Here is a 144,179-nt window from a genome sequence, read left to right as displayed (position 1 = left end):
AGCTGGTGCTACAGTATATCAAGCTGGTACTACGGTATGTGAAGCTGATACTACTGTATGTGAAGCTGGCACTACAGTATATGAAGCTGGCGCTATAGTATATGAAGCTGGCGCTACAGTATGTGAAGCTGGTACTACAGTATGTGAAGCTGGCGCTACAGTATGTGAAGCTGGTACTACAGTATGTGAAGCTGGTAAAACAGTATGTGAAACTGGTACTACAGTATGTGAAGCTGGCGCTACAGTATGTGAATCTGGTACTCCAGTATATGAAGCTGGTTCGATAGTATATGAAGCTTGTACTACAATAAATGAAGCTGTCACTACAGTATGTGAAGCTGGTGCTACAGTATATGAAGCTGGCACTACAGTATGTGAAGCTGGTACTACAGTATATGAAGCTGGTTCAATAACATATTAAGCTGGCACTACAGTATGTGAATCTGGTACTACAGTATATGAAGCTGGTTTGATAGTATATGAAGCTTGTACTACAGTATATGAAGCTGGCACACCAGTATAAGAAGCTGGCAATACAGTATATGAAGCTGGTACTAGAGTATATGCAGCTGGTACTACAATATATAAAGGTGGCACTACAGTATGTGAAGCTGGTACTACATTATGTGAAGCTGGTACTACAATATATGAAGATGGTACAACAATATATGAATCTGGCACTACAGTATGTCAAGCTGGTTCTACAGTATATGAAGCTGGTACTACAGTATATGAACCGGGCACTATATTATATGAAGCTGGCACTACAGTATGTGAATCTGGTACTACAGTATTTGAAGCTGGTATGATAGTATATAAAGCTGGCACTACAGTATATGAAGCTGGCGCACCAGTATAAGAAGCTGGCAATACAGTATATGAAGCTGGTAGTAGAGTATGTGAAGCTGGTTCTACACTATATGAAGCTGGTTCTACAGTATAAGCAGCTGGTACTACAGTATGTGAAGTTGGTACTACAATTTGTGAAGCTGGTACTACAGTATGTGAAGCTGGTACTACAGTATATGATGCAGGTACTACAGTATGTGAAGCTGGTACTACAGTATATGATGCAGGTACTACAGTATATGAAGCTGGTACTACAGTATGTGAAGCTGGTACTACAATATATGAATTTGGCACTACAGTATACGATGCAGGTACTACAGTATGCAAGGCTTGTACTACAGTATATGACATCCAGGGCCAACCCTGAGTGGAGTCAAGCAGAGAGAAATTACGTGGAAGCTTAAGCTCACTCATTTCACCACTATCTCCCTTTAAGTTCACTAATTTCACCACATTTCCTTCCTCTTTGGCTAATGTGTCACTTTGTAAGATGTGCATTATTACCTTTATCTTTTCAAAGACTGTCACTGAACTATTTTCCCCCGCCAACCCCAAATAGACCTTGGCAGTCAACCTTGAGAATTTATTTGGAGATAGGATCTGGACTCGACTGACCCTGCTCTCATCTGGACCATGGAACCGTGTCAAGCTGTCAAACCTCTGTCCATTTGACAGTGTATTTTTTATCAAATCTATGACCTTTTCTTTTTTTATCATCTGTGAACAAATGTGACTGTATCGATGTAATGACGAAGTGAAACGTGCTCTGCTGATTATCAAACATTTCAACCTCACCGTGGATTCCTGGGTGCTAATTCACAGTATCAGTCTCGCTCTGCAGGTATATATCCAACTAGCTTTAAGTCAACAGTGCCTTGAAATGCTTCCACCACTACTTCCAAGGCTAAACTGTTTTGCAGATGAGCAAGACAAAACTGCTTCTTTTGTCAGTAGATATATTTTGTCCGTTGGAGCAGTGTCAGCATTTTCCACTGACAGCCAATTCTCAGAGGTCAAGTTCTGTTGTGTTTAGACGTCCTCCAGCTGAATGGTTCAAGCCCCCTAAAGCCCATCAGGCCAACAGCGTGATGCAGCTCTGGCAGATCAGTGTGACGATGGTTAGTAGTCCAGCCATGGAATTTGCCTCTTCTCACTCAACTGTCTTAATTTACGACATAATGCATGCACATTTAAAACTACTTAGAGCTTGATAATAAAAACTCTATGGATAAAGCAGCACCGGGTAGGTCTGCAAGGCACTACGAGCCAGACAATCCTCTGTAAACCTGCCATAATACATTCCCAGCACAATAAATAAATTGATAAAATGCCTCATTGTCACCAAGTAAAACAACTGCACTGCCAATACTTGAACACAACACAAGATCTTTTCACATTGTGTCACGCCCTGGCCTTAGTTTTCTTTGTTTTCTTTATTATTTTAGTTAGGTCAGGGTGTGACATGGGTAATTTATGTGGGTTTTGTAGTGTCTAGGGTGGTTGTAAGGTTTAGGGGGTTTATTTAGAGTAGTTGGGTTTATGTTTAGTATAGTTGTCTAGCTGTGTCTATGGTTGAGTGTAGGTGTTTAGGAAAGTCTATGGTTGCCTGAATTGGGTCTCAATTAGAGACAGCTGGTTATTGTTGTCTCTGATTGGGAGCCATATTTAAGGTAACCATAGGCTTTAGCTGTTTGTGGGGAATTGTCTATGTTGAACGTTTGTAGCATGTGTGTGTGCACTACGTTTATAGCTTCACGGTCGTTTGTTGTTTTTGTATAGTTTGTAATAGTGTTTCGTTTCATGTTCATCTTCGTAGTAAAATAAAAGAAGATGGCTTATTTTCCACATGCTGCGTTTTGGTCCGTCTCTCCGCCACACGATCGTGACAGAATTCCCCACCAATCCAGGACCAAGCAGCAACAACAGGAGAGGCTGAATTATTTGGAGAAATGGACATGGGAGGAAGACCTAGAAGGCAAAGGACCCTGGGCACAGCCAGGAGAATATCGCCGCCCCAAAGAGGAGCTGGAGGCAGCTAAAGCTGAGAGGCGGCGATATGAGGAGGCAGCAAGGAAGCAAGGCTGGAGGCCGGAGAATCAAGCCCAAAACCGGCGTTATGAGGGGACGCGTCTAGCACGGAAGCCTGAAAAGCCCGTGAGTACTACCCAAAAATTTCTTGGGGGGGGGCTAAGAGGTAGTGGGCCAAGGGCAGGTAGGAGACCTGCGCCCACTTCACAGGCTAACCGTGGAGAGCGGGAGTACGGGCGAACACCGTGTTACGCAGTAGAGCGCACGGTGTCTCCTGTACGTGTGCATAGCCCGGTGCGGGTTATTCCACCTTCCCGCACTGGGCGGGCTAGATTGAGCGTTGAGCCGGATGTCATGAAGCCGGCCCTACATATCTGGCCACCAGTACGTCTCCTCGGGCCGGCTTACATGGCACCAGCCTTACGCATGGTGTCCCCGGTTCGCCTACATAGCCCGGTGCGGGTTATTCCACCTCCCCGCACTGGTCGGGCGACGGGGAGCATTCAACCAGGTAAGGTTGGGCAGGCTCAATGCTCAAGGGAGCCAGTACGCTTGCACGGTCCGGTATTTCCGGCGCTACCTCCCCGCCCCAGCCCAGTACCACCAGTGCCTACACTACGCACCAGGCTTCCAGTGCGTCTCCAGAGCCCTGTTCCTCCTCCACGCACTCTCCCTATGGTGCGTGTCTCCAGCCCAGTGCCTCCAGTTCCGGCACCACGCACTAAGCCTCCTGTGCGTCTCCAGAGCCCTGTACGCACTGTTCCTTCTCCCCGTACTCGTCCTGATGTGCGTGCACTCAGCCCGGTGCCACCAGTGCCGGCACCACGCACCAGGCCTATAGTACGCTTCGAGAGGTCAGTGTGCCCTGTCCCTGCTCCCCGCACTAGGCTTGAAGTGCGTGTCTCCAGTCCGGTGCCTCCAGTTCCGGCACCACGCACCAGGCCTATAGTGCGTCTCAGCCGGCCAGAGTCTGCCGTCTGCCCAACGGCGCCTGAACTGTCCGTCTGCCAAGCGCCGCATGAACTGCCCGTCTGCCATGAGCCTTCAAAGCCGCCCGTCTGCCATGAGCCTGCAAAGCCGCCCGTCTGCCATGAGCCTACAGAGCCTTCCGCCAGACAGGAGCCGCTAGAGCCTTCCGCCAGACAGGAGCCGCTAGAGCCTTCCGCCAGACAGGAGCAGCCAAAGCCTTCCGCCAGACAGGAGCAGCCAAAGCCTTCCGCCAGACAGGATCAGTCTGAGCCATCCGTCTCCGCAGCGCCATCTGAGCCACCCGTCTCCGCAGCGCCATCTGAGCCATCCGTCTCCCCAGCGCCGTCTGAGCCATCCGTCTCCCCAGCGCCGTCTGAGCCATCCGTCTCCCCAGCGCCATCTGAGCCATCCGTCTCCCCAGCGCCGTCTGAGCCATCCGTCTCCCCAGCGCCGTCTGAGCCATCCGTCTGTCCCGAGCCATTAGAGCCGCCCGTCTGTCCCGAGCCGTCAGAGCCGTTAGTCAGTCAGGAGCCGCTAGAGCCATTCGTCAGTCAGGATCTGCCAGAGCCGCCAACCAGACAGGATCTGCCAGAGCCGCCAACCAGACAGGATCTGCCAGAGCCGCCAACCAGACAGGATCTGCCAGAGTCGCCAGCGAGCCATGAGCGTCCAGAGCCGTCAGCCAGCCATGAGCGTCCAGAGCCGTCAGCCAGCCATGAGCGTCCAGAGCCGTCAGCCAGCCATGAGCGTCCAGAGCCGTCAGCCAGCCATGAGCGTCCAGAGCCGTCAGCCAGTCATGAGCTGCCCCTCAGCCCAGAGCGGCTATTTATCCAGAACTGCCCCTCAGTCCAGAGCTGTCTCTCTGTCCGGAGCTGTCCTTCAGTCCGGAGTTGCCCCTCTATCATGAGCTACCTCTCTATCCTGAGCTATCCCTCTATCCTGAGCTATCCCTCTGTCCTGAGCTACCTCTCTGTCCTGAGCTACCTCGTCCCGGAGCTGTCCTTTATCTTGGTGTTGCCCCTTAACCTAAGTGGGTGTATAATGAGGGTGGTCATTCTGAGGGAGAGACGTAAGCTGGGATTGACTATGGTGGGGTGGGGACCTCGCTCAGAGCCTGAGCCACCACCGTGGTCAGATGCCCACCCTGACCCTCCCCTAGACTTTGTGCTGGTGCGCCCGGAGTTCGCACCTTAAGGGGGGGGTTATGTCACGCCCTGGCCTTAGTTTTTTTCTTTGTTTTCTTTATTATTTTAGTTAGGTCAGGGTGTGACATGGGTAATTTATGTGGGTTTTGTAGTGTCTAGGGTGGTTGTAAGGTTTAGGGGGTTTATTTAGAGTAGTTGGGTTTATGTTTAGTATAGTTGTCTAGCTGTGTCTATGGTTGAGTGTAGGTGTTTAGGAAAGTCTATGGTTGCCTGAATTGGGTCTCAATTAGAGACAGCTGGTTATTGTTGTCTCTGATTGGGAGCCATATTTAAGGTAACCATAGGCTTTAGCTGTTTGTGGGGAATTGTCTATGTTGAACGTTTGTAGCCTGTGTGTGTGCACTACGTTTATAGCTTCACGGTCGTTTGTTGTTTTTGTATAGTTTGTAATAGTGTTTCGTTTCATGTTCATCTTCGTAGTAAAATAAAAGAAGATGGCTTATTTTCCACATGCTGCGTTTTGGTCCGTCTCTCCGCCACACGATCGTGACACATTGTCTCTTGAAGAAGTACAACATGTATCTAACAATTGTAGAAACAACACAACAATGTATTGGTGGAAGATGAGAAGAATATATTCCCTGCCATGCACTTCCCTTACAAAAAAAACACATGTCAAATGTATGGTTTCACATGTTAAAAACTTTCACATGTAAAAATTTGATTTGCAGTTTCACATATGAAAAACTTTCTCATGTGAAAATCTTACGTTCACATGTGGAATTCAAAGTTCACATGTGAAAATCTAATTTGTAGTTTCACATGTAAGAAACATTCACATATGAAAATCTAACTTTCACATGTGTAATTGCAAGTTTAACATGTGGTGGTGAAATAGTGTTATTCTCCTCACATCTGAAAAGGTGGTGTTAACATGTGTACAGTAGTAGCAATGTGTCCACATATAAAATTGCAAATTCTGTAATGCCATTCTGTAAAAAGGTAATTTAGCCTACCTGAGTATAATAATTAAAGTGTGTTAAAAATTATAATTTCTTATTTCCGATCTATCCATTCAGAGTGTTACTGCCCTTAAATAAAACATACGTCAAATTTATATTTTCACATGTGAAATCACATTTTCACATATGAAATAGCGGTTTTCACATCTTGAGTTTAAATTTCACACGTAAAACTATATTTCACATGTATTACATTTTGAGTTCACATGTTAACACCACCTTGTCACATGTGAGGAGAATAATATGTTTTCACCTGACGTGAATTGCAGTTGAAAATCGAATATGCGGTTTCACATGTGAAGAACAAGTGAAAATCTCACTTTTATAAGTTCACATGTGAAAATCAATCACATGAATATCAATAACATGTGAAAATCTCACTTTCACATGTGAAAGTGAAAAAGTTTCATGTGTGAAAAACTTCCACATGTATTGTTTTTCACTTGTGAATTTGCAATTTGCAGTTTCACATATAGGAAAATACCAACTTTGAAAATCGAACACAGAGTTACAAATGGGAATAAACAAACGTACAGTCAATAACACAATAGAAAAATCTATATACAGTGTATGAAAATGTATTAAGATATGGAGGTAAGGCAAAAAAATAGGCCATAGTGGCGAAATAATTACATTTTAGCATTAACACTGGAGTGATAGATGTGCAGATGATGATGTGCAAGTAGATATACTGGGGTGCAAAAGAGCAAAAAGATAAATAACAAAAGGAGGATGAGGTAGTTGGATGGGCTATTTACAGATGGGCTGTGTACAGGTACAATGATCAGTAAGCTGCTCTGACAGCTGATGCTTAAAGTTAGTGAGGGAGATATAAGTCTCCAGCTTCAGTGATTTTTGCAATTCGTTCCAGTCATTGGCAGCAGAGAACTGTAAAAAGAGGAGTTGGCTTTGGGGATCACCAGTGAAATATACCTGCTGGAGCTGGTGCTACGGATGGGTGTTGCTATGGTGACCAGTGAGCTGAGATAAGGCGGGGCTTTACCTATCAAAAACGTATAGATGACCTGGAGCCAGTGGGTTTGGCGACGAATATGAAGCGAGGGCCAGCCAACGAGAGCATACAGGTCACAGTGGTGGGTAGTATATGGGGCTTTGGTGACAAACGGAAGGCACTGTGATAGACTACATCCAATTTGCTGAGTAAAGTGTTGGAGGCTATTTTTTAAAAGACATCGCCGAAGTCAAGGATCGGTAGGATAGTCAGTTTTACCAGGGTATGTTTGGCAGCATGAGTGAAGGATGCTTTGTTGCAAAATAGGAAGCCGATTCTAGATTTCATTTTGGATTGGAGATGCTTAATGTGAGTCTGGAAGGAGAGTTTGCAGTCTAACCAGACACCTAGGTATGTGTAGTTGTCCACATATTCTAAGTCAGAGCCATCCAGAGTAGTGATGCTAGTCGGGCGGTCGGGTGCGGGCAGCGATCGGTTGAAGAGCGTGCATTTAGTTTTACTAGCATTTAAGAGCAGTTGGTGGCCACGGAAGGAGTGTTATATGGCATTGAAGCTTGTCTGGGGGTTTGTTAACACAGTGTCATACGAAGGGCCGGAAGTATACAGAATGGTGTTGTCTGCGTAGAGGTGGATCAGAGAATCACCAACAGCAAGAGCGACATCATTGATATGTACAAAGAAAAGAGTCGGCCAAAGAATTGAACCCTGTGGCACCCCCATAGAGACTGCCAGAGGTCCGGACAACAGGCACTCCGATTTGACTCACTGAACTCTGTCTGAGAAGTAGTTGGTGAAATAGGCGAGGCAATCATTTGAGAAACCAAGGCTGTTGAGTCTGCCGATAAGAATGAGGTGATTGACAGAGTCGAAAACCTTGGCCAGGTCAATGAAGATGGCTGCACAGTACTGTCTTTTATCGATGGCGGTTATCATATCGTTTAGGACCTTGAGCGTGGCTGAGGTGCACCCATGACCAGCTCAGAAACAAGATTGCATAGCGGAGAAGGTACGGTGGAATTCGAAATGGTCAGTGATCTGTTTGTTAACTTGGCTTTCGAAGACTTTAGGGGCAGGATAGATATAGGTCTGTAACAGTTTGGGTCTAGAGTGTCTCCCCCTTTGAAGAAGGGGATGACCGCGGCAGCTTTCCAATCTTTAGGGATCTCAGACGATACGAAAGAGAGGTTGAACAGGCTAGTAATAGGGGTTGCCACAATTGCGGCAGATAATTTTAGAAAGAGAGGGTCCAGATTGTCTAGCCCAGTTTATTTGTGGGGGTCCAGATTTTGCAGCTCTTTCAGAACATCAGCTGTCTGGATTTGGGTGAAGGAGAAGCGTGGGGGGCTTGGGCAAGTTGCTGCAGGGGGTGCAGAGCTGTTTGCCGGGGTAGAGGTAGCCAGATGAAAAGCATGGCTAGCCGTAGAAAAATGCTTATTAAAATTCTCGATTATCGTAGATTTATCGGTGGTGACAGTGTTTCCTAGCCTCAGTGCAGTGGGCAGCTAGGAGGAGTTGCTCTTATTCTCCATGGACTTTACAGTGTCCCAAAACCTTTTGGAATTATACATGATTTTTCAGGTGTTTTTTTGTAAGGGTAATGTTTAGAAAATCCATTTTCAATAACTAACCTTTCAACAGTGAGACCGTTGTGTCTGCATATATTTAAAATTATGTACTGGAAGGGTCTCTTGAATGATCTCTTGAGCCTAGCTGGTCTAAGATTCGACTCCCCACTGCATCTGCAGTGCACATCCATGAATACCTGAGCCAAATCACTTATATGTAACAAAGCAGGAAATAGATAAGGATGAAAAAGCCATTTATCTTGTGGACAGGGCAATTCATTTCCCTCAGTGTTTTGAAAGTTCAGCAGACTTCTTCAAACTGCTTGTCTCTAGCCCTATGAAATGATGGACTGTGGTTCAGTTTTCTCTCTGTACCCCAATATCATTAATCGTTATGAGGATAAAACAACATTGAGAGAAGCACAGGTAGGTAGGTATGTTATTTAGGTCCATAGCAGGCAGTATCAGGTTTCCCTTATGCATACCTCAGATAAAAGCCTGCAGGTAATGAGAGTTAACTTGCCTTTTGACCTGCAGCACTCACAAGTGGGTATACATGATCCTGAGTGATTTTACAGGGCAGATTATGATTTTGTTACAGGTCACTGTTTATTCTTTTGACTCTGTTCCAGTGAATGACATTCCGGCAGGAGGTGATTCAGCTGTCTTAGCTGTGATCCCAAAGTCCAGAATGTCCAGCACGCAGGAAATTCCAGCTCTGTAAAATTCAGCCCGTAGTATCTAAAAGCCAAAACTACCAGGACAAGGAGACAAAAAAATGGCTTAACCAAATTTAAAAAATATCCTCACATATAATATTCAAAAGTGTAATCTTATCATACAAAAATTTGACCACAAACCTAGAAAGATCTTTAAAAAGAATGTATGACATATGTCCATATTTTTAGAGTACATTTTACCCAAAAAGTATGTTTCTGATACTTGTGATTTGCATTCCCTCCGTATATACTGGTTCTCACGATGGTTCTTGTTAATACTGTCTGCTTTTGGCAGATAGCTCTGTTTATTTATCATGGCTTCTTAAACGTTTGTCTAGTTTAAACAAAATTCAGAATTCAGATACATCCATCAACTACGACAGTGGTCAGTGAGAGGATAGACCAACATGTTAGAGTAAGGCGAAAGCAAGCACTGTGTGAGGGTTCATCCTAGCAGCTGAGCAGATTTTGAAGCGTTTCATAACACAGATTAAGGATGTAAAGGACATTCATGAGTCTGCTGTGGCTGGTCTTGATACTGCTGCACTTCTGGCCTTCTGGCTAACCTGGATAGCTGAGATCCTGTCTGTCTGAAGTGGGATCAGTGGAGGGCTCTGTTCACCTCTTCATACACAGTTCAGTCTCTCTTAGGATCAATAAACTGTTTCTCATTGGTTACTTACTTCACACATAGTTTTCTGTATAGTTACTGTAAACTTGTCAAAGGAAGGATCTCCTTCCCAGGATTAACTTACTGTTCTACTGGAGTACCATCAGAGTGCCACCGTCCAGTTCAGAGGGATCTTCTTGAGAATACTGTTTATTATGTTAACTACTCCATCATGCCAAAAGAGTTAACAAACCACATGTCCAATGTAAGCCATATTTTGTTCAAATTGAGTGCACATTTCACCAAATAACCATACAGACAGACCCCTGTTTCTCAGACTGTTCAATGTCTCAGACAGACCAGAGCCATGGTGTTAACTCATTATGCTGTGAGCAGTGTGAATGTTATGTATGGAAAGTCTCTAATCATACTGTATGATGACCATTTATCAAGGTCTGGTGTGGTGTGGTACGGATTATTGCTCCGCAATCCTGCCGTCTCAGTTTCACTCTGATATTCTGCTGCACATGGTCCTACTGTATACCCCCCCCCCCCCCCCCCCCCCCCCCCCCCCACACACACACACCCACACGCACGAACGTGCAGCTCTGTCTTTCTGTGGTGTTGAAGTGTACAGTAGCAGCAAATATGATCATCCCTGAGGAGAAGGGGGAGGGTTCTCATAAATCCTTTAGCTGGGGAGAGAGAGGGGAGTTAGGAAGGTCTATCAAATCAATCAAATTAAAGTCTATAAAAACTCCTTTCCTTTAAAAACACACTGCTGTCATGACTCCCCTTTCTAGTTAGCAAAGTAATTGATTTCAAAGTCAGGCTTTTTAGTATTATTGCACTTTTTAGACCAAAGGTGTATGGGTAATTAAAAGGCAATCTAAAATCACTGCTTTTTATATGTCGAATGAATGCATCGTTTTTGATGAAGGCCATGTCTGTAATTTCTTGATTGAAATAAACCAAGCAACCAAGCCAACCAATTCCTCTGACTGTAACGTCAGGAGAGAACTGAGGATCCATGGCTATGCCTTTCCTTGATTACACTTGTTGACACTGGAGAAAAAGAGCTGCCTGAAACAAAGGCTGTTATATAACGTTCAACACTCATTCAGCGCTTCCTCCAAATTTGTTTATGTTAATAAGCAATCATGTGAGAATCCTGATTAGCCAAATACATTGGCATAAATCCGTTAATCACTTGGGAAGCCAGAGATTTGGTCCCCCAAAAATTCTACGTATATTAGCATTCTACTACTAGAGAATTTAACTGAATATCAATTAATTCACCTGGATAATTCTGTCACGACATGCTTGATCTCACTTAGTGGTTCCCAAACCTTTTTGCGCAGTGACCTGCCATTCAGTTGACTTCCTTCATCTCTGTTTTCATGCCTGTAATGTTAGCGAAATGAAAGATGAGATATGGCCATGTCAATTATTTTTCAAAACAGTCAACTAATTTGATTAAACTAATCTCTACAGTGATCACACACAGGAGTGTGTGTCACTATGAAAACCAGTGGTGTAAAGTACTTAAGTGAAAATACTTTAAAGTACTACCTAAGTACTTTTTTCAGTGTATCTGTACTTAACTTTACTGTTTCTATTTTTGACAACTTTTAGTTTTACTAAAGAAAATAATGTACTTTTTACTGCATACATTTTCACTGGCACACAAAAGTATTCATTACATATTGAATGCTTAGCAGGACAGGAAAATGGTCCAATCCACCCACTTATCAAGAGAACCTCCATGGTCATCCCTACTGCCTCTGATCTGGCGGACTCACTGAACACAAATGCTTCATTTGTAAATGATGTCTGAGTGTTGGAGTGTGCTCCTGGCTATCTGTAAATGATGTCTGAGTGTTGGAGTGTGCTCCTGGCTATCTGTAAATGATGTCTGAGTGTTGGAGTGTGCTCCTGGCTGTCTGTAAATGATGTCTGAGTGTTGGAGTGTGCTCCTGGCTGTCCGTAAAAAAAAGAAGAAAAAAAGAAAGAAAATTGTGCCGTCTGGTTTGCTCAATATAAGGAATTTGAAATTATTCATATTTTTACTTTTGATATTTAAGTATATCTTAGCAATTACATTTACTTTTGATACTTAAGTATATTTAAAACCAAATACTATTAGACTTTTACTCAAGTAGTATTTTATTTTACTGGGTGACTTTCACTTTTACTTTTACATTTTCAATTAAGGTATCTTTACTCTTACACAAGTATGACAATTGGGTACTTTTTCCACCACTGATGAAAACAAGGTAAATGAACTGTGACATGCTATTTATCATGTTGGTTAATTTAGCAACTACAGAAATGGAACCACAAGGATACCATTTAGTTTAGACCCGTATTTATATAATTAAAGTAACAACGCAAACGAGTCTGATTGAGATTATAGACAAAGCCTTTGGTGTTCCTGCCGACATCTCAAATAAACAGCCCTCTGATCTCTGGTTTAACTAGAACAACCAAAGCAAGATTGAGAGCTTTGGATTCTGTTTTGAGTTTGTCCAATATTTCAGATGTCAGCTCAATCTTTTGAAATGTTGAGCTCAGTTTACTTAGTCAGGCCGTCTAATCCACAAATGAGTGATATTATTTTCCCTTTCCAATGGCTCTTCCCCACTGTCATGACACAACAGTACTGTCTCTGTTTGTCCGCACTCTTCCCCTGTCAATTTACTGGATTACTATGTCAATGGTTTGCCTCTTGCCAATCTCTCTCCATTGTCAGACTTGATTACATGTTCGTCTCTTTGATGAGGCATGCATTTGGTTAGTATTTATCATTCTTAAGATGACAGAGGCAAGACTGTATGACACGGTTCTCGTAACACATTTACTCATCAGTTTGAAATCTTTAATGGTTCTGCCTGCTAATGGTAGGCTGATGGTACAAATTGGGGAATTGACCACAAGCACCATTAGAAGCAACAGAGCCTTTTAAAAATGTGGACCACATTTCTGTTATATGGACACCAATTTGAGTCTGTTAGCGATCTTGTTTGGATAAACGGGACATCCTTTGGCTATTCATCTTGTCTACTTGACATCAGAGGGTAGTAGATTTTAAGCAGACCACCTCTTCCATCAATGGAGGTCACTAGGTTTGTATGTCAAATCATTGAGTCTGGCTAGAGGACACCACATAACATTTTGAGATTCATAATGTGCAATAATATATTACTTAAGTTATCAACAGTGACTGGTGTAATTAAGTATTTCAGTTAACTTCTGGAAATGAGCTCGATAGAATTTTTAGCAATCTATTCTAATGAAGGCTTGCCGAGCTATTCGGAACTCGATCTGAAAGATGTAAATGAATGTCACCTGAACTACTATAATATTTTGTTGCAAGTGCTGTTAAAACAGAAAACAATGATTTAGGAACACACTGGATCCTGAAACCAACTCATGAATGCAATAACGCATCTACCATTTTGTCTCCTTGTATACAGATGCATTTCACAGACAGGAGCTCATCTATTGGGATAGCAGATCAGTCAAAACTAAAACATTACCAATAATTTCTTCACCAGATTCAGCTTGTTTAGTCTCCAGTCCAGATTCCTTCAGGATTAGTAAAACATTCAAATGTTCTATAATGAACAGAATAGAAACTATTTCTTAGATGCTTTTATACTTTTCATACCACTGTCAATGAATGTCTGTTATTGTCGTTAATGTTAACAATCCCCATACAAGAGGTTAGTACTTATGTCCAATTTCCTGCAGGCCCCCTTAGGCCCGTTCACAGCTTCTTTTGGCTCTTCATGTCTCTGGGCTCTGATGAGATCTGGATAACAGATATCCAAGCGAGGGGTTCGAGTAGATGCTGCTGTTCATTGCTGTGGCTCAGCAGGTTACGCACCCCTGTATTATGCCTCCCAATGGGAAAACCACCGGAAAGTGTCACAAGAGTCAGCCATCAACAGAAACCTAGAAAACCAAAAACAGTCGATGTCTGTTTCTCCACTTTCACTGACACAGCACATCTCAGAAGGCACGTACCTGCTGCATGGGACCTCTAGTGTAGATTCAGTACGCTGTGTGAGTGTGCAGGGAGCAGTAGCTAACCCTGTGGGACATGGAAATTAATGGGCAGGTCATTATGTGACCGGCTCTCTCAATGGAACTGCTGTGGCGTTCACCACTTCTGCTATCAGCAGATTACAAAATGGCCTTCCAGGGCCAAGACTCACAAGCCCAGCACAGAACCAGCTACCTGTAAACAAACCAAGTGCAAATATATGGCAAATAGAAATCAAAATTGGATGGGGTTCAGAGATAGATGGGAGAGGTTGAGTGGAGCTGAAGGGTGGGACTAAAAACAAAAAAATAACTAATTTAAAATATGCTGTGTCCAGAAAATGTATATAGGTTCAGAACTTTTGTGAAACAGCACAGTTAAAAATATATGGCAAATAGAAATTAAACTGGATGGTCTTCAGAGATAGATGGGAGGGGTTGAGGGTAGCTGGTTGGGATTAAAGACAAACAAAAGATAACTATTGAAATCCGTGAAATGTATATAAACTCAGCAAAAAAAATAAACGTCCTCTCACTGTCAACTGCGTTAACTTTCAGCAAACTTAACATGTGTAAATATTTGTATGAACTTAACAAGATTCAACAACTGAAACATACACTGAACAAGTTCCACAGACATGTGACTAACAGAAATGGAATAATGTGTCCCTGAACAAAGAAGGGGGGGGGGGGGGGGGGGGGGGGGGGGGGGGGGGGTCAAAATCAAAAGTAACAGTCAGTGTCTGGTGTGGCCACCAACTGCATTAAAAGTACTGCAGTGCATCTCCTCCTCATGGACTGCACCAGATTTGCCAGTTCTTGCTGTGAGATGTTACCCCACTCTTCCACCAAGGCACCTGCAAGTTCCTGAACATTTCTGGGGGGAAGGGCCCTAGGCCTCACCCTCCGATCCAACAGGTCCCAGACGTGCTCAATGGGATTGAGATCCGGGCTCTTCGCTGGCCATGGCAGAACACTGACATTTCTGTCTTGCAGGAAATCACGCACAGAACGAGCAGTATGGCTGGTGGCATTGTAATGCTGGAGGGTCATGTCAGGATGAGCCTGTAGGAAGGGTACCACATGAGGGAGGAGGATGTTTTCCCCTTAACGCACAGCGTTGAAATTGCCTGCAATGACAACAAGTTCAGTCCGATGATGCTGTGACACACCGCCGCAGACCATAACGGACCCTCCACCTCCAAATCAGTCCCGCTCCAGAGTACAAGCCTCGGTGTAACGCTCATTCCTTCGGCGATAAACGCGAATTCAACCATCAGGCTAAACTGCGACTCGTCAGTGAAGAGCACTTTTTGCCAGTCCTGTCTGGTCCAGTGACGGTGGGTTTGTGCCCATAGGCAACGTTGTTGCCGGTGATGTCTGGTGAGGACCTGCCTTACAACAGGCCTACAAGCCCTCAGTCCAGCCTCTCTCAGGCTATTGCGGACAGTCTGAGCACTGATGGAGGGATTGTGCGTTCCTGGTGTAACTCAGGCAGTTGTTGTTGCCATCCTGTACCTGTCCCACAGGTGTGATGTTCAGATGTGCCGATCCTGTGCAGGTGTTGTTACACGTGGTCTGCCACTGCGAGGACGATCAGCTGTCCGTCCTGTCTCCCTGTAGCACTTTCTTAGGCGTCTCACAGTACGGACATTGCAATTTATTGCCCTGGCCACATCTGCAGTCCTCATGCCTCCTTGCAGCATGCCTAAGGCACGTTCACACAGATGAGCAGGGACCCTGAGCATCTTTCTTTTGGTGTTTTCAGAGTCAGTAGAAAGGCCTCTTTAGTGTCCTAAGTTTTCATAACTGTGACCTTAATTGCCTACCGTCTGTAAGCTGTTAGCGTCTTAATGGCCGTTCCACAGGTGCATGTTCATTAATTGTTTATGGTTCATTGAACAAGCATGGGAAACAGTGTATAAATACAATAATGGAAAATGTACAGTACCAGTCAAATGTTTGGACACACCTCATTCAAGGGTTTTTCTTTATTTTTACTATTTTCTACATTGTAGAATAAAAGTGAAGACATCAATACTATGAAATAACACAAAAAAGTGTTAAACAAATCAAAATATATTTTATTTTTGACATTTTTCAAAGTAGCCACCCTTTGCCTTGATGACAGCTTTGCACACTCTTGGCATTATCTCAACCATCTTCATGAGGTAGTCACCTGGAATGCAAATCAATTAACAGGTTTTCTTTTTAAAAGTTAATTTGTGGAATTTCTTTTGAGCCAATTAGTTGTGTTGTGACAAGGTAGGGGGGTAGAAGATAGCCCTATTTGGTAAAAGGCCAAGTCCATATTATGGCAAGAACAGCTCAAATAAGCAAAGAGAAACGACAGTCGATCATTACTTTAAGACATGAAGGTCAGTCAATCCGGAAAATGTCAAGAACTTTGAAAGTTTCTTCAAGTGCAGTCACAAAAACCATCAAGCGCTGTGATGAAACTGGCTCTCATGAGGACCGGCACAGGAAAGGAAGGGCCAGAGTTTCCTCTGCTGCAGAGGAAAAAATCCTTAGAGTTATCAGCCTCAGAAAATGCAGCCCAAATAAACAGACACATCTCAACATCAACTGTTCAGAGAAGATTGTGTAAATCAGGCCTTCATGGTCGAAATGCTGCAAAGAAACCACTACTAGGACACCAATAAGAAGAAGAGATTTGCTTGGGCCAAGAAACACGAGCAATGGACATTAGACCGGTGGAAAGCTATCCTTTGGGCTGATGAGTCTAAATTTGATATTTTTGGTTCCAACCACTGTGTCTTTGTGAGATGTAGAGTAGGTGAACGGATGATCTCTGCATGTGTGGTTCCCTCCGTGAAGCATGGAGGAGGATGTGTGATGGTGTGGGGGTGCTTTGCTGGTGACACTGTCTGTGATTTATTTATAATTCAAGGCACACTTAACCAGCATGGCTACCACAGCATTCTGCAGCGATACGCCATCCCATCTGGTTTGCGCTTAGTGGGACTATCATTTGTTTTTCACAGGACAATGACACAGCACACCTCCTGGCTGTGTAGGGGCTATTTAACTAAGGAGAGTGATGGAGTGTTGCGTCAGATGACCTGGCCTCCACAATCACCCAACCTCAACTCATTTTGGATGGTTTGGGATGAGTTGGACCGCAGAGTGAAGGAAAAGCAGCCAACAAGTGCTCAGCATATGTGGGAACTACTTCAAGACTGTTGGAAAATCATTCCAGGTGAAGCTGCTTGAGAGAATGCCAAGAGTGTGCAAAGCTGTCATCAAGGCAAAGGGTGGCTAATTTGAAGAATCTAAAATCTAAAATATATTTAGATTTTTTTAACACTTTTTTGCTTACTACGTGATTCCACATGTTGTTTCATAGCTTTGAAGTCTTCACAATTTTTTTACAATGTAGAAAATAGTCAAAATAAAGAAAAACACTTGAATGAGTAGGTGTGTCCAAACTTTTGACTGGTACTGTAGATATTTACAAAAAAATATACACTGCTCAAAAAAATAAAGGGAACACTTAAATAACACAATGTAACTCCAAGTCAATCACACTTCTGTGAAATCAAACTGTCCACTTAATGCAATACAATGCTAGACCTCATGTGGCTGGAGTGTGTCAGCAGTTCCTGCAAGAGGAAGGCATTGATGCTATGGACTGGCCCGCCCGTTCCCCAGACCTGAATCCAATTGAGCACATCTGGGACATCATGTCTCGCTCCATCCACCAACGCCACGTTGCACCACAGACTGTCCAGGAGTTGGCGGATGCTTTAGTCCAGGTCTGGGAGGAGATCCCTCAGGAGACCATCCGCCACCTCATCAGGAGCATGCCCAGGCGTTGTAGGGAGGTCATACAGGCACGTGGAGGCCACACACACTACTGAGCCTCATTTTGACTTGTTTTAAGGACATTACATCAAAGTTGGATCAGCCTGTAGTGTGGTTTTCCACTTTAATTTTGAGTGTGACTCCAAATCCAGACCTCCATGGGTTGATAAATTTGATTTCCATTGATAATTTTTGTGTGATTTTGTTGTCAGCACATTCAACTATGTAAAGAAAAAAGTATTTAATAAGAATATTTCATTCATTCAGATCTAGGATGTGTTATTTTAGTGTTCCCTTTATTTTTTTGAGCAGTGTATATGTGGGATTGGAAATTATACAGACCATTACATTGATGGAAACTACAACCTATCTGCAATATTAAAGCTGATCTAGCCCCCTAAATATATATATTTTTTTACAAATAAATACATGGGCACCAGTTACTGAACGACACTGTCAGTTACTTTGCCCCCCTGATCACAGGGTTGGTTCAATTCCCACATTAGAGCCTGTGATGATGAACCTCACGTTACCTCCTGAGCAGTGTAATGGGGAAAGTGTATTATCAGTTTTGGGGAAATCTCATGAATAAGTGCTATAGCTGTTCAGGTATTCCATGGCAAATTCTGAGTGCAATCAGTGTAGAGGAAAAAATCTAGAGAAAAAAGGAGACGGATAATGACCGTACAGTATTATTGATTGATTCACCAGCTTGTCTTCATCAGGGATGTTCGTGAAACTTGATGAAAGAGGTTTTGACCTTTGAACACAGCTGATTTGGAACATTAGTCATTTGTTGACATTCGATGGACTCCTTGTTTTTCTACTGCCACGTATCATCTGCTAAAGAAATCCCACCGCAGATATATTGGTCCAAGAGGATGTACCACTGACCTGATTTCAGGAATAAAGCTTCCTGAACAAATGACTCCCCATCGACAGACAGTTAGGGGCCACATCCCTGAGTAGGAAAATGTAATGTTGGCCCATATGATGATTTAATGATCTCATGATCTAGGTCAAGTAACTAAAAGAAACTGGATGGAAGTTAACAGAAATATTCTTTAGGTAGTTCTTTCTTCAACATTGGCTTGAAATACTTTTATGTAAAGGAGCAAGAGGTGTGTAGTTTAGTATTATGAGCAAGTTGGGCTATGAGAGCACGTTGAGTTGTAGGAGAACTACAGTTGAGGATTACAACATTACACCCAACATGGAAAGATAAGGCACATGCAACTGATCTAAAAACTCCAGCAGATGTTTGTGTTTCTCTGCACTGTGACATTTTACTTTCTGTTTTTGGATGAAAGAAAAGAGACGAGGTACAAATTTGTTAATTACCACCACATGGTCCTGGTTAATGTCAAGAAACTTCAAAGCAGATTCAACATAAACAAGACTCAAATCTCTAACGAGTAATAGTGTTTGACTACACATGATTTATGTCCATATTCTACACATCAGCCCCAGCTACCAACTGGAAAATGTTGCAAGAATGTGTCTGGTGACTGACTGTGTTGTAAATACGCCAGAGAAGTCGCAGACTTTGCTTTGACTGTTAGCATTTTGCTCTTGGCTCATTATAAAGCAACAAAATGAAGCATTGATTAATTTCTTTATTGGATATATTGCTGCTCTACTTTGGCAAACATGTACAACTTTAGTACAATCTCACACGTCTCTGTAAGTACCCCCAAACAGCAGTGTGAAGATACAGGAAACCTCCTTTAGAAAAGTTACTATACAAACACCGTGGGTGTTTCTCAAAATGCATACTACCACTACCGCTCTCCGAGCACGCAAATTGGAGCACAGGAGGGTTGGAGTATGAGTCAAAATCAAAGTATGTGAAACGGTGCACGGAGGCCAGTTCGCAGATGCGTACTCCGTTGGTACATATTTTGAAGAATGCATCAACACAAGCTTCAATGGAAAGGATGCACAGAAATATGACGCAATCAAGTAAAGAAGGACGCAAAATGTATTGAAATCAATGGTGTCCCATATTTGAGCTGAAGCAAGAAACAATGTTGCCCATTCAATCTCATAAGTTGCCTGACTACAATATTATATCTTGATACATTAATAAATACATACTGTGTTAATTTTGGCATGTTTTGGCTGTAATGCGCATACATCCCATAGTAAGTCAATAGGGCTAACTAGCTAGCTACTACTGTCAGCTATCTAGATAGCCACGAAGAATTGGTAGCTAGCTACACACAAAGAATTGACATCTACCTTGCATAACATTCATTTAGGTCATTTTTGCCTGTTAAACTATCTCGTTATCTACAGTAGATTATTCCAATTTACATATAGCTAGCTGATTAGTTATGAAGTAAAACCTTTGATTTGTGTATGTTTAGTCTCTTTTGCCATTGTCCTGTCTGGAAGAAGGTTCAGTGAACGGGTAACGTAAACTCACTCACTTTTGTACATCGCCTTGGTCCGTACAATTGACCTTATTTTTGCGCACAAAAAACGTAATACTTCCAGATCAACTGTAATATCAATACCAATGTAAAGCACAATTTCTCCCCTTTCCAACAAAATTAATGACGAGACCTTCATGATGCCCATCTCTGCATAATTCCACAAGGCAATGAGCTTCGTCGGGTCTTTTTAAAAATAGCGGGTGGGGAGCGAAGGCTACGAAGTGATCTTGAAAGGGGGAAATATGTTGTGTGAAGAAAACAGTTTTTTTCACCCGATTTGTCCAACTAATGAACTTTAAAATGTAAATAAAACAAAGAGTTTATGTAATGTCTCATCACATACCTGTTTGAAGGTTTGTGTCGAATTTGAAGAGGGGTTTTGGGCTGCGCTAACGTTAGCCTCACAAGTGAACTGCAGCTGTTCAGGCTTTTGAGTGTCATGATGGCTCGCAGTAATGACGCGCAAAAAAATGCAATTGTCACCCTAGTCATGAAATATTAGTTTAATATTAGCAATAATTATATTAATTTAGACAAAAATCATGAATAATGAAGTTTTCTTCCAAGTGTATATGGTTCAACATGATTTTAATCTGCGAGAGAAGGGCTACCCCTGGTGGAAAGAGGCTGTATGGCACAAAATGAGTTGCAAATGCGCGCTGTACGTTACGTAGTGACACGTCACGATGTAACGTACAGCGTCGGAGGGGTCAGTTTTTTCATCTTTTCTCAAATACTGTTAGTCCATTACCACGTCAATCAACGCTGAATCGAAACGTAGTTCACACCCCGGATTTTGATGCCAACACAGTCACTACAGTCCCATTCGTTTTCATTGCAGCCTCGTTTGAATGTCACGGTTACGCACATTTGTACGGAATGGGGTGAGTTTACGTTAAGTCCATAGTAAGTCAATAGGGCTAATTGGCTAGCTATCCACAAATAATTAACATCTACCTTGCAATACATTAGTTTTAGGCATTTTTTTTCTTCTCAAATCTAATGTTTTCTGCATACTCCACACTCTCATCCTCACAAGAACGTACTCAAGAGAACATCTTCGGAGAATGCACTTGGAGCATGAGAGTGTGGAGCACGGTAGTATGCATATTGAGAAACACCCTGTGTGTGTGTGTGAGGGCACTGCAGTGGCACTATGGAGAGATCCCCCAGTTCTCCTCCCCTCATCTGAGAAAGCCTCTTAAGCCTTGGTCACACTGCCTTGGTCACACTCCGCCATTTCCTGGTTACTAAAATTCTAATATTTAACCTAATTTCAGTTTATGTGACAAAATAAGCAAGTATAGTGTAGAAAATCATTGTACAGTCTAAACCGCTGTGAAATATATTTTCCATAACGCAAAAATATAGTATTTTCAACTGTTTAAAGCTTGTGTACAAAAACAAAAATAAAAAATGCAAAAACCAAACTTAAGACCGGGAAGCATAGAAATAGCGAATAGTTTTTAATACTGACTGTCCAAACATCAAATTATAAGTGACCAAATCGGATGTGTGTGGGTTCAGACAGCAGTCCTTTGCTGACATGGCTACACTAGTTGTCATAGTAACGATGGGTGTGCATGCTGTGGTGTACTATAGGCTGATTGGTGGTAGTGCTCCTGCTTCCTATCAATCAGAAGTTATGTAGCAAACTAAAGTGACAACAACGCCTGCCATGGATGTTTCCCATTTGCTTTGAATGTTCAGAATCATAGTGTAATTACACTTTTAAAGCCTCAAAAGATATGATGATCCAACTTTCAAAACTAGTCTTTTTTGGCTAGCCACAGCAGTCACTTAGCTAGCTAGAAAGCTGTTGAGCTTTCTAGCACATTCACTCATTTGTTTGTAAACAATTAAAGAAGTTGTTCACTATTTTACAACTTAAAACTAGATGGTAACTCACCCTGAACGTAGTGTATGGACGAGGAGAAGAAAAAAAAAGTAATTCAAAAAAAATTAAACAGCCATTACAAAGTTCAGCTAACTTTATCAACCACAAGCTAACAATCAATGGAAGTAATTTTTATTTGTATTTCTTATTGCCAAATCACCTTTTAGTAACATTAAACCAAATATGGCGTTGATTTGAAAAGATTTCAGGTGATTAGGACATTCTTTTTTAAAACATGCTCACATGACCAAATCACTTCCATTGATTGTTAGCTTGTGGTGGCTAAGGTTAGCTGAAGTTTGTCGTGGCTGTTCAATGAAATCTGAACCATGGATTACAGTTTATCTTGCTCCATGGACTACTTTCACGGTGAAGAACCATCTAACATCAAGTTGTAAAATAGTGAACTACTCCTTTGACAAGCTAGTTAGCTACCACATGTTCTTGTCAAACTGTCAACAGAGTAGCTAGCAAGCAACAAAATATGCCAACAGTCTAAATACCACTTGAGGGCAAATCAGTCAGTTTTGACCATTCAGACACAAGTCACATTGCCAGGAATCAGATTTCTATCTGACTTCAAACCACTTACGAAGGTGGTTTGAAATGTGGCTTAAAATATCTGATTCCATGTGCTTTTTGGCTGTTCAAATCTGCAGGAAAAAGAACAGATTCGAATCGGATATGCATAAAAATTGGATTTGAGTCACCTCAAACTGCCAATGTGAACAAAGCTTTAGTTTGTCTAGCGGAGCCCAGACTGCCTTAAGGGCCCAGGGTTCCAGTCTAGAAGCACGCTTTCCACTCTACCAAGAGGACAGTTTCGGAATTGCAGTTTAACTGAAGTCCGGCTCAGAAAGACAATTCCCATTCGGCCCCATAGAGAAGTATAATGAGAAAATTCCTAATAAGACACTTTATTCATCACCTTTTTGCACAAACATCCATTTAATTATTTAAATAATTGTTTTTGAGGCAGATTGTTTTTCATCACTCTCAGCCGAAGATATAACATTTTTATATTCATCCATTGTCTGTCATGCTTCTGGATGATGTGATGACGTACTCGATACTCGCAGAGGGTCCCAGTGCGCACTGAGTGCTAGTGTGCAGGTGTAGACGTCGCAGTAAAACCGGATCTAGAAACATGGCTGCAACCACGAAACAGGGTATGCGAACATGGGTAGATCACGTTGAAAACAACGGTCAGCCATCTTGGACGCAGTCTCCAGTTCTTTTATAGCTCAATGGACTGCCTCACTCAACCGCTTTCCTGCTCCAATAAATCTAGCGTATGTTCCAGTAAATCTAATGGATAGGCATACGTGTTCGACTGCAGGTTTGAGTTTCATGTGTTATCCTTGGGATCCTCCATGGGATGTGATTCTTACTCCAAATATGGGAAACTATATACAGTATGTGCAGAACACATGGTTTATGTCTTGTTTATAGCCTTTGTAGCTGAGGAGTCTTAAGATTCTAATCGCTGCTAAATATGAACAAATACAGACAGACTATTTATGCAGACCAAATATTTATTTAATCTTCCACACACACACACGTGAATAATAGTCGTCATTCTTTTTGAATGGTGACTAAGAACAAATACTGTAATCTAACGTCCAATGTGGGAGAGAACAGGGAGTTAATCTAGACATGAGCACATAGCAGGCACGTGTCACTAGATCTTGCAGATAACCTTCACTGTTTTTGTGGCCAACTGTCTGCATACCTACCTCCCATGTTTTGAAATGGTAGATTAGAGAAAAAAACATCTTACCTCGAATTTCAATGTTGACAAGAAAAGGTAGTAAATCACATTCAAGGGCTTCGCATGAAGGGACTAGAGACACAAAATAAGCCTAGTTGCTACGTTGGTCAACACCCCTAGTCTGTGGCTGAGGAGGGTTTTCTGCTCCTGACTATCATAAAACGATGACATTCATAGTCTGCTAATGTGTTCAAACATTCAGTATGAATAACCAGCAATAAATAGTCATGCTGCTTGTGCTGAAATCCTAGTGAGGACCCATCCAATGAACATCTGCTTCTACTGGTCAATTCCCTGTAACAAATGACTGGAAATTATGCACAGTTAGTCTTGGAGAGTTCCATGGCGACCTCTTTGAGCTTTGGCATGAATCACTGGGGAGAGCCTGCCTGTCCTCCAGTCTAATGCCAGGTCTTACTGAACTCTTAACTGGTGTATAAAGTATGACTATATTTTACACTAGAAACGGGCTTATTCTAGTTGAAACTTGAGGTACAATCCATCTACGTCAATCTATGCCTGTCCATCGGGACATTATTAAAGGTGAATCAACAACATGTTGTTGGTTATAGTACGGAGAAAACGAGAAGCTGAAAAAAATCAATTTAGACAGAATCATTGTCGAAATTAAAAAGAGGATGCAATACATACATGATCCAACATCAAAAATCAATCAATCGGGATCTGATGCAATCCAGCCAAGCCAATTAATTTCTCCCCTTCTTTGATGTGCAGGGTTTCAGTGAAAGCAAATGTGGCTGTGGTGCTAAAATCTGTAAAATACGTTAAAGGTATAATTCAGTTGTGTAATTCCTCGTCTTTCTTATGAAAACACAGCGTTATTTCGGAATGTGTTCAATTCATGCCTATACCAGACGTCAGTGCTTAGTATCATTTTATTCTGAATGTGAGTGCTTGAGGACAGGTATTGCTTCATTGATCATGAGGTTAAGGTACATTTACTGAGAGGAGACCAAAAATAAATAATTCAAAGCTGAGCCTGTCTTTAGTGTCCTCTTAGGTAATCAAATCAAAGTGTATTTGTCACGTGCGCTGAATACAACAGGTGTAGTAGACCTTACAGTGAAATGCTTACTAACAAGCCCTAACCAACAGTGCAATTTTTAAGTAAAAAATAGGTATTAGGTAAACAATAGATAAGTAAAGAAATACAAAAAACAGTAAAATGCTAGTGAAAATAACAGTAGTAAGGCTATATACAGGTGGTACCGGTACAGAGTCAATGTGCGGGGGCACTGGTTAGTCGGGCTAATTGAGGTAATATGTACATGAATGTATAGTTAAAGTGACTATGCATATATGATAAACAGAAAGCAGCAGCAGCGTAAAAGAGGGGTTGGCAGTGGGGAATGGGGGGAGCGGGGCGGGACACAATGCAAATCGTCCGGGTAGCCAATGTGAGGGGGCACCGGTTAGTCAGGCTAATTGAGGTAATATGTACATGAATGTATAGTTAAAGTGACTATGCATATATGATAAACAGAGAGCAGCAGCAGCGTAAAAGAGGGGTTGGCAGTGGGGAATGGGGGGAGCGGGGCGGGACACAATGCAAATAGTCCGGGTAGCCATTTGATTACCTGTTCAGGAGTCTTATGGCTTGGGGATAAAAGCTGTTGACAAGCCTTTTGGTCCTAGACTTGGCGCTCCGTTACCGCTTGCCATGCGGTATCAGAGAGAACAGTCTATGACAGTCTTTGTCAATTTTTAGGGCCTTCCTCTGACATTGCCTGGTGTAGAGGTCCTGGTTGGCAGGCAGCTTAGCCCCAGCAATGCACGGGGCCGTATGCACTACCCTTTATAGTGCCTTGCGGTCAGAGGCCGAGCAGTTGCCCTACCAGGCAGTGACGCAACCAGTCAGGATGCTCTCAATGTTGCAGCTGTGGAACCTTTTGAGGATCTGAGGACCCTTGCCAAATATTTTCAGTCTCCTGAGGGGGAATATGTTTTGTCGTGCCCTCTTCACGACTGTCTTGGCGTGTTTGGACCATTCTAGTTTGTTGGTGGAACTTGAAGCTCTCAACCTGCTCCACTACAGCCCCGTCGATGAGAATGGCGGCATGCTTGGTCCTCCTTTTCCTGTAGTCCACAATCACCTCTTTTGTCTTGATTACGTTGAGAGTTAGGTTGTTATTCTAGCATCAGCCGGCCAGGTCTCTGACCTCCTCCCTACAGGCTGTCTCGTCGTTGTCAGTGATCAGGCCTACCACTGTTGTGTCGTCTGCAAATTGAATGATGGTGTTGGAGTCGTGCCTGGCCATGCAGTCGTGGGTGAACAGGGAGTACAGGAGGGGACTGAGATCGCACCCCTGAGGGGCTCCAGTGTTGAGGAACAGCGTGGCAGATGTGTTTCTACCTACCCTCACCACCTGGGGGCGGCCCATCAGGAAGTCCAGGATCCAGTTGCAGAGGGAGGTGTTTAGTCCCAGGATCCTTAGCTTAGTGATGAGCTTTGAAGGCACTATGGTGTTGAACGCTGAGCTGTAGTCAATGAATAGCATTCTCACGTAGGTGTTCCTTTTGTCCAGGTGGGAAAGGGCAGTGTGGAGTGCAATAGAGATTGCATCATCTGTGGATCTCTTTGAGCGGTATGCAGATTTGAATGGGTCTAGGGTTTCTGGGATAATGGTGTTAACGTGAGCCTTTTCCAGACTTTCAAAGCACTTCATGGCTGCAGACGTGAGTGCTACGGTTCTGTAGTCATTTAGGCAGGTTACCTTAGTGTTCTTGGGCACAGGGACTATCGATGCTTGAAACATGCTGGTATTATAGACTCAATCAGGGACATGTTGAAAATGTCAGTGAAGACACCTGCCAGTTGGTCGGCAAATGCCCGGAGCACACGTCCTGGTAATCCGTCTGGCCCAGCGGCCTTGTGAATGTTGACCTGTTTAAAAGGTCTTACTCATGTCGGCTACGGAGAGAGTGATCACACAGTCGTCCGGAACAGCTGATGCTCTCATGCATGCCTCAGTGTCACTTGCCTCGAAGCGAGCATAGAAGTGATTTAGCTCATCTGGTAGGCTCGTTTAACTGGGCAGCTCACAGCTTTGCTTCCCTTTGTAGTCTTTAATAGTTTGCAGGCCATGCAACATCCGACGAGCATCAGAGCCTGTGTAGTACAATTCAATCTTAGTCCTGTACCGGCGCTTTGCCTGTGTGATGGTTCGTCGCAGGGCATAGCAGGATTTCTTATAAGCTTCCGGGTTAGAGTCCCGCACCTTGAAAGCGGCAGCTCTACCCTTTAGCTTAGTGAGAATGTTGCCTGTAATCCATGGCTTCTGTTTGGGGTATGTACGTACGGACGACGTCCTCGATGCACTTATTGATAAAGCCAGTGACTGATGTGGTGTACTCCTCAATGCCATCGGAAGAATCCCGGAACATATTCCAGTCTGTGCTAGCAAAACAGTCCTGTAGTTTAGCATCTGCTTCATCTGACCACTTTTTTTATAGACTGAGTCACTGGTACTTCCTGCTTTAATTTTTGCTTGTAAGCAGGAATCAGGAGGATAGAATTATGGTCAGATTTGCCAAATGGATGGCGAAGGAGAGCTTTGTACGCGTCTCTGTGTGAGGAGTAAAGGTGATATAGAATGTTTTCCCCTCTGGTTGCGCATTTAACATGCTGATAGAAATGAGGTAAAACTGATTTAAGTTTCCCTGCATTAAAGTCCCCGGCCACTAGGAGTGCCGCCTTTGAGTGAGTGGTTTCCTGTTTGCTTATTTCCTTACACAGCTGAGTGCGGTCTTAGTGCCAGCATCCGTCTGTGGTGGTAAATAAACAGCCACGAAGAAAATTGATGAAATGTCTCTTGGCAAATAGTGTGGTCTACAGCTTATCGTGAGATACTCTACTTCAGGCGAGCAAAATCTAGAAACTTCCTTAGATTTCGTGCACCAGCTGTTGTTCACAAATATAGATCCTTACGAGGCACCCCGCCCTGTGTCCTCTGTACCTGCGTCTCTTTCTCTTACCAATGACGGGGATGTTGGCCTTGTCAGGTGTCTGAAGTACATCCTGTGCGTCCTGCTTGTTGAAGAAAAGATCTTTGTCTAATCCGAGTTGAGTGATCGCTGTCTTGATATCCTGAAGCTCTTTTTTGCCGTAAGATACGGTGGCAGAAACATTATGTACAAAAAAAGTTACAAATAACATACAAAAAACACAAAGTAGCATAATTGGTTGGGTGCCCGTAAAACTGCTGCCATTTCTTTCGGCGTCATCTGTTCCTTTGGGTTCCATGTAGGATCCTTTCTACAGAGGGTTCTACCTGGAACCAAAAAGGGCTCTCCTATGGGGAACAGCCGAAGAACCCTTTTGGAACCCTTTTTTCTAAGAGTGTACTACCTACCTATCTGCATGGAAACCATATAAACAGTAGGAGATGGACCCAAGTGTAAGCCACAGACTGAAACCAAACAGAAACCCTATTTGGACGGGCGGTTACTTGCTGTTTATGACACCCAGTCAACTTAATCATGAATCAAGATGAAGATAATCAAACCTTCTTCTTACATTTCTGTATTTTTTGGGGCTGGAGCCTTATCCAAAGAGGCCTTACAAATCAAAGTACCTCATGGATGCAGGGCTCATCTGCGAAAGAGACTGTGGTTAAATTGTTACAAATGCTCTTGTGGCTGAATGGAAGCTAGTCCCCGCAGCAATGTTCCAACATCTAGTGGAAAGCCTTCCCAGAAGAGTGGAGGCAGCAAAGGGGGGACCAACTCCATATTAAATGCCCATGATTTTGGAATGAGATGTTCGACGAGCAGGTGTCCACATACTTTTGGTCATAATGGTGTGTATAGACAGTATGGACAGTATATGAATAGAAAAGGTATGTACAGCAGTAGTCATATAGGATGACTCTATGTACATTGGGCAGCAGTCTTTAAGGTGCAGGGTAGAGTAGTGGGTGGTAGGCGGCAATAACAGTGACTAAGGTTCAGGTCAGGGTATTCGGCGAAGGCTGGCTAGTGGTGACTGTTTAACAGTCTGATGGCCTGGAGACAGAAGCTGTTTTTCAGTCTCTAGGTCCCTGCTTTGATGCACCTGTATTGTCTCCGCCTCCTCGATGGAAGCGGGATGAACATGCTGTGGCTCGGGTGGCTGAGGACCTTGATGATCTTCTTGGCCTGTGAACACTGGGCGCTGTAGATGTCCTGGAGGGCAGGCAGTGTGCACCCGAGGATTCGTTGGGCTGACCACACCCCCCTCTGGAGAGCTCTGCGGTTGCAGACGGTGAAATTGCTGTACCAGGCGGTGATACAGCCCAACAGGATGCTCTCAATGGTGCATCTATAGAAGTGTGCGAGGGTCTTAGATGGCAAGCCTTCTTCACCACACTGTGAAGGCACCATTTCAGGTCGTCAGTGATGTGCACGCTGAGGAACATGAAGTAGGCCTCCCGGGTGGCGCAGTGGTCTAGGGCACTGCATCGCAGTGCTAGCTGCGCCACCAGAGTCTCTGGGTTCACGCCCAGGCTCTGTCGCAGCCGGCCGCAACCGGGAGGTCCGTGGGGCGATGGGGCAATTGGCATAGCGTCGTCCGGGTTAGGGAGGATTTGGCCGGTAGGGATATCCTTGTCCCAGTATGTAAAAAAATGTAATGAAATTTAAAAAATTTAATAAAATGTATGCACTCTACTGTAAGTCGCTCTGGATAAGAGCGTCTGCTAAATGACGTAAATGTAAGTATTTGACCCTCTCCCCGTTGATGTGGATGGGGGCATGCTCTCGCTGCAGTCCACGATCAGCTTCTTAGTTTTGTTGACATTGAGGGAGAGGTGTACTGTGTAGCTCAGTTGGTAGAGCATGGCTGCTTGCAATGCCAGGGTTGTGGGTTCGATTCCCACAGGGACCAGTATGAAATTCTATGTAATCACTACTCTAAGTTTCTCTGGATATGAGCATCCGCTAAGTGATTAAAGTGTTTTTAAAAATGACAAAATTTACTTTTTCCTGGTACCATTCCGCCAGGGCTCTCATCTCCTCCATGTAGGCTGTCTCGTCATTGTTGGTAATCAGGCCTACCACTGTTGTGTCATCAGTAAACTTGATTATTGAGTTGTAGATGTGCATGACCATGCAGTCATGGGTGTACAGCAGGGGTGTGCAACTCCAGTCCTCAGGGGCCTGATTGGTGTCACACTTTTTCTCCATCCCTAGCAAACACAGCTGATTAATCAAATTGCATTCTAAACTGAAGATCATGATTAGGTGATTATTGGAGTCAGGTGTGTTAGCTGGGGCTGCGGCAAAACCCTGACACCAATCAGGCCCCCGAGGACTGGAATTGCCCACCCCTGGTGTACAGGAAGGAGCTGAGCACACACCCCTGTGGGGACCCCGTGTTGAGAATCAGTGTGGTGGAGGTGTTGTTGCCTACCTTCACCACCTGGTGTTGGCCCATCAGGAAGTCCAGGACCCAGTAGCACAGGAAGGGGTTCAGACCCTGAGCTTGGAGGGAACTATGGAGATATGCGTCATAAAACTATTCCAATTAGTTACTTCTCTATACAAATAATAATATCTGACGTGACACACTGAGAGCTCCCCACAAATAGGAAGGGAGGACAGTACGGCATGCTTTCACAGGTTTACGTGGTCGTTTTCATAGTCCAAAATGACAATACTTTCACAGAAGAAGGGGGTAGTTTTTTACTAGTCTTTTATAAATTGATCAGTCATGTGCCACAAATCACGATAGTAAAACATGGACAGCAGATCTCACTTCCCAGAGTACCTCAGCTATGCAAGAGGGGGAACTCCTAAAGCCCACAATGAGGGATCCCCTCTGATACTCTGACTTATATCGCAAAGAGCATATACTTTCTGTAAATGAGCGATGATCTTGTTCTGATGTTAATTTGCACACTCTTGAAACCTGGGATAAAAGGGATTCCCGAGCCATCAATGTCCGAGGAATTCCCCTTGGTTTTTTACAGTTGTTTCTACTCAGAGATAGCTTATCCTACTGAACTGTCTGTGACTTGTGTATGGATGTTACTTGGCAACAGAGACTGCCTTGGCTACGTGATATGTATGGATGATGCATCGTAATGCAAGTGAACGTTGCTTTTATTTTCCAAATGATTAATGTTTCCATCGCGTGGCTTTCATTTTACACTTTTTCTCCTATTATGTGCCAGCGCACGGTGTGATATGATCAAGTGATTTGTAACAAGAGCTTTTGATCCAACAATCGAAAGCAGATGTTTTTACAGTGTGAGTAGATCATACACGTGGATGGTGATAAGCCTACATTGTTTCATAACCCTACATTGTTAACTACACGTGGATGGTCATAATAACCTTATATTGTTCAGCTACGTAGATCAGTCATCATATTGTATTTATCCAAAGCCTAGTTCATAAGGTTTTTGTGGGGTGCAAAAAGTGCAGATAAAAATATTGACTGTCGTAAGACTCAGTGTTGTGTGCAGTACCTTTGGTTTCCAAACCCACAGACAGAACTAGCCCAATGCCTAAAGCAGTTAAAAGATCAACCTGTGAGCTGTCTGTGCCCTTTTCTTTCCCCACAGAGCACTCTGGCTCTGTAAAGGGCCCAATAAAAAGCACTGGAAGTGTTTACACTCATACTGTAGGAGCATTGAGAGCCAGAGCTCCCCATGGACTCATATCCAGATCTGTTATGTGACTTTGTCAGAACTAGAACCTCTACATCAGCAGATTACTATGATGTCAGGGGGATGATGTATGCTTGCGCACTGTGGAGGGCTGTGGCCGACTGGCTGTTAATGGGTGCTCAGTGTCTGGGGGGTGGCACAAGGGAGAGGTTTGACTTCAATTCGTTGCCATTATTCAAAGCAGTTTCGATGCATGGGTCTCAACATCATCCAGCGCCTGAGCAGCTAAAATTCCACAAACGCCCATACTATCAGAATGGACAAAAGCAGAGTAGCCACAGCAAATAAAACTGGAAGTATATGTGGGAGGATCAAATGCCATTGTTGACCTTCGATTCATTCTGCAAACCCTCACTGAAGAATTTACTTTCATTCAAATCAGTGTTGGCTAGTGGGAAAGGCAGGCTATGCTGGTGTTCTGTACAGTGAAAGGGCTGTCTGTTTGTGTGTGCATATTTGTTCACTGTGTGCAACACTCTACTAATGCACTCTTACCAACCACTCAATTATTAAGTCATGAACAGCTATGACCAGTCCCTCAGATTACATTCATGCCATATTATTAAACTACGATAGTTTGGCAATGCTCTGAGGTACGGTACCCTGTCAATAAGATTTGAAATGACATAATATTGGTGGTACAGATGTGTTTACATACCGAAAAAGCAAACAAGCACAATAAGATCTTAACTTAACTTAATTAATTAAACTTAATTCCATATTCTGTAGTAACAACGATCATGGTATGTTCTTGTGTTTTTGCTATTACCCAAAAATGCAATTTTCACTAAGCTTGAAAGGACGTCTCAGAACAATATCATTCGTCATCATATGAGTTACCTTTCCAATAACCTTTCTTCTAAACCTCATCAGTGTCAGTATGAGATTCTCAGAATCATTCTGTTCCACTGGTGCCAGACAGTCAACTGCAGCTTTTCAACCACTGGCGACAGTCTGAAGTAGTGAAATACAGTCGGTATGTCCATGGCACTTAGACAATGTCATCATTATCTACATGTGTGGTCGCCAGGAGGACCTCTAATGTAATGATGTGATGATACACCTTGTTGCTCTGCATATCGTAATGCTTTACAATTAATTTACAAACGGCACACTGTGTTTCAGGGTGACTTTCAAAATACTTTTTACATTCCTGGATGCAATGGACTGAGAGTTGAGGGGCTTTATTCACCCATACATTTAGTACAGCACATGGCAAAACACAGTGGGACATACCTATACCCTGAAAGGCAGCTGATCGTCCATTATCACCAACTCTGAGCCAATTAGCTAGAATGTTCTGGGCTTGCATCTTTGGCGCACAGGGAGCACTGCGGATGACTTGGCCTCTGTCTATAAACAATGAATGAAGACAAGGCCTTTGAGAGAAGTGCATCCAACATATTCACACTATGACCTCACTTACAGGAATCGGACAGAGTCACTGCAACCAATGAATCATCTTCTTCCAAGCATGGATCCAGGAGGACTCCAATGTTAACAATGCTAACACACTGCATTGGAAGTGCTTTCGCTAAGTTACCTCCAAACATGTTGCCTATACTTGTATACATACTTTATACAAGTATAGTGCACATGGATACGCAATGATAACCTATATCCAGACCAGAACATGCTGTTTGCCAGGCTCTATGGTAGTTTTATGGTGAAAAGATTGAATAGGCGATCATGACGTTATTTCATAGTACTTCATTTAGATCAAGCCGTGCTAGGCAGTTCCAATGCCATGGCAAAAGCCATACTTCCCTTGTTAGCATTTAGGGATGAAGTGTGGATTACCATCAATGATTTACGACGGCCAGCAGTTCAAGTTCATTTTAGGACATTGGCATGTTCTAGAGAACAAACAGTAGAACAAGAAATACCTTTGGCAAAGTCTGGCAACAAACTCCTTCATGTTCACTTGTAAAATATGGTTTGGTTCTTAGACTTCCATAGAAGAATCTGCCTGTTTGATGGAAAGGGGGCTAGAGACTTTTTGCTTACAACCTTAATTTAATCTCTCCAGCTAGAGCCATGTCACGTGTCCCCTGTAATTCTTCATTGTGGTCATCTGATGATGGTAACGTGCCATTCAAGGTTGCTTGATCCTCCTGTACATGATCTGCTTGTGTTCTCACAAATGTAAGCACTGGCACTGCTGTCTTTTATTTATTTTTCAGGAGATCGTTTACTGATGATTTACTGAAGCATTTACTCAGTAGATAACATTTGAGCACTCATGTGATAGACTACGCCATCAGAGGGAACCCAAATGTGCCTTAAGCTGAAATGTTAGCCAAAACAAATTACATAGCGTTACATAGTTAAACAAAAAATGAATTGTGAGTTTCCTTATTTTTTAAGATATCAATGCCATATCAACTGAGCACGGTTCATCATGGTAATGTCTTTGATGACCCTAAAACATTTCAAGTTGACATGCCATTGTGAAGTGGATTTACAAAGAATTTAAATGGACATGTAGATTTTCTGATTTATCATTAACTCAGCCACCTCTTAAAGGGGAATATAAAATAATTGTACAATCTCCAGCACCAGCCCAACATCAACATATGTGAAAATGGATTTTCTATGTTTTGTAGTAAACAGATCGAGCAAGAAAAGTGTTTCCAATGACATCATCAATCAATTTGTAGACAATTAGTAGGCAATGCCTAATCATATTTTGCAAAAATCACACAATGCACACCGATGATGACATTGGAAACACTTATCTTCTATCTTTTTTATTACAAAACCTAGGGTGGTGCTGGAGATGATTGTTATGTTTGTTCCTTATATAATGACAAACCGGGGCGGGGCGTAGGTTTAACTACTTTTAATGAACATATACTTCAGCTAGAAAACTCCATGTTTAACCATGCAAGGCATTCTTTTACCATCTCCCGCGCCTGCATAGCCTGCTGGGTAACGTAGTCTAAATGTTATTAACACATAACAACACATCTTCTTTCCTTTAAAAGAAAACTACTTTTCTATGTAACTACACATGTCACATCACATTTGTTTACTCAACCTGCATAACATGCAATTTTCAATAACACACATTTCTTTCCCCAAATTATTTTTCCCTTAAAAAAATTATATATTTTTTTCCCCAACTAAATATAGTCTGTTCAACAATACTCTATTGTGGCTCTATTTCTTTTCACATTAACAAAACATTCAGTCCAGGTAAGTGTCTTGCACATTTGTCGTGTCGCTGTTTTTGTTTGTCTTTCTGTTTTTCCTTTGCGAGTTTGACTTTGTGAGCACCTCTGGGTGTTAGCAAGTCCTCATGGATGGGTAGGTTGGTTCTGATGCGATGTCCCATCAACATTTGTGCAGGTGAAAGTCTGTTCTGCAGTGGTGCGCTGCGGTAGATCAGATTTTTTAGGAAATCCTCCTTTCCATCGTGTGCCTTTTTCATCAGACCTTTGACAATTTTGTAGTAGGGTCTGTTGGGTACTGGATGAAGCATTAGCGGCTCTGCTTGCTGCTTTGGCCTGTAGGTCAAACACAGTTCACATGAAGCAGTGGTCTGGCTGATTTCCTGGTTCATTCTTGGCCAGTACATTACTTCTCGTGCTCGTCGTTTGCATTTTTCCTCACCCAAGTGGTCCTCGTGTATTTTCTGTAGCATTTCTTTGCGTAGTGTCATGGGAATGACAATCTTGTTGCCTTTGAACACTATGTCATCCACAACAGTGAGCTCTACTCTGCACATCCAGTAATCCTGTATTCTCCTTGGACAGTTGTTTATCTGTGCGGGCCATCCTATCAGTGTTGTTTCTTTCAACTCTGTCATTGTTTGGTCAGCTGAAGCCTCTCTTTTGATCTGCTCCATTCTCTCAGAAGACACAGGAAGTGATGCTACGATCATGTCGACGTAGGCCTGAATCTCAGTGTTTTTCTGTGTGTCGAAGCTCTCCTTGTTGACTGCTCGAGAAGGTGTCGGCGGCGAACATGAACTTTTCCGGGGTATAGATCATCTTCACATCATACTTTTGCAGTCTGATCAACATTCTCTGGATTCTCATTGGACAATCATTCAGTGGCTTAGACATGATTGGTGGTTTGTGGTCGGTTTCTGGTCGGTTTCTACTTCGAAGTCTCGTCCGTAGACGTATTGGTGAAACCTTTCGCAAGCGTATGTGCTTGCCAGTAGTTCTTTCTCTATTTGTGCGTACCTTGTCTCTGTGCCTGTCAAGGCTCTGGACGCATAAGCGACGGGTTGCCATGTGTCGTCATGCTGTTGCAGAAGAACTGCTCCCAGGCCAAACTGTGACGCGTCTGCAGAAATCCTTGTGCTTTTCTCTGGATCATAGAACCTGAGCACTGGCTCTTCTGTGATTGTCTTCTTTAGGTTTTTGAAGCAGTTTTCCTGTTCATGGGACCATTCCCATTCATTTTTCTGTTCCAGAAGACATCTGAGTGGAGCGGACTGTGCTGACAGTTGAGGTATGAACTTTGCAAGGTAGGTGATCATGCCCATGAAGCGTCTCACGTCGTCCTTGTTCTTCGGGTGCTCCATGTTGTTGATGGCTGATGTTTTCCTTGGGTCTGGTTTGACTCCGTCCTCTGAAAGTACATCTCCAACGAAGGTAAGTGTTTTCACACCAAACTCGCATTTGTCCTTGTTTAGTTTTAGGTTGACTTTCCGTGTCAGATCCAGCACTTGTCTCACTCTCGCATCGTGTTCTTCTTTTGTGGACCCCCAGACGATGATGTCATCCATCATAGTCTCCACTTCTGGAATGTGCTCGAAGATCATGTGGATTGTCTTGTGGTAGACCTCTGGCGCTGAGAGAATCCCATATGGTAGACGAAGAAATCTGTACCTGCCCTCAGGTGTGTTGAATGTGCATAGCCTTGAGCTTGCATCATCTAGCTTCATTTGCCAGAATCCTGATGAGGCATCAAGCTTACTGAACCACTTTGCTCCAGCAAACTGCGACATTATCTCTTCTCTGGTTGGCAACTTGAAATGCTCTCTCTTGATTGCTTTGTTGAGATCTCTCGGGTCTAGACATATCCTGAGATCACCGTTCTTTTTCAACACAATAACCAGTGAGCTTACCCAGTCTGTAGGTTCATCCATTTTTGTGATGACGTCCATCTTTTCCATGCGTCCGAGTTCTTCTTTGAGCTTTTTCCTCAGTGCAAATGGAACTTTTCTGCATGCATGCACAACTGGAGTAATTTTGTCATCAGTACATATTTTGTGTTCTCCTGGTAAACATCCAAGACCCTCAAACACATCCTCATACTCAGCCAGTAGTGATTCTTGGTCATTTTCAGTCTGTGATGTCACTACATACACTCTTTTCAACAAATTGAGCTTTTCACATGCAATGATTCCTAGAATAGGCTGTACACTCTTTTCCACAATCAGCAGCTGTGCTCTGAACTGTTTTATTTTATGCTGTAAAGTTACTATGCAGCTACCTTTGACTGGTACGTTCTCCCCAGTATAACCAGTAACCTTAATTTTCACAGGGTGTATTTTGCTCTTCACCTTCAGTGTTTTGTAGTCATCCAGCGATAACAGGTTTACCTGTGCTCCAGTATCAAGCTTGAATAGTATTATAGTTTCATTCACAGTCAATGGCACAATCCATTCAGCATTTACTGCATTGCATATTTCCACAGAATCAACAAAGAATTCTTCCATCTCCTCGACTGTGTGAACCTTTTTCTTTGTAGCCTCAGCTTTGCAGCATTTTGAGAAATGATTATTTTTCCCACAGTTGTCACATGATTTGCCATATGCAGGGCATTTTTTTGGCTTGTGGATAAATCCACATTTTCCACATGTAGTGTTTTGATTTCTCTCTTTTGCTTGTTTTTGTTTTGTAAGGCGTTGTGTGTATTGCTCCTCTCTTTTTATTGCATATACTGACGTCTCATCCCTACGCAGCTCTTTAGCTTGTGCTCTGGTGGTTTCAGCTGCTCGACACATATTCACTGCTTTATCAAAAGTTAAATCTTGCTCACGCAGCAATCTCTCCTTGAGTCCATTATCAAGTATGCCACAGACTATCCTGTCTTTCACTAATGAGTCTTTCAGATTTTCAAATTCACACGTTTTGCTCAGTGTGTTCAACTCAGCCAAATACTGGTCCAAACTGACTCCCTGTTTCTGATCATGAGAGAAACTTGTATCTCTCAAACGTGACGTTCTGGCTTGGTACAAAGTACTCCTCAAATGTATCCATTAGCACAGTCAATGTCAAGTTTGCCTCGTCTTGCTGAAAGCTATTGTAAATGTCCAATGCATCCTCTCCAATAACATGCAGAAAAATGGAAGCTTTCAATTTGTCATCATCTCCCCCTGCACCACTGGCTGCTAGGTAGATATTGAATCTCTGCTTGAAACGTTTCCAATTGCCAGCTAAATTGCCTGTTAACTGGATAGGAGTAGGAGGACTAAGCCTATCCATGACGGAGAACAGGAACAGTGTCAATTTCTCTTACTTCAGTATGTTGCTCATCAACTTGCTCGTCAACAGATTCCAATGCAGCCTCGCTCTCGCTACTGTCACTCTCGCTGCTGCGGCTCGTTGTCCTCGCTCTTGCAAGCTAGCATCTTCGACTACTCACGTAATTTGACTTGTGGTAGAATGTTCAATTTTCGTCGCGGAAATTTGCAGAGTTACTCATTTCTTTTCTCTGTCTCGTGATAGCGACTACCAATCTGACACCATGTTATGTTTGTTCCTTATATAATGACAAACCGGGGCGTAGGTTTAACTACTTTTAATGAACATATACTTCAGCTAGAAAACTCCATGTTTAGCCATGCAAGGCATTCTTTAACCATCTCACGTGCCCGCATAGCCTACAGGGTAATGTAGTCTAAATGTTATTAACACATAACAACACAATGATGAACATGAAGTTGAAGATTTTAGAAATGTCCCTTTAACCAATCCCTTGGTGAAGTTGGTGTTATTTGGATCATGAGATGGTTCATGAGAAGTTTTCAAAGGTTTTCCAAAATGTCCAAGATGGAGGAAAATCTATCTTGACGGACCTTATGGGACATTGAGGTAAATTTGTTCAGCACGAGGAAAGACACATACATACAAAGTTTGAAGTCTAGATCAAATGGGGCGGCGGATTTGAGGGTTTAAGTGAGACTGCTTATAACAGCGCCCCTATAGGCCAATTAGTGTCATTGTTTTTGACCAATTTACTCTTGACCGCTAGTTTCTGTGTGCAATATGTTTTGTTGTTGTTGTTACCAATCTATGCTTTAGTTATTTGACATGGTAACTGAAGCATAGATTGGTAACGTAAGAAAAAAATACATGATTTTTTTTTTTTTTATGACAATAGGTTTCACATTAACCGCTAATTAATATGTGGATTAAAATTCATGGACAATTTTGTAGGGGTTGAAGCCTTTTTAAACCTAAAAATAAACTACAAGTTTTAAATGTCCTGCATTGCAGGAAAGTTATCCTGAAACAGGGTGATCAAATTAAGATCCTACATCAATAAGTGATGATGCGTAGGCGGTAAGGTGCTGTGAGTCCCCTGCTGTTTGTCCAGAGTGTTTCTATCACTGTCATTTTCTCCTCCTATTCTGTGCTCCTCATCCACATCTGGAGGGAAGTTACTATTCCAAGAATTAGCTAACATTGATTTGGGCTAAAATGCATAATCTCCTGCCAAAAGTGAAATGTGGAACAAGTCTCAATTAGGAAGGGAGGAAGCTGTCATTACATAGCATGGGTCTAGCGTCTGAGTTGACACCGAAAGAGAGGAGACAGATGCAGTGAAAGGGGCTTTAGAGAGTTTAGGAATGACTCAGAGGCTACTGCATGGCTTTCCCTTTCACGTGATCTGTATTTTTTTACTGTGTTTTTTTATGCAGATCTTAACTTTTTTTTGTACATAATGTCACCGCCATCACCTAACTATGACCGAAAACAGCTTCTGGACATTATAACAGCCATTGCTAACTTCGATTTGGACCAACATTTGCAGGTCTGGATGTTTTGCTTACTCCGGACGAGGCCTTAACCCCGGGACTCAAAAGAGGAAGCGGCGGTGAAAGAGTGCAGGCGAGCCGGCATCCTGATGAAAATACCAAGGCGGGCAAATAGACTCCCATTACACTCTGCTCTATTGGAGAATGTGCAATCACTGGAGAACAAACTGGATGAGTTCCGTTCGAGACTATCCTATCAACTTGACCTGAAAAACATATCCTATATTTCTCAGAGTCATGGGTGAACAAGGACATGAACATACATCTCGCTGTTTTTTTATGCATCGACCAGATGGCAGACTTGGGTAAGATGAAGGGAGGAGGGGTGTGTCTCTTCATTAACAACAGCTGGTGCACAATCTCTAATGTTAAGGAAGTCTCTAGTATTTGCTCGCCTGAGGTAGAATACCTTGATAAAAAAAAATGCAGACCATAGTATTTACCAAGAGAGTTTTCATTTTATTTTTCGTGTTTGTCTATTTACCACCACACACCGATGCTAGCACTAAGACTGCACTCAACGAGCTGTATAGGGGCATAAGCTGTCACGCCCTGGCCTTAGTATTCTTTGTTTCCTTTATTATTTTAGTTAGGTCAGGGTGTGACATGGGGAAGGTATGTGTTTTTGTATTGTCTAGGGTGTATGGTTTAGGGGGTTAAGTAGAGTAGATGGGTTTGTGTTTAGTGTAGGTGTCTAGCTGTGTCTATGGTTGCCTGAATGGTTCTCAATCAGAGACAGATGTCATTAATTGTCTCTGATTGGGAGCCATATTTAAGACAGCCATAGGCACTAGGTTAATGTGGGTAATTGTCTATGTTGTACGTTTGTAGCTTGTGTGTGCACTTACGTCTATAGCTTCACGATCGTTTGTTGTTTTGTTTCAGTTTGTTAAAGTGCTCGTTGCGTGTTTTTTCCTTTCTCTAAAATAAAAGAGAAATGTATTTTGCACACGCTGCGCCTTGGTCCACTCTCTCTCAGCAAGACGATCGTGACATAAGCAAACAAGAAAATGCACATTCAGAGGCTGCATTTCTCGAGGCTGGTGATTTTAATGCAGGAAAACTAAAATCTGTTTACCACATTTTTACCAGCTTGTCACCTGTGCATCTAGAGGTCACAAAACTCTAGATTACCTTTATTCTACACCCAGAAACACATACAAGGCTCTCCCTCTCCCTCTCCCTCTTCCTCTTCCTCACCCTCTCCCTCTTCATCTCCCTCACCCTCTCCCTCTCCCTCCCTTTGGCAAATCAGACCATTACTCTATCCTCCTGCTTCCTGCTTACAAGTAAAAACTAAAAAAGGAAGTACCAGTGACACGCTCAATAAGGAAGTGGTCTAATGAAGCGGATACTAAACCACTACAAAGGGTGGTGAGTACGACGAGCATCACTCTATACCAGGCGGTGTCAGAGGAAGGCCTAAAAAATTGGCAAAGACCTCAGCCACCCAAGCCATAGACTGTTCGCTCTGCTACCACACGGAAAGTGGTACCAGTGCACCAAGTCTAGAACTAACATGACCCTGAACAGCTTCTATCCGAAAGCCATAAGACTGCTAAACAAGGCTGTTAAATAGCTAATCAAATGACTACCCAGACTACCAGCATTGACCCTTTTTTTTTTACTAACTCTCTTGCACTGACTCTATACATACACACTGGACTCTACCCCCACACTCCCACATACGTACACTGACACCCCAACGCAAACATACACACACTACATACACCCACACACACATAACATGCACACACATGCATACACTCACATTTCCACACTCACCACATATGCTGCTGCTACTATTCCACATACGATGCTGCCACAGCTCGGTCTATTATCTATCCTGTTGCCTAGTCACTTTACTCCTACCTACAATTCCCTCCATAATTATTGGGACAGTAATTTCTTCTTCTTTTGCCTCTATACTTCAAAAGTTTGGATTTCAAATTTTACAATGACTGTGAGGTTAAAGTGCAGACTGTCAGCTTTCATTTGAGGGTATTTTAATCCATATCAGGTAAACCATTTAGAAATTACAGCACTTGTTGCACATAGTCCCCCCATTTTAGGGGAGCAGAAGTAATGGGACAAATTCACTTATAGGTGCATTGAAGTAGTAAAAAGTGAAGCATTTCATTGCATCTTCATAGCACTGTCGCGACTTTTGCCGAAGTCGGTCCCTCTCCTTGTTCGGGCGGTGTTCGGCGGTCGACGTCACCGGTCTTCTAGCCATCGCCATCGCCGATCCATTTTTATTTTCCATTTGTTTTGTCTTGTTTTCACACACACCTGGTTTTCATTCACTCATTACGTGTTGTGTATTTAACCCTCTGTTCCCCCCATGTCTTTGTCTGGTATTGTTTGTTTGTAAGTGCTTGTGTACATGTTGACTGGTGCGCGTCGGGTTTTGTACCCAAGTTGTTATTTTCTTGATTCCGTTGGTTTCGGAATTAAACTGCTCCGGCTATTACCTAGTTCTGCTCTCCTGCGTCTGACTTCCCTGCCACCAGTTACGCACCCCTTACAAGCATGCAATGACTATATCAAACTTGTGACCCTATACATATTTGTTGGATGCATTTCTGTGTCACGACCCGCACCGGGACGCCACCGACACTAGTCACCCCCCCTACACCCCCATTTGGTTTCAGGTTTTGCGGCTGGAGTCCGCACCTTTGGGGAGGGGGGGTACTGTCACGCCCTTGGTTCTCTATGGTGTAGTAGGTCAGCGCGTGACTAGCGGGTGTTCTAGCTCAATATTTCTATGTTGGTGTTTTGTATGGTTCCCAATTAGAGGCAGCTGGTAATCGTTGCCTCTAATTGGGGATCATATTTAGGTAGCCATTTTTCCCACCTGTGTTTGTGGGATATTGTTTTGTGTTTGTGCATGTGTACCACTACTTTCACGTTTCGTTATTGGTTTATTGTTTTTTGTTTAAAGTTTCACCGTAATAAAGATGTGGAACTTCAATCACGCTGCGCCTTGGTCCGTCTTTAATCACGAGCGTGACATTCTGTTGGTTTTGGTTGTTTCAGAATATTTTGTGCCCAATAGAAATGATTTGTAAATCATATATTGTCTCCTTTTTAAGTCACTTTTATTGTAAATAAGAATATAATATGTTTCTAAACACTTCTACATGAATGTGGATGCTACCATGATTATGGATAATCCAGAATGAATCGTGAATAAGGATGAGTGAGAAAGTTACAAACGCACAAATATCATACCCACCCCAAAATGGTAAGCTCCCCTGTTATTGCAATTGTGAGAGGATAGCATGTCTTGGGGGTATGATATTTGTGTGTCTATACTTTCTAACTCATCATTATTCAAGATAGGGTCACAAGCTTGATGTAGTCATTGCGTGCTATGAATATGGCACCAAATACTTTTGCTCCCCTAAAGTAGGGGGGACTATGTACAAAAAGTTCAGTAATTTCTAAATGGTTCACCCGATATGGATGAAAATATCCTCAAATGAAAGCTGACAGTCTGCACTTTAACCTCATAGTCATTGTTTGATTTCAAGCCTTTTGGAGTATAGAGCCAAAAGAAGAAAGAAGTCTTCACTGTCCCAAAATTTACAGAGGGCACTGTATACTGTCATGGAAAGAGCAGGTGTTCTTAATGTTTTGTATACTCTGTGTATGTGTTAGTGAAAAGTCTGACCAACACAAAGGTGTAGCCTAAACTCACAACGGCTCTCGGTGGAGGAACTGTGAATGGCAGGATGAATAGACCAGCAATACACATCCTCTCAAAAAGCAGACATAGGCCTATTCACATACATTGATATGATATATTTTCCATTATAGCTTATTAAAGTAAATGTTTTTCCATTTCTATATTATCCTCTCCATAACATATGGGCTAACAACTTCACCCATATGTTTTTTTAAGGGGATCTACATGGTTTATTCTGATCCATTTTATATGAAATGTATTAAAAAGCGACAATGAAAATAAAGAGAGAAGCATATTTCACAAATAAGGTAGGCTCCTTTTTACAGGAAATGACGGGTTGCCCCACTTGGCCCCTGTCCATCTATAAAATATTTATCCGCTGATGGAAATCGGCTCTGAAAGTATGTCTCGGATATTACGCTCAGCTTCTTGAGGTAATAAGCTCGTCCCTTTTTCCTTCTGCGCTCTGATTGGAGCAAGTGTTGTCTCAGGAATGTCACGAAACTATTTAAATAGCACTTATGTCCACAGTGTTAGTAGAATAGTCTGAGCATCGGAATAAAGACAGAACGAACTTGAGAGTTTTTAGCGAACATTAAGATTAAGACTATTTAACACATGGAATAAATTGGAGAATTAAAGAAGAAATAACGGGACAACGAAGCTCTTCAACTTATCCATCTGTGACTTATTTATTTTATTTTATTCAGGTCGGTAAATTCTAATCATAATATTTTCTTCGAATAATATATTATAAGCTTTTTATTACGTTTTTATAATTGGACTGGAATCTTTTGGAAGTGTGTAAATGACAATACCTATTTAACTGTGTTTCTACCTTCTGGTTTAAACAGATTTCTGGGGTTTCAAGATGAAGCTGACAGGAGTCTTTCTCCTTTTGGTGCTTTGGAATTGTGAGGGCAGCAGGGTGGCAGGTGAGTTTTTGTAAATGTTTTATTAAATATAGAAATATTAAAATCAACAATGGAATTATTCTGTTAAAAGGTCTGGCAATAGTTTAGCTGTGAACATAAAGTTGCCCATAGAGACTCACTACAGTTTCTCCCTTCACAGAGAGTAGAGATGATAACAGTGTATACGACCTATTCGAGCTTGTGAAAGTGAACAAAAGGCACCAAGGAGTTACCTTGGTAAAAGGCGCAGATCCTTACAGCCCAGCCTATAAGATACTGAACGCAGACCTGATCCCCCCGGTTCCCGAGATCTCCTTCAGGGACCTCATTGATTCGATACAAGCTGAGAGGGGATTCCTTCTCCTGGTCAACTTCAAACAGTTCAAGAAAACCAGGGGCAGTCTTTTGACTGTGGAGAAGGATGACGGATCAGGACCGATATTCGAAATCATTTCTAATGGCAAGGCGCAAACTCTGGATGTGGTATACTCTACCGGGAACAAGCAACAGGTAGTGTCCATAGAAGATGCGGATCTAGCGACTGGACACTGGAAGAATATCACGCTGTTCATTCAGGAGGATCGTGCCCAGCTGTTCGTCGGGTGTGAAGAGATCAATATATCAGAAATGGATGTGCCCATCCAAAAGGTCCTGACGCATGAAGTTGCCGACATTGCCCGTCTGAGGATCGGAAAAGGAGCTGTGAAAGATAGATTTATGGTAAATATGAATTAATTTATGACTTCATAAATACATTGCAAATAATGTTGTAATTGTATACAAATAAATGTTAGTTATAGCATAGTCTGAGTAAGTCTGTGAACTTACCTTGTCCTGAGGCTATTGCGAGCAGCGCAGCGTTTGGTGCGCGAGGATAGTCACACTCACAGACATGTAGCCTAATGTTTGAAATTAAAATACGCTATTATGATCCTTTAGGAAAAGTATTGAAAAGATGTAAATGTGTGGATATGGACTAACTCCAAATGCAATGTGTACGTCTGCAGGGAGTGCTTCAGAACGTGCGCTTCGTTTTTGGAACCACTTTGGAGGCGATTTTACGCAATAAGGGATGCCAAAACTGTAAGTGTATAAACGTTATTTTTGTATTTAATTGTTGGAATTACTATGTATGGTATATGTTATCCAATGCTTGTTAATTGTACACATCTAAATGCATTCCATTAACAAACATAATTAATAGTAACTCTATTGCTATGGTCATTAAAGCCAATTCACAGTGGGTGTTATTATGCTGTTTGTGGAAATTAATATGTCTGTTCTTCTCCAGCTGCAACTTTGACTGATGTCATGACACTGGACAACCCAGTAAATGGGTCCAGCCCAGCAATAAGGTCTGATTACACTGGCCACAAAACCAAAGGTGAGACCAGACTTCACACTCCATGGACAAAGTAATTTGCTTAATACTGGTCTGTGTACAACTGTTAATGTGAAGGAGGTAGGTAACTAACTGATTGCTTTTCTTCTCTCCAGATATTCAGCAAGTCTGTGGTTTTTCCTGTGAGGATATCACCAGCATGTTCAAGGAGCTCAAGGGCCTTGGTGTGATTGTTAAGCAGCTGTCAAATGAGCTCAACAGAGTGGTAAGCACAGGAAGCAGCTTGGTCTGCGCACTGTCATCCTTTCTCCCTCCCTCTCTAGTCTATCTGTTCCCAGTTAAAACCTCTCCACTGCATAGCCACTTGTCCCTGGAATGGCATTCCCTGCCAGATCCCTAATGACTCCCATATGAGTACACAAATATGTTTGACTGTCATTTAATGTGTATTTACTTCAGTTAAATCAAGCTATGTCTTAATCACAATGTTGGTAGGTGATTCATTTCTACTGGAACCTTGGCTATGTAAAAGTTTCCATCCTCGTGTCTGAAACCATGCTCCTCTCTCTACCTCCCCTCTCTGTGCAGAATAAGGAGAGCACTCTGCTGATGAACCAGATGAACATCCACAGTGGGATCTGTCTTCACAACGGCATTGTGCACAAGGACAAAGAAGAGTGGACTGTGGACGACTGCACAGAGTGTACCTGCCAGGTAGGTGTCATGACACTTGTTGGAATGCAGTTATCCAGTAATCCGGCCAGTAGTAAACTGTGTGAAAACCAGGTAGTAGCTCCTAAACCCCTTCTGTAATAAGGTGCTAATGGGCTCTTATGTTTATAGACTTAACCAAAGCCCCTGTGTGACCAGGCAGTGTCCGTCTGCTATCCATCACCTCACCTCTAATGAGATGTTAGAGAGAATGGCAATAAAGCAGTGTGGGGGGGGGGGGGGGGGGGGGGGTCTGCCCTGGGGGGGGGGGGGGGGGGTCTGCCCTGTCAAACCCCTCTCTTTCTCACCTACTCTCTCACTAAGGGTTATCTATTTGGATAGGTATCAAGAATGCGTCTTTAATTAGGACATTTGCTGAGACCCTCTGTTCTGCCTTTCCCACTGCCACTATCCTTCCCCCCAGCACCTTGCTTGCCTGAACCCAGTGCAGGTGCACAGAACTGGGGTGGTAGCATAGCGGTGAACCCCCTGCCCTAGCCAGAGATCATCCCAATGTTCCCAAACATAGCAATTAATCCTGGCAAAGCAGCAAGCGCTTTTGTGTAATGCAAAGTTAATGATCCAGATTATTTTCCTTTGCTGTTGCCGGACAGTCTGCTCTGGAGACAAACCCATTACTAATCCCGCCAATCTTCTCTACAGAACTCTGCCACTGTGTGTCGCAAAATCTCTTGCCCCCTGATGCCCTGTGCCAACGCCACCGTGCCTGATGGAGAGTGCTGCCCACGTTGTGGAAACCGTGAGTATTATTCTTTGTAGTACTTTTTTTTTGTGAGCTGGACTTTGAACTAGAAGTTGAACTTAACTTACTGTTAGGTCAGTACATAGCCACAGAAAAACACAGCCATTTTTCCAGTCAAAGAGAGGAGTAACAAAAAGCAGAAATAGAGATAAAATGAATCACTAACCTTTGATGATCTTCATCAGATGACACTCATAGGACTTCATGTTACACAATACATGTATGTTTTGTTCGGTAAAGTTCATATTTATATCCAAAAATCTGAGTTTAGGCGGGACGCTACTGTCTCACTTGGCCAAAAGCCAGAGAAAATGCAGAGCACCAAATTCAAATAAATTACTATAAAAATCAAACTTTCATTAAATCACACATGAAAGATACCAAATTAAAGCTACACTGGTTGTGAATCCAGCCAACATGTCAGAATTCAAATAGGCTTTTCGGCGAAAGCAAAAGATGCTAATATCTGAGTTAGCACCATAGTAAACAAAGAGAGAGAAGCATATTTCAACCCTGCAGGCGCGACACAAAACGCAGAAATAAAAATATAATTCATACCTTACCTTTGACGAGCTTCTGTTGTTGGCACTCCAATATGTCCCATAAACATCACAAATGGTCCTTTTGTTCGATTAATTCCGTTGATATATATCCAAAATGTCAATTTACTTGGCTCGTTTGATCCAGAAAAACACCGGTTCCAACTTGTGAAACGTGACTACAAAATATCTCAAAAGTTACCTGTAAACTTTGCCAAAACATTTCAAACTACTTTTGTAATAGAACTTTAGGTATTTTTTTACGTAAATAATCGATCAAATTGAAGACGGGATGATCTGTGTTCAATACAGGATTAAAACAAACTGTAGCTAGCTTTCTGGTCATGCGCCTCTAACAAACAGGACACTTCGAGTGACCCTCGTTCAAGATGGCCGTACTTCTTCATTACACAAAGGAAAAACCCTCAACCAATTTCTAAAGACTGTTGACATCCAGTGGAAGCGGTAGGAACTGCAAGAAGGTCAATTAGAAATCTGTATTCCCAATGAAAATCCATAGAAAAGAGAGTGACCTAAAAAAAAACATTCTGAATGGTTTGTCCTCTGATTTTCGCCTGCTAAATAAGTTCTGTTATACTCACAGACATGATTCAAACAGTTTTAGAATCTTCAGAGTGTTTTCTATCCATATCTACTAATAATATGCATATCTTATCTTCTGGGGATGAGTAGCTGGCAGTTGAATTTGGGTATGCTTTTCATCCAAACGTGAAAATGCTGCCCCCTATCCTAGAGAAGTTAAACAAATCAAAATATATTTTAGATTCTTCAAAGTAGCCACCCTTTGCCTTATCTCCTATATCGACATAACCTGAAAGGCAGCTCAGCAAGGAAGAAGCCACTGCTCCAAAACCGCCATAAAAAAAGCCAGACTACGGTTTGCAACTGCACATAGGGACAAAGATCGTACTTTTTGGAGAAATGTCCTCTGGTCTGATAAGACAAAAATAGAACTGTTTGGCATTAAAGACCATCGTTATGTTTGGAGGAAAAAGGGGGATGCTTGCAAGATGAAGAACACCATCCCAACCGTGAAGCACGCGGGTGGCAGCATCATGTTGAGGGGGTGCTTTGCTGCAGTAGGGACTGGTGCACTTCACAAAATAGATGGCATCATGAGTCAGGAAAATTAGGTGGATATATTGAAGCAACATCTCAAGACATCAGTCAGGAAGTTAAAGCTTGGTTGCAAATGGGTCTTCCAAATGGACAATGACTCCAAGCATACTTCCAAAGTTGTGGACAACAAAGTCAAGGTATTGGAGTGGCCATCACAAAGCCCTGACCTCAATCCTATAGAAAATGTGTGGGCAGAACTGAAAAAGCATGTGCAAGCAAGGAGGCCTACAAACCTGACTCAGTTACACCAGCTCTATCAGGAGGAATGGGCCAAAATTCACTTAACTTATTTTGGGAAGCTTGTGGAAAGCTACCGAAACGTTTGACCCAAGTCAAACAATTGAAAGGCAATGCTACCAAATACTAATTGAGTGTATGTAAACTTCTGACCCACTGGGAATGTGATGAAAGAAATAAAAGCTGAAATAAATCATTCTCTCTACTATTATTCTGACATTTCACATTCTTAAAATAAAGTGGTGATCCTAACTGACCTAAGACCATTTTTACTAGGATTAAATGTCAGGAATTGTGAAAAACTGAGTTTAAATGTATTTGACTAAGGTGTATGTAAACTTCCGATTTCAACTGTATATCCCCCTCAATTTCGTGATATCTAATTGCGATGCAATTACGATCTTGTCTCATCGCTGCAACTCCCCAACGGGCTCAGGACAGGCGAAGTTCGAGTCATGCATCCTCCGAAACATGACCCGCCTAACTGCGCTTCTAACACCAGCCCCCTTAAACCGGAAGCTAGCTGCACCAATGTGTAGGAGGAAACACAGACGACTGGAGTCAGCCTGCAGGCGCCCGGCTCACTACAAGGAGTCGCTAGAGTGCGATGAGCCAAGTAAAGCCCCCCGGCCAAACCCTCCCCTAACCCGGACGACGCTGGGCCAATTATGTGCCACCCAATGGGACTCCCGGTCACGACACAGCCTGGGATAGAACTCGGGTCTGTAGTGACGCCATGCAGTGCCTTAGACCGCTCCGCCACTTAGGAGGCCCTAGAAGTTAAACTTTTTTGACAACCTGCCTATGAGGTGTATTTTAACTTGCCAAATATCTTCCATTTTACTTTTCATTAACTTTTCTCAGTCCTTCACATTCCCTGACCTTGGAATGCCAAGTCTCAAATCTCCTGGGTTAAACTGATTCTAAAAAGGCACTGTTCTTCACAAATCCTTTGCCCCCCTGGCTGAGCTCTGCTGTGGTAATAGCTCTCCCATTATCTCTCTGCCCCCAGCGAGTGACTATGCTGAGGATGGCTGGTCCCCCTGGTCTGAATGGACCCATTGTTCTGTGTCTTGTGGACGGGGTATCCAGCAGCGAGGTCGCTCCTGCGACCGCATCAACAGCAACTGCGAAGGCACTTCTGTGCAGACCCGCGACTGCTACCCTCAGGAATGTGACAAGCGCTGTGAGTAAACCTACCATTTCTACTCTACAGTCTCTCTCAGTAACATCCTTCTCATATGTACTGTAATAGCACATTAATTAATAATGACATGTCTGTCCTCTACAGTTAAGCAGGATGGTGGCTGGAGCCACTGGTCTCCCTGGTCCTCCTGCTCTGTGACCTGTGGTGAGGGAGTCATCACCCGAATCCGCCTCTGCAACTCCCCCACTCCCCAGATGGGAGGCAGAGACTGTCAAGGACAGGGCCGAGAGACAGAGGTCTGCCAGGAATCACCTTGTCCAAGTATGCAGAAGAGCAGCATCTAAACACATGCACATATCTATCCATCTGTCTGGAGATACAGGTGTAACTCATCTCTCTCTCTCTGTCCTTTAGTTAACGGAGGCTGGGGACCCTGGTCTCTGTGGGACACCTGTTCTGTCACCTGTGGAGGTGGACTCCAGACTCGCCAGCGTCTCTGTAACAACCCCGCCCCCAAGTACAAAGGGAAGGAATGTCAGGGTGACACCAAAACATCCCAATTGTGTGGCAAAGAGGACTGCCCTATCAGTAAGCATTTTTATCAATAGATTATGGCATTTGTTATTTGTACCTAACAGTGTACAAATCCAATATTGTTCAGTATTTAAAATATGCTTCTGTCTACAGATGGCTGTCTGTCCAACCCGTGCTTTGCTGGAGCTAAGTGTACCAGCTTTGATGATGGTTCCTGGAAGTGTGGCTCATGCCCAGTGGGCTACACCGGAGACGGCATCAACTGCAAGGACATCGACGAGTGCAAGGAGGTCCCTGATGCGTGCTTCACACTCAACGGAGTCCACCGCTGTGAGAACACTGAGCCTGGCTACAACTGCCTTGCCTGCCCCACTCGCTACTCAGGACCACAGCCCTTCGGGAGGGGAGTGGAGCAGGCCACAGCCAAGAAACAGGTGAGACAGCCTTTGACTACTGCGACAAAATACAAGAATGCGAGGATTCGTTTTTATTCTGATGCTAGGAGCTCAGAAGCACATCTTAACCCTACATATCTCTCCCTTCCCCCTAGGTGTGCACACCCCGTAACCCCTGCCAAGACGGCAGCCATGATTGCAACAAGAATGCTAACTGTATCTACCTGGGTCAGTTCAGCGACACCATGTTCCGCTGTGAGTGCAAACCTGGTTACGCTGGCAATGGCCACATCTGTGGAGATGACACCGACCTGGATGGATGGCCCAACAAAGACCTCCTGTGTGTGGAGAACGCCACCTACCACTGCAAGAAAGTAGGAAGGACCCCACTACACACAGTCTATTCCTAGATTCTCCACTGTGTTATTGTGGTTATGGCTCTCTAACCAACCCTTTTGCTTTGCAGGACAACTGTCCAAACCTTCCCAACTCTGGGCAGGAGGACCATGACAAAGATGGGCTTGGTGACGCTTGCGATCACGATGATGACAACGATGGGATCCCTGATGATAGGGTGAGACATCAAAACATCCTCTCGCTCAGGACTTTGTTATCCACAGAGAAACTAAACATAGCAATCAGTAAACATTTCTCTTCTAGGCTAGAGAAAGTGGAGGAGTCAGGGAGAAATATGAGACATAATATCATTTTGGGCTTGTGGCCAAAAGTGCAAAACAGCATGGCCTTATGCCCATAATTCATAGTGTGCATACTGTAAATAGGCCAGGGAGAAATGATGTGGTAAGCAAACACTAGGTTTCTCAGAGTTAAATATCAGATTCAAGCACAATAACTTACACACTAGCCAGCTGTAAAGTCAGAGTTTTTCCCATTTCCAATACTATAGACTCTGTAATACTGTATTTTCAATGTACTAATGGTATTCTTCAACAAACATGTTAATAATAGGACAACTGCCCAATGGTCTACAACCCAGCTCAGTATGATGTGGACACAGATGACGTTGGTGATCGCTGTGATAACTGTGTGCATGAGAGCAACCCTGACCAAGTCGACACAGACAACAACGGAGAGGGAGATGCCTGTGCTATTGACATTGATGGTGATGGTAAGAGATCATCATTACTCCAGCACCAGACAATTACATTTCTCAGTGCTTTCAGTCATTATCAAAGTTCTTCTTAAAAGGTATCATAGACTGATGTAAGTGTGTGTTCACTTCACAGGTATTCTAAATGAGAGGGACAACTGCCCCTATGTCTACAATGTGGACCAGAGAGACACTGACGGGGACGGAGTGGGAGACCACTGTGACAACTGCCCTCTTGAGCACAACCCAGACCAGGTAACTGCAGCTTTCATCTTCTAATACATAAGAACCCAATCTTATCAAATATCTTCCTTAGAGGGATGTAGAACTTTCATAGGCCCCCCTGCCTTTTAGGACAGTAGCCACATAATGCATCAGTGGTCAGTTTCAATGAAAGACAGGAATGAGAAAGCTGTGAGAAAAATGAGTGCAATGCTCCTCCTCCCCTTATTCATTCCCACTTTTTGAAGAAATATGAATGTGTATGGGTGTGTAGTCTTGCCAAGGTGAAAGGACACAGGATTCTTGTTTGAAGAGGCATTGCTAGAATACCTGAAGACAATGGGGTACATTTAAGATGACGGAAATAATAGCGCTTCTCATGTTAAGGGAGATGAGTGGTGAAATACATTCATCATGTCTGAGTGCATTGAAGTAGAGAGAAGTTTCTCTTATACAAGTGTGTAAGAATGTGCTTTTGTGAAGACTAAATTAATTGTGTTGTCCTCCAGATTGACTCTGACTCAGATCGTGTGGGAGACAAGTGCGACAACAACCAGGACATTGATGAGGACGGTCATCAGAACAACTTGGACAACTGTCCCTATATCCCCAACGCCAACCAGGCCGACCACGACAAAGATGGCAAGGGTGACGCCTGCGACCATGATGACGACAACGACGGTATCCCTGACGACAAGGACAACTGCAGGCTGGCCTTTAACCCTGACCAGCTGGACTCTGATGGTGAGTCACACTCTCCAGTAGCTCAATTCAACTGACCTATAGAACGATTAATCTAGAAAGATACAGTACTCGCTACAGTAGTGCAGTGTCACAGAGATTAACATAGGCAGCCTGTTGTCTCCATGCCGGAGTGTCAAAGTGTTTTTCTCTGCCTCCTCCTGTCAGGTGATGGTCGTGGAGATGTTTGCAAAGATGACTTTGACCAAGACAACATACTTGATATCTACGATGTGTGCCCTGAGAACTTTGCCATCAGCGAGACGGACTTCCGCAGGTTCCAGATGGTACCGCTGGACCCCAAGGGCACCTCCCAGATCGACCCCAACTGGGTGGTCCGCCACCAGGGCAAAGAGCTGGTGCAGACTGTCAACTGTGACCCTGGCATCGCTGTTGGTATGTACTGCACCAATAATATAACACCTTTGGAACTAAGGAAAACAACTACAAAAATAACTACCATTTGTAGATCATGGGTTCATTGAGAAAAGTCCTAACCATCGCTCTTTGTTGTCTTTAGGGTTCGATGAGTTTAACGCAGTGGACTTCAGTGGAACGTTCTTCATCAACACAGACAGGGATGATGACTACGCTGGCTTTGTCTTTGGCTACCAGTCCAGCTCCAGGTTCTATGTGGTGATGTGGAAGCAGATCACACAGACCTACTGGTCCCACACCCCAACCAGAGCTCAGGGCTACTCTGGAGTGTCCATCAAAGTAGTCAACTCCACCACAGGACCTGGGGAGCATCTGAGGAACGCCCTTTGGCACACCGGTGACACTGCTGGACAGGTACGCTTAGCATTCACTTCACATTACGAGCACAGGCCATATCTAAGAGCAGTGAGAGAGAAAACCACTGGGTAGGAAACATTTCTCATGTATTTTTGTTATTCCTCCTCTTAGGTACGTACTCTGTGGCACGACCCCAAGAACATTGGCTGGAAAGACTACACCGCCTACAGATGGCACCTGGTCCACAGGCCCAAGTCTGGACTCATCAGGTGAGCTCAGATTACCTTTAGTTCTGAATGTCCTCCGCCTTTACCAAGGCCACACAAACTCCTGATTTCATGAGCTAATGATCTCATGTCATCTTCCCTCCTTTTAGAGTTGTGATGTATGAAGGCAAGAGAATCATGGCGGATTCTGGAAATATCTACGACAAGACTTATGCTGGTGGCAGACTAGGCATGTATGTCTTCTCTCAGGAGATGACATACTTCTCAGACCTCAAATACGAATGCAGAGGTAAGATGTTTTTTATTAATGTTTTGGCAAACAAAAAACATACTTTGAGTCTGAATTTTTACAGGGATTTAACATATTTTTTCCTTCTCTTTTTCCTCCAGATTCTTAAATTAGACCAGAGAGAGGCTCTTAGAAGAATGTATCTACCTGCTCAAATATACATGTAACGTATGACCTGGGACCATATCTTTATTACTCTTTACTTTGTGACGTGCACATTGGTGGAATGGAGAGCGAGTGTGCAGCATTGAGGCAGACTGACCTCAGGACATAGGCCAACTGACTGCCCTGTGATGACTAGACCCCTGCACTAACAGCAGGTTGAGCATAACTTTGCTCAGTGAAGAAATCGGTCTCTCTCCGTCTCTGAAGTTTCTGTTTCTCTAGCTGTACTCAGACCCATATCTCTGCACTTCTGAACTAGTTGGTATCCCTCTCTGGATGGAGGTCCAAAGGGAAGAGTATTTTCTTTATTTTTGAGCATTACTTCAGATCTGCTGTGGACTCAAAAGGACTTGAGTTGTTTCCAAATGAAGAAAGCAGTAGATGTTCTACAAATGGGCCAGAGATACCTGCTGAAGGAACTGTGGAGGCACCATGGACAGTATGGATTGACTGTTACCATCAAAGAGAGTGAATGCTACCCATGAAGAGCTTTGTGATAAAGGCACCTAAGCCAATTGTAGTCAATGCATTAGCAATTTCAAATTCTAGATAACTTTAAATTCCCCCTGAGTCTAGAAATAGTTATATTCGGTAACTAATTGGCTTTTAGTAGACACTTGAAGTTCAGCTCAGTATGAAGTATGTCCTCAGGGTTTGACCAGGCTTGCCAAGTGGTTTTCAGGAAAGAACTCTAGATGATATATGGAAGGAGCATAGAACCAGGACTTGCACCAAAAGCCAACATAGACTACTAGCGAACAACAACAACACAATTGCTATTTCGCCAGAATTCCAGGAAGATATTTTTTGTTTTCTCTCATCTTAGTATAGACATAAGTGGAGGGACAAAAACCACATGGGTCAGTCTAACCTGCCTTAAAAGGACTTTGGTTACTAAGGTTGTATATAACTTATTACATATTTTGTTTGTTACCATTTGAGAGTATTGACACATGATCCTAGAGTTAGGATATCTCTTGTCTTTTTTCATCTCTGTGTCTTATTTTCATAGAAACCTGTTCTAAATAATTGAAATCTTGAAACCGGGATAAATCCCTCTAAAAAGTCCTCTAATAACAGTGTTCAGTACTATCAGTATTATCCCTCATTCCAACCTTCCAAATAGACTAATTAGGTGTCATTTAAATCTCATTGTTCTTTTGCACAGTATGTCTGACTTGTGTGCTTGAGAATGTGTGTACATTTCTGATGGTAAAAACAAAGGAAAACCTTTATGTACAAATATTACCTCATTCTTTTTTTATTGAAACCAACAAAACATGATAGTACCTTTTTAGCAGCAGACTTTGGTTGGCTTTTTTGTGAGTGTTTCACTGTAGTACAATCATTTGTATGCTGTAAGATATTTTTGTAGCAGAAAATTCCTCAACAAGAAAGCAATTGATAAAAACGTTTTCATAAATATGGTGTGCTTTATGTATGTCCTGTGCATTTGTAATGGATAAATTATTGTTAGGATTGTCTGTTCTATGTTAAGAGGTTATTTCATATGTGTAGATAAATGCTATTTAAATAATTTATCAAGAAACGTGACCTGTGTTTCTGTTTGTATAAACTTGTTTGCACACTGACATGAGGATATCTTTGAATATTGTTTTGTTTTGTATATTTCCTTTCTTTTTTTACTGTTAGTGATGCTCGTCTATAAACATTTTTACCATAGTTTTACTCCCCAAATGTTGTTTCTACTTCTGTCAGTTATTTTGTAATCTCAACCAAACAATAAATACACAAGGGGGAAAAAAAATTGTTTGAGTGTCCTTTGCTTGCTTGTGGATATATTCTCAGTTTTAATAACTACAGTATTACAAAGTATTACAGGGAAAGATGCCATATTCTGTCAACTGCTGGAATCTATGACTTGATTCCTGGGAGCCCTCTGAGAAAGGGAGTATCCTTGAGAGTCAACAGCATGATAGTTCATTTAAATTAAGGCCCAGTTTTAGAACATTAATCACATTCAACAATCACAGGAGCAATGTTCCCTTTAAGCTGCACATGGGCGCACAGCTTCCCTAGGACTACCACACAGAATAAATATGAGCCCCTGCAGAGAAGCACGAGATCAAACTTCACTCAACTTGACAGTTTTCCCCTTTAGTTAACACTATAAACGTTTCGCTCTACTGTGGGAATTGTGATCGAATCAACACAATATTAGCCACTTTCAATGTAATATACTGAAACAAAATGAACTATGCAAGATTTAGTATGCAAAACTAACTGTGCAAGAGTTTTTCTTGTAGGCACAGCGCATTGGACTAAGATTTTATTGCATGGACAGGCAGTACTCTACACAGACCAGTGCACAATTACCAATCAGAGCTGAAGTACTTACACGAATTGTCCCCATTATGAGAGAGAGTGCAGAGAGAGAAAGAGAGACACAGCTGCATGCGAGCTCTCACATTTTTCAACATGTTTTTGACATGTAGAGATACTCTGAATGATCGGCTATGAAAAGCCAACTGACATTTACTCCTGAGGTGCTGACCTGTTGCACCCTCGACAGCCACTGTCATTATTATTATTTGACCCTGCTGGTAATATATGACCATTTGAACAGCTTGGGCATGTACTGTTATAATCTCCACCCGGCAGAGCCAGAAGAGGACTGGCCACCCCTCATAGCCTGGTTCCTCTCTAGGTTTCTTCCTAGGTTCTGGCCTTTCTAGGGAGTTTTTCCTAGCCACCATGCTTCTAGACCTGCATTGCTTGCTGTTTGGGGTTTTAGGTTGGGTTTTTGTACAACACTTTGTGACATCAGCTGATGTAAGAAGGGCTTTATAAATACATTTGATTGATTGAAATTTGATTTTACAAAAGGATAGATTTGGAGTTAGATAAACTTGAATTTTTCGACAAGGACATATGCAGGATGCTACCCTCCACAGCATGGCCTTCGCTCCAGATAAAAACTCCAATCCTACAACCTAATTTTGGACAAAATTAACCAGATAGATTACTGCAACCAAGATTACCTGCTTCCAAGCAATATGGAGGGTGCTCTAGCAAACAAATAGCAGAGACCTGAGGACACCATCCAACCTGGAACCGAGTGAGTAGTGTTTGGTCTGATGCTATTTTGAAAGAAAAGAAGAAAACATTTAAAATAAATAAATAAAGTACATGACAATGATAGATTTTATTTTATGGGGACTTAATGCTGAGTTAAGGCTGCCAGGCTTGCTAGGACAGACCAGACACAACTTCAATTAGCGCTGAGGTTTGAAGTGAAAGGTGTCGAGGCCTTTGGGCCCAAACAAGTGGCAGGAGTCTTTGAAACCCCCTCCTATTGTTCAAAGACCATCCACTGGAATTTTCCACAAGAAATCTGCCTCCAGAAATAAAAGCTTCTCCCAAGTGGTTGTGACACCTACTCCCATTGCCTGCTGCACTGCTGCTTGGATTCCACCTGGCGATCTGTTCACCATCTGCCCTGTCTCCCCCTGTCTGGTACAGGTACCCCCACCACACTCCCCCCTCTCTCCCGAGCTTTCGCTCACTTCAAGCACACACACACTTTTTTGGCAAGTGACACTGAACTTACAATGGCTAGCCTCAAGTCATTATATATTTTTTTTCTTGCGCATTTTGCTATTTTGCTATTTGCCTCATGACTCTTGCATAGTTTGTTGACTACAAACTTTTTTTACCCAACCGTGGGACAGACTATGTTTGTTCCCACACTTGGGACTCTGACGATCTATTGGTTACACAGACTTTTGGCCTCCCATCCTATTCTAACCACCTCTCACCGGCTTTGTATTCAAGTTACCTGATGAAATTGCTATACAATATGATCTTGTTGCCATCTGATGCACATTCAGATGTCATAAATCACCACTGCAGAGTTCTCCCTGTACTATGCCGTGCCTTGATTGTATTACTGTTGATGATATCTGGAAATGTGCAAGTACACCCTGGCTCATCTACTGTTGCTTGCTGCAATTCTGACTTGTGCTCTGATATCTGCTTCACTGATTTCTGCTCTTGTAAAAGCCTGGGTTTTCTGCACGTTAACACTAGAAGCTTATTACCTAAAACGGATCAATTGAAAGTGTGGGCTCACAGTTCCAATCCAGATGTGTTGGTCATTACTGAGACATGGTTAAGAAAGAGTGTTTTGAACACTGATGTTAACCTTTCTGGTTATAACCCTTTTTGGCAAGACAGATCTTCCAAAGGTGGGGGAGTGGCAATCTTTACCAAGGATCACCTTCAGTGCTCAGTTCCCCCCCAAAAATTATTTGCTGGTTTTAAGCATTAAACTTTCAAATAGCTCTTTGTTGACTGTTGCTGGGTGCTATTGTCCTCCATCAGCACCGGCCTGTACCCTACCTGCCTTAAGCGCTCTCCTGGCCCCTTACACTAAGTCTGAATTTGTCCTGCTAGGTGACCTAAATTTGGACATGCTTAAACCACCTGACCAAGTCCTAAAGCAAGATTATTACCAATCCCACAAGGTATGACTCCAGGCACCCAGAAAAGGTTACTCTCCTTGATGTTATCCTCACAAATAATCCTGATAGGTATCAGTCTGTTTTTTTTCTATAATGAATTTAGTGATCACTGTTTTACAGCCTGTGTTCGTAATGGCTGCTCAGTGAAACGACCTGTCCTGATTTGTCATAGACGCTTGCTAAAAAACTTTAATGGGCAAGCCTTCCTTCAAGATCTGGCCTCTGTAAATTGGTATAGAATCAGCTTGATCCTCTCTGTCGAAGACACTTGGACCTTCTTTTTAATATTTTCAGTGGTATTGTTAACAAACACGCCCCCATAAAGAAAATGAGAATTAAAACAGGTTCAGCCCCTGGTTCAACCAGAGTTACTCCACCTCAAGAATTGCATTTGGCGAAAGGCTCGGCACACGCATACTCAAGCTGACTGGCTCTCGTTCAGGCAAATGAGAAATACTTGCACTCAGGGTATCCGGAAGGCCAACGTTAGTTACTTTAAGGGGCAGTTCTCTCACAAGAAGTTCTGGAAACGGTTAAAGACCTGGATAATAAACCCTCATCACAGCTAACCATGTCCCTTCATGTTGATGATGTGGTTGTTACTGACAAGAAGCACATAGCTGAGCTCTTAAGTCATGATTCCTATTTGACTCAGCCATGCCTCCTTGCCCATCCCACATTTCCTCATCTCCCACTCCTTCTGATGCGACTATCCCCGATGCTTCTCCCTCTTTTTCCCCTACCCCGCTACAAAGTTTCTCCCTGCAGGCAGTCATGAGGTGCAAAAGGAGCTCATGAAACTTGACCCCCCAAAAAACATCTGGGTCAGATATTTTAGACCCTTTCTTCTTTCAGGTTGCTGCCCCTATCATCGCCAAGCCTGTCTCTCCTTTCTGGGGAGGTTCCTATCGCTTGGAAGGCAGCCACGGTTCGTCCTTTATTTAAAGGGGAAGATCAAGCTGATCCTAACTGTTATAGACCTATTTCTATTTTGCCCTGTTCATCAAAAGTGTTGTCAATAATCAACTGACTGGCTTTCTTGATGTCTATAGTATTTTCTCTGGTATGCATTCTGGTTTCCACTCAGGTTATGGATGTGTCACTGCAACCTTAAAGGTCCTTAATGATGTCACCATTGCCATTGATTCTAAGCAATGTTGTGCTGCTATTTTTATTGACTTGGCCAAAGATTTTGATACGATAGACCACGTATTCCCAAACTAAGGTATACAAGCCCCCAGGGGTACGCGCAATGCCATCACGGGTACGCAAAATAAAAATGTGATTCACATTTTTTTTTTTAAACACAACATTTTTTTCTTGCCTGAGTAGCCTCGTTTCGCTGCCAAAAATAAAATTAAACCATCTAGTGTTCAGCGAAATAACAAAACAATGTCAAATACAGGTAGCCTAGTCAAATAATTAACATCCAATCACATTAACCGTTACTCTCTTGCAGGAAACCTTCACTCTTGCGCAGACATTTAGAAACGAAACATGACAATTTGAAAAATAAGCCACGGGAGGTTTCTGAGCGAGAATAAAGATGACTTTCGAGTAGTAAGAAGTTATAGCTCATTTCGGGTCAACAATGGGGGAGTGGTTGCTTCCAACAAGAGCACAAAACGTCTCTATTTCTATCCATCTTTGAAAGGCAAATCAGGTAAAGAGCTATTTTCTGTCTTAGGGGAAGTGTTGTATTTTGAGACGGTCTTGAATAAGATAAGTAGCCAATAGACAGAGCGTAGCATAATTTGTCTGATTCTCTGTAATAATGGTATGGGAATCATAATGCATTTATTTTGTAAAGTGGATTATTGCATCAAACATAACATTTTAAGTCACCTCCTAAACAGGTTTATGTCAAGCCCTGGATGTATTTTATTTTTTAAAGTCTCATGGAATGTAGTCATTGAACACCACACATTGGCTGCTACTGTAGGCTGAATGATATAACAGCTATTTCCATGTTAAAATGTTATGGGATGTGTTTTTCTCCATTGTTTTTGATGGTAGGCCACTCTGGTAGGCCTACATTATGATCAAATAGCCACAGCAGCCTACTTGACCACTGCTAAAACTTAAAGCGGGTACAGCCTCAGTGTACTATTACTAATGTAGAGCTATTACACAATATAACCCACATAGCACTGTGTCTATTTTTCTTGGAATTGACCAGTGAATGAAACCTCAAATAGCTTATAGAGTCACACCTATCTGAGGCATTCCACAGACCTACAGCCTTTGCTGTTTGGCTTCTGTAGAAGAGACACTGAGCTTGTACTTTCTACAAACAGAATGTTGATTCAGTCATTTTACAGGGCACATCTCTGATAGTCAATGGCAACACTGCAAGTTCATGCCAAATCCAAATCCAGACAGCCTCAGCTTGCTACTGCTCCCTTTACCTCAGAGTTGACCTCATTGTTATGGAATGAAGGTAAGCAGACCATACCTAGAGGCATAGGCGGAAATCCCAGGGGGGACGGGGGGGACACGACCCCCCCATCCTGGGAAAAATATGATTTGTCCCCCCCAATATATCACTGTAAACATAACTATGTAATTTCAATAATATTAATAATACGCAATGAAAGCACTTATGCTGATTATAGAAACTTAATAGCGCGTTTTTAAGTTTCAAAAGATTGCGACCCCCGCCCTTTTCCTCACAATGGTTTGATCCACTGCCAGTTCCTTTACTGGCAAGGTAAAAGAGGGTTCGTATCTACTCTGTGGAAGGCACTCAATGCACGTAAATGACGTGAGGTTTATCTAGTCAATCGGCCATAGCAATGTTTTTTTTTTTTATGTTGGCAGGGTTCACACACACACACACACTAGCTGAATTTGCAGAGCTAGCACGCAAACTAAAGCAAACGTTAACAATCAAGCTAGCTAGTACCTATTCCATTTATGTGGCGTCGTCAAAGATTTAATCTTTGCTATCGTCAGTTTATTCAAAGATTAGCATGCAGCTGGAGTGCTTCACAGTCCCTGTGATAAGGTTAGCGATAAACTGAAGTCCAAACTGAACAGAACAGAACTACACTCTCTTCTACCATTGTCTTAAATATATTTAATGGTCTCGTTGCAAAAGCTAAATTGTCGCTAGTGAATTTTTTATTTTATTTCACCTTTATTTAACCAGGTAGCAAAGATTATAGCAAACACCACAGAAACGGAATTGGTGCTCGCTAGCTTTGCAAATTCAGCTATTGTTGGAAGCCAGCCAGTATGAAACAAACTATATTAAAATTACGAAAGGTTGCAGCATATGTTGTGTAAATGGTGAACTCATATAGCTGTCAACTCTTGTCACTGCAATCCATTTCACATTTGCTAGCTACATTTTAGATCGAAGCACATATAGAATGATAGAAGATAAGATGATAGAAGCCCATCTCCTACTGTAAATAACCTACACACTGAGTGTGTGTGTAGCCAGCCAGCCAGCCAGGTAGAAAAATGGCAGAAAAAAGACTGACATCAGAGTATTTTTCAGTACACCAAAACGCAAAGTTAGAACCCTAGTAGCCTAATATCTCAAAGACTAGATAAAATGTTCATAAGAAAGAAGTGAAATGCTAATGAAAATGTTTCACAATGATGTCATTAGGCAGAGCAGGCAACAGATGGCACACAGACAGCAGAGTTGGGGACAGATATGCAGGGACAGACTGGCAGAGACAGGGAATCTCAGGTAAGTTTGTTGAGTCTTTGTTTGGCAACATTATGAAAGGTTCTCAAAATTTGTATTTGTAAATAGGGACATAATTGGAAAATGCCATGGATACCCCCACTCTCAACTTAAACTGGTGACTGAACTAAGATTTGTTTAAGGCAATGGTATTGCTGTTGTGATTAATTGTGTTGTTTTGGGTACCGGTAGTTACGAGTACGGCAAACACCTTATTTCTTTTCTAGGAGACAGACTGTGAGTCATTGAGGGTGGTGAAAGGGAAAGAGCCAGGGAGAGAGACTTCAGATAACAATTTCACAGCCACAGCAGGACCAGGTGTCACCCTTGTTGCCAGCAGCACCAGTATAGGGGACAGTGGCACAGCATTGTCCAGTTACCTCAGTGATGGCACAAAACTATATCAGCCACACCCACAATTTATAGAACCCTTGCCAACAAAGTGTTGACGTTTTAAGAGAGATAGTTTCGCGATTTCCCCTGGCTACATTATAATCCATCAATAAAAGGAGTGTTGCGTTAATTGTGTTGTGTTAAAAATTAATCCATGCATTTGTTACTTCTAGGTTAGACTACTGCAATGCTCTACTTTCCGGCTACCCGGATAAAGCACTAAATAAACTTCAGTTAGTGCTAAATACGGCTGCTAGAATCCTGACTAGAACCAAGAAATTTGATCATATTACTCCAGTGCTAGCTTCCCTACACTGGCTTCCTGTTAAGGCAAGGGCTGATTTCAAGGTTTTACTGTTAACCTATAAAGCATTACATGGGCTTGCTCCTACCTATCTTTCCGATTTGGTCCTGCCGTACATACCTATACGTACGCTACGGTCACAAGACGCAGGCCTCCTAATTGTCCCTAGAATTTCTAAGCAAAGAGCGGGAGGCAGGGCTTTCTCCTATAGATCTCCATTTTTATGGAACGGTCTGCCTACCCATGTGAGAGACGCAGACTCGGTCTCAACCTTTAAGTCTTTACTGAAGACTTATCTCTTCAGTAGGTCATATGATTGAGTGTAGTCTGGCCCAGGAGTGTGAAGGTGAACGGAAAGGCTCTGGAGCAACGAACCGCCCTTGCTGTCTCTGCCTGGCCGGTTCCCCTCTCTCCACTGGGATTCTCTGCCTCTAACCCTATTACAGGGGCTGAGTCACTGGCTTACTGGTGCTCTTTCATGCCGTCCCTAGAAGGGGTGCGTCACTTGAGTGGGTTGAGTTACTGACGTGATCTTCCTGTCTGGGTTGGCGCCCCCCCTTGGTTTGTGCTGTGGTGGAGATCTTTGTGGGCTATACTCGGCCTTGTCTCAGGATTGTAAGTTGGTGGTTGAAGATATCCCTCTAGTGGTGCGGGGGCTGTGCTTTGGCAAAGTGGGTGGGGTTATATCCTTCCTGTTTGGCCCTGTCCAGGGGTATCTTCGGATGGGGCCACAGTGTCTCCTGACCGCTCCTGTCTCAGCCTCCAGTATTTATGCTGCAGTAGTTTATGTGTCGGGGGGCTAGGGTCAGTTGGTTATACCTGGAGTACTTCTCCTGTCTTATCCAGTGTCCTGTGTGAATTTAAGTATGCTCTCTCTAATTCTCTCGTTCTCTCTTTCTTTCTCTCTCTCTGAGAACCTGAGCCCTAGGACCATACGTCACGGCAAACCAGGCATGATGACTCCTTGCTGTCCCCAGTCCACCTGGCCTTGCTGCTGTTTCAGTTTCAACTGCTCTGCCTGCGGTTATGGAACCCCTACCTGTCCCAGACCTGCTGCTTTCAACTCTTAATGATCGGCTATGAAAAGCCAACTGACTATTATTCCTGATTTATTATTTGACCATGCTTGTCATTTATGAACATTTTGAAAATCTTGGCTCTCTCTAATTCTCTCCTTCTCTCTTTCTTTCTCTCTCTCGGAGGACCTGAGCCCTAGGACCATACGTCAGGACTACCGGGCATGATGACTCCTTGCTGTCCCCAGTCCGCCTGGCCTTGATGCTATTCCAGTTTCAACTGTTCTGCCTGCGGTTACGGAACCCCTACCTGTCCCAGACCTGCTGTTTTCAACTCTTAATGATCGGCTATGAAAAGCCAACTGACATTTATTCCTGATTATTATTTGACCATGCTTGTCATTTATGAACATTTTGAAAATCTTGGCTCTCTCTAATTCTCTCCTTCTCTCTTTCTTTCTCTCTCTCGGAGGACCTGAGCCCTAGGACCATACGTCAGGACTACCGGGCATGATGACTCCTTGCTGTCCCCAGTCCGCCTGGCCTTGATGCTATTCCAGTTTCAACTGTTCTGCCTGCGGTTACGGAACCCCTACCTGTCCCAGACCTGCTGTTTTCAACTCTTAATGATCGGCTATGAAAAGCCAACTGACATTTATTCCTGATTATTATTTGACCATGCTTGTCATTTATGAACATTTTGAAAATCTTGGCTCTCTCTAATTTTCTCCTTCTCTCTTTCTTTCTCTCTCTCTCGGAGGACCTGAGCCCTAGGACCATACGTCAGGACTACCGGGCATGATGACTCCTTGCTGTCCCCAGTCCGCCTGGCCTTGCTGCTATTCCAGTTTCAACTGTTCTGCCTGCGGTTATGGAACCGCCACCTGTCCCAGACCTGCTGTTTTCAACTCTTAATGATCGGCTATGAAAAGACAACTGAAAATTATTCATGATTATTATTTGACCATGCTTGTCACTTATGAACATTTTGAACATCTTGGCATAGTTCTGTTATAATCTCCACCCGGCACAGCCAGAAGAGGACTGGCCACCCCTCATAGCCTGGTTCCTCTCTAGGTTTCTTCCTAGGTTTTGGCCTTTCTAGGGAGTTTTTCCTAGCCACCGTGCTTCTACACCTGCATTGCTTGCTGTTTGGGGTTTTAGGCTGGGTTTCTGTACAGCACTTCGAGATATTAGCTGATGTACGAAGGGCTATATAAAATAAACTTGATTGATTGATGTAGTAAGACAGGGACAAGCCTTTAGAGGCCACACGGATGACAGTGGGAATTTATACCAGCTTTTGAAACTTAGGGCAGAAGAGGATGATCCCATTTTACTGAAGTGGTTAACAGAGCGTACCACAATGTACAAAGGCCCCAAAGCACGGAATGAAATTCTGAACATCATGGCCAATACAGTCATTCGAGCCATTGCAGCTGAGATTAGGTCTCTTCCGATTGTACAATTTTCAGTAATTGTTGATGGTACTCAAGATGTCTCTGGTGCTGAACAGGAGAGTGTCTGTCTGCGTTATGTTGACCATGACCTTGTCCCTCACAAGGAGTTTATTGGGTTGTACAGGGTGTCGGAGACAACAGGCGAGGGCATTGCGGAAGTGGCAACTGATGTGTTGTTGAGGCTCAATTTGCCCATGTCTGGCTTACGTGGGCAGAGTTACGATGGTGCCTCAAACATGGCAGGAAAATACACAGGTGCACAGGCAATTGTGAGGAGGCAGCAGCCATTAGCCCTCTATGTACATTGTGGAGCACACAGTAAATCTGATTACACAGGCTGGCTGCTCAGCCTCCCCACTGATCCGGGATTCCCTTTCTTGGGTCCATCAGTTAGGTGTCCTCTATGGCCAGTCAAGAAAGTTTAAGAGCATGTTTGAATCAATTGTCACGTCCAAAGATACAAATCTGACCACCCTGAAACCCCTATGTCCAACAAGGTGGACTGTGCGGAATACTGCTTTTAGAGCTGTGCTAGGGCAGTATGAGCGGGTACTAAGCAGCCTAGAGGAGATGGCAAAAACTGCATCCAAGACAGCTTCAGCTTGTTCGAGCACTTCAGCAAAGGCAAGACTGTGTTGGGCCTCACACTTGCCTCTGCTGTTCTTGGAGAGCTTGAATGTCTAAACATTTCACTGCAGAAGAAAACTCAGACTGTCTCTGGTATGCAGGCTGCAGTCGAGTGTGTGCGGTCATCTCTTAGGGGAAGAGAAATGACGAAAGCTACCTTTGACTGTATGAGAAAGCAACAACATTGATTGACTCTATTGAATCCATTGAGACGCACTCAAGACGATTTGCTGGCAAAGCAGTGAATCACTATAGGGCAGAATTTTTTTAAGTGTTGGATGGTGTGGAGGTTCAGTTTGGCGACCGTTTTGACCAGGACAGTCTAAACGTCCTGCAAAAGTTGGAAAGAGCGCTTCTCACGGGGGAGTTGGATGAGTCTCTAGATCAGTACCCAGAGCTGAACATAGATTCTCTTTCAGTGCAGATCCCTCTCTTTCACAACAAATACCCCTGTAGCAGCAGTGGAGAGGCAGCAGAGGTCCTCAGGAAGCTTCCAGTGGAGGTGCGGGGGTTGTTTGACCAAGTTGAGGTGCTGATCAGAATTTTGTTTGTGGTGCCAGTGTCTTCATGTGAGGCTGAGAGGAGTTTCAGTGCACTCCGCAGGTTAAAGACTTGGCTACGGGCTAGCATGGGCCAAGAGAGACTGAACGGCGTAGTTGTCTGTAATGTACATAAAGACAGGCTGGACAGTCTCAAGAGGGAAAATATTTGCCAGCAATTTGTTGGATCCATTGAAACCCACAAACATATGTTCAGTTCTTTTGTTCAGTAGTGTGTATAGCTGTGGTTCTCAACCTTTTTTGGGGTACTGGAACCCCTGCATATTTTGAGGCAAGGCAGGCAAGGTTTTGAGCGGTCCTCAGGGACCTCCACCCCCTCTATATTATATGTAAAGTTACTGGAAACCTTGTGGTGCTGAATACGTTCATTACACTTTTTTATTTCACGGACCCCTTTCAATTACACCAGGGATCCCTAGGGGTCCATGGACCCCTGTTTGAGAACCCCTGGTGTATAGTATGATATTTGTTCTTTTGTTTAGTAGTTTTCAGTTTTTAGTACATGACAGTACACTTACTAATTATTTATTTAAAATTGCATACTGTGTGTGACATACTTGTCCATAGCTGCTGTTTGAAGAGTTGAGACACTGACTGAAGGATATTTTGGTTGATTTAGTTGGGTTATTCATTGAAGTAGTTATTTTGCTTTTAGAACTGTACTTATTTGTATCTTTTTGTTCTTGTAAAACTATTGTAGTAGACTCAGGCCAGTGGAGACCAACTTTGTGATGGTTCTCAATGGAGATTATTTTAGACGAGATCACACCATGTTCATTGTATTTACGAAAACTGCACCCATACAGTGTACAGTACCATTGCCACCTACTGGCCTTTCTTGGTATTGCTGGTTTTAAGTACAAATACCTGCATACATACTGGACTGATAAGGAACACTGCTATAACTATTATTATTATTATTAGTATTATAATGATTTAAACATTTGAACAAGTTGGGACAACCCTTCAGTTAACTACTGTACCTATCAATTATCCAGTAGTAGTGATTATGGTTCCTCAATATACATTTAACATATTACAACGTAGGCTATGTGTTACAGCACTACTTTTGGTGTCCCCCTCAGGAATTGCTCTTGAGAAAATGTCATGTAATTGTCCCCTCCAAAGTTGATATCAGATTTTCGCCCCTGCCTAGAGGACATCATTGGCTCCTCAAATCAGTCTGATTGAACCGTATTATTCTGCCAATAACTGCAATAATGATTTGATAGATTGCAACATCTGTGTCCCTTCAGATACAGTTGAAGTCGGAAGTTTACATACACCTCAGCCAAATACATTAAAACTCAGTTTTTCACAATTCCTGACATTTAATCCTAGTAAAAATTCCCTGTCAGTCAGTTAGGATCACCACTTTATTTTAAGAATGTGAAATGTCAGAAGAATAGTGGAGAAAATGATATATTTGAGCTTTTATTTCTTTCATCACATTCCCAGTGGGTCAGAAGTTTACATACACTCAATTTGTATTTGGTAGCATTGCCATTAAATTGTTTAACTTGGGTCAAACGTTTTGGGTAGCCTTCCACAAGCTTCCCACAATAAGTTGGGTGAATTTGGCCCATTCCTCCTGACAGAGCTGGTGTAACTGAGTCAGATTTAAAGGCCTCCTTTTTCAGTTCTAACCACAAATGTTCTATAGGATTGAGGTCAGGGCTTTGTGATGGCCACTCCAATAACTTGACTTTGTTGTCCTTAAAACCTCTTGACGCTAGGGGTCAGATTTTTTAATAAATAAAAAAAATAACGTTCCCAAGGTAAACTATTTCTCAGGTCCAGATCGTAGAATATGCATATAATTTACAGATTAGGATAGAAAACACTCCAAAGTTTCCAAAACGGTCAAAATATTGTCTGTGAGTATAACAAAACTGATTCTGCAGGCGAAAACCTGAGGAAATCTAACCCGGAAGTTATTTATTATTATTTTGTTAAATCTGTGTTTCCTGGCCCGTATTTCTTCCATTTAAAGGAGTATCAACCAGATTTCTTTTCCAATGGCTTCCTCAGGCTTTGACCAGGCTTTAGACATAGTTTCAGGCTTTTATTTTGAAAAATTAGCGAGATTTTTCAAAACTAGTCAGGTGTCCTCTGATTAGTTCCTGCGCGCGAGAGGGGTAGCTTTCCGTTTTCTTTCTCTCTTTTATTGAATAGGTTACGGTCCGGTTGAAATATTATCGATAATGTTTGTTAAAAACAACCTGAGGATTGATTATAAAAAACATTTGACATGTTTCTACGAACATTACGGATAATTTTTGGAATTTATGTCGAACGGAACGAGGCTTTGATTTTCTGAACATAACGCACAACCCAAATGGCGTTTTTTTGTTATAAAAGTCATATTTATCGAACAAAAAGAACATTTGTTGTGTAACTGGGAGTCTTGTGAGTGCAAACATCCGAAGATTATCAAAGGTAAGCGATTAATTTTATTGCTTTTCTGACTTTCGTGACCATGCTAATTTGGGGCTAGCTGTTGTAGCATTGATGGATACACTCACAAAAGCTTGGATTGCTTTCGCTGCAAAGCATATTTTCAAAATCTGACACGATAGGTGGATTAACAACAAGCTAAGCTGTGTTTTGGTATATTTCACTTGTGATTGCATGATTATAAATATTGTTAGTAATATTTTGCGCCCTGCAATTCAGCGGTTGTTTAGGAAAATGATCCCGCTAAAGGGATCCGTAGCGCAGAGAAGTTAAGCCATTTTGCCACAACTTTGGAAGTATTCTTGGGGTCATTGTCCATTTGGAAGACCCATTTGTGACCAAGCTTCAACTTCCTGACTGATGTCTTGAGATGTTGCTTCAATATATCCACATCATTTTCCTACCTCATGATGCCATCTATTTTGTGAGGTGCACCAGTCCCTCCTGCAGCAAAGCACCCCCGCAAAATGATGCTGCCACCCCCGTCCTTCACGGTTGGGATGGTGTTCTTCGGCTTGCAAACATCCCCCTTTTTCCTCCAATCATAACGATGGTCATTATGGCCAAACAGTTCTACTTTTGCTTCATCAGACCAGAGGACATTTTTCAAAAAAGTACGATCTTTGTCCCTATGTGCAGTTGCAAACCGTAGTCTGGCTTTTCTATGGCGGTTTTGGAGCAGTGGATTCTTCCTTGCTGAGCGGCCTTTCAGGTTATGTCGATATAGAACTCATTTCACTGTGGATATAGATACTCTTGTACCCGTTTCCTCCAGCATCTTCACAAGGTCCTTTGCTGTTGTTCTGGGATTGATTTGCACTTTTCGCACCAAAATTCGTTCATCTCTAGGACACAGAACGCGTCTCCTTCCTGAGTGTTATGACGGCTGCGTGGTCCCATGGTGTTTATACTTGCGTACTATTGTTTGTACAGATGAACGTGGTACCTTCAGGCGTTTGGAAATTGCTCCCAAGGATGAACCAGACATGTGGAGGTCAACAATTTTTTTCTGAGGTCTTGGCTGATTTCTTTTGATTTTCCCATGATGTCAAGCAAAGAGGCACTGAGTCTGAAGGTAGGCCTTGAAATACATCCACAGGTACACCTCCAATTGACTCAAATTATGTCAATTAGCCTATCAGAAGCTTCTAAAGCCATGACATCATTTTCTGGAACTTTCCAAGCTGTTTAAAGGCACAGTCAACTTAGTGTATGTAAACTTCTGACCCACTGGAATTGTGATACAGTGAATTATTGTAACGATTCTCGTCTGGTGAAGGAGAAGAGGACCAAAATGCAACGTGGTAAGTGTTCGTCATAATTTAATTGAAAACTGAAAACTACACAAAATAACAACGAGGAGAAAACGAAACAGTTCTGCAAGGTGAACAGACACTACACAGAAAATAAACACCCACAACCAAAATGCGGAAAACAGGCTACCTAAGTATGATTCTCAATCAGAGACAACGATCGACAGCTGCCTCTGAGAACCATACCAGGCCAAACACAGAAATATAACAACATAGAAAAAGGAACATAGACTACCCACCCCAACTCACGCCCTGACCAACCTAACACAAAGACATAAAAAAGGAACTAAGGTCAGAACGTGACAATTATAAGTGAAATAATCTGTCTGTAAACAATTGTTGGAAAAATTACTTGTGTCATCCACAAAGTAGATGTCCTAACCGACTTGCCAAAACTATAGTTTGTTAACAAGAAATTTGTGGAGTGGTTGAAAAACGAGTTTTAATGACTCCAACCTAAGTGTATGTAAACTTCCGACTTCAACTGCACATATAGATTGACTAAGTGAATTGGAGTGAAACTGTTGTAGTGAAATCATTGGGCAGTTTGGTTCCTGGGGGTCTGTCTGTCCAACAGGCCCACACTCCCACTGCTCACAGCTAAATGATTATGCATGAGGTACATTGTGCGGTCAAATAAATCCGTTGTTAAGTTTAAAGAGACCAGAAACGGTCTGTTCTCATCTACATTAGCAGGGTTAATACAATGGGCTCTCCTACTGTTCTGACTCCTCATTTGGCGCTACAGGAAAGTGTAAATGAATGGAAATACTCAAGTAGAATATACAGACCGAGGGGAGCAATCATTGTAAAAAATTAGTTACAGGTTTAATAGTTTCATAATGTATCACGCCATTTAGGAAATCAAAAGACATTCTATAAAGCCTTGACAAACATCAAAATACTTGTATAATATAGTTATTCTTATGATTATACACTACACAGTTTAACAAGACTCAGTGATTCATACAGTCATTGTGTGTTAGTTGGTGTGGGAGAGTCTGTCTGGAAGAAATCCATATTGCTGCCCTTCTGGTGACATGACTGCAGGCCTGGTTGTTAGCACCATATAACCATATACAGCGTATTAGGAAAGTATTCAAACCCCTTCCCTTTTTCCACATTTTGTTACGTTACAGCCTTATTCTTAAATTAATTAAAATGTTGTTTTCCCCCTCGTCAATCTACACACAATAGCCCAATGACAAAGCGAAAACATGTTTTTAGAATAAAATAAAATAAAGAAATATCTTATTTACGTAGATATTCAGACCCTTTGCTATGAGACTCGAAATTGAGCACAGGTGCATCCTGTTTACATTAATCATCCTTGAGAAGTTTCTACAACTTGGAGTCCACCTGTGGTAAATTCAATTGATTGGATATGATTTAGAAAGGCACATACCTGTCTATATAAGGTCCCACTGTTGACAGTGCAGGTCAGAACAAAAAACAAGCCATGAGGTCGAAGGAATTGTCCGTAGAGCTCCGAGACAGGATTGTGTCGAGGCACAGGTCTAGGGAAGGGCACCAAAATAGTTATGCAGCATTGAAGGTCCCCAAGAACACGGTGGCCTCCATCATTCTTAAATGGAAGACGTTTGGAACCACCAAGACTCTTCCTAGAGCTGTCCTCCCGGTCAAACTGAGCAATCGGGGAGAAGGGCCTTGGTCAGGGAGGTGACCAAGAACCCGATGGTCACTCTGACAGAGCTCCACAGTTCCTCTGTGGATATGGAAGAACTTTCCATTAGGACAACCATCTCTGCAGCACTCAGGCCTTTATTGTAGAGCGGCCAGACGGAAGCCACGCCTCAGTAAAAGACACATGCCATGATTGGAGTTTGCCAAGAGGCACCTAAAGGACTCTCAGACCATGAGAAACAAGATTCTCTGGTCTGATGATTGAACTCTTTGGCCTGAATGCCAAGCGTCACGTCTGGAGGAAACCTGGCACCATTCCTACGGTGAAGCATGGTGGTGGCAGCATCATGCTGTGGGGATGTTTTTCAGCTGCAGGGACTGGGAGACTAGTCAGGATCGAGGGAAAGATGAAAGGACCAAAGTACAGAGAGATCTTTGATGAAAACCTGCTCCAGAGCACTCCGAACCTCAGACTGGGGCGAAGGTTCACCTTCCAACAGGACAACGACACTAAGCACACAGCCAAGACAACGCAGGAGAGGCTTCGGGACAAGTCTCTGAATGTCCTTAGGTGGTCCAGCCAGAGCCTGGACTTGAACCCGAGCGAACATCTGACCTGAAAATAGCTGTGCAGCAACGTTCCCCATCCAACCTGACAGAGCTTGAGAGGATCTGCAGAGAAGAATAGGATAAACTCCCCAAATGCAGGTGTGCCAAACTTGTAGCGTCATACCCAAGAAGACTCAAGGCTGTAATTGCTGCCAAAGGTGCTTCAACAAAGTACTGAGTAAAGGGTCTGCATACTTATGTAAATGTGTTGATTTTTTTTATATATAAATCTGAAAAAAATCTAAAAACCTGTTTTTGCTTTGTCATTATGGGGTATTGTATGAGATTGATGAGGCAAAACATGTATTTCATCCATTTTAGTATAAGGCAGTAACGTAATAAAATGTGGAAAAAGTCAAGGGGTCTGAATACTTTCTGAATGCACAGTAAATATACACATTTCTATATTTGTCACACCCAACATACAGTATGTGTTAATACTCTATGGTGAACACATAGTGGTGGCTTTGTCCAACTGGCTAAAGCTGGTGGTGTATGCATCTCTAAGCAACTCTGACAGGATATAGTCAGAGAGACGGGGGGTGCTGTCTGGCAGGCTCTCCGTATCAGAGTTGTCCCTGGGTGATGTGTCCCTTGTCCCCAGACCATGTCCCCAGCTCTGTGATATCTCATACTCCTCCAACAGAGTCATCAGCTGCTCCTCCAGTAGTATTGGTTTGTCAAACTAGAAAAAGAGAGGGCAAGAGAGAGAGATAGAGACAGTGACAAAGACAGAGAGACAAAATACTATACTGAACAAGAAACACTGAAGATGTCTAAGATCACTTCCCAGCAGTATTCCTACTGTAGTCATTGTTCAGTAGGCCGATGATTTGGTTCCGATAAACTCTGATAAAAATGCTCTACCATTGATAGCAGTGGTATTTCAAGATGATTAATGAACCTGCCACAGACGTCCCTGTGCTTGGTGGGACTGCGTCCCACAAAATAGTTGGACAGCCCAACTAAACAAATTTCCAGTTGCCTAAAACACTTCTAGTTGGACGAGAGGTTGTTTTTCTACAGATAAGTAAGGGTCTTCACAGAGCCTTTTGGAAATGCAGGGAGTTCAAGGAGATAGCCAATGCACAGAAATGGCTTACACAAATGACAGAAATCAAATGTCAACTCTTTGGCAACTTCTGTATTATCAAGGCTCTTTTCTTTAACTTAACAATGAGGATTCATTTTCAAAGTGGGGTAAGTTGAGCAAAAGGGGAAAGTTGAGGCAACCTTGTTTCTAGGAAACCATCTTTAAAAATGCATAATTTGACCAAATATTTAGGAAGAGGTCATAATTTTCTGTGAAGGAAGAAAGCACATGGAAAAAGTGGTAAGCAAGTAAGGTCCCAAAAACTGATTTTCACCAGGTCGAATGAATGTATTGTGTTCGACGTATCATACGCATGTACAGTTGAAGTCGGAAGTTTACACTTAGGTTGGAGTCATTAAAACTCGCTTTTCAACCACTCCACACATTTCTTGTTAACAAACTATAGTTCTGGACATCTACTTTGTGCATGACACAAGTAATTTTTCCAACAATTGTTTACAGACAGATTATTTCACTTATAATTCACTGTATCACAATTCCAGTAGGTCAGAAGTTTACATACACTAAGTTGACTGTGCCTTTAAACCGCTTGGAAAATTCCAGAAAATGATGTCATGGCATTAGAAGCGTCTGATAGGCTAATTGACATCATTTGAGTCAATTGGAGGTGTACCTGTGGATGTATTTCAAGGCCTACCTTCAAACTCAGTGCCTCTTTGCTTGACATCATGGGAAAATCAAAAGAAATCAGCCAAGACCTCAAAAAAAAAATTTGTAGACCTCCACATGTCTGGTTCATCCTTGGGAGCAATTTCCAAACCCCTGAAGGTACCACATTCATCTGTACAAACAATAGTACGCAAGTATAAACACCGTCATACCGCTCAGGAAAGAGACGCGTTCTGTCTCCTAGAGATGAACGTACTTTGGTGCGATAAGTGCAAATTAATCCCAGAACAACAGAAAGGACCTTGTGAAGATGCTGGAGGAAACAGGTACAAAAGTATCTATATCCACTGTAAAACGAGTCCTATATCGACATAACCTGAAAGGCCGCTCAGCAAGGAAGAAGCCTCTGCTCCAAAACCGTCATAAAAAAGCCAGACTACGGTTTGCAACTGCACATGGGGACAAAGATCATACTTTTTGGAGAAATGTCCTCTGGTCTGATGAAACAAAAATAGAACTGTTTGGCCATAATGACCATCTTTATGTTTGGAGGAAAAAGGGGGAGGCTTGCAAGCCGAAGAACACCATCCCAACCGTGAAGCATGCGGGTGGCAGCATCATGTTTTTGGGGTGCTTTGCTGCAGGAGGGACTGGTGCACTTCACAAAATAGATGGCATCATGAGGTAGGACAATTATGTGGATATATTGAAGCAACATCTCAAGACATCAGTCAGGAAGTTAAAGCTTGGTCGCGATTGGGTCTTCCAAATGGACAATGACCCCAAGCATACTTTCAAAGTTGTGGCAAAATGGCTTAAGGACAACAAAGTCAAGGTATTGGAGTGGCCATCACAAAGCCCTGACTTCAATCCCATAGAAAATTTGTGGGCAGAACTGAAAAAGCTTGTGCGAGCAAGGAGTCCTACAAACCTGACTCATTTACAACAGCTCTGTCAGGAGGGATGGGCCAAAATTCACCCAACTTATTGTGGGAAGCTTGTGGAAGGCTACCGAAACGTTTAACCCAAGTCAAACAATTGAAACCAAATAACCCAAGTCAAACAATTAGTACCAAATACTAATTGAGTGTATGTAAACTTCTGACCCACTGGGAATGTGATGAAAGAAATAAAAGCTGAAATAAATAATAATCTCTACTAATATTTTGACATTTCACATTCTTAAAATAAAGTGGTGATCCTAACGGACCTAAGACAGGGAATTTGTACTAGGATTAAATGTCAGGAATTGTGAAAAACTGAGTTTAAATGTATTTGGCTAAGGTGTATGTAAACTTCCAACTTCAACTGTACAGCTTGTGAATTGTTTGCATTATTCAAGAGTGTAATATGGTTTGGCTGCATTATTCAATATGTGATATGTTTTGGAAGAAAAGTTTTTGTCATTGTCGAACAGTTTGTGCTTATTGGCAATTCGCTACTGGGATATTTACGTTCAATTTGAGGTGCGGACCAAAAATGACACATTTCCAGCCACAACGATAGGTAAGGCAAGAATGTAATGCGAATTGAAAAGTAGAATTCTCTTTTCCTACCCCGCTCCTTAAACTCTCCTTGATATCTCATAATGGGAACACGGCCTAATCGCTCATCAATGTCCCTTCTCTTTCCAGCCTTTGAAACTCACCAGCCCCTCATGACCCAGTTGCTTGCTAGATGTCTCTCCCTCAGCTTACCTGTGTATGTTGAAAGTCCTCTAAAATGTATTATAAACCAGGCGGTTAGAGCCCTGAATGCTCATTGGCTAAATGCGTGGTATATCAGACTTTATAAACTGGGTGTTTCGAGTCCTGAATGCTGATTGGCTGACAGCCGTGGTATATCGTATACCACAGGTATGACAAAACATTTATTTTTAATTGCGTTGGTAACCAGTTGATAATAGCAATAAGGCACCTCAGGGGTTTGTGGTATATAGCCAATATACCATGGCCAAGGGCTGTATCCAGGCACTCCGTGTTGCGTTGTGCTTAAGAACAGCCCTTAGATGTGGTATATTTGCCATATACCATACCTTCTCGTGCCTTAATGCTTAAGTATACCATGGGTATGACAAAAAATTACTATTTACTGATCCAATTACGTTGGTAACCAGTTTTTATAGCAATAAGGCACCTCAGGGGTTTGTGGTATATGGCCAACTCCGCATTGCGTCGTGCATAAGAACAGCCCTTAGCTGTGGTATATTGGCCATGTACCACACCTCCTCAGGCCTTATTGCTTAAATGACACCCTTTAGGCTAGTGGTATTCAAACTTTTTCAGCCAGAACCCCATTTGATTTTTCACTAGAAATTCTGCCCACCCCACATCTAATGACACAACCTTACAAATCGCCAAATTAAAATTTTCACACCAACAAATAACCTTAAATTCCTTACATTTGAATCTCTCAGATAAAAATTAAGAGAACCAATAAATAAATTTACTCAAAATATGATTCAAATTATCTTTCTCAAAACGTTTGTATATTGTCCCATAAAATAATCTGTACTCTTCATTTTTTATTTGGCAACACCACTGCAATTCCCCCCCGACCCCAACTTTCAATACTACTGCTTTAGGCCATTACAGGGTGGGCGGTATTACTCATTTACGACCCCTGCAATTACCCGCACAGCATATCGTCTTTCCCTGCTGACAACGGCCAGAGGTGTACACTCCACGGACACATTCCTGCCCTACCCCATGCATTAAGCACCCCATGCTGCTCCGCCGCTTGCCTGTGGACTTGACCTTCAACCCTAGCATGGCCAAGGGGCCCTAAGGAAACCCCTGCACTGAGGGGAGAGGACGCATGGGGCATGTCCTTGGCCCTGGCTTAGGGCCTCTTGATGGTGTGTACAGAATGGTGATAACACTAACCACTAAGTAAAACATTACACACTTAACCTTTCTCTCAACCTGTCTAAACTATAATTTTTTGACTGGTGTGTTTGACTCACACACTAAAAGATAAGGGCCATGAGGTAACGACAGTGACTAGAAATACATGTGCTGGACTGTAAATGAGCCATTACTTCAACTTGAAACCACTGTCATTAAAACACATCGCCATCGGTCAATTACAAGCATGTCAGCATTTGAGTGCTCATGGATGAGGCAATACAACACACTCCATGGTCAGCCTGCAGTAATGGGTACCTCTGGCTCTAGGCTTACCAATACCATGTGCGTTGGACATGGCAAGCACATGTGAGCTTCCCCTACGGAGAGAGAGAAGCCTTAATGGCTATAACAAAGTGCTCTGATCAGACGGAGCGGCTGACCCTAGATGCCCCTCTGCAGTGCGTGCCGGGGGTGTTGCTGGGTGACTGATGTATGTTCCCCTGTCCGTCACTGACCAGTCTCTTTGCCAAGTCTGTACCCAGTCTGTCTCTGCCCAGTGTGTCTCTACCCAGTCTGTCTCTGCCCAGTCTGCTCTCCACAGCACCCACTCGTTAAGGCCTGTGCTGCAGCCGGGGCTTCTGGGATGCCGTCCAGCAGCCCAGAGACCACATTCCAGCAAACAGAGAAAGTGCTGCGTTGACAGGAAAGTGAGGAACCCTATCCAAAAGAAATGAAAAGTGACTTGTTTCAATGAGGTGCTGTGTTTTGGGACTGTACTCTCTCACAGGGTTATCATTGAGTGGGGAATGAGGCCGTCAGGCCTGCTTGGGCACTTGTAATGCAGAGCAACGCGATCAAACGCTGGTGCCGTTGGGAAAAGGACAGCCTGGAGAATGCATGTCTTTGTGAGACAATCCGTTTGAACGCTCTGGGGAGTGAGCTGGGAAACATTTATGGCACAGTATTATGTATGTTGACCAGGCTGTTACAGCTGCAATGCAACTTTGTTGCCTTACAGAAAGCCCTGGTCGGTTTAAAACTTGTACTTAAGGCGGGCAAGACTAAATATATGTTGTTTTCTAATTTCTCACAAACATGTTTCAGATGAACTACATCTTTATTCATTAGATGGTTCTCCCATCAATCGGGTTCACGCCTAGAAATATCTGGGCATTTGGATTGATAAAGACAATGTTCACAAAAAACATATGGATAAGCTAGTTAAAAATCCAAGATTTGAAGGGGGCTTAAAAAAAAAAAAGATCTTGTCCCCTCTCCCTAAATAGCAGGAAGCAGATTTTACAGTCAACTTTCCTGACAGTTCTTGACTATGGTGACACCATGTACCAGAATACAACAGCCACTACTCTTAAACCTTTCGATGGCATCTACCATAGCACCTTTCTCTTTATCACAGGTGACAGTTTTAATAATTACCACTACATCTTGTATCAAAAGGTTTGTTTAACTCTTGAGTTTCCTCTGGTCTCGACCAATTTAGGTAAATCCCCCTTTAGTTTTATTGCCCTCCATTTTTGGAATAACCTACAAAATTCCTTACATCATGATTCCCTGGTGCCGCTAGAGCAGTTTAGGACTCTGGTGTTGAATGAACTCAGTGAGGATTGTAGTTGTTTTGATTGATTGTAATGGTTTCTTTGCTGACATTTTGTTGAGGTTGTGCCTTGTGGTTATTTGTACTCGTCTTGTTTTTTTTTGTAATGCAGATGTTTCTTCCTGTTTGTAAAAAAAAAAAAAAAAAAAAAAAAATTTAACTCAGGGCACCACTGGGAATAAGACCCTGGGCTCAATTGGGCTACCCTGAATAAATAAAAGTTAATAATACATGTTTGCTTTTGACCAACTCTGAGCCAGTCAGGAAGTCGGCAGTTGCGGACCCGTTGTGGTCAGCTTCCTCACAGCGATACAACCTCCACACGGACATGTGAAATATAAGGCAGAGGTGCCAGATTCCTTGATCTAATTTCTGACTGAAGCTGCCTATGGCACAATGAACACAAAGCATGAATTACAACTTTCTGATCAATTTGTAAGTAACACTATGGAAAGGAAATTGCCAAATTCTGATAGAGTATGGGCTATAAAGACATCAACTACAAAGAACAAAAATTATTCTACATAAATGTGATGCTGCCGAGGATCAACTAAATTCTAGAGAAGGGAAGACTTGGAGGTCTGAAGGATTAGAACGAGACAAGGTGTATTGATCCAGGCCATATGCCTGGCGGTTGTTACAGAATCCTAATGAGGCTGGGCCAGACAGAGAGACGGACAGACCGACCGACATCTCTCCATTCCCAAACCAGAAACCGTGGATTGATGGCAGCATTCGCGTGAAACTGAAAGCGCGAACCACTGCTTTTAACCAGGGCAAGGTGACCGGAAACATGACCGAATACAAACAGTGTAGCTATTCCCTCCGCAAGGCAATCAAACAAGCTAAGTGCCAGTATAGAGACAAAGTAGAGTCGCAATTCAACAGCTCAGACACAAGAGGTATGTGGCACGGTCTACAGTCAATCACGGATTACAAAAAGAAAACCAGCCCCGTCGCGGACCAGGATGTCTTGCTCCCAGACAGACTAAATAACTTTTTTGCTCGCTTTGAGGACCATACATTTAAACGTGTTAACCCTCGCAAGGCTGCAGGCCCAGACGGCATTCCCAGCCGCGTCCTCAGAGCATGCGCAGACCAGCTGGCTGGTGTGTTTACGGATATATTCAATCAATCCTTATCCCAGTCTGCTGTTCCCACATGCTTCAAGAGGGCCAACATTGTTCCTGTTCCCAAGAAAGCTAAGGTAACTGAGCTAAACGACTACCGCCCCGTAGCACTCACTTCCGTCATCATGAAGTGCTTTGAGAGACTAGTCAAGGACCATATCACCTCCACCCTACCTGACACCCTAGACCCACTCCAATTTGCTTACCGACCCAATAGGTCCACAGACGACTCAATCGCAACCACACTGCACACTGCCCTAACCCATCTGGACAAGAGGAATACCTATGTGAGAATGCTGTTCATCGACTACAGCTCAGCATTTAACACCATAGTACCCTCCAAACTCGTCATCAAGCTCGAGACCCTGGGTCTCGACCCCACCCTGTGCAACTGGGTCCTGGACTTCCTGGACCTGGGTAGGTAACAACATCTCCACCCCGCTGATCCTCAACACTGGGGCCCCACAAGGGTGCGTTCTGAGCCCTCTCCTGTACTCCCTGTTCACCCACGACTGCGTGGCCATGCACGCCTCCAACTCAATCATCAAGTTTGCGGACGACACTACAGTGGTAGGCTTGATTACCAACAACGACGAGACAGCCTACAGGGAGGAGGTGAGGGCCCTCGGAGTGTGGTGTCAGGAAAATAACCTCACACTCAACGTCAACAAAACAAAGGAGATGATTGTGGACTTCAGGAAACAGCAGAGGGAGCACCCCCCTATCCACATCGACGGGACAGTTGTGGAGAAGGTGGAAAGTTTTAAGTTCCTCGGTGTACACATCACGGACAAACTGAATTGGTCCACCCACACAGACAGCGTTGTGAAGAAGGCGCAGCAGCGCCTCTTCAACCTCAGGAGGCTGAAGAAATTCGGCTTGTCACCAAAAGCACTCACAAACTTCTACAGATGCACAATCGAGAGCATCCTGTCGGGCTGTATCACCGCCTGGTACGGCAACTGCCCCGCCCACAACCGTAAGGCTCTCCAGAGGGTAGTGAGGTCTGCACAACGCATCACCGGGGGCAAACTACCTGCCCTCCAGGACACCTACACCACCCGATGTCACAGGAAGGCCATAAAGATCATCAAGGACAACAACCACCCGAGCCACTGCCTGTTCACCCCGCTATCATCCAGAAGGTGAGGTCAGTACAGGTGCATCAAAGCAGGGACCGAGAGACTGAAAAACAGCTTCTATCTCAAGGCCATCAGACTGTTAAACAGCCACCACTAACATTTAGTGGCCGCTGCCAACATACTGACTCAACTCCAGCCACTTTAATAATGGGAATTTATGGAAATGATGTAAAAATGTATCACCAGCCACTTTAAACAATGCCACTTAATATAATGTTTACATACCCTACATTACTCATCTCATATGTATATGTATATACTGTACTCTATATCATCTACTGCATCTTGCCATCTTTATGTAATACATGTATCACTAGCCACTTTAAACTATGCCACTTTATGTTTACATACCCTACATTACTCATCTCATATGTATATACTGTACTCTATACCATCTACTGCATCTTGCCTATGCCGTTCTGTACCATCACTCATTCATATATCTTTATGTACATATTATTTATCCCTTTACACTTGTGTGTATAAGGTAGTAGTTGTGGAATTGTTAGGTTAGATTACTTGTTGGTTATTACTGCATTGTCGGAACTAGAAGCATAAGCATTTCGCTACACTCGCATTAACATCTGCTAACCATGTGTATGTGACAAATAAAATTTGATTTGATTTGATGTTCCCCACTCTGGTTGCACCACATGCACACCAGACAGACCCATATGGTTAATTTTAGACAGTCAAATATTCTAGACCTTTCAGAATTCATATAACAAAATCCATATAACACCAGCTGAACCTTGGCCATGCATATATTACACTTGCAGGGTAAATGATGGAAGTGGTAAGTTTGTTTATTGTCGAATTTGAATTGCGGGTAAGAGGAGACCCTGGATTCAGATGATTAGTGACTGCCTCTGCTAATGATATAGGCATTATGATATCTATTTCTATCTCATTAAACATTGTCACAGTGAAATACCATCCGCAACTCTTTTTCTCACACTTTACAAAGCTCTACCTTACAGGGCTAGTTGATACACTGTAAAATCAGTCATCCCCATGTACTTGTATTGTATAGCATTGTAACTCAAAGATCATTGGACAAACCGGACAAATATAAGCACCCACCAATGTGTCATCCGCCATCCAGGTAAGTCAAATTCTTCCTTGAGTTCAAGTTTTTCAAACAAACAACAATGTCAGCTGTCAACAGATCATAGCTTCCCCTTCACACAGGTGGCCCACTGGAGTTGCATGTATCAACACCCTCAAACTCTCCAGCCACCCCCTACCTCCAACCTCACCTAGCCCAGGCCAGCCCACCCCATCCTGGACTACATCACCTCGGAGGACTCACTGTTGAGATCCTGTACACGCAGGGTTCGGTGCTAGCTTCCCACATTGTGGTCTGCTCAAGTTACAAGGTCACAGGCTTCAGTCACAAACCTTCACTTTTTTTCTTCAGCCAAAGTAACCTGTGGCCAATGCTACTCTAATAAAGGGAGGGATGTGTGACTCGCTAAAATTAAATGAGGACAAATACTTTACTCAATAAGTTCCTGTCACGTTCCTGACCTGTTTCCCTTTTTCTTGTATTTATTTTAGTTGGTCAGGGCGTGAGTTGGGTGGGTTTGTCTATGTTTGATTTTCTATGTTGGGATGTTTGTGTTCGGCCGGGTATGATTCTCAATCAGAGGCAGCTGTCAATCGTTGTCCCTGATTGAGAATCATACTTAGGCAGCCTGGGTTTCACATGTGTTTTGTGGGTGTTTGTTTCCGTGTCTGTGTTTGTTGCACCACACGGTACTGTATCGGTTTATGCACTTCGTTTATTTGTTTTGTAATTCAGTATTCAGTTTCGTTTTAATAAATCATTATGAACACTAACCACTCTGCGTATTGGTCCGATCCGTCTCGCCTCTCCACGTCCGAGGAGGAGGAAGAATATGACGATAGCCGTAACAGTTCCCTCCCATATAATTATATGGTCACTCCCACTAAGGCCAACTTAGCCTGGGGATAAGGTTAGGTCTGGGAAATCCTAGCGGATAGCGTTGGGCCAGTAAACGAAAGGTCAACTGGTTAAAATCAAATCAACAAAAAAATTGTCACATGCGCCGAATACAACAGGTCTTGTAGACCTTACAGTGAAATGTCTACTTACAAGCCCTTAACCAACAATGCAGTTTTAAGAAAATACCTAAAAAGAAAAAAAATACAAATAATAATAAAGAGATAAGAAAAACAAATAATTAAAGAGCAGCAGTAAATAACAATAGCGGGGCTATATACAGGGGGTATCGGTACAGAGTCAATGTGTCAAAGTGCGGGGGCACCGGTGTCGAGGTAATTGAGGTAACTATGTACATGAGGGTAGGGTTATTAAAGTGGCTATGCATAGACAATAACAGAGAGTAGCAGCAGTGTTTGTGTGTGGGGGGGGGGGGGGGGGGGGGGGGGGTGAAAATAGTCTGGGTAGCCATTTGAATCCCCAAACCAACTAGGTGAAAAATCTGTTGATGTGCCCTTGAGCAAGGCACTTAACCCTACTTGCTCCTGTAAGTCCAACAGATAAGATACAACAGGGAGCCCTCTTCTGGTCTTCATCAGTAGAGGGCTGCTGAGGGATAGCTCAGTATGACAAGGCACTCGTTTAGTGAGATTATGACAGATGCACTTTGACCTGACTCGGATAAATATCAAATCAAATTTTATTGGTCACATACACATGGTTAGCAGATGTTATTGCGAGTGTAGCGAAATGCTTCAAGTGGGTTTACACCTACAGGTATACATAATGACCAGAAGGACTGTAGAACTGTAGTATTTTGGGTGTGAATACAAGGGGGAGTAAGCCTTATTCACACTCCGGCAGGAGAGTCTTTATGGAAATATGTTTAATTTCTGCTAAATGGTAAAGTGCTCCATTAAATCTTTCATTAGATGTCTCGCCCAGTGGCAGGCAGTGGCCACTTGGCCAGAGCCCAAAACAAACCCACTCTGAGTTAGTCAGAATTAGATTCAGGGAGAATCCTCCCCTCCTACATTTTAGTAATTTAGCAGACGCTCCTATCCAGAGTAACTTACTGGAGCAATTAGGGTTAAGTGCCTTGCTCAAGGGAACATCAACAGAATTATATATATTTTCAGGACCCTGTCTTTTAAAGATAATTCGTAAAAATCCAAATAACTTCACAGATTTTCATTGTAAAGGGTTTAAAACACTGTTTCCCATGCTTGTTCAATGAACCATAAACAATTAATGAACATGCACCTGTGGAACGGTAGTTAAGACACTAACAGCTTACAGACGGTAGGCAATTAAGGTCACAGTTATGAAAACGTAGGACACTAAAGAGGCCTTTCTACTGACTCTGAAAACACCAAAAGAAAGATGCCCAGGGTCCCTGCTCATCTGCGTGAATGTGCCTTAGGCATGCTGCAAGGAGGCATGAGGACTGCAGATGTGGCCAGGGCAATAAATTGCAATGTCCGTACTGTGAGACGCCTAAGATAGCGCTACAGGAAGACAGGACGGACAGCTGATCGTCCTCACAGTGGCAGACCACGTGTAACAACACCTGCACAGGATCGGTACATCTGAACATCACACCTACGGAACAGGTACAGGATGGCAACAACTGCCTGAGTTACACCAGGAACGCACAATCCCTCCATCAGTGATCAGACTGTCCGTAATAGGCTGAGAGAGGCTGGAGTGAGGGCTTGTAGGCATGTTGTAAGGTAGGTCCTCACCAGACATCACCGGCAACAACGTCGCCTATGGGCACAAACCCACCGTCACTGGACCAGACAGGACTGGCAAAAAGTGCTCTTCACTGACAAGTCGCGGTTTAGCCTGATTCTTGGATTCGCATTTATCGTCGAAGGATTGAGCGTTACACCGAGGCCTGTACTCTGGAGCGGGATCGATTTGGAGGTGGAGGGTCCGTCATGGTCTGGGGCGGTGTGTCACAGCATCATCGGACTGAGCTTGTTGTCATTGCAGGCAATCTCAACACTGTGCATTAAAGGGAAGACATCCTCCTCCCTCATGCGGTACCCTTCCTGCAGGCTCATCCTGGCATGACCCTCCAGCATGACAATGCCACCAGCCATACTGCTCGTTCTGTGCGTGATTTCCTGCAAGACAGGAATGTCAGTGTTCTGCCATGGCCAGCGAAGAGCCTGGATCTCAATCCCATTGAGCACGTATGGAACCTGTTGGATCGGAGGGTGAGGGCTAGGGCCATTCCCCCCAGAAATGTCCAGGAACTTGCAGGTACCTTGGTGGAAGAGGGGGGTAACATCTCACAGCAAGAACTGGCAAATCTGGTGCAATCCATGAGGAGGAGATGCACTGCAATACTTAACGCAGCTGGTGGCCACACCAGATACTGACTGTTACTTTTGATTTTGACCCCCCCTTTGTTCAGGGACACATTATTCCATTTCTGTTAGTCACATGTCTGTGGAACTTGTTCAGTTTGTGTCTCAGATGTTCATACAAATATTTACACATGTTAAGTTTGCTGAAAATAAATGCAGTCGACGTTTCTTTTGTTGCTGAGTTTATATATATAAATACATATAATCATTTTTTTATACTCATCCAGGGTGTGTAGCAGTGCAGTGTGCAGCAGCACCCGTCATTCACATTCCTGTGCTTTCCTCCCCACAGACACAGACAAACAGGCCTTTCTGGAAAGCTTGACCGCTCTTATGTGGAAAACTGTTATGAAACTACCAGATTGTCAGAACAAAGAGCCCATATACTACACCACCTGAATACTGAGCATAACAGGTCTCTGACAGCAGAGCCAGCCTTCCACCCACGATGTGTCAGAGCCATAGCCTCTAGCTACTCCCTCATACCTCCACCTGCCCAGAGCAAACACATTCCACATACGACAGGCTTATTTTCTCATCAGCACAGTCTGAGCCTGTACTAGTCTGTCAACAACTACTGTGTGAAAAATATATCAACTACAACAATACTTCACAGAGATCTAACATCTAATATTTTTGGTCAAAAGTGTAAGTGTGTGTAAAAACATGGCCTTTGAATTGTCATTTATAAAATCTGAGACAATGGCTAATGACAGTATTAATGATGTATTAGTGATAAAATGAGGAGTGCCCCATTGGATGTATCCTGTCTTACTGTACATTCTGTGATTGTGCTCCTTCATACTGTTGATATTGGGACAGAGCCAGAAGAGGGTGTGGGAATAACATTTTATCCTGACCTGTTGCAGACAGCTGAAGAGCAGGGTTATCACGTCTCAACAAGTATACTTTTTATGTTTTTGTTACTGAGAAACTCAGAGGGGGGGGGGGGTTCATCACACAATGGACCAAATAGATGGTCATAATAAATGAGATGATATTTAAAGGTTCATGTATATCAACATGATACAGAGGCATTCCAGCAAGATTGGGAAAAAAAGGTGGGAGAAATGAAAGACTTCGATGAGAGAGGAGTTGGGGGGTCAGGAGAATTTGGAACAGGGAAGCTTCACTGACGCCAATAAAGCTATCCTCAGATCTGATTCCAGAAAAATGTAGGAAGCAAAAATATGACATATACAAGTAAATGCCAAAATAATGGAAACACTTGAGTAAATGAGCGATACAAAGTATATTGAAAGCAGGTGCATCCACACAGGTGTGGTTCCTGAGTTAAATCAGCAATTAACATCCTATCATGCTTAGGGTTATCTATAAAAATGCTGGGCAGGGCATTAGTTTGGCCATTATTTTGGCTAACATGGCTATGCCCCAAAAGGATGGCAATGCCCCATCCACAGGGCACGAGTAGTCATTAAATAGTTTTATGAGCATAAAAATGATGTAAACCATATGCCCGTCTCAGTCACCAGATCTCAACCCAATTTAACACTTATGGGAGTAAAAATGGTATTGCTTGCATCCCTCCAATAAAGTTCTAGACACTTGTAGAATCTATGCCAATGTGCATGAAAGCTGTTCTGGCCCAACACCCCATTAAGATACTTTTTGTTGGCGTTTCCTTTATTTTGGCAGTTACCTGTACATAGATAGCACTGTATTGGAGTAAAATGGGTGAATGTGTGTTTCCATAATCCAAACAGATAAGACTAAATCACCTAAAATTCTGTCAACCACAATGAAATCCATCAAATGTGATGTGACGGGACACAGGTCGTCTCTGGTCATTAATCTGTGAGTTACATCAACAATTTAGTTCACCAAAGCTTTTAAGATTTTCCTCCTCTCCAAAAAGTGCTGAATTCCAGAGACTCGAGACTAAACAATATGAGAGAGCATACCTCTTTTCCTCCCTCTACAAAGTCTTGGGAGAGAAACCACTGCTACTGCTCCAGGTAGTTATAAGCTATTTATTTAGGATCTATTGATCTGGAAGGGAGATATTTTCCCGTTCATTGCAGCATACGCAGAATTATGTTTTTGATTTATCCCAGTTTTTACAGGATCCCTAGTCCCCTAGATTAAGCTTGTGTTGCCTCTCTTTACAGGCTTGTTCCTGGCACATTAACCAGGGCAAAAACTATGCAGAATGGATGGCAAAATAAAGACCTAAGTACAGACATAATTGGCTGGTACCAAAAGAGCTGTAACCAGGCTGCAGGAACATCAACATGAAGCACTCAGCTGAGTTTGGACCAAGTTAACTCACCATGTCAATGCTGTGAACCTAGTCTCCCTATACGCTTGTTTCTATTTCTGACCAATACAATCAAACTCTAGAACCATACTCTTACAACACCTAAATGAGTGTGTTCTGATTAGTTTAGGGATAAATCTAGAGGTAGAACACATAAATCTAGTCTGAGAACAGAATCATGTCGTTGTTTAGGTGGTGGTTTTCATAATGAGAGTATCCTCCGGATACTGGTTGAGAGAATACCAAGAGTGTGCAAAGCTGTCATCAAGGCAAAGGATGGCTACTTTGAAGAATCTCAAATATAAAATATATTTTGATTTGTTTAACACTTTGTTGGTTACTACATGATTCCATATGTGTTATTTCCTAGTTTTAATGTCTTCACCATTATTCTACAATGTAGAAAATAGTAAAAATAAAGAAAAACCATGGAATGAGTAGGTGTGTCTAAACTTTTGACTGGTACTGTATATCCACACTATAGGTTGGAATAATACTGTGACATTGTTAAAATTATGATAATGCCCTTTTAGTGTAAGAGCTGAGTGAAAAGACAACCTGAAATTTCTGCCTATTTGGTTGGATGGAGTTTTGGCCTTCCATGGTGACATCACCATGCAATAAATTAGTTAATAGACCAATAAGAAAGAGAGTTCCAAACCTCTCTGCCAATAACAGCAAATTTTCCGTTTTCCACTTCCCACTCAGACCACTCCCAGCAAAATTCTTGCTAGAGAAATTGCCCTTTGGTATGAAGCTATTTTTGTTTATTTTTGACCATTTTAATTGAAAACAATCACAGCAAGGTACTTAATTGTTACCCAGAAATGATTTGATATTGAGATAAAAATGGCTGCATTGGACCTTTAATTGTTTAGCATAATAGGGTCTACTGATGCTTTAATTAAGCATGGATAAGTTGAGTTGTGGTTCACCATGGCAAAGTGTACAACCAGTTGGTAAAGTGGAGCCCTAAATTAGATCAAGGCATATTTCATAGACTCCGAAAGTAACACCTACAATAAACATCCATACTACCAAATGGGGATGAGGCAGGCACCCCAGAAAGCCATATTGTGTGGGGTTGTAAAGAGCTGCCACTTTGAAAAATGATATGGCAAAATCACTGATTCGACGGCTGATGCCCTCTTTTGCTACACAATAAATTAAAGTCACAAACGTCAGTGGATGGAGGAAACAAATCCATCACCCTTTGTTGCAGGTACATTCCTGTGTTCACGTGTTTTTGTCCCTAGAAACCAGAATGTTTGCCATTTGTAATAGTTGTGATTGTAACTCTACAGAGTCTCAGAACAAGGCCATGCTCAATTGTTTCCAGGGGACATTGTGGGAATAGAATTTGAGGGAAGAATTGCAGTGAGCCATTAAACATTAAAAAGGAACCTTGGGCACAGACAATCAATGGAATTAACGAGTTCCCAAATGAAGAGTAAAATGTGTTCAGCATTCATAAATAAGGCAGTTAAAGACCTAAAAAGTGATACAGCATTAAAAATAAAGTCATTGGATTTACAGGTAACTGCCTAAATAAAGGAAACACCAACATAAAGTGTCTTAATAGGGCATTGGGCCACGAGCCTCCAGGACAGCTTCAATGCACCTTGGCATAGATTCTACAAGTGTCTGGAACTCTATTGGAGGGCTGCGACACCATTCTTCCACGAACAATTCCATAATTTTGTGTTTTGTTGATGGTGGTGGAAACCGCTTTCTCAGGCGGCGCTCCAGAATCTCACATAAGCGTTCAATTGGTTTGAAATCTGGTGACTGACACACCCTTTAAACCTCCTATGCTCCTTTGAGACCCCTCTTTCATAGTCACTGAGATGTCTTCTAGCCATGGTAGCCAAAATATTGGGAAACTGGGCATTTTTATACATGACCCTAAGCATGATGGGATGTTTTAATTGCTCAGGAGCCACACCTGTGTGGTATCCCTCATTGGCTCAAGTGTTTCCATTATTTTGGCAGCTACCTGTAATTCTACGCACAGTGCAATAAAATAATTACTTGCTTACAGTATAATGTAATGCATAATTTGACCTAAGGTTAATTGCCCAATGCCCTGTGACATTTTTGCCAGCAGTGATAAGGCTCTTTTCAATTCCCCTACAAACTATATGAATTGTGTCAATGCATGTGCATGCATATCTGTGCATGTGGAATTCCCACTGTGGAGTCAATTGTTCACTTTGATCAAGTGTGTGTATTAGTGATTGTATATAAATGTGTGTGTGTGTGTGCGCTGTGGTGTGCGTGTTTGGCTGCTTTGAACTCACAGTCATTTCTTGGCCCTGGCCCAGCAGCTCTAGCTGCAGCTGGATCTCTTGGAGGCGCCTCTCCTGCCCTCTCTTCTCCCTTATATCCTGCAGGACCTTCTCTCCTGGCAACCTGTCCCAGCCAGCCTCCAGATCCTGACAGACACACAACAGAGAGTAATGTTCTCATGGGGAACACACCACTAATCATCACACATGTAGAAGGAGACATTCACTTGACCATAAAAGCAGAGGGGACTTCCATGAGGCAGAGTTGAAACTGTCACAGAAGAAACAGCCATCAAAAGACTTCCACTTAAACCAATAACTAACTACATTGTATAAAAATGCCATCATCCTAAAGTCTAATTAGTCTGTCTGTAGAACGTCACTGTAATGATGCACTGTCATCAATACAATACAATGCTATGAATCCCAATGGCAGATTTCTGTACTATGTTTTAGATTTATGGGAAAAAATCTGAGACATAGGAGAGTTGAAACCAAACCGTCGTAAGAGCTGAGGAAACTGAATAACCCCATTCCACTTCTCATGGGGTCCAACATAAATCTCATATTTATGGCATAGACTTGTAAGCTGGGGACACAGACTGCAGTATGCTACATCCAAAGCAAATGTTGAAAATGGGTCAGGAGGAAATGGATGAATCATGCCTGGAGGACTACCCAGGGCTGATGAATGAGAAGGCCTCGAGAGCTTGTCATTTCCATGGGATCTGTTTCATGGGTAGACCATAGGTCTAGGTAGGTCTTGGTTACAGAGGAGAGAAACTCTGAGCAGGCATCATCATGAGGTCTAGACTCCATAGAGACACAGATATCTACCCCAGAAATCCGTAGATCACATATGTTAATAATGTTTACATTACGGTGCGTTCTTGTAAATTAAAATTAAGGTGATTCACAGCAATGGGTTCTGACACATTGTACCAAATATTTCAGAAAATACACTTGTACTTAGGTTCCAAAGGGAGTCCTGGAGAGGTCTTTCTTTCCTGCTTTGAGTGACCAATAGATGACCTGTAGTAAGGTCACAATCCAACCCCTAAAATATATGAGTACACATTTAAGACCTAACTAAGTAAAATAATGGTTGGTTCTAAGAGGATGTAGCCAACCACAGGGTTCTTTTTGTGTGTCTAACCAGTGATATGTGGTTAAAGTCTCCATATCCTCTGGTCAGCTTGACATGCAGCACTATTTATGATCTAATAATGTCAAATTGATGGAAATATGATGAAAAATAGACATTTTGAGTGAGATTCGCTCATTGTGACATTGTAGATTATGGGAGAGGCCTGTTCTTTGCAACAAAACAAAAAAAAGTAAATAATTGTTATGACACATTTATGATTTCATATACAAGTTGAGTTCAGAGTTGAGAGCTCAGTAACGACGCATTACACAAATTTTGCAAATTTATGTCTGATATAAGACCTCATAACAACTTCCATAAGTAGTAAACTTAACAGAATAAGTGTCAATCACAATTCTATTGATATCCACGTTTCTGTCCACGAAATCATCAAGCACTATGAGATTATTCGATCAATTTTAGATTTTAACAAAGAAAGGCCCTCTTTTAACACATGGCATGTGGAGTGTGTGTGGCTTCACCTATAAATGCCCTGTAGTCTCCCTGAGCCTGATGGAAACGATGACAACCTCCATGTGATGTCTCTTTTAAGTGGTTGTTATTAGAGCCCTTCAGACTCACTCACAATGGACTACCACTGTGGGATCAGGTTGCTCTCGTGCACTTCAGTGAGAAACACGCCGACCCAACAAGGCAAAACACAAATTAAAGTCTAGTTTTACTACCTTATTCACACCACTAACTACATGTTTCTAAAAAATGTTTTCTCAAAAATCGTTGGGAAAGACAGACCATTAATTTGGAAAAGACAGCTTATTCTGCCCTACTTTCAAGAAATCACAACCATCGTCAGAAGACTAGATGAGACATACATTTAGGCTTGAAATACCATTGACTTTTTATCACTTATAATAGCCACATAGGCTACATGGGTATCCTGTGCTATTTCTATTGAATGTACTGTAATTAAGGTTAGAGCTATCAATATATACACTATGGAGTCCACAGCAGTGCACGTATTTTATCCATTCAACAGCATTTCTACACAGTGGAAAGACAACTTAGCATGTGTCTGATTAAGATATGCCTAACCTGAGCAAGAGATTCCATCTCTCATTTATTAAGTGTATATATGATTAAGTCAAATTAAATAATTTGAATGATCAGTTTGACTATTTTCAGTTGCAACATAACTCACTGTAGCCCTGTACACTTGTACCCTCATAAGGGTTGAATGGCAGATTTGGGCACTGATAAGTGCCTAAATTGGAATACAGTGGCTGTACAGTAACATGCTATACATGACGTCAGAGCTCAGGCTCTATGCTCCACAGCGCTGTATGGGTTTTGACTGTCAGCCGTTCAGAACTTGAGCAACGCAAGCAACAATAAGTTGCCCCCATCCCTCCCACTAATTGGACAACTTTTGCAAATGTTTTGTTGTCTGAGTGAGGGAAATGCTGTAAATTACGAGGACTCTATGTATTTTGAAAGATGCGACGTTGAGTATTATAATAAATACCGCTTTGATGTCCTACAAGCAAGCCAAACAACTGTGAGTCCAAATGTGCATATCATAAAACTCATGCCATATACAGTGTCAACGTTTATGACCACTATGTTTGATGTACAGTTAATAGATGACATGGCATTGTTCTGAACAGAATGAGCCTGTTTGTCTATTGTGAATGCACACACCTGAATCATGACTCCTTTCTACGCGTAACAAAATAACGATATGTTTCTCTAAATTGCCTTTTGAAAGCCTAACACTGCAAGATCATATTTTATAACTTAGCTCGTTGTGTTGGTAATAGAACAAGCTTTCAAATGATGCCCACCTGACCCAGATTGCGATTTAAAAATGGGCAATTTTTTAATTGCGTAAACTACAGTAATTGTGTGATGGCTGGGAGGCAGGGTTGTGCTCCAAACCAAACAAATGTGCTTGCTCTAGTTCCTCAATGGCACAGCTAGGAGATTAAAAAAACACTTTCTAGTTCAGAGCCATTCAACTATATTCTTACGGGGCCAGATTTGAAAAGGGTTATTTATAGGGGGGCAGACATTTTCTACATGGGATTACTATTCCTAAAACCAGTATAAAAAAAACATTCACAAACACAATTATAATCTTATGAAGCACTTTTATTCAAATGAAATGTTGCTAAAAGTTCATATTAAGTGCGTTAAGATTAGCTTAATTCAGTGCATCAAATTGTTTAAGTAATGGAACACATTTGTAACACAGTTTATCTGCATCACATTCATTTTACATCCTGTCCATTTTACATGGATACATTTGAACTCAGTTTTTCACAATTCCTTATTCACATTTAATCCTAGTAAAAATTCCCTGTTTTAGGTCAGTTAGGATCACCACTTTATTTTAAAAACGTGAAATGTCAGAATAATAGTGGAGAGAATGATTTATTTCAGCTTTTATTTCTTTCATCACATTCCCAGTGGGTCAGAAGTTTACACACTCAATTAGTGTTTGGTAGCATTGCCTTTAAATTGTTTAACTTGGGTCAAATGTTTTGGGTAGACTTCCACAACCTTCCCACAATAAGTTGGGTGAATTTTGGCCCATTCCTCCTGACAGAGCTGGTGTAACTGAGTCAGGTTTAAAGGCCTCCTTTTTCAGTTCTAACCACACATTTTCTATAGGATTGAGGTCAGGGCTTTGTGATGGCCATTCCAATACCTTGACTTTGTTGTCCTTAAGCCATTTTGTCACAACTTTGGCAGTATGCTTGGGGTCATTGTCCATTTGGAAGACCCATTTGTGACCAAGCTTTAACTTCCTGACTGACGTCTTGAGATGTTGTTTCAATATATCCACATAATTTTCCTGCCTCATGATGCCATCTATTTTGAGAAGTGCACCAGTCCCTCCTGCAGCAAAGCACCCCAAAAACATGATGCTGCCACCCGCGTGCTTCACGGTTGGGATGGTGTTCTTCGGCTTGCAAGCCTCCTCCTTTTTCCTCCAAACATAACGATGGTCATTATGGCCACACAATTATAATTTTGTTTCATCAGACCAGAGGACATTTCTCCAAAAAGTACGATCTTTGTCCCCATGTGCAGTTGCAAACCGTAGTCTGGCTTTTTTATGGCGGTTTTGGAGCAGAGGCTTCTTCCTTGCTGAGCGGCCTTTCAGGTCATGTCGATATAGGACTCGTTTTACTGAGGATATAGATACTTTTGTACCTGTTTCCCCCAGCATCTTCACAAGGTCCTTTGCTGTTGTTCTGGGATTGATTTGCACTTTTCGTACCAAAGTACGTTCATCTCTAAGAGAGAACACATCTCCTTCCTGAGCGGTATGACGGCTGCATAGTCCCATGGTGTTTATACTTGCGTACTATTGTTTGTACAGATGAACGTGGTACTTTCAGGCGTTTGGAAATTGCTCCCAAGCATGAACCAGACATGTGGAGGTCTACAATTTTTTCTGAGGTCTTGGCTGATTTCTTTTGATTTTCCCATGATGTCAAGCAAAGAGACACTGAGTTTGAAGGTAGGCCTTGAAATACATCCACAGGTACACCTCCAATTGACTCAAATTATGTCAATCAGAAGCTTCTAACGCCATGACATCATTAACTGGAATATTCCAAGCTGTTTAAAGGCACAGTCAACATAGTGTATGTAAAGTTCTGACCCACTGGAATTGTGATACAGTGAATTAAAAGTGAAATAATCTGTCCGTAAACAATTGTTGGACAAATTACTTGTGTCATGCACAAAGTAGATGTCCTAACCGACTTGCCAAAACTATAGTTTGTTAACAAGAAATTTGTGGAGTGGTTGAAAAACGGGTTTTAATGACTCCAACCTAAGTGTATGTAAAGTTCCGACTTCAACTGTACATAGCTTCATCTTTTGTTTTTATTTACACATATGAAACCTATTTTGCATGGAATATCTCAGTTAACCAAGCAGCATCACATTATTTTCTACAGTGCCTTCAGAAAGTATTCACACCCCTTGACCTTTTCCACATTTTGCTACGTTACAACCTGAATTTAAAATTGATTAAATTGACATTTTTGGTCACTGGCCTACCCACAATACCCCATAATGTCAAAGTGGAATTATGTAAATAATTTAAAAAAGTTAAGAATTCAACCGCTTTGTTATGGCAAGCTTAAATACATTCAAGAACTTCTTCAGGCTAGGGTCCTTTTTTCTCAATTTCCACCTGACTGATGTGCCTAAAGTAAACTGCCTGTTACTCAGGCCCAGAAGCCAGGATATGCATATAATTGGTACCATTGGATAGAAAACACTTTGAAGTTTGTAGAAATGTTAAAATAATGTATGAGACTATAACACAAAATATATGGTGGGAGAAAATCCAAAGAAAAAGCAACCAGAATAATTTTTGAGAGAGCCCATGCTCTTACAATGGAAAGTATAGGGGCATATCAAAATCCAGCTCCCAGATTGCAATTCCTATGGCTTCCATTAGATGTCAACAGTCTGTTCAAGGTTTCAGGCTTGTTTCTTCCAAAACGAGGAAGAATTATGAGTTTTAGTACTGGGACTCAGAGTTGGAAATCAGTCTGTGCGAGCACGATGAGGGGATGCGCACCTGCTAATATCACTTTCCTATTGAACATACTTCTTTCCGTATGAAATATTATAGTTTAATTACATTTTAGGGTACCTGAGGATTACATAGAAACGTAATTTGACTTGTTTTAATCAAATTTAGCGGTAGATTTTTGGATTCCTTTCTCTGCATGTTGAACAAGTGGATTACTCCAACAGATGCCGCCAACTATACAGACTTTTTGGGATATAAAGAAGGATTTTATCTAACAAAACGACACTACATGCTGTAGGTGGAACCCTTTGGATTGCAAATCAGAGGAAGATTTTCAAAAAGTAAGTGAATATTTCATCGCTATTTGTGAATTTATGAAACCTGTGCTGGTTGAAAAATATTTTGATGTGGGCCGTCCTCAAACAATCGCATTTCATGCTTTCGCTGTAAAGCCTATTGTAAATCGGACAATGCAGTAAGATTAACAAGAATTTAAGCTTTTAACTGATATAAGACAGTTGTATGTACCTAAATGTTTAATATCCATAATTTGTTTGATTATTTATTTAAATTGTACGCCCTCCAATTTCACCAGAAGTTGTCGACAGGTGTCCCGCTGGCGCTAAGCACTAAGTTAACAAGTCACATAATACGTTGCATGGACTCACTCTGTGTGCAATAATAGTGTCTGTGATTTTTGAATCTCATCTTTTTTGAATCTCACCTCATCTCTCTACCCCAATTATCTGTAAGGTCCCTCAGTCGAGCAGTGAATTTCAAACACAGATTCAACAACAAAGACCAGGGAGGTTTTCCAATGCCTCCCCAAGAAGGGCACCTATTGGTAGATGGGTTAAAATAAAAGACATTGAATATCCCTTTGAGCATGGTGAAGTTATTAATTACACTTTGTATGGTGTATCAATACACCCAGTCACTACAAAGATACAGGTGTCCTTCCTAACTCAGGTGCCGGAGAGAAAGAAAACCGCTCAGGGATTTCACCATAAGGCCAATGATGGCTTTAAAACAGTTAGAGTTTAATGGCTGTGGATAGGATAAAACTGAGGATGGATCAACAACATTGTAGTTACTCCACAATACTAACCTAATTGAGTGAAAAGGAAGCCTGTACAGAATAAAATATATTTTAAAAATCCATCCTGCTTGCAACAAGTCACTGGAGTAATGGCACCGGAGGGGATGGCTGCAGTTTTACGGGCTCCTAACAGACTGCATTTTTTCCCCCTATTGTTTGTAACTTATTTGTACATAATGTTGCTGCTACCATATCTTATGACCGAAAATATCTTCTGGATATCAGAACAGCGATTACTCACCTCAAACTAGATAAAGATGTTTTACTTAATGAGTCCGACGGGAAGGATATACTGCTTCTCGAGACCAGGCTCAAATACCTATCATTCGTGTGAAGAAAAGACGGAAATACAGGGGGCGGAGATCGGGGTGCCTTGTGAGAATTCTTAGGCGAGTGAGTAACCCGCCTCTACCATCCGTTCTATTGGCGAAAGTGCAATCATTGAAAAATAAACTTGATCTCTGTTCGAGACTATTCTACCAACTGGACATTAAAAACTGTAATATCTTATGTTTAAACGAGTCGTGGCTGAACGACGACACGGATAATATACAGTTGGCTGGGTTTTCCGTGCATCGGCAGAACAGCTATGTCTGGTAAGACGAGAGGTAGGTGGGTGTGTGCTTCTATTTGTCAATAACAGCTGGTGCGAAATGTCGAATATTAAAGAAGTCTTGAGGTATCGCTCGCCTGAGGTAGAGTACCTCATGATAAGCTGTAGAACACACTATCTACCAAGAGAGTTTTCATCTACATTATTCAAAGCCATCCATTTACCACCACAAACCGATGCTGGCACTAAGACCACACTCAACGAGCTGTACAAGGCCATAAGCAAACAAGAAAAGGCTCATCCAGAAGCGGCGCTCCTAGTGGCCAGGGACTTTCATGCAGGCAAACTTAAATCCGTTTTACCTCATTTCTACCAGCATTTCACATGTGCAACCAGAGAAAAAAAAGCTCTAGACCACCTTTGCTCTAGACCACCTTTGCTCCACACACAGAGATGCATACAAAGCTCTCCCTCGCCCTCCATTTGGCAAATCTGACCATAATTCTTTCCTCCTGATTCCTGCTTTCAAGTAAAAACGAAACCAGGAAGTACCAGTGACTCGCTCAATATGAAAGTGGTCAGATGACGCGAATGGTATGCTACAAGACTGCTTTTGCTAGCACAGACTGGAATATGTTCCGGGATTCAACCAATGGCATTGAGGAGTATACCCCCTCAGTCACCGGCTTCATCAATAAGTGCATTGACGACATCGTCCCAACAGTTACTGTGTGTACATATCCCAACCGGAAGCAATGGATTGCAGGCAACATCCGCACCGAGCTAAAGGATAGAGCTGCTGCTTTCAAGGAGCGGGACACTAATCCTGACGCTTACAAGAAATGTCGCTATACCTCAGACGAACGATCAAACAAGCAAAGCGTCAATACAGGACTAAGATTGAATCCTACTAAAACGGCTCTGACGCTCATCAGATGTGGCAAGGCTTGCAAACTATTATGGTCTACAAAGGGAAACCCAGCCTAGAGCTGCCCAGTGAAGCGAGCCTACCAGACGAGCTAAATGCCTTTTTTGCTCGCTTCAAGACAAGCATGCATGAGAGCACCAGCTGTTCCGGATGACTGTGTGATCACGCTCTCCGTAGCCGATGTGAGCAAGACCTTTAAACAGGTCAACATTCACAAGGCCGCGGGGCCAGAAGGATTACCAGGACGTGTACTCAGATCATGCGCGGACAAACTGGCAAGTGTCTTCACTGACATTTTCAACCTCTCCCTGACCGAGTCTGTAATACCTACATGTTTCAAGCAGACCACCATAGTCCCTGTGCCCAAGGAAGCGAAGGTAACCTGCCTAAATGACTACCGCCCCGTAGCACTCACGTCAGTAGCCTTGAAGTGCTTTGAAAGGCTGGTCATGACTCACATCAACACCATCATCCAGGAAACCTTAGACCGACTCCAATTCGCATACCGCCCCAACAGATCCACAGATGACGCAATCTCAATCGCACTCCCCACTGCCCTTTCCCACTTGGACAAAAGGAACACCTATGTGAGAATGCTGTTCATTGACTACAGCTCAGTGTTCAACACCATGGTGCCCACAAAGCTCATCACTAAGCTAAGGACCCTGGGACTAAAGACCTCCTTCTGCAACTGGATCCTGGTCTTCCTGACAGGCCGCCCCCAGGTGGTAAGGGTAGGCAACAACACATCTGCCACGCTGATCCTCAACACTGGGGCCCCATAGGGGTGTGTGCCTAGTCCCCTCTTGTACTCCCTGTTCACCCACGACCGTGTGGCGAAGCATGACTCCAACACCATAATTAACTTTGCTGACGACACAACAGTGGTAGGCCTAGTCACCGACAACGATGAGACAGCCTATAAGGATGTCAGAGACCTGGCAGTGTAGTGCCAAGTCTCCTTGGTGTCCACATCACCAACAAACTATCATGGTCCAAACACACCAAGACAGTCGTGAAGAGGGCATGACAACACCTTTTCCCCCTCTGACTGAAAAGATTTGGCATGGGTCACCAGATCCTCAAAGTTCTACAGCTGCACCATCGGGAGCATCCTGACTGGTTGCATCAACGCCTGGTATAGCAACTGCTCGGCCTCCGACCTCATGGCACTACAGAGGGTAGTGCGTACGGCCCAGTACATCACTGTATTTCATTTTCAATAAATGTGCCAAAATGTGCCAAAATGTTTTAAAAAATCACTTGAGAAAAATATATTCAATCAATTTTGAATTTAACAATAACTCAAGGGGTATGAATACTTTCTGAAGCCACTGAACACATTTGTACTTATAACACAGTTGATCTGCATCACATTAATACATTTATATTAAAAGTCTGTTTTACATACGTAACTTCATCTTTTTTCAACATTTTATGCATGGCATATCTCAGTTGACCAGCATGATATTCTGTTCTATATTATGTTGTTCTTTTCTCTGAAAATATTATTATTATTTTTTATATTGAAAACGTTTTAGGCATGGCATATCTCAGTTGACTAGCTTCTGCGGAGAAGTCTCTCTCCCCCACATCAGTAAAGAACGGGTCCCTATAACAAAATGCCCCCCCCCCCCCCCCCCCTCAGTGGGGACACAAACTCATAAAATCTCGTTGGAAAGTGAGCTTCCAGTTACCTAAAAACTCTGACATCAACGGAGTGATCTGTACTAATGATGACTGAATATAGTGGTGATGTCACACGGGACTAGGTGGGTGCAGGAATCAGACGCAGAGAGAGTTCCAATGGGGTATAGTGCTCTTTACTAAGGCACACACAAAATATAAGCCCAACAATACAGGGCGTGGACATACAACGTGACAACCCAAAAACCACAGGGTGTCAAGTGTAAGAAAGAAAATACACCTCAGCCTACAATGCACACACGTAACAAAATAAAGACATACAACATAGAATGCCCACTCAGATCACACCCTGACCAAACAAAACATAAAACATACAAAGCAAACTATGGTCAGGGCGTGACATGCGAAGTGTATAGAAATTGAGCGTTTCGTTTGGTCTCAAGAAGAAAAGAACACATTTATTTTAAAATAAGTCTATTTTTCAATCATGTCAACAACTGTTTTATCCCTCCCCTGTTGTCCCAAATTAAGTCCACTGAATTGATTGAAGATGTCACTAAAAGACACACAACTGATACGAACTCCTCATCATGCATTTTTGCTAGATATGGGTTTTCTTTCTTGTGGTGGCAATCAAGGAGAAAAGCAACTCTCCTCCATAAACTCATATAGACTGTCCTCGAGAGCGTTATTACCCTTGCTTTGCCACCAAACATCATGTTAAATTATGTTCTGCGATGAAAGAGCCGATAGGCAGGCTGACAGACCCTGTTCCCCTCTTAGCAGCTTTGATTGGCTGTAAAAGAGATGTTGGGTGATATTGATTGACAGCACTTAATGGGCGGGACTACAAGAAAATATATTCTCCCATTGGAGAATATTGAAAGAGGGCTCCTTTTTGGCACTAAACATCAGCATTTTTGTAGGGATTGTTAGGCAGATTTTTTTTATTTAAATGATGTTCTGAATTGATCAAAGGGCCATTCTAAATTATAAGTTGAATAGCCCTGTTATAGTTGAAGTCATAAAAGCGCATTGACATTACTTAGGAAGTGTGCACCAGTGGAGGCTTCTCAGAGGAGGAAGGGGAGGACCATCCTCAGTGAATTTCAGAAAAATAAAAAGTGAAACGTTAAAAAGTTATCCTTTTAATTAAATATAATCACGTCACCAAATACTTGATTAAAACAGACTGTTTTTCAATGAAGGTATACAGTAGCCTCAGCAGCACTCTGTAGGGTAGAACCATGGTGTAGCCGGAGGACAGCTAACATCCGTCCACCTCTGGGTACATTGACTTCAATACAAAACCGAGGAGACTCGTCAGTCCAGACCACCTGCTGACATTTTTCTGCACCCCAGTTCCTGTGTTTTCATGCATAGTTGAGTCGCTTGGCCTGCTTTCCACGTCGGAGGTATGGCTTTTTGGCCGCAAGTCTTCCATGAAGGCCACTTCTGACCAGACTTCTCCGGACAGTAGATGGGTCTACCAGGGTCCCACTGTTTTCTGCCAATTCTGAGCTGATGGCACTGCTGGACATCTTCCGATTGCAAAGGGAAGTAAGCATGATGTGTCTTTCATCTGCTGCAGTAAGTTTCCTTGGTCGACCACTGCGTCTACGGTCCTCAACGTTGGCCATTTCTTTGTGCTTCTTCAAAAGCTTGGACAGCACATCTGGAATCACCTGTCTGCCTTGAAATGTCTGCCTGGCAGAGACCTTGCTGATGCAGTATACCTTGTGTCTTGTTGCTGTGCTCAGTCTTGTCATGGTGTATGACTTTTTTTGAAAGTAAACTGTTTTCAGCAACCTCACCTTCTTAGCTGAGTTTGGCTGTTCCTCACCCAGTTTTATTCCTCCTGCACAGCTATTTCTGTTTCAGTTAATGATTGTGTTTCAACCTATATATTGAATTGATGATCATTAGCACCGGTTTGGCATAATTGTTTAATCATACACCTGACTATATGCCTACAAAATCCTTGACTTTGTGCAAGTGCATCTACAAGAAATGATGCTGTTTCGAAGGCATTCTTACTTTACAGCATTTTTTTACACCTGCCTAAAACTTTTGCACAGTACTGTGTGTGTGTGTGTGTGTGTGTGTGTGTGTGTGTGTGTGTGTGTGTGTGTGTGTGTGTGTGTGTGTGTGTGTGTGTGTGTGTGTGTGTGTGTGTGTCTGTGTGTGTGTGTGTGTATGTATACACACACAGTATTTTTACTTTCACTTACATAGCTAGCAAATGCAGCTAGCTAGTTTAGCCTACTCAAACACCATGTTCAAACAGAGAGGAATGCCATGTTAGCTAGCTGGGTATGGCTATCCAACACTGGAACTCTCCCAAGTCAAGGTAAGCTTTTGGTTTTATTAATTTATTGCCACCAGGGCCCGCCGGTGTCAGTGGTAAACTGATTGCTGAACTGCATGATTGTAGCGGGTTTACTAACGTGTTAGTTCTAGTAGTTATGTTGACTATGACATCAATATGGTGACAACGATGTAGGCTGTGTGTAGCAGTTAGCGGTTTTGGTATGAAAGTTTGGCTTGGAAAGTTATTTTTTTTGCATGGTCACAGACAGCTGTTATATTGTGCACTGAAGTCCACAAATTAAGGGAATAGATGAGAGGAGAGAGCGTCAATGCGAGAAAGAATTATATACACAACGAGCAAAGTGATCATGCTGTTTATACAGTTCATTCGGGAAAGAATTCAGACCCCTTCCCTTTATCCACATTTTGTTATGTTATAGCCTTATTCTAAAATGAATTAAATAAAACAAATCCTCATCAATTTACATACAATACCCCATGATGACAAAGCGAAAACAGGTTAAGAAATGTTTGCAAAAGTATTGCAAAAAACAGAAATATCTTACATCAGTATTCAGACTCTTTGCTATGAGACTCGAAATTGAGCTCAGGTGCATCCTGTTTCCATTGATCATCCTTGAGATGTTTTTACACCTGTGATAAATTCAATTGATTGGACAGGATTTGGAAAGGCACACACCTGTCTATCTAAGGTCCCACAGTTGACAGTGCATGGCAGAGCAAAAACCAAGCCATGAGGTTGAAGGAATTGCCCGTAGAGCTCCGAGATAGGATTGTGTTGAGGCAAAGATCTCGGGAAGAGTACCAAAACATTTCTGCAGCATTGAAGGTCCCCAAGAACACAGTGGCCTCCATCATTCTTAAATGGAAGAAGTTTGGAACCACCAAGACTCTTCCTAGAATTGTCCGCCCGGCCAAACTAAGCAATTGGTGGAGAAGGGCCTTGATCAGGGAGGTGAGCAAGAATCCAATGGTCACTCTGACAGAGCTCCAGAGTTACTCTGTGGAGATGAGAGAACCTTCCAGAAGGACAACTATCTCTGCAGCACTCTACCAATCAGGCCTTTATGGAAGAGTGGCCAGATGGAAGCCACTCCTCAGTAAAAGGCATATGAGAGCCCGCTTGGAGTTTGCCAAAAGGCCCCTAAAAGGACTCTCAGACCGTAAGAAACAAGATTCACCTAGTCTGATGAAACCAAGATGGAACTCTTTGGCCTGAATGTCAAGCGTCACGTCTGGAGGAAACCTGGCACGATCCCTACGGTGAAGCATGGTGGAGATAGCATCATGCTGTGGGGATGTTTTTCAGTGGCAGGGACTGGGAGACTAGTCAGTATTGAGGGAAAGATGAATGGAGCAAAGTACAGAGAAATCCTTGATGAAAACCTGCTCCAGAGCACTCAGGACCTCAGACTGGGGTGACGGTTCACCTTCCAAAAAGACAACGACCCTAAGCACACAACCAAGACAATGCAGAAGTGACTTCGGGACAAGTCTCTGAATGTCCTTGAGTGGCCTAGCCACAGCCAAGACTTGAACCCGAGCTAATATCTCTGGAGAGACCTGAAAATAGCTGTGCAGCGAAGCTCCCCATCCAACCTGACAGAGCTTGAGAGGATCTGCAGAGAAAGGGAGAAACTCCCCAAATAGAAGACTGCCAAGCTTGTAGCGTCATACCCAAGAAGACCTGAGGCTGTAATCGCTGCCAAAGGTGTTTCAACAAAGTACTGAGTAAAGTGTCTGAATACTTATGTAAATGTTATATTTTAGTATTTAGAGTTTACAGTCTAACCAGACACCTAGGTATAATTTTCTAATCAACTGACAGACCCTTTCTGTTTTTGGAGTAGTTGAATATGTATGTTTCTTTGATTGTTTAATCAATTTGAAAGAATAGTGTCAGGAAGTTGGAAACAATATTGGTGATAATGTAATGTACTTGTTGATTAGAAAATTATATTTTTTAAAACATGTCAATACATTTAATCGGTTCTGACTTAGAATATGTGGACAACTACAAATACCTAGGTGTCTGGTTAGACTGTAAACTCCTTCCAGACTCACATTAAACATCTCCAATCCAAAATTAAATCTAGAATTGGCTTCCTATTTCGCAACAAAGCATCCTTCACTCATGCTGCCAAACATACCCTCGTAAAACTGACTATCCTGCCGATCCTCGACTTCGGCGATGTCACTTACAAAATAGCCTCCAACACTCTACTCAACAAATTGGATGCAGTCTATCACAGTGCCATCCGTTTTGTCACCAAAGCCCCATATACTACCCACCACTGCGACCTGTACACTCTCGTTGGCTGGCCCTCGCTTCCTACTCGTCGCCAAACCCACTGGCTCCAGGTCATCTACAAGTCTCTGCTAGGTAAATCCCCGCCTTATCTCATCTCACTGGTCACCATAGCAGCACCCACCCGTAGCACGCTCTCCAGCAGGTATATCTCACTGGTCATCCCCAAATCCAATTCTTCTTTTGGCCTCCTCTCCTTCCAGTTCTCTGCTGCCAATGACTTGAACGAACTGCAAACATTTCTGAAGCTGGAGACTCTTACCTCCCTCACTAGCTTTAAGCACCAGCTGTCAGAGCAGCTCACAGATCACTGCACCTGTACATAGCCCATCCAATCTACCGCATCCCCATACTCTTATTTATTTATTTATCTTGTTCCTTTGCACCCCAATATCTCAACTTGCTCCTTCATCTTCTGCACATCCTACCATTCCAGTGTTTATTTGCTATATTGTAATTCATTTGCCACCATAGCCTATTTATTGCCTTACCTCTCTTATCCTACCTCATTTGCACATGCTGTATATAGATTTTTCTACTGTATTATTGATTGTAAGTTTGTTTATTCCATGTGTAACTGTTGTTGTATGTGTCAAACTGCTTTGCTTTATCTTGGCCAGGTCGCAGTTGCAAATGAGAAGTTCTCAACTAGCCTACCTGGTTAAATAAAGGTAAAATAAAAAAATAAACAATGTACACCATTTAAAACGGCCAAACATCTATTCACAACAGTATTCAGTTGGTAAGAGACAGACATTCAGTCAATACTAGGAATATATTGTCCAGACAGAAAAGAGAAATAGGCAAAATAACATTTAGATTTAGAGCAATAAAGAAATTGAATAATTTATCTGAGCAAACCAGAAACCTTTCGATATATAAATTCAAACAATACTTTAGAACCATTTAAATATAATACATTTGAAGGTTGTGCGGGACTATGGTAGGTGAAGTAATCAATCTATCTTTTCAGACTGTTAGAGTATTTATCTGGTCAATATGTCAGTGTATTATGTATGATTGTTTGTAACAGTGTGTTATGTGAAAATGTGATCGTATTATAAATTGTATTTTAATGTTTAAGGACTCTTGGAAGATTAGTCCAAATGAGAACTAAAAGAGATCATAACAAAATAAAATCAAACTGTGCGCACCAGTGACGGTCGGTGCCATTTAAGATGAGGGAGGACGATTTATATTTTTTTACGGGCCTTATTTATGTTACAGCATATTGGATGACTGTCATTCATATTCCATTTACCCTGCTCAATGTAACATCAATAGATTTAGGCTACTACATAATACTAGAATTTTCCCTATACCCATCATGAGGTTGCTACAACCTAGCCTCCGAATTAAAGTTTACAATGTAGGTGCACAGTTCGAAAGAAATTTGAGTAATCAAGGTGACTGAGTGACATATTCAATACTGCCTTGCACACTTTTGCCTGCATCTAGCTGATCTAGGTGGTAATCATTAGTCCAACAGTTGCAAACGAGTTTCTATTGGACAAATTCGGGTATGTTTTTCCCCGTTCCGTTTGCTTCCGTTTAATAAACGTTTTCCAACAAAATCGGTGGAATGAATACACCCCTGATCACACGCAAACAGAGCCACATACAGTGCATTCGGAAAGTATTCAGACCCCTTGACTTTTTCCACATTTTGTTACGTTACAGCCTTATTCTAAAATTGATTACATTTTTTATTTTTTTCTCTCATCTAGCTACACAGAATATCCCATAATGACAAAGCAAAAACAGGTTTTTATATAAAAAATAAAAAAATAAAAAAACGAAAATATAACATTTACATAAGTATTCAGACACTTTACTCAGTTCAGAGTAGTGATGCTGGACGGGCGGGCAGGTGCGGGCAGCGATCGGTTGAAGAGCATGTATTTAGTTTTACCGTGGAAGTTGGAGGCCACGGAAGGAGAGTTGTATGGCATTGAAGCTCATCTGGAGGTTAGTTAACACAGTGTCCAACGAAGGGCCAGAGGTATACCGAATGGTGTCGTCTGCGTATAGGTGGATCAAAGAATCACCAGCAGCGAGAGCGACATCATTGATGTGTACAGAGAAGAGAGTCGGCCCGAGAATTGAACCCAGTGGCACCCCCATATAGACTGCCAGAGGTCCGGACAACAGGCACTCTGATTTAACATACTGAACTCTATCGGAGAAGTAGTTGGTGAACCAAGCGAGGCAATCATTTGAGAAACCAAGGCTGTTGAGTCTGCCAATAAGAATGTTGTGATTGACAGAGTCGAAAGGCTTAGCCAGGTCGATGAATACGGCTGCACAGTATTGTCTCTTATCGATGGCGGTTAGGATATCATTTAGGACCTTGAGCGTGGCTGATTTGCACCCATGACCAGCTCTGAAACCAGATTGCATAGCGGAGAAGGTACGGTGAGATTCGAAATGGTCGGTAATCTGTTTGTTAACTTGGCTTTCAAAGACCTTAGAAAGGCAGGGTAGAATAGATATAGGTCTGTAGTAGTTTGGGTCTAGAGTGTCTCCCCCTTTGAAGAGGGGGATGACCGCGGCAGCTTTCCAATCTTTAGGGATCTCAGACGATAAGAAAGAGAGGTTGAACAGGCTAGTAATAGGGGACGCAATAATTTCGGCAGATCATTTTAGAAAGAGAGGGTCCAGATTGTCTAGCCCAGCTGATTTGTAGGGGTCCAGATTTTGCAGCTCTTTCAGAACATCAGCTATCTGGATTTGGGTGAAGGAGAAGTGGGTGAGGTTTGGGCGAGTTGCTGTGGGGAGCGCAGGGCTATTGACCGGGGTAAGGGTAGCCAGGTGGAAATGGTCAGCCGTAGAAAAATGCTTATTGAATTTCTCAATTATTGTGGATTTATCGGTAGTGACAGTGTTTCCTAGCCTCAGTGCAGTGGGCAGCTGGGAGGAGGTGCTCTTATTCTCCATAGACTTTACAGTGTCCCAGAACTGTGAGTTTGTGCTACAGGATGAAAATTTATGCTTGAAAAAGCTAGCCTTAGCTTTCCTAACTGCCTGTGTATATTGGTTCCTAACTTCCCTGAAAAGTTGCATATCACAGGGGCTATTCGATGCTAATGCAGAACGCCACAGGATGTTTTTGTGCTGGTCAAGGGCAGACAGGTCTGGAGTGAACCAAGGGCAATATCTATTCCTAGTTTTTTGTTTTTTATTATGGAGCATGCTTATTTAAGATGGTGGGAAGGCACTTTTAAAGAATAACCAGGCATCCTCTACTGACGGGATGAGGTCAATGTCATTCCAGGATACCCCGGCCAGGTCGATTAGAAAGGCCTGCTCGCTGAAGTGTTTTAGGGAGCGTTTGGCAGTGATGAGGGGTGGTCATTTGACCGCAGACCCATTACGGATGCAGGCAATGATCGCTGAGATCTTGGTTGAAAACAGCAGAGGTGTATTTGGAGGGCGAGTTAGATGATATCTCTGAGGGTGCCCGTGTTTACGGATTTGGGGTTGTACCTGGTAGATTCATTGATCATTTGTGTGAGATTGAGGGCATCAAGCTTAGATTGTAGGATGGCCGGGGTGTTAAGCATGTCCCAGTTTAGGTCACCTAGCAGCCCGAGCTCAGAAGATAGATGGGGGGGGCAATCAATTCACATATGGTGTCCAGGGCACAGCTGGGGGCAGAGGGTGGTCTATAGCAAGCGGCAACGGTGAGAGACTTGTTTCTGGAAAGATGAATTTTTAGAAGTAGAAGCTCGAATTGTTTTGGTACAGACCTGGATAGTAAGACAGAACTCTGCAGGCTATCTCTGCAGTAGATTGCAACACCGCCCCCTTTGGCAGTTCTATCTTGTCGGAAAATGTTATAGTTAGGGATGGAAATTTCTGGATTTTTGTTGGTCTTCCTAAGCCAGGATTCAGACACGGCTAGGACATCCGGTTTGGCAGAGTGTGCTAAAGCAGTGAATAAAACAAACTTAGGGAGGAGGCTTCTGATGTTAACATGCAGGAAACCAAGGCTTTTACGGTTACAGAAGTCAACAAATGAGAGCACCTGGGGAGTAGGAGTGGAGCTAGGCACTGCAGTTCTGGATTAACCTCTACATCACCAGAGGAACAGAGGAGAAGTAGGATCAGGGTACGGCTAAAGGCTATAAGAACTGGCCGTCTAGCACGTTTGGAACAGACAGTAAAGGGAGCAGGTTTCTGGGCACGATAGCATAGATTCAAGGCATAATGTACAGACAACGGTATGGTAGGAAGAGAGTATATTGGAGGTAAACCTAGGCATTGAGAGAGATATAGTCTCTAGAGTCGTTTAACTTCTTATGGCTGCAGGGGCAGTATTGAGTAGCTTGGAGGAAAGGTGCACAGAGGTGCCCATATTAAATGGCCTGCTCCTTAGTCCCAGTTGCTAATATATGCATATTATTATTCATATTGGATAGAAAACACTCTGAAGTTTCTAAAACTGTTTGAATTATGTCTGTGAGTATAACAGAACTCATATGGCAGGCAAAAACCTGAGAAGTTCCACTTCCTGTTTGAATTGTTTCTGAGGTGTCAGATTTTCAACCAAGCTCTCAATTGAAATTTCAGCGAGATATAGATGAGTTTTCACTTCCTACGGCTTCCACTAGATGTCAACAGTTAACAGAACTTTGTCTGATGACTCTAATGTGAAGGGGGGCTGAAGGAGACAGGAATGAGTAATCACTTCCACGAGCTGATCACGCATTCACCATGCGCCTTCACATGAGTAGGACGTCCGTTCCATCGCTCTTCTGAAGTCAATCTAATTCTCCGGTTGGAACGTTATTCAAGATGTATGTTAACAACATTCTAAAGATTGATTCAGTACATCGTTTGACATGTTTCTACTGACTGTTACGGAACTTTTGGACATTTCGTCACGTTATAGTGGAGGCGCTTTCTGACTTTGGAATTGTTTACCGAAGGCGCGAACCAAAGTAGCTAATTGGACATAAATAACGGACATTATCGAACAAATCAAGCATTTATTGTGGACCTGGGATTCCTAGGACTGCATTCTGATGAAGTTCATCAAAGGTAAGGAAACATTTATCATGTATTTTCTGGTTTCTGTTGAGTCCAACATGGCGACTAATTTGGCTATTGTTCTGAGCTCCGTCTCAGATTATTGCATGATTTGGTTTTTCCGTAAAGTTTTTTTGAAATCTGACACAGCGGTTGCATTAAGGAGAGGTATATCTATAATTCCATGTGTATAACTTGTATTATCATCTACATTTATGATGAGTATTTCTGTTGAAACGATGTGGCTATGCACTATCACTGGATGTTTTTGGAACTAGTGAATGTAACGCGCCAATGTAAACTCAGATTCTTTGTTATAAATATGAACTTTATCAAAGAAAACATGCATGTATTGTGTAACATGAAGTCCTATGAGTGTCATCTGATGAAGATAATCAAAGGTTAGTGATTAATTGTATCTCTATTTCTGCTTTTTCTGACTGCTATCTTTCGCTGGAAAAATGGCTGTGCTTATTGTGGTTTGATGGTGACCTAACATAATCGTTTGTAGTGCTTTCGCTGAAAAGCATATTTGAAATCGGACACTTTGGTGGGATTAACAACAAGAATACCTTTAAAATGATATAAGACACATGTATGTTTGAGGAATTTTAATTATGAGATTTGTTTTTTGAATTTGGCGCCCTGCACTTTATCTGGCTGCTGTCATATCGATCCCGGTAGCGGGATGCAGCCATAAGAAGTTAAACCAGGTGATGTCACCGCATATGCGGGAGGTGGAACAACATGGTTGGTTAACCTTTTCTCAATAGGGGGTGCTGTTTGCACTTTGTAAAAATGTCGTTCCCAAATTAAACTGCCTCGTACTCAATTCTTGCTCGTACAATATGCATATTATTAATTACTATTGGATAGAAAACACTAGTTTCTAAAACCGTTTGAATTATATCTGTGAGTAAAACAGAACTCGAGTTGGAGCAATTTTCCTATGAGGAAGTGAGAAATCTGAAATCTGCAGGCTGTTCTGAGGTCAGTTTATTAATTTGCATGTCTTCTATTGGTTGAGATGCACTGCATACGCCTTCCCCTGGATGTCAGCAAATAGTGAGAATTGGAATGGAGTTGCTAGGCAGATCTGAGGCCTTATAAATGGGCTGGCAACGTGGGGTCCTCTCTTTCCTTCGTTCGCCATGACGCAAGACAGACCTCAGGATGGCGTTCTAGAAAGCTCCTGTTATAGCCCTTAGATATATCCGGCTCTGATTTTATTCGATATAGGTGTTAAAGACATCATAATGTTGTTATTTTAAACCGAGTTATATCAGTATATTGCGATTTTCGGGTATTTATTTGTGCTGCGTTCTAGTGAGTTGGGCACGTCTGGGCCACATGGCTAATGTTTACTGCTAATTCCAAAGTTGAAGGCGACAATCTACAACCGAGCAACGATTCTTTTGGACAAAGGACAACTTGCCCAAGATTCTGATGGGAGCTCATCAAAAAGTAAGAACTATTTATGATGTTAATTCGTTGTTCTGTTGAAAAATGTAAAACTCATATTCCGCCATTAATTTCGGTGCGGTCTCGCTTTAACGCACGCTGTATGTCGTAGTAACGTTAATTTTAAAAATCTAACACAGCGATTGCATTAAGAACTAATGTATCTTTCATTTGCTGTCCAACCTGTATTTTTTAGTCAAGTTTATGATTAGTTACTGATTAGATTAGGTGCCTCTCCCAAGATTTCTCCCGACATATTGTTGGCAGCTTGGCTACTATTCTCATTGTATAACCACGATTTGTGCCGCTAAATATGCACATTTTCGAACAAACTCTATATGTATTGTGTAATATGATGTTATAGGACTGTCATCTGAAGAAGTTTGAGAAGGTTAGTGAAAAAATTAATATCTTTTGCTGGTTTATTCGTTATCGCTATTGTTGGCTTGAATCAATGCTGTTGTGTGGTTGGCTATTGTAGTAAGCTAATATAATGCTATATTGTGTTTTCGCTGTAAAACACTTAAAAAATCTGAAATATTGGCTGGATTCACAAGATCTTTGTCTTTCATTTGCTGTACGCTGTGTATTTTTCATAAATGTTTTATGATGAGTATTTAGGTAATTCACGTTGGTCTCTGTAGTTATTCTAGTTGCTTTGGTGAGAGTTGTGATGGTGGCTGCAATGGTAAACTATGATTTATACCTGAAATATGCACATTTTTCTAACAAAACATATGCTATACAATAAATATGTTATCAGACTGTCATCTGATGAAGTTGTTTCTTGGTTAGTGGCTATTTATATCTTTATTTGGTCAACATTGTGATAGCTACCTATGCAGGGAAAAAATGGTGGGAAAAAAAAGTTGTGTCTTTTGCTATCGTGGTTAGCTAATAGATTTACATATTGTGTCTTCCCTGTAAAACATTTTAAAAATCAGAAATGATGGCTGGATTCACAAGATGTGTATCTTTCATCTGGTGTCTTGGACTTGTGATTTAATGATATTTAGATGCTAGTATTTACTTGTGACGCTATGCTAGGCTATGCTAGTCAGCTTTTTTACTGATGGGGGTGCTCCCGGATCCGGGATTGTGTGCAAGTAGAAGTTAAGGCATATTGAGCAGGGCTAGAGGCTCTACAGTGAAATAAGACAGTAATCACTAACCAGGACAGTAATGGACAAGGCATATTGATATTAGGGAGAGGCATGCGTAGCCAAGAGATCGTATGGAGATCGTCCAGTGAGTGGTTGGGCTGGCTGGGGGACACAGCGATTCAGACAGTTAGCAGGCCGGGGCTACCACGCTAGCATAAGGGCCTTAGATGGACATCATGATGGGGGAAAGTCAGTTTTTGCCTCCTCATGCGGTGACGTCGATAGACCAGTCGTGGAATTAGTAGGGTTCCAAGTAGCAGAGGGGTCCAAGTCCAATTGGCAAAATGGGTATAGTGGTCCAAGAAACTGGCCGATGGATCAGCTAACAGTCCAATATGCTCTAGATAGCTAGCAGGCCGCGGTTAGCAGAATGGGCCTTCAGGGGACGTCGCGCCTGAGGGGCCTGTTGGGATCCTCGGGCAGGTTATGTTGGTATTCCAGTTGTGAAGGATCGGCGGGGTTCCGTGCCCCGTACCGGCAATAGAAGGGGTCCGGATATTGTAGCCGAGGAGTGGGCTTCAGGAGTAGCCCAGGAGCCCTAGCCGGGAGATGGGTCTAGCATGGGCTAGCTCCAGGCTAGTTGATGCGTGCTCCGGGACGGAAACGTTAGCCAGGATTAGTCAACCCGGTTGCGGTTAGCTAGCTGCCACGATCCAGATGAAAAGGTTCAGAGTTTGCGGTAGAAATCCGGGGATATGGAGAGAAAAATAGGTCCGGTATGCTTTGGTTTGAAACGCGTTGTACGAACTGGCGAGAGCTTTCCGAGCTAAAGGTTAGCTGATGACCGCTAGCAGTGGTTAGCTGACTGATAGCTAGTTAGCTAGCTAGCTTCAGTTGAGGTATTCCAGTTCGGAGGTAAATAGAAATACTTAAGGGGAAAAAAACAGATCCACACCACATTGGGAGAGGAGGGTTGCAGGAGAGTATTTTGAAGTTGAGGTTTAGGAAAAATATTAAAAAGAATGGGAAGAAAAATATATACATGGTACGGGACAAGACAAAGACAATGACTAGACCATCTTGCCTCACACTACTGACACACATAAATCATGAAGAAGTAGGAGTTAGTAACTACTCTTGCTGCCGTTACATAAAAAGCATACAATGACTTGACTGAATAAAACTGCTACGCCATCTTGGAATAGAATGTTGTGAAAATAAGCATGTTTTTGTCAATTATCTTGTTGATTGATGACCAACCAAGATCATTGAGCATGACTACACAGAAGAACCATATCTCCACCTTAAAACAATCCTTGCTGCTTTGTTCTGTTCAATCTGCAGCCTCCTAATTTCACTTGCTGATGCATTTACCCAGACCACAGAACAGTAGTTTACTTGACTCCCAATTAATGCTTGGGTTGTTTGCTTCTGACCATGCATGCAGTTTAAATTATTTTACATAGATTAGTTATTTGAGACAACCATGATAAGCAGTTGTCTAGCTGCACCCCTAGTAGTTTGGTTTCTGCCACTTCCTCAATTTGTACTCCCCCATACTTAATTGTATCCCATGCTGTGTTGGCATTTTCCTGGTGGAACAGACCAACATAACCATGGTTTTCTTGGTGTTCAAAACAAGTTTGTTCTGGCAAATCCCTGATATTTCTCAGATCTACTTGTAGAGCTTGCTGGACCTGTTGAACCAATTGTCTTGCTGTATAAATTGTAGTATCATCTGCAAATATAGCAGCTTGAGTTTCAGATAAGGCATAAGGATGGTTGTTGGTATATATTAAGTAAACAAGTGGCCCGTGGCAGCTGCCCTGTGGTATTCCACAGTTTAAAGCACGAGGGGACGAAAACAACCCATTGATATAGGTGGACTGTTTCCTGTCAGTTAGATATGACTGTACCCAATTCAATGCTGCCTCTTTAAACACATAAAGAAATCCGTTAATTAACGGTCAATTACAATGAGACCGGCAGACTTTTTCATGACAATAACCGGCTGACAAAATTTCATGACTGCCACAGCCCTACTCAAGACAAAATTAAAATACACTCAATCAATCAGAGTGGTACGAGTAAAGATAACACCTGGCATCATATCAGAGTTGTGGACATTTTTCAGGTCCTGTATCTGAACAAGTGACATGTCGTTGCGCAAATGTTTTATTTTTCAGGAGTGAAGAACAGCCACTGAGACTGATACCAATGTGGGTCCCATCTGTCCTGCTGCTTGCCAAGATAGATCAACAGCTGGATCCCTATTGATACAGACACCACTGCATAGCCCACCCACTGCAACAAGACAACTAATTAGGTCACATTTGCACTTACTATCTATCAGCACGTGTATTCTCATAGGAGCCATATATTTATTCTGACAGTCGATACATGGCAGCAGCTTGAAAGCATATTGATGCTAGATTTATTCTTGACTAGAGGAGTCCAGATTCAGGTAAGAATAACAAGAGCCACTGAAACTGCACCATTCCCTTGTCAACAGACTGAAGAGGAGCCAAACAGGGCCTGTGTTTTCCGAACATAGTAGAAAATTAGATAAACAAAGACCTGGCCCGCTGCCCAATAACCAATAATGCAGCAATAATGCAGCAAGGACCACAGTGCATTCTGATCACTGATAATACTAAAAACAATACTCATGATGCACATTGACATAGGACTAATGCTCTTGCAGGGGCTTAAACTCTCATCCTAGTGCTAACCATGCTCGACCCTGTCTAGCTTGAAAAAGGTTATTCACTGTTTTGCATATCTAATAAATTAACAACATTTTGTTGTCTTGCCGGTGACCTTCTGGCAGGGCTCTTCATTGTAAGCAGTGAAAGATGAATGTGTACTAATGAAAACAGGAACTAGTCCATGACTCATTCAGAGCGGTTGTTTCTTAGAAAAGCATGCTCCCCTCTCAGGCTGGGCTACAGCGGAGCTTCGTATTTGGGCTGTGCCACGTGGACTCTGGCTATCTGCCAAGGCCTTTCCACATGCCTCGCCAAGAGCTCTGCGCTGCGAGAGCTCTGGGGTCTGCCGTGCGGAAGCACCGGCTGAGTTCCTCTCAGTCAGACAGACGCTTTGCCCAGCCATGACCCATAATCCTTCTCCCCGCCTCGCAGACAGAGGTGTGAAATGCAGATGTAGCCTGTCAGCACCACCTGCACAGTGATGCCTGGACATAGAGGTCAATCCAACAGCAACAACCCCTTAACCCCACACTAATCAACCTACAAAGACATACACTGCAGCCCACACTGATCTCTCTCAGAGTCCCTCTAGTTACTAGAGACCTGACTGACATAGAAAAACATATACACTTAATATTTTTTTTTAAAAGAGGACAATGTCGGATCATATACTGAGTGAACAAGAATATAAACGCAACATGCAACAATTTCAAAGATCTGACTGAGTTAAAGTTCATATAAGTAAATCAGTCAACTGAAATACATTCATTAGGCCCTAATCTATGGATTTCACATGACTGGACAAGAGCCCACCCACTTGGGAGTCAGGCCAAGCCAATCAGAATGAATGGATTATCATGGCAAATTAGCTTTTTCTGCATATGGAAAATTTCTGGGATCTTTTATTTCAGCTCATGAAACCAACACTTTACATGTTGCGTTTATATTTTTTGTTCAGTATATATTTACATCTTTCAAATGTCCTAGTTACAATATTAGCTTGTGTCGAAGTTGACCTTTTCCTTCCCTCACACAAGAGTTCAGCTTTTACAACAGCATGCTGGATCATCAGCAGATGACATTCTGATTGCTGGACATTCCTGAGGTATTAGAAGATGTACTCGTGGGTCATCTGGACTTTATAGTTCCGTCCTGGGGGAACTGAGGGTGGTCTGGAGCAATCATTGTTCCGTAGATCAAAACCTCATGGCTTATCTACTACCCAAAAAGAACATGGAATACAATATTGCACAAATATTATGTCTTATAACAGGCATGCAATACAATTAAACCATATGTAAAGCTTGGAGGAAATTATAGTGTGTAATCCTTTTGAAGTCTTGCATGGGTAAAATGTTAAACATTTCTCGGCAAAGGAGGACCTATACTAACGTCAGTTGTAATCTATTGCCTCTGTGTTTATGCTATTCTCTCACCAACACATCCCAACCCATCACTTCAGCTAAAGCATAGGGAGACATTGGAGACCACTAACCAACGACAACCCCCCTTTAGATCCTTCAACAATATGAAGTAGAGAACTTTAGCCAAAGAATGACGCACATGAATAAGTTGAGAAACTTATAAGGCACCTCGGGGGTTTGTGGTATATTGCCAATAGGGCTGTTCTTACACAGGACGCAACGAGTGTCTGGATACAGCCCTTTCCCGTCGTATATTGGCCATATACCACCAATCCCTGAGGTACCTTATTGCTATTATAAACTGTTTACCAACGTAATTATAGCAGTAAAAATATATATTTTGTCAGCCAATCAGCATTCAGGGCTTAAGAACAGCCCTTAGCCGTGGTATATTGGCCATATACCGCACCCAGTTAGGCCTCATTGCTTAATTATACAATGACGTTTATTAAAGGACACAGATTGCTGAACAGGGAGCAGTGTCAGTAGTTAATGTATAGCTGGCCAGGGCCATACATTCAGACAAGTAGTGACTGCAGGGGAATGTGATCATTTCCTGTCCTACTGCTGAACGAATGGCTATATCTATAATAGTATTACAACTGTATCAGGCAAGGCAAGTAACTAGGGAATGGATTCCCATAAAGTATTGCCTGCTTTAGGCTATTAGAAGGAATATTTTAAATAGCTTACAGTGCCTTTGTTTCTTAAATCCATGTATCATTGTATCACTAGTATAGGCCCAGGCCTATATCAATCTCATGAGTCTTAAGATCGGAAATAAAAAAGAAAACAAAGTTAAACAAATAAATAAACACCAGTGTTCCTTTGGATAACACCAATGGGAAACTTGTTTATAAAGAGCCTATAAACCTGTTTGATGGTAATTACAGGCTAGGGAAGGGAAGGGTGTGGAGTACAGTCGCTTTACCCAGGCAAGAAACATTAAAGTGCCACCAGATGACATCTCACTGCTCCCAAGGCCAAGCTCTCTTTACCATCCTGTTTTATACTTTATCCTCAAATTAAGGTTGATACCAGACCATAGGTTGACCGCCTCATCTCTTGCCTTGGTCGTGCTAGTCTAAATGGCTTGGTGCTCAACTGTGTCAGATTGGTTTAACAATGTGCAATGTACTACAAGTTGGACTTTAAAACTAAAGCAGATGCCCAGAAACAGAACATACCTTTTGTATTGTTGCCTTTGGTAGTGTTTTTAATATATCAAGGAGGACATTATCTTCTAATATTAAGGCAAAGAATTCTACTCCCATCTTCCTATTGGCAAAGGATTAGAGGAACTGATATTGTTCTGTTGAAATCTCCACCGGCCCCATTTTGTCATATCATTTACTCTAGTCCTATTGAGGGCAAGGCACACAGTGGGTCTTGGGAAAGAAAAACAAACACAAGTGCTCAAAACGTGGAACAAAACACCTCCTCATACAATGTTCTAGGTCATTCTAGGACTAAGGAATATTGGTGATTGCTTGAGAGATGACACTGTCTCCAAAGCCTCGGCGGGATTTGTTAGTCCTGTAGCGATGGCATAGCAAGACGGGCTAGTACACATTGCCAAAGCTGCTAATGAGTTTTAAGATATCAAATAAGCTGAGTTTGCAAAGTATAGGCCTAGTAAACACTCTGCTCATGTGGTGGTCAGCAGGGCGTTTTCTGTGTTGGTCTCTGACTCACCATTCAGTGCAGTGAAACCATAGGTTTCTTCAAAACCCACAAAGTGACCTCATAGCCTTATAGCAGAAATAGCCTGCCAGCACACAACAATAGCAATGCTGCAGTTACGAGGCAAACGTTAACAAGGCCTTGATATTCTTGGGGGAAAGATCAGGTGCAATCGCAAAGGTCACTAAGGAAACTGTTCCATAGTCAAATCCCACTGCATCTGCTGCCATGGTGACCACCCCTTTTGACCACTACATTCTCTACCAGCCACCTCTTGCAGGAATAGCATGTGCTATAAGGATATGTAAAAGCTGCACCACTCAACAGCTGATGCTCATAATTGAGTCCCCACCTCTAGATTTAACATGTGGGTGGTACACACATTCCCACACAAACACACTAAGGGGCGGGTGCATATACAGTAATGATAGACAGCCATGTCCACAGCTTCTTAGGACCACATCCTATTTGCAACAAGGTGAGGTTAACTATATGTTTATAACACAGGTATGAGATTGATATGAAACATGGCCACTTTCTAGAATAAAAAGCAAAAAATGGAAGGGGAAAGAGTTCAGGGCCTCTCTTATGTAAGCCCTCCACCTGAGACAGGAGACACCCCTACCGTGAAAGGGCCATTTGACGGATGTTTCTTAGAGTCTGGTTCATGAGCCATTTAACAAAATGGATTTTCAGGAATCCATGCATCTTTCATTGAAATCAGTACAATATCCACCAAGGCCTGCATGCCAGTGTTTTACATTAGAGTGGAGGTATGTATAAAAGAGAACTTCAAAATCAAACGTCAGCCTCAAGTAACTCAACTTGGGCTAGGTGCACCACTAAACTAAAGGCTGCATGTCTGACTACAAACCAGGATGTAGATAAGACCACACCCTAACTAAGATATGTGTGAATGGTAGAAGAACAAAAAAAGGCATTTAAAATGTATTTTCTGCCTTGGTCTGAGACACCGGACTCCAAAATAGTAAAAAATATCATAATGATGAGATTAAGAATACGATTAAGGAGACACTATGCCACACCATCTGCATGTAGTATGCTGCAACTGTATGCCCTGATGCCTCTAAATGAAAGGGATAAGGTTGTGCCATGTGTGGGGCTGGCACTTCTCTATGTTGAGCAGCCCTGTCATTAAGCTCTGGGCATGATGGGGTGTAAACTCTTAAACAGTTGCCTCTTCCATGTCAAATGTAGAAGGTCATCGATCTGAAATGAGATTGTTCCAACAGCAATCTGTTCGTTGAAGGTTAACATGTGTTGTTCAAAAAGACACACTATGTTTCATTTTGTATAGTGTGAGCAAGGAAGAACTTTCCAATAAATAACTTTTTCCGATAACTTGGCGGTGTGTGTACAGCACGTAAGCAGGTTACTACAGTGCATCCAAACGGTTTCAATTAGGAGTCAGAATCGTGCAAGCTACTGCCGAGAAGAAAGGCAACCACAAAACAAAAGCATATAATTTTACGACCACCCTTGGATTTACCGCCACTGAGGCAGAATGAAGGGCTGGTGTATATAGTGATTTAGAGAGCTTGGGACTATAACATTCTATCTGCCAAAAGATGATTCTGAGATAATTGGCTTTAAAGTTCCGAACCCTCATTAGTTTGAATGGTGTCAGCAATTTTTATATTGTATTCTTTTGAACTTAACATTAATTGGGGTATTCAGACTACTATATAGGTAGAGAACATTGAACAGAACATGTCAATAGCAAAAATTGGACAAAAATGCAGACAGAACCTTATAGTCCCAAGCTCTTGATTTATTGACACTGTAGTCCAGCTTTAATGCGCATGCCATAACTGTGACCATAGCTTCAAGTCCCTGCCCCCTCAGACATGGCAATCAAACTGCTAAAAACTATTTTAATGGGCACAGCCGCTTGCAACATCACACCGCATATATTATTTTTACCTTTCGAAATCAAACTTTGCACGTCACATTTGGTAACTAATATTCTTTGAATGGTTGAAAAGATCTAGGCCTCTGGTGGGAGCATGATAAAAAGTCAAATCGGACAGGCAGAGATTCATCTACTCCTCTCCAGCACAATAAATACTCAGGACATTACGAAATACAACGTGAACTTGACATTGAAAAGCTGGGATTCCATGGCCATTCTTTTTCCAAACTGTGATCCAATCAGTGACAGAATTAAATGATACCCTAGATGCTCAAAATTCTTATCCTAAAACACTTTATGACTTCAAAAACATCTTCCCCAGGAACACAGCCTCAACAGAAGACACTGATGAGGATGCCATCTGGCCTAGTGAATTTAGCAATAAGGTTCTGAGATAATTCTGAGTGAGCTCATGTCTGGGAGAAGTCACTAAAGTGAGGACAAAAGATAATCTGGTGCCAATACAATGAACTTAAATGTCCTCAAAAATGGTATTTACCGAAGGGGTATCAATACTGATTATGACTATTGTTGTCTTTTATTGTGTTGATTCCTCTTCTGCAAAGACCCAGTAAACAAGGAGAGCCACATGAGTCATGCCTTGCTCCTCAACAAGCTCAGTCTCATCTACCTAACCTGAAGAAAAAGTACAGCTTCTGCTTTCCTAATGTAGAAGCTGAATAAATTTGCCTTATTATTCTGTCATTGAAATTCAAATCTAAGATAAATGATATATTCAGTGATGAAATGGTAAACAGTTTGAGAGTTGACTTTCAAGTAGCACATAGGGTTCTAATGAGCAGATAAATGACCATGCCACTCCAGAACAGTACGTTCAAACAGCACACAAGGTGTCACGCCTTGGCCTTAGTTATCTTTGTTTTCTTTATTATTTTAGTTAGGTCAGGGTGTGACATGGGGGATGTAGGTGTTTTTGTCATGTCTAGGGGTTTTTTATGTTTATGGGGCGTTGTCTAGTCTAGGTGTTTGTATGTCTATGGCTGCCTAGATTGGTTCTCAATTAGAGGCAGCTGTTTATCATTGTCTCTGATTGGGAACCATATTTAGGCAGCCATATTCATTGGGTAGGTCGTGGGTGATTGTCTATGTGTAAGTTGCCTGTGTATGCACTTGTCATTATATAGCTTCACGTTCGTTTGTTGTTTTTGTAAGTCTGTTTAAGTATTCTTTGTTTCGTTATAATAAATAGAAGAATGTATTTATATCACGCTGCGCCTTGGTCCTCCTCTCTTCATCCAAACGACGAACGTGACACAAGGAGATGTTGGAATCCTCATGTGAATCAATGGACACAATGTTCCTCTTCCATTGTGGTAGTTTTATGAAGGGAAATCGTTCCCATCATCCTTTGCCTCAAACCCAGATTTTTTTACATTTGCATATACTTTGCTGTACTGCATTAGCATGGGTAAGAGCCAGATAGATTTGTGCATGCAACATATGAAAAGTGAATGAATATTTATTGGGCAATTCTCAAGCTCAGTCTAGCAGAAACATAAAGTAGCCTACAATTTGCTGATGCTCAGACAAATGTTTTTTTTTTACACTTTACAAGGGGTAAACTATGCAATTCTGTTGCATTTAGCATGGGTGTTGAGGAAATATGACTCAACATGAGAGTACTAAAGTTAGGGTGCAAACTAACAACACAAAATCACAAATTTTCCCATTTTATGAAAGTGGGTCTGCCTGAGGTTCAATGAACAAAGCTTTTACAAGAGTCTGTAGTTGATGTCCCACTGTGTTGACCATGTTATGAGTCTTAATGACCTTGGCTCTTTGCAGGTAGAGATGGTGTTTTGAGTAGTTAATGGCACCTTTGTGAACCCAGACCTATTAGGAGGTAGACATTTGGGCTGTGCAGTACATACCTGGGCCTGGGGCAGACTGTGGTCAGGGTAGGGGCTTCGCACAGACAGGAAGTCTTCAACAGGAAGGAGAAGCTGCAGTCTGGAGTCAATGTGAATTAGCTGGTCTCGTTCTGTAGGTTCGGGGGTGTAACCCTCACCCGCTTGCACTGGAGCAGCCCACATGTCTCCCTAGGAAGAAGACAACATATAGACTGTAGTATATGACAAACGGTCCCTCCCTCCAAGTAGCAAGGGCACAAAAATGTCCCCCAAATAACAGCAAAAGAAAAAAGGTTGAGCCCAAAAAACAGACTCTCAACAGAGAATTCTGTCAGAAATACTTGGCAAACCCTATATCTTCAAAACTGGACCGAAGCCATGTCCAAGTTAAATCTACCCTCCGGTTATTATTCAAATATAACATTGGACTATTTGACCTCCCATCCAAACTACTGTCACGAATGACACACTCTTTACGAAAGGTACTCTAAATACAACTCTTTCTTGCACCCGGAATTCGCTTTTGGAGAGAAGACAGAATACTGGTCACTGCCCCATGGGTCTTGCCAAGAACTCTCCAAAATGCCAAATATTTAACAATTGCCTCTGCCTCACAATGAGTGACTGTCTCGTAAGGCTTACATTATATCATATGAAACAGCAGGTGGATGCTGAGCTCATTTTGGGCCCAGTAATGAGCTAAGACTTGTCCAGCAGCCCTACTGCTAAGCTCAGAGATCTCAGTAGCGGCTCCACAGAGAGAGCCAAACCCTTTTACGCTATGATCTCAGTGCATGAAGATGAGTGAACAGGAGAATATTTTATCAACAAACAGAGCCATAAAGCTTCCACTACCAACTAGCACAAACAAAAGACTTCAAAATGACCCATCTGAATAACATTATAACCCATTAGTTATATGCCCAGTTACAGTTGTTTTTTTGTGTGTGATGACTTCGTGATAAAAAGATGTAGTAATATAGTCGACCAATCGAATGTGAATACAGTAGAATGATAGAATGTGAATGTAAAAAGAGGACAGTCTAATTGCTAGGAGCACAAATTGACACATTAACAGACAAATCAGTCAGCTACTGGATGTGCAGCACAACAGGATTTATCTAGGAGGAGACATGATGAAACAGAGCTATCCAGGGTCCTGGACACACTATTCATTTATTTATACTGTTGAGGCATAGAGAATGACGCACAGAGTTGTTCTTCAATACCCTGTATCAAAAAGCCTATATACTGTATTACTGTACCTATGATATGTAAGATTAATTTAAGGAAAAACTACAGCCAAATCTGAGGAACATTGTGTCCTGTCCTACACTGAAAACACAGTGGGACCTGAGGTAGGCCTAAGCGATTCACTTTCTAAAGAGAGAAGTCTTCCTGTGTTTATGGAAAGGCAGCCTTTCAAAGAGCACTCAGTGTGATACCATGTTTATCACCCCAGGTTTCTAGTACAATATGCAGTTGAGGATCGTACTAGTAATGGAGGAAAGGCCATCATGAAAGTGTTTCAGGAGGAGAGACACAGGCGCAGCGCTATGGCCTGTAACTGATTATGAGTCCTACTTGGCCCTGCCAAGTTCCCTGTCTGGGTGCACTTGCCCACATGGTCACTGTGGATTCCTGACTATCAACATGAAATATGTGCTCCCTATTCAACAGCCATTCATAACAGCACTCCACGCAATAACAGGAAGTCTAATTCTAACCAATAAAAGACCCCAGCATCTACATGTATGCTCCTCTCGGTTAGATATCCGCCACGTAATTACAGCAGTATTGTTCTAAAAAGTAAAGGAAACCATCATAAATACAGCAGCCAGACTTCAAAACGTTGGCAAGATGTTCCAGGGATGCATGGCAGTCCGGGTCAGACTAAATGGTACAGTATGTGAGAGAAGTGCAAGTCTAGGTCCTCTCATCAGACGGGCAACGGGCAAGGTTCATCATAACTGACCTGAAAATGCAGGCTTCACAGCCACAGCTGCCAGCTAAGCCATTAGGGGAAAATTGCACCTGAAAATCAACCATTTGAAGTTTATAGGGTGTGGGTCAGTGGGTGGCTGCAGAACAGAAAACTGTCTGCTCCAGGTGGCAAACACTCTCACAAATGATATTAAACATAGGAATACAGGGGGCTATTCAAATGCACCTGGCACTGCATAAGTACAGATTTTCTGCACATACGAATAAACCATAATACTGAATAAGATTGCTGTCTGATATTCAGAAGATGTGGCAATCCCTGTGACCTTTGCATGGCACATGACATCTGGTAAATAACAACTATGGGGAGTCAAAATCAGCTACCGTTGCTGCCAAGTAGTCATTGTTTCAAAACGTGCATATGGGCAATTTCATAGTAACAGAGTGATGCAGAGACTCAGATATTTTACTTTGGCTTGTTTAACTTTGCAACCATTGTGTTTAGTTTGACAGTCTCAGCATCACTCTGTTACCGTGGATTTGCCCAAATCTAAACTACACTACCGTTCAAAAGTTTGGGGTCACTTAGAAATGTCCTTGTTTTTGGAAAAAAAAGCAGAAATACAGTGTAGACATTGTTAATGTTGTAAATGACTATTGTAGCTGGAAATGGAAGATTTTTTATGGAATATCTACATAGGCGTACAGAGGCCCATTATCAGCAACCATCACTCCTGTGTTCCAATGGCACGTTGTGTTAGCTAATCCCAGTTTATCACTTTAAAAGGCTAATTGATCATTAGAAAACAATTTTACAATTATGTTAGCACATCTGAAAACTGTTGTTCTGATTAAAGAAGCAATAAAACTGGCCTTCTTTAGACTAGTTGAGTATCTGGAGCATCAGCATTTGTAGGTTCGATTACAGGCTCAAAATGGCCAGAAACAAAGGACTTTCTTCTGAAACTCGTCAGTCTATTCTTGTTCTGAGAAATGAAGGCTATTCGATGCGAGAAATTGCCAAGAAACTGAAGATCTCGTACAATGCTGTGTACTACTCCATTCACAGAACAGTGCAAACTGGCTCTAACCAGAATAGAAAGAGGAGTGGGAGGCCCCGGTGCACAACTGAGCAAGAGGACAAGTACATTTGAGTGTCTAGTTTGAGAAACAGAAGCCTCACAAGTCCTCAACTGGCAGCTAATATAAACATAGTACCCACAAAACAACAGTCTCAACGTCAACAGTGAAGAGGCGACTCCGGGATGCTGGCCTTCTAGGCAGAGTTCCTCTGTCCAGTGTCTGTGTTATTTTGCCCATCTTAATCTTTTCTTTTTATTGGCCAGTCTGAGATATTGCTTTTTCTTTGCAACTCTGCCTAGAAGGCCAGCATCCCGGAGACACCTCTTCACTGTTGATGTTGAGAGGTGTTTTACGGGTACTATTTCATGAAGCTGCCAGTGATCAACTTGGATTAGCGAACACAACATGCCATTGGAACACAGGAGTGATGGTTGCTGATAATGGGCCTCTGTACACCTATGTAGATATTCCATAAAATATTCCAGCTACAATTGTCATTTACAACATTAACAATGTCTACACTGTATTTCTGATCAAATTTTTTTTATTTTAATTGACTTTTTTTTGTTGCTTTTCTTTCAAAAACAAGGACATTTCTAAGTGACCCCAAACTTTTGAACTGTAGTGTATATTACAACATATGCTGTAATTGTAAAGTAGGTCAGCGTTTAGGCCAGTTTAGTTAGGCCACTTCAATTTGATTAGCAAATGACTTCAAAACGGTAGATCATTTAAACAGTTTCTCTGTGTACTCATGAGTAATGGCCATAGCAACAACCATAACAGCTATGTGAGTAACACAGTGCTTGAAAGACGTTGCTCAATACATTACAAACTATTCACACCATGATAACGAGTGATTACTGGCTACTACTACCCTAAACATAATAAGTGAAATGTTTGTGTGTAGACCAAGTGCTGTGCGAGAGAGACAAATGGTGCAGTCTAGATGAACTCTGTTTGCCACATTTAGACACTTGAAAACATGAGTCCTCCTACACCACATGCTCACCATCAGGGCTGTATTTTGGCCTACCTCACAGCCTGCCTTCCCAGCATTGTCCCCTTCCTCCATGTCTCTGAGGAGCTCCTCGAGACGATACTTCTCCTCCTGTGTCATCTGCACTGGGCCTCCAACACCACTCGCCAACTTTCATGTTTGACAAAGTAGTGACAACAATCATTCATCAGATCAGATTGTAGTTACTTTCAAATCAGGCCCCTGAGTCTTTGAGTTGAAGAACTATATATATTTCCCATTGGGAAAAAAATAACATGAGTAATGTGAGACTCCAAAGTCATGTGAGAGTCTGACACTGCACTTTGCCCAACATGAACTTTGACATACCTCAATATTTTTCTTCACAAAGTCTTGTTTATTTTTGCCCCTGGGAACCCCACTCTGGCTGCCTTCTGACTCGTCTGCCCTCTCTTCGTGACCCACTTCAGCCAAGTCTGCTGCTGTGGTGTTGAGGTCCTTTTCACCTGTGTGGGAGTCAGTGGCGGTTGGTACAGTTTTAGGTGAAGGAGGATGTTCTTTTGTTTTTTTCATGAGCATGGCCTTATTTATATTACAGCATATTGGATGACTGTCATTCATATTCCATTCACCCAGTGCAATGTAACATTGATAGGCTACTACATGAATGATACTCAAATTTTCCATATACCCGTCATGAGGTTGCTACAACCTAGCCTATGAATGAAAGTTTACAATGTAGATGCACACAGGTCGAGAGAACATTTTGCCTGCATCTAGCTGCTCTAGGGTGGACAAATTCAAATATGTTTATCCCCGTTTCGTTCCATTTGCTTCCGTTTTAGATTTTTTTTTTTAACAGAATCAGCGGAATGAATAGACCCCTGACCACACGTAAACACAGTTCACTTTCATAGCAGCCAGGTTGTATTCCTTCTCGCATCTATGCGTTCTCCTCCTCTCAACTTTTCCCTTCGCTTGCGGACTTCAATACACAACACACCAGCTGTATATGACCAGGCAAAAAAAACATTCCAAACCAAACCAAATAACAGCTACAAAGAGCCTACATTGTTGTCACCATATTAGCTAAAGTAACTTCATAGTCAATATAACTAATGCGTTAGTAAACCAGCTACAATCATGTAGTACAGTGTACAGTCAGTAAGCAGTTCTGCAGTTTCACAGTGAGTCCCCGGTGGCAATAAATTAGTAAAACCAAAAGCTTTCCTTGACTTGGAAGAGTTCCAGTGTTGTGTTGGATAGTTATAGCCAGCTAGCTAACATAGCATCCCTTGGTTTCAGCCAGGTGTTTGAGTAGACTAAACTAGTTAGCTGCATTTGCTAGCTAAGTAAGTGAAAAAAAGAAAGAAATATATCTATGCCCCCTTTCTTTCGCTCCCTCTCGCTTCTCCTTCATTTTTTAAAGAAATTAATTTGTTTAAAACTGTTCAACTATTGTCTTTCTCTCTCTTTCAGTCAACTACGACCACATTTTATACACTGCAGTGCTTGCTAGCCGTAGCTTATGCTTTCAATACTAGATTCATTCTCTGATCCTTTGATTGGGTGGACATGTCAGTTCATGCTGCAAGAGCTCTGATAGGTTGGAGGCCATCCTCAGGATGTTGTCATAATTACTGTATAAGTCTATGAAAGGGGGTGAGAACCATGAGCCTACTAGGTTTTGTATTGAAGTCAATGTACCCAGAGGAGGACGGAAGTACACCATGGTGCTACCCTACATAGTGCTATTGAAGCTACTGTTGAACTTCATTGCAAAACAGTGTGCTTCAATCAATTATTTGGTGGTTTATAGTTTATATGAATTATTTGTGGTTATACAGTGCATTCGGAAAGTATTCAGACCCCTTCACTTTTTCCACATTGTTACATTACAGCCTAATTCTCAAACGGATTAAATAAATAAAAAGTCCTCATCAATATACTCACAATACCCAATAATGAGAAAGCAAAAACTGTTTTTAATATAAAAAATAAATAAAAACGTATTTACATAAGTATTCAGACCCTTTGCTATGAGACTCGAAAATTGAGCTCAGGTGCATCCTGTTTCAATTGATCATCCTTGAGATGTTTCTACAACTTGATTGGAGTCCACCTGTGGTAAATTCAATTGATTGGACAGGATTTGGAAAGGCACACACCTGTGTATATATAAGGTCCCACAGTTGACAGTGCATGTCAGCGCAAAAACCAAGCCATGAGGTTGAAGGAATTGTCCGTACAGCTCCGAGACCTGATTGTGTCGAGACACAGATCTGGGGAAGAGTACCAAAACATTTGTGCAGCATTGAATATCCCCAATAACACAGTGGCCTCCATCATTCTTAAATGGAAGAAGTTTGGAACCACCAAAAATCTTTCTAGAGCTGGCTGCCTGGCCAAACTGAGAAATCAGGGGAGAAGGGCCTTGGTCAGGGAGGTGAGCAAGAACCCGATGGTCACGCTGACAGAGCTCCAGAGTTCCTCTGTGGAGATGGGAGAACCTTCCAGAAGGACAACTATCTCTGCAGCATTCCACCAATCCGCCACTCCTCAGTAAAAGGCACATGACAGCCCGCTTGGAGTTTGCCAAAAGGCCCCTAAAGGACTCTGACCATGAGAAACAAGATTCTCTGGTCTGATGAAACCAAGATTGAACTCTTTGGCCTGGATGCCAAGCGTCACGTCTGGAGGAAATTTGGCACCATCCCTACGGTGAAGCATGGTGGTGGCAGCATCATGCTGTGGGGATGTTTTTCAGTGGCAGGGACTGGGAGACTAGTCAGGATTTAGGGAAAGATGAACGGAATAAAGTACAGAGAGATCCTTGTTGAAAACCTGCTCCAGAGCGCTCAGGACCTCAGACTGGGACAAATGTTCACCTTCCAACAGGACAACGACACTAAGCGCACAGCCAAGACAACGCAGGAGTGGCTTCGGGACAAGTCTCTGAATGTCCTTGAGTGGCCCAGCCAGCGCCCTTGAACCCAATCAAGCATCTCTGGAGAGATCTGAAAATAGCTGTGCAGTGACACTCCCCATCCAACCTGACAGAGCTTGAGAGGATCTGCAGAGAAGAATGGGAAAAAATCCCCAAATACAGGTGTGCCAAGCTTGTAGCTTCATACCCAAGAAGACTTGAGGCTGTAATCGCTGCCAAAGGTGCTTCAACAAAGTAGTGAGTAAAGGGTCTGAATACTTATGTAAATGTGATATTTCAGTTTATTTTTAATACATTTGCAAACATTTCTAAAAACCTGTTTTTGCTTTGTCATTATGGGGTATTTTGTGTAGATTTACAAGGAGAAATAAACAATCAATTTTAGAATAAGGCTGTAACGTAACAAAATGGGGAAAAAGTCAAGGGGTCAATACATTGCGAATGCACTGTATTTCGTATAGTTCATATAAAAAGGATTACTTTTTCAAAATGTTTCACTATTTTTATTTTTATTAAATTTACTGAGGATGGTCCTCCCCTTCCTCCTCTGAGGATCCTCCACTGCTGGGAGCTGTTCATGCATTTTTGGATTCCAGCAGGTAAACGTGTAAACTTAGGAGTTTAAGAACCTGCTGGCTCTGTCTAATATCATCCTGAGACGTTCTGGAGAGACATTGTCAACAATCTAAGGAAGTATTCCAAATGACCTTGTATCAATTAAACTTCATGCATGTTATGTTTCTGGACCACTGAAATACATGCAATTGAAAAGGGCCCACTCCACAATGTTCATGGCTCTCAAACTATGACTGAGTGACATGTCATCCAGCAAACAGCAAATTCAAAAGATGGGAAAAGTTGTTCATGGATAGTTTGGAGGGAAAGATGTAGTCTATGTGGTGTTTTCAGGAATGAAAGTACCAAGAAAACTGAATACACAGTGAAACTACAAAATAGTTACATTGTTTCTTAGGGTTATACTGCCATCTAGCGTAGAATAATAAAACTACATTGCAATATAGTCCTAACGTTGTTACAGGACTAGTTACAGTGTACATTGGCCTACATACACATATATGAGCAACTTAATGATGTAAAGTGTATAATTGTGTTCCAGCATATTTAAACAAACTCACTTTCCTCCACTTGTCTGTTGTGTCTTTCATACTCTTTGTCAGGCACTTGAGTCCCAAACACAGGAGCAAAGTCCAATTCTTCACTGGATCCGTGAGCTAGGGTGAATGAAAACAGATTATTACACATAGCCTGTATATTAATAGCAAATTACCATATTCAAATTCTGAGACTGAATCTAAATAACGTTATCAATTTGCTGTGACATATCCCATACAAAAAAAAAGCTGATCGAAAATGGTGATAAACAAAACAAAAAAAACGTGATTTATACTGTATATCTTGGAATAGTAATTTGGCATAGGAGTAAAGTATTTGTACATTGTATTTGTACATATGTACATTGTCCTCAAAGCTCCAGTTAATGTGCATTGTAAACAGTATCCACACTGATCTGCGTTCTGGAATTACTGTTTAATATTTCACTTACCACTGGAAGGAGCCAGTGCCAAAAACATCCTTGTATTTTCTGCTTCATCTGCCCATTCTGAAGATCTGTTGGGCTTTATCTGCTGCACAGAAATAGGTAGGGAATACCCTTTAACATATAGACATTCTTAAAATGTCATTTAATGTGTGTATTCTGCGTATCCCTGTGCTTACCAATAGTTCCTGCCATAGTTTCTGATGGAGCTCCTTTCCTTTTCTCTTGACCTCGTTTTCATTTGAGATCCTTGAAGCCAAGATTTTGTCAAGTATTTTCATTTTCTTGATGGCCTTCTGGAGTTCTGGATCTTCGTTCTCCTCATCAGATACATCTCCAATGGAGTGATCTGGAAATTCATTCAAAGAAATGCATGCATACAAATATGTTCTTCCGTTTTCTTTTCAGTATTCTACTTCCTAAAATGTCATAGTGATATGTACTTATGCCTACCTTTCTCAGGAAGACTTTCATCTGGAGACTTGAGGTTTTCATGTGAGTTGCTGTGATCCTAGGAAAGTAATTGTAACATCTATTCAAACCACAGGTTCTAGGCCCATTGATGGGGAAAGTCAAGAGGCAGTCATGTTTACAGTTACAAACACTATAGTTATTTTAACATTCCATCTTAAGGGCTTTCCAGACATTTCGCTTTTGCGCTTTCAACATTGCAGCCGGCTTTAAAGGCGAGTCGAAACTGAGTAATCTACAAATCACCTTGCATCATAAATAACTACTCAATATTATTTAAATCTTTCTTGGGCACACCTTGGTGACTCAAATGACGACTTTTCAAATCAGAAAAGTCTACCGATTATGGATATACTGTACCTTCGGAGGTGGGAAAAGTGTTGCCAAACAGGCACGGATCAAGAAATAACCAGCAAGGTGGGTATATGTTACAATAAGAAACCTTAGAGGCAGATATATATACAGTACCAGTCAAAAGTTTGGACACACCTACTCATTCAAGGGTTTTTCTTTATTTTTACTATATTTCTACATTGTAGAATAATGGTGAAGGCATCAAAACTATGAAATAACACATATGGAACCATGTAGTAAGCAAAAAAAGTGTTAAACAAATCAAAATATATGTAATATTTGAGACTCTTCAAAGTAGCCACCCTTTGCCTTGATGACAGCTTTGCACACTCTTGGCATTCTCTCAACGTTTGAATGGTAGTATATTTAAAGCAACGTTTAGGATAAAGGTTAGGGTTGGCTTGCCTTGTAAGAACCGGGTAACAGTAAAAGACAAAAAGACAAGTTAAGAGAACACACCAAGATGCTCTTAATATTTCTGTATAGTTCAGAAAGGTATCAAAGTTTAGAGTTAGTTAACCGCCTTCTGCCACCATTCATGTTCTACTGGTTGAATATAGGCTACACTGCTCTCAAACTGCTCGGACCCTTGCCTAATAATAAGGGCGGCAGGTAGCCTAGCAGTTAAGAGCATTGGGCCAGTAACTGAAAGGTCGCCGGTTCGAATCCCTGAGCAGGGATTGTGCCCTTGAGCAAGGCACTTAAGCCTAATTGCTCCTGTAAGTTGATCTGGACTATAAGAGCATTGACTAAAATGTAATAAGTCAGACTGTGATACCAATTATTGGTATACAGTCTGAAACAGAGCACTGCAAAAACTTGGAAAGTTTCCATACAAGCCAGAATGAAGAAATCAAATTACATTTGAACTAATCTTGTTCCCAGACACTTCCACCCAAATGTCTGGTGGACCAACGCATCAAACTTGGCCTTTGTTTGCCAAAACAGAAAGACCTGGACATATTGGCTTTGGCTTAATCTGCCAACCAATCATCTCCTACAACACACCTCGCAGCTGTGTGATTCAAATACTTTACTCAGCAGGTCACTTCCATAGACTTCTATGGTCACTCCCACTAAGGCCAACACTGAATAATTGATATACCAGGCTTATATGCGCAATAGCCTGGGGATGAGGTTACATTTGAACTTACTCTACCGGTTGTCTGTGTGCGGTTAGTCCTTCAGTGGGTCAACATTTTTGCCAAAATATCCATAGGAAAGTATTATTTAAAGTACTGCTGTTTAAATTTCTATCACATGCGCAAAACCATGTAAAACAGCTGCAAGACTTCAGTTAATATGCATGAATTACATGCATGTGTCTTAGGTCTCGAGCAAACAAATATTCACCACACACTGAGACTTGTGTTGAAGTCGGTTTAATAATACTTTCCTGTGGATATTTTGTCTACCCAGACCCAAAAGCCACCATCAAAGCCTCCAAACACAGTACAAAAGTGTAAGAAACTCCATCACACCAAATTATTATAAGGTCCTCAAATGGTTCTTGAACAAACATGCACAGCAACCACACAACACAGCCTCTACATGGGACCTTCAGGTACAAAGCTCCAACCTGGACAGTTAGCTAACAGAACCAAATATGGTGGTGCTTTTATACACTGAGTATACAAAACATTAAGAATGCCTGCTCTTTCCATGACATAGGCTGACCAGGTGAATCCAGGTGAAAGTTACAGTATGATCCCTTATTGATGTCACTTGTTACGTCGACTTAAAATCAGTGTAGCTGAAGGGGAGGAGATGGCTTGAAAATCGTTCTTTAACCTTTGAGACATGAATTGTGTATGTGTGTCATTCAGAGGGTGAATGGGCAAGACAAAAACTTTAAGTGCCTTTGAACCAGGTATGGTAGTAGGTTTGTGTCAAGAACTGCAATGCTGCTGGGTTTTTCACGCACAACAGTTTCCTGTGTGTATCAAGAATGGTCCATCACCCAAAGGAAATTGTGAAACATTAACCAAATACTATCAGGTTCAAACTGTGTCCCCTTCTTGACACATTATTCCAAATGTGTTTTCTTGACTTGACCCTTGACTTCTTGAGGAGCATATGTTAGGTCATCTTGTTCTACACGCACAAAGTGTGCATGTAAGTACATTACCAGCTTATTGTTAGGGGCATCATCGCTCAGGACCACCAGGGACGTCTGGCTGGGATGAAAAACTCTCCCGACGTCAGGCAGTGACACAGTTGATACACGGCTACCCGGGCGAGAACGCTCGTTGGATGCCGGGCGGTAGATATCATCTAAACTGCCTCTCGTAATATCCATGGGTGCTCTGGTAACGTTAACGTAACCCAATATTAGAATAGAGCATTTTGCAATAATTATATAGGTAAATAAATCAAATGTTCTATTGTATTTTTCGTTAAATTATAAATATAGTCTAGATACCTGATAGCTGTGTAGGCAGGCGTGGTGATGTTTTTCTTTCGGGGTGGTATCTAAGGACGCAAAAGACCCGGAAGTGGTAACTACAAACTTTGAATACTAGCCATATGTATTATTAGTATCGCGGTTGGTGCAATCTGGAATCCTTGGGAAGATGACATTTAAAATGGTAGGGTTAAGTTATAGTTAGGGTATATGGGTTTAGAGTAGGGACGTCCCAAGGATCGCAGATTGCACTAACATTAGCTTCACAGAAGCAACCCGTAGAAGCATCTATCCACATGACTTCCCGTTTTCAGATTTTGCCTTCAAAATACAAGTCCGAGGTAAAACGCTATGTGTATGATACGATATCAATCTTTTTTTCAGCTTTGCATAGTGCGTAATGTAAAAATGTGGTTTTAAAAAAGTATAACCAAATCGGGGAAAATGTTTACGAGCATTTCTACTTCATATAAGATAAAGAATATAATAAGGGCTCGAGTGGCGCAGCGGTCTAAGGTGCAGTCTCTGGTTCGAATCCAGACTGTATCACATCTGGCCTTGATTGGGAGTCCCATAGGGCAGTGCACAATTGGCCCAGCATCATCTGGGGTAGGCTGTCATTGTAATTAAGAATTTGTTCTTTACTGACATTGACTAAAATACAGAAGAGTACAGTATATACATATGAAATGAGTAAAACAGTATGTAAACATTATTAAAATGACTAGTGTTCCATTAAAAGTGACCAGTCATTCCATGTCTATGTACATAGGGCAGCAGTCTCAAAGGTGCAGGGTTGAGTAACCGGGTGGAAGCCGGCTAGTGATGGCTATTTAACAGTCTGATGGCCTTGAGATAGAAGCTGTTTTTCAGTCTCTCGGTCCCAGCTTTGATGCACCTGTACTGACCTCGCCTTCTGGATGAGAGCGGAGTGAACAGGCCGTGGCTCAGGTGGTTGATGTCCTTGATGATCTTTTTGGCCTTCCTGTGACATCGGGTGCTGTAGGTGTCCTGTAAGGCAGGCAGTCTGCCCCCGGTGATGCGTTGGGCAGACCGCACCACCCTCTGGAGAGCCCTGCGGTTGCGGACGGTGCAGTTGCCGTACCAGGCAGTGATGCAGCCCGACAGGATACTTTCAATTCTACCTTGTTGCGCCTTCTTCACCACATTGTCTGTGTGGGTGGACCATTTCAGATTGTCATTTATGTGTACGCAGAGGAACTTGAAGCTTTTAACCTTCTCCACTGCGGTCCTGTCAATGTGAATAGGGCCATGCTCTCTCTGTTGTCTTCTGAAGTCGACACAACCTTCCTGGTACGGCAATTGCTCGGCCTCTGACTGCAAGGCACTACAGAGGGTAGTGCGTACGGCGCAGTACATCACTGGGGCTAAGCTGCCTGCCATCCAGGCCCTCTACACCAGGCGGTGTCAGAGGAAGGCCCTAAAAATAGTCAAAGACCCCAGCCACCCCAGTCATAGACTGTTCTCTCTACTACCGCATGGCAAGCGGTACCGGAGTGCCAAGTGCAGGACAAAAAGGCTTCTCAACAGTTTTAACCCCCAAGCCATAAGAGTCCTGAACAGGTAATCAAATGGCTAACCGGACTATTTGCATTGTGTGCACCCCCAAACCCTCTTTTTACGCTGCTGCTACTCTCTGTTTATCATATATGCATAGTCACTTTAACTATACATTCATGTACATACTACCTCAATTGGGCCGACCAACCAGTGCTCCCACACATTGGCTAACCGGGCTATCTGCATTGTGTCCCACCCACCACTTGCCAAACCCTCTTTTACGCTACTGCTACTCTCTGTTCATCATATATGCATAGTCACTTTAACCATATCTACATGTACATACTACCTCAATCAGCCTGACTAAACGGTGTCTGTATGTAGCCCCACTACTTCTATAGCCTCGCTACTGTATATAGCCTGTCTTTTTACTGTTGTTTTATTTCTTTACCTACCTATTGTTCACCTAATACCTTTTGTTGTACTATTGGTTAGAGCCTGTAAGTAAGCATTTCACTGTAAGGTCTACACCTGTTGTATTCAGCGCACGTGACAAATAAACTTTTATTTTAAGTCCACAAAAAGCTCCTTCGTTTTGTTGAGGTTATTTTCCTGGCACCACTCCGCCAGGCCCCTCACCTCCTCCCTGTAAGCTGTGTCGTCATTGTTGGTGATCAGGCCTACTACTGTTGTGTAATCTACAAACTTGATGATTGAGTTGGAGGCGTGCGTGGCCACACAGTCATGGGTGAACAGGAGGGGGATGAGCACGCACCCTTGTGGGGCCCCAGTGTTGAGGATCAGCGAAGTGGTGTTGTTTCCTACCTTCACCACCTGGGGGCAGCCCATCAGGAAGTCCAGCACCCAGTTGCACAGGGCGGGGTTCAGACCCAGGGCCCCAAGCATAATGATGAGCTTGGAGGGTACTATGGTGTTGAAGGCTGAGCTCTAGTCAATGAACAGCATTCTTACATAGGTATTCCTCTTGTCCAGATGGGATAGGGCTATTGCATCATCTGTGGATCTATTGGGGCGGTATACACATTGATGTGGGTCTAGGGTATCAGGTAAGGTGGAGGTGATATGATCCTTAACTAGCCTCTCAAAGCACTTCATGATGACAGAAGTGAGTGCTACGGGGTGATAGTCATTTAGATCAGTTACCTTTGCTTTCTTGGGTACAGGAACAATGGTGGACATCTTGAAGCAAGTGGGGACGGCAGACTGGGCTAGGGAGATATTGAATATGTCAGTAAACAAACAGCACAGGAATGAAATCATCAATATGCATTGATCACATCTTTACTAATGCTGCAGAAATGTGCTTGAAAGCAGTATCCAGATCCCTCGGATGTAGTGATCATAATATAGTAGCGATATCTAGGAAAACCAAAGTTCCAAAGGCTGGGCCTAATATAATGTATAAGAGGTCATACAATACGTTTTGTAGTGATGCTGTTGAATATCTTTTGGTCCGTGGTGTTTAATGTGGAGCAAACAGACACTGCACTTGACACATTTATGAAATTGCTTATTCCAGTTGCTAATAAGCATGCACCCATTAATAAAATGACTGTAAAAACTGTTAAATCCCCATGGATTGATGTGGATTTGAAAAATGTTATGGTTGAGAGGGATGAGGCAAAAGGAATGGCAAATAAGTCGGGCTGCACAACCGATTGGAAAATGTATTGCAAATTGAGAAATCATGTGACTAAACTGAATAAACAGAAGGAAAAAAACATTATGAAACCAAGATAAATGAAATAAAGAATGATAGTAAAAAGCTTTGGAGCACCTTAAAACTTCTTATGGCTGCAATCCCGTTAACGGGATGATATGACAACAGCCAGTGAAAGTGCAGGGCGCCAAATTCAAACAGAAATCTCATAATTAAAATTCCCCAAACATACATGTATCTTATACCATTTTAAAGGTAAAGGTACCTTGTTGTTAATCCCATCAAAGTGTCCGATTTCAAATAGGCTTTACAGCGAAAGCACACCAAACGATTATGTTAGGTCACCGTAAAATCACAGAAAAACACAGTCATTTTCCCTGCCAAAGACAGGAGTCACAAACAGCAGAAATAGAGATAAAATGAATCACTAACCTTTGATGATCTTCATCAGATGACACTCATAGGACTTCATGTTACACAATACATATGTTTTGTTCGATAAAGTTCATATTTATATCCAAAAACCTGTTTACATTGGCGCCATGTTCAGAAATGGCTCCAAAATATCCGGAGAAATTGCAGAGAGCCATGTCAAATAACATAAATACTCATCATAAACTTTGATGAAAGATACATGTTTTCCATAGAATTAAAGATACACTTGTTCTTAATGCAACCGCTGTGTCAGATTTCAAAAAGCTTTACGGCAAAAGCACAATATTCAATAATCTGAGAACAGCGTTCAGCCACAAAAGGAAGCCATACAGTTACCCGCCAAATTGTGCAGTCAACAAAACTCATAAAAAGCATTATAAATCTTCACTTACCTTTGCTGATCTTCGTCGGAATGCACTCCCAGGACTCCCACTTCCACAATAAATGTTTGTTTTGTTCGGTAATGTCCATCATTTATGTCCAAATAGCTATTTTTGTTAGCGTATTTGGTAAACAAATCCAAAGTCAGGAAGCGCGTTCACTAAAAGCAGACGAAATGTCAAAAAGTTCCGTAACAGTCAGTAGAAACATGTCAAACGATGTATTGAATCAATCTTTAGAATGTTTTTAACATAAATCTTCAGTAACGTTCCAACCGGAGAATTACATTGACTTCAGATGTGCGATGGAACAGAGCTCCCCCCTCTCATGTGAACGCGCATGGTCAGAGCATGGTCAGGTCATGATAGACCTGACTAATTCCTGTCTCCTTCGGCCCCACTTCACAGTAGAGGCATCAGACAAGGTTCTACAGACTGTTGACATCTAGTGGAAGCCGTAGGAAGTGCAAACTCATCCATATCCCACTGTCTATTCAATAGTGGCTTGGTTAAAAATCGACCCACCTCAGAATTTGCTCTTCCTGTTTGGATTTCTTCTCAGGTTTTTGCCTGCCATATGAGTTCTGTTATACTCAGACATCATTCAAACAGTTTTAGAAACTTCAGAGTGTTTTCTATCCAATACTAATAATATGCATATATTAGCAACTGGGACTGAGGAGCAGGCAGTTTACTATGGGCACCTCTGTGCACCTTTCATCCAAGCTACTCAATACTGCCCCTGCAGCCATAAGAAGTTAAATGAAATTCTGGTAAAAATTCATTCATCACAAAACCAACTGATATTGCCAACTACTTTAATGATTTTTTCATTGGCAAGATTAGCAAATTTAAGCATAACATGCCAGCAAAAAAAGCACTACACATCCAAGTATAACTGAATAAATTATAAAAGACAAGCATTGTAATTTTACATTTCATAAAGTTAGTGTGGAAGGGGTGAAAATTATTGTTGTCTATCAACAATGACAAGCCACCGGGGTCTGACAACTTGGATGGAAAATTACTGAGGATAATAGCGGACGATATTGCCACATCTTCAATTTAAGCCAACTAGAAAGTGTGTGCCCTCAGGCTTGGGGGGGAAGCAAAAGTCATTCCGCCACCTAAGACTAGTAAAAGCCCCTTTACTGGATCAAATAGCCTACCAATCAACCTGTTACCAACCCTTAGTAAACTTCTGGAAAAAAATTGTGCTTGACCAGATACAATGCTATTTTACTGTCACGGTTTTCTAACGTAGAACCCAGAAGCAGACCAGGACAAGGAGAATAAGACGAAGGTGAGTATTTATTTACAAGTTTAAGTGTAGAGATAGAAAGATCCAGGTAGCGGAGCGGGCAGCGGAGTTGAGTTGAGGGGATTGAATTGGCAGATCCAATGGAGTAACAGAAGCCACCGACGACCAGGTAGGGATGGAATGAGTGTTCCGGGTGAATGACTGTAGACAGAGAGAACGGAGGTAAGTTCAAGGCAAGCAAGACGTACAAAACAACAAAACAAACTCTATCAAAATGGAGGCTGATACGCTGGCACGACATACTGTTCATGGCTAACAATCCGGCAGGGAATGGATGTCAGGTCAGAGCTTATGAAGTGGAGGGATAATGATCAGGACCAGGTGTGCAGATAGCTGATGGGATACAGGTGCGGGTAATCAGAGATCTCCCAACTAGCTACGTCGCCCGGAAACCAGACAGGGTGCGTTCCAGGACACCGGAAAAACACTCCAGGACAGAACACAGGCAAAAACAGACTCAGGAAACGGGATTCGTGACATTTACAGTAAACAAATTGACAGCAAACTTTCAACATGCTTATAGAGAAGGACATTCAACAAGCACAGCACATACACAAATTACTGATGATTGGCTGAGAGAAATTGATGACAAAAAGATTGTGGGGGCTGTTTTGTTAGACTTCAGTGCGGCCTTTGACATTATCGATCATAGTCTGCTGCTGGCAAAACTTATGTGTTATGGCTTTACACCCCCTGCTGTATTGTGGATAAAGAGTTACCTGTCTAACAGAACACAGAGGGTGTTCTTTAATGGAAGCCTCTCCAACATAATCCAGGAAGAATCAGGAAATCCCTAAGGCAGCTGTCTAGGCCCTTTACTTTTTCAATCTTTACTAATGAATTTCCACTGGCTTTGAGGAAAGCCAGAGTGTCAATGTATGCAGATGACTCAACACTATACATGTCAGCTACTACAGCGACTGAAATGACTGCAACGTTTAACAAAGAGTTGCAGTTAGTTTCAGAGTGGGTGGCAAGGAATAAGTTTGTCCTAAATATTTCTAAAACTAAAAGCATTGTATTTGGGACAAATCATTCACTAAACCCTAAACCTCAACTAAATCTTGTAATAAATAATCTGGAAATTGAGCAAGTTGAGGTGACTAAACTGCTTGGAGTTACCCTGGATTGTAAACTGTCATGGTCAAAACTTATTGATACAACAGTAGCTAAGATGTGGAGAAGTATGTCCATGACAAAGCGCTGCTCTACCTTCTTGACAGCACTGTCAACAAGGCAGGTCCTATCTACCCTAGTTTTGTCACACCTGGACTACTGTTCAGTCGTGTGGTCAGGTGCCACAAAAAAGGACTTAGGAAAATTGCAATTGGTTCAGAACAGGGCAGCACGGCTGGCCCTTATATGTACACAGAACGCTAATGTTAATAATATGCATGTCAATCTCTCCTGGCTCAAAGTGGAGGAGAGATTGACTTCATCACTGCTTGTATTTATGAGAGGTATTGACATGTTGAATGCACCGTGGTGTCTGTTTGAACTGCTGGCGCACAGCTTGGACACCCATGCATATCCCACAAGACATGTCACAAGAGGTCGCTTCAGTCCCAAAGTCCAGAATGGACTATGGAAGGTGCACAGTACTAAATATGAACCGTCCAGAGTAGTGATTGCTAATCAGGCGGGCAGGTGCGGGCAGCGATCGGTTGAAGAGCATGCATTTAGTTTTACTAGCATTTAAGAGCAGTTGGAGGCCACGGAAGGAGAGTTGGATGGCATTGAAGCTTGTCTGGAGGTTTGTTAACAGTGTACAAAGAAGGGCCAGAAGTATACAGAATGGTGTCGTCTGCGTAGAGGTGGATCAGAGAATCACCAGCAGCAAGAGCGACATCATTGATGTATACAGAGAAGAGAGTCGGCCCAAGAATTGAACCATGTGGCAGTCCCATAGAGACTGCCAGAAGTCTGGACAACAGGCCCTCCGATTTGACACACTGAACTCTGTCTGAGAAGTAGTTGGTGAACCAGGCAAGGCAGTCATTTGAGAAACCAAGGCTGTTGAGTCTGCCGATAAGAATGCGGTGATTGACAGAGTCGAAAGCCTTGGCCAGGTCGATGAATACGGCTGCACAGTAATGTCTTTTATCATTGGCTGTGATATCGTTAAGGATCTTGAGCGTGGCTGAGCTGCACCCATGACCAGCTTGGAAACCAGATTGCATAGCGGAGAAAGTACGGTGGGATTCGAAATGGTTGGTGATCTGTTTGTTAACTTGGCTTTCAAAGACCTTGGGAAGGCAGGGTAGGATAGATATAGGTCTGGAACAGTTTGAGTCTAGAGTGTCTCCCCCTTTGAAGAGGGGGATGACCGTGGCAGCTTTCCAATCTTTGGGGATCTCAGACGATACGAAAGAGAGGTTGAACAGACTAGTAATAGGGGTTGCCACAATTGCGGTGGATAATTTTAGAAAGAGCAGGTCCAGATTGTCTAGCCCAGCTGATTTGTAAGGGTTTTGCAGCTCTTTCAGAACATCAGCTATCTGGATTTGGGTGAAGGAGAAATGGGGGAGGCTTGGTCAAGTTGCTGTGGGGGGTGCAGAGCTGTTGACCGGGGTAGGGGTAGCCAGGTGGAAAGCATGGCCAGACGTAGAAAAATGCTTGTTGAAATTCTCGATTATCGTAGATTTATCGGTGGTGACAGTGTTTCCTAGCCTCAGTGCAGTGGGCAGCTGGGAGGAGGTGCTCTTATTCTCCATGGACTTTACAGTGTCCCAGAACTTTTTAGAGTTTGTGCTACAGGATGCAAATTTCTGTTTGAAAAAGCTAGCCTTTGCTTTCCTAACTGCCTGTGTATATTGGTTCCTAACTTCCCTGAAAAGTTGCATATCGCGGGGGGTATTCGATGCTAATGCAGTGCACCACAGGATGTTGTGCTGGTCAAGGGCAGTCAGGTCTGGAGTGAACCAAGGGCTATATCTGTTCTTAGTTCTACATTTTTTGAATGGGGCATGCTTATTTAAGATGGTGAGGAAGGCACTTTTAAAGAATAACCAGGCATCCTCTACTGACGGAATGAGGTCAATATCCTTCCAGGATACCCGGACAAGGTCGATTAGAAAGGCCTGCTCGCTGAAGTGTTTTTGGGAGCGTTTGACAGTGATGAGGGGTGGTCGTTTGACAGCAGACCCATTACGGACGCAGGCAATGAGGCAGTGATCGCTGAGATCCTGGTTGAAAACAGCAGAGGTGTATTTAGAGGGCAGGTTGGTCAGGATGATATCTATGAGGGTGCCCATGTTTACGGATTTAGGGTTGTACCTAGTAGGTTCCATGATAATTTGTGTGAGAGTGAGTGCATCTAGCTTAGATTGTAGGACGGCCGGGCTGTTAAGCATATCCCAGTTTAGGTCGCCTAACAGTACAAACTCTGAAGATAAATGGGGGGCGATTAATTCACATATGGTGTCCAGGGCACCGCTGGGGGCTGAAGGGGGTCTATAACAAGCGGCAACAGTGAGAGACTTATTACTGGAAAGGTGGATTTTTAAAAGTAGAAGCTCGAACTGTTTGGGCACAGACCTGGATAGCATGACAGAACTCTGTAGGCTAACTCCACCCCCTTTGGCAGTTCTATCTTGGCGGAAAATGTTGTAGTTGGGGATGGAAATTTCTGCATTTTTGGCCAGGATTCAGACATGGCTAGGACATCAGGGTTGGCGGAGTGTGCTAAAGCATTTTTTTTTTAACTTAGGGAGGAGGCTTCTGATGTTAACATGCATGAAACCAAGGCTTTTATGGTTACAGAAGTCAACAAATGATAGCGCCTGGGGAATAGGAGTGGAACTGGGGGCTACAGGGCCTTGGTTAACCTCTACATCACCAGAGGAACAGAGAAGTAGGATAAGGGTACGGCTAAAGGCTATAAGAACTGGTCGTCTAGTGTGTTGGGGACAGAGTTCTGGGCGTGGTAGAATAGATTCAAGGCATAATATAAAGACAACCTATGCTTTGGGTGACGATGAGAGAGGTTTCATCTCTGGAGGCATCAGTTAACCTCGGTGAGGTCTCCGCATGTGTGTGGGACGAAAGAGCTATCTAAGGCATTTTGAGTGGGACTGAAGGCTCTACAGTGAAACAAAACAATAAAAACTAGCCAAGACAGCAGTAGACAAGGCATATTGACATTATAGAGAGGCATAAAGCAATCACAGGTGTTGATCAGGAGAGCTAAGACAACAACGGGTAAATGGCGATGAATGGGCAGAGCGGGTCAGTTAGGTACGTACAGGACCTGAGTTCGAGGCTGGGACCGGCAGGTAAACAAAATGAGGTACCATGTTATTGAAACAGTCCAGGGGCATCAGCTGTGTAGCCGAGTGATCATAGGGTCAGAAGAGCAGCAATAGGTGAGTCAGGGTGCTGTTCGGTAGTCACTACTACGCTAGGCGAGCAGGGGACACAGCGTTCAGAAAAGCTAGCGGGCCGGGGCTAGTAGATGGTTCTTCGGCATTTCATAACAGAATAGCCTGTTGAGACCACATTGGGCGATCACGGCGGCAGTCCAGTCGTGATGGATTGACGGGGCCCCGTGTCGACAATAAAGGGTCCAGGCCAATTGGCAAAAGAGGTATTGTAGCCCTAGAAATAGCTGGTATATGGGCCTAGCTCGAGGCTAGCTGGTGCTTGCTTCGGGACAGAGACGTTAGCTAACAGTAGCCACTTGTTTGCAGCTAGCTAGCTGCGATGATCCAGAGTAATGATCCGGTGTAATGATCCAGAGCGGCAGGAATCCGGTGATATGGTAGAGAGAAGCAGTCCGATATGCTCTGGGTTGATATCGCGCTGTGCAGACTGGCAGGTAATTGTCCAAGCTAAGGCTGGCTGATGCCGGGGGAAAAGGTGAGGACCGCTAGCAGTGGCTAACAAAGACTAGCAACTGGTTAGCTGGCTAGCTCCTGATGGAAGTTCCAGTTATAAAGAATAAAAATAGCAGATCCGTACCACATTGGGTGAGGTGGGTTACAGGAA

At 42.5% G+C, this 144,179-nt stretch overlaps 2 protein-coding genes across 2 annotated transcripts; one reads left to right on the top strand and one right to left on the bottom strand.

Moving 5' to 3' along the window:
- The first annotated feature begins 43,774 nt into the window (after nucleotides 1–43,774).
- On the top strand, nucleotides 43,775–56,201 carry LOC120023096 (thrombospondin-1-like). The gene is made up of 22 exons (XM_038967063.1): nucleotides 43,775–43,931; nucleotides 44,076–44,156; nucleotides 44,296–44,855; nucleotides 45,143–45,218; nucleotides 45,427–45,519; nucleotides 45,633–45,742; nucleotides 46,066–46,191; nucleotides 46,852–46,948; nucleotides 49,880–50,053; nucleotides 50,159–50,335; nucleotides 50,429–50,602; nucleotides 50,702–50,982; nucleotides 51,099–51,317; nucleotides 51,410–51,517; nucleotides 51,913–52,072; nucleotides 52,191–52,309; nucleotides 52,786–53,020; nucleotides 53,186–53,413; nucleotides 53,538–53,809; nucleotides 53,924–54,021; nucleotides 54,129–54,268; nucleotides 54,370–56,201. The coding sequence occupies exons 2-22, from the start codon at nucleotides 44,093–44,095 to the stop codon at nucleotides 54,375–54,377; spliced, it is 3,519 nt and encodes a 1,172-aa protein (XP_038822991.1). The 5' UTR covers nucleotides 43,775–43,931; nucleotides 44,076–44,092; the 3' UTR covers nucleotides 54,378–56,201.
- A 17,065-nt stretch (nucleotides 56,202–73,266) lies between these two features.
- fsip1 (fibrous sheath interacting protein 1) lies at nucleotides 73,267–134,079 on the bottom strand. The gene is made up of 11 exons (XM_038967911.1): nucleotides 133,874–134,079; nucleotides 133,580–133,757; nucleotides 131,080–131,137; nucleotides 130,806–130,975; nucleotides 130,633–130,714; nucleotides 130,205–130,300; nucleotides 126,491–126,627; nucleotides 126,179–126,292; nucleotides 122,137–122,304; nucleotides 90,382–90,516; nucleotides 73,267–73,685 (listed from the first exon to the last, which is right to left on the bottom strand). Exons 2-11 carry the CDS (start codon nucleotides 133,748–133,750, stop codon nucleotides 73,443–73,445), a joined length of 1,374 nt encoding a protein of 457 aa, XP_038823839.1. The 5' UTR covers nucleotides 133,751–133,757; nucleotides 133,874–134,079; the 3' UTR covers nucleotides 73,267–73,442.
- Between the last annotated feature and the right edge of the window lie 10,100 nt (nucleotides 134,080–144,179).

The sequence above is a fragment of the Salvelinus namaycush genome, chromosome 28 (assembly GCF_016432855.1).
Source record: "Salvelinus namaycush isolate Seneca chromosome 28, SaNama_1.0, whole genome shotgun sequence".
Taxonomy (NCBI): domain Eukaryota; kingdom Metazoa; phylum Chordata; class Actinopteri; order Salmoniformes; family Salmonidae; genus Salvelinus; species Salvelinus namaycush.
This window is presented reverse-complemented; position numbering and strand designations above follow the sequence as displayed.

Excerpts from the sequence above, each read along its gene's own strand:
- fsip1 (XM_038967911.1), bottom strand. The coding sequence starts at position 133,750 with ATGGATATTACGAGAGGCAGTTTAGATGATATCTACCGCCCGGCATCC. Across the intron at positions 130,715-130,805 it reads AACTATGGCAGGAACTATTG|CAGATAAAGCCCAACAGATC; the intron begins GTAAGCACAGGG and ends ATTTCTGTGCAG. Across the intron at positions 126,628-130,204 it reads CAACAGACAAGTGGAGGAAA|GTGAAAAGGACCTCAACACC; the intron begins GTGAGTTTGTTT and ends ACTCCCACACAG.
- LOC120023096 (XM_038967063.1), top strand. The coding sequence starts at position 44,093 with ATGAAGCTGACAGGAGTCTTTCTCCTTTTGGTGCTTTGGAATTGTGAG. Across the intron at positions 50,054-50,158 it reads TCAGGAATGTGACAAGCGCT|TTAAGCAGGATGGTGGCTGG; the intron begins GTGAGTAAACCT and ends TGTCCTCTACAG. Across the intron at positions 51,518-51,912 it reads ATGGGATCCCTGATGATAGG|GACAACTGCCCAATGGTCTA; the intron begins GTGAGACATCAA and ends TGTTAATAATAG.